This window comes from Eurosta solidaginis, chromosome 1, assembly GCF_040869045.1.
Source record: "Eurosta solidaginis isolate ZX-2024a chromosome 1, ASM4086904v1, whole genome shotgun sequence".
NCBI lineage: Eukaryota > Metazoa > Arthropoda > Insecta > Diptera > Tephritidae > Eurosta > Eurosta solidaginis.
Genome location: NC_090319.1, coordinates 6778935 through 6918149, shown reverse-complemented (window position 1 = coordinate 6918149; position 139215 = coordinate 6778935). Strand labels below are relative to the sequence as shown.

Below are 139215 nucleotides of genomic sequence, written 5' to 3'. Positions count from 1 at the left end.
AATGATAAGAGGTTGATTGGTACCAATGCTACCAGAAGATGAATAACGGCAAAGCTGGTCAACGATGGGCAAGTGGATGGTGAATGATGGATACTGAGCGGTGGAGGGCCGGTAGGTGCATGATGAATCGGTGACTTATTCATTTACACCATTGGATGCTGATTCTAAAATACACGGAGGGTCGGAAGGAATATCGGTGTCAATATAATCAATAAAATCAGTGGACCTATGAAAGTAGAACCCAAATGGATTCGGTAGCCTTGCCGCTTATGTAAGATGATAGCAGAAGCCCTGTCACTACAGTTCTCTTTATTTGAAGCACATAGTTTTTGGGAATAGCCTGTCGGTTTCTTATCGGTAACAACCGATACAGACAAGCTATTGTTATACTCAGCTGAGAAGAGCTCACAGAGTATATTAATTTTGTTCGCAAAGCGGTAATCCGTAACGGCATAAACTAATCGAGTTAGATATAGATTTCTATATATTAAAATGATCTGTGCGAAAAACGAAATTAATTTAGGCATGTCCGTCCGTCTGTCAGTAAACACGATAACTTGAGTAAATTTTGATGTATCTTAATGAAATTTGGTATGTAAGTTCTACGACACTCATCTCAGATCGCTATTTAAAATGAACGAAATCGGACTATAACTACGCCCACTTTTTCGATATCGAAAATTTCAAAAAACCGAAAAAGTGCGATAATTCATTACCAAAGACGGCTAAAGCGATGAAACATGGTAGGTGGGTTGACCTTATGATGCGGAATGGAAAACTAGTAACACTTTGGGCAATGGGCGTGGCACCGCCCACTTTTAAAAGAAGGTAATTTAAAAGTTTTGCAAGCTGTAATTTGGCAGTCACTGAGGATATCATGATGAAATTTGGCAGGAGGATTACTCCTGTGTTACAATATGTGTTCCAAGTAAAAATTAGCAAATTCGGACGACGAAAAAAAATTTTAAAAGTTAAATTTTAACAAAAAATTTAATATCTTTACAGGATATATGTAAGTAAATTATGTCAACATTAAACTCCAGTAATGGTATAGTGCAAACAAATACAAAAATAAAAGAAAATTTTAAAATGGGCTTGGCTATGCCCTTTTTCATTTAATTTGCCTAGAATACTTTTAATGCCATAAGTCGAACAAAAATTTGCACATCATTGTGAAATTTGGTAGAGGCTTATATTCTATGACGATAACTGTTTTCTGTGAAAATGGGCGAAAACAGTTAAATAAAAATAAAATAAATGTAAGGCGCGATAACCTCCAAAGAGATTTTAGGCCGAGCTTCTCTTCCAATTTGCGTCGTGCTCCTTTCTACTTGTTTTATGTCGACTCCGAACAGCATCTGCGAGGCAGATGGGTTTTCAATGAGAGCTTTTCATGGCAGAAATACACGCGGAGTGCTTGCCAAACACTGCCGAGGGGCGACCCCGCTTAGAAAAATTTTTCTGCGGATTGAAAAACCTTATTTCTAAAAGGTTGATTTTGCTTTGCCTGGGGTGTGAATCCAGGGCATTCGGTGTGGTAGGCGGAGCACGCTACCATCACACTACGGTGGCCGCCAAACGTTAAAGCCACGCCCAAATTTTTATACACAGTCGACCGTCTGTCCTTCCGCTCGGCCGTTAACACGATAACTTGAGCAAAAATCGATATATCTTTACTAAACTTAACGTCTTATCTGAACTCACTTTATCTTGGTATTAAAAATTGGCGAAATACGACTATGGCCACGCCCACTTTTTCGATATCGAAAATTCCGAAAAATTAAAAAAATGCCATAATTCTATACCAAATACGAAAAAAGGGATGAAACAAACAATGTATAACATTAGAAAAAACTTTGTAAAATGGGTGTGACACCTGCCATATTAATTAGAAGAAAATGAAAAAGTTCTGCAGGGCGAAATCAAAAGCCCTTGGAATCATGGGAGGAATACTGTTCGTGGTATTACATATATAAATAAATTAACGGTACCCGACAGATGATGATCTGGGTCACGCTGGTGAACATTTTGGTCGATATCTCGAAAAGGCGTCCACCTATAGAACTAAGGCCCATTCCCTTTTAAAATACTCATTAACGCCTTTCATTTGATACCCATGTCATACAAACACATTACAGGGTTACCCTAGGTTCATTTCCCTACATTGAGATTTTCCCTTATTTGACAAAGGATGAAGGAATATCGTTCCAAAAAACGTCACCCTTAGTCTAAAATTTGCTCGATATTTCCCAAACGCATGTGATATGGAATTAAAAACCACTTGCCAACCATCTACGAAACCCTACGAAATCAACGCAGCTACGCTCTCAGCTGAGTATGTAATGTTCGGTTACACCCGAACTTAGCCTTCCTTACTTGTTTAATTATATGCATATTATTCGAAGATATTTATTATCGCCGGGTCATCGGATCTTATTGGTTTCTTATCAGCTTCATATCAGCGGTCTACAGATGTGTCACCGATTTTTAAAAATTTTCTTACGGTATCTCAAACCGATGAGTAGTCGATAACAAATCAATAGCACATCGATAACAAATTGGTAACACTCGTATAAGAAATCGATAACTTTTCAATGGCAAATTTAGAAATAACGAACAAATAACCTATCGATGGCTTTTAGATAATAAACCTATAACAAATTGGTGAGACTCAGATAACAATCCCTAAATTTTAGATAACTGATAGTTGAAATATGGATAGTAACCCGATAACTTTTCATTAATAAATCGATAAATTTTTCACAAAAAATCGATAAAACGCCGATAACAAACCGCTAACATTTCGGTAACACTCAGTTCGGTTTCGGTTCCGCTTTAGTCTCAAATTCCTAGTTTTTATCCATTTTCTATTTATCCACTATTTCGCTGTGTAAATTAAATAAACAAAATAAAAATATCGACAAAATTAATTTCTATAAATAAAAAGATGCTTTTAATTGCTTGCTCATAGCAGAGAGTAATTGCTAAGCATAAATCTTTAACTATCATCATTAATAAACATAATTATGAACGTTTTGGTTATTGCAAGTGAAAGTGAACAATAACAGTAATTTGACGAATGGTTCCAATTAGCTCGTAAGTGTAAGGAACAGTGAAAAAGGGTTAAAAAGAAATAAAAAAAATTTTAATAAAAAAGATAAATATACTATCAAATTAAATCTAAATCTGTGACTGAAGTTGTAATGTTGCTGCTACCCGATACCCAGCGAGAGTATACTGGAATTCCAACAAAATATTGACGATCGGAACCGAGCGGTAATCATAGCAGCTGACTTTAACTCAAGTGACATTGAATGGGGAATGCCAACGAATAACCCAAGGAAGAGACCAGATATCAGGTATCTGGAGCCATGCAATAGTGGAAAGTGCTTGAAGACTTTACTGGCGGTGATCAACAATACATTTTCGAGTAGGGCCTTAGAAGCGCCCGCAGATGGAAGGTCTAGAAGGTAAACATTAAACCCTTAATTGCTGCATCCACACATACCCGCTAAACAATTTCGCTTCATCAAGAGCGCGTTGAAGCTACCTTACTGAGCGTCAAACATGCATGCAATAAATCTATGCCTATCCACGTTACTGTACGGTTCCGAGTTGTGAGCAAACACACTTCAAAACAAGAATCACTGTAAGCTCTTAACATTTGTACAGCGAGCAACAGCTCTTAGAGCAGCCTCCGCTTTTTGCACTGTACCAGGACTAACCGTAGAAGTGAATACCGGAACAATCCCCATAGACCAATTGGCGCTGAAAAGAAGAAGGTTATGGGAAATAAGACGCATTAGAAGCGCATGAAAGTCGTAAGCAACGCAAGCTTCCCTACAGGTTTAGACTCTGGTAAAAACGACTAGAAAATGAACAACGAGATAGATGACAATCGAAGCTAATCACAAATGTTGAAGCATGAGGCACCAGAAGCTTTAATGATGTAAATTACTACGTTACCCAAATGTCTCTGAACACGGGTACTTCAAAAAATGTCTGCACAGAACAAAAATGGCCGATGATCCTAAGAACGTTTACGGCGATGCAGGTGAGGATGGTGCCAATGAGCCTGAACCGAAAAACACTCGTGAACACTAGAGCAAAAAAGTGGGACTTGGTAGCAAAACATCAGAAGGCTATATAAAAACGATAAATATGTAACGCTATTTTGAAGTATTGCGAAGGCAGTCTCAAGATGGGTGACGGATCAAAGGGGGTGGTTTTTAGTCCACGGACACACTGATGATGCGACGGCAGTAATTATGGTGCATTCGGAATTTTCTATCCCAGCATACAAAAAAAAAAAAAAAAAATATGTAGATAGGGGCCAAATGCTACGTTTTATTGTGCGAATGCATGATTCGGCTCAGGAGCAGAAGTATCTCAATTGAGATCTGTGTTTGGTAGTAGAGTTTGGTAGTAGAGTTTGGTACTAGAAAAGGGGGAGAATGGGGGCGGAGAAAGAGAGTAAGGGAAGGCGGAAGAAGAAAGGAAGAATGGAAATAGTAGCGCCTGAAAAAAAAACTAAAACAAATGGTAGAAAAAAGGAAGGAGGCAGTTAACGAGCATAAAAGAAAGCTACAAGCAAGCGAATCTTAGGTGTCCTTAAGTACAGCTTCAAAGCTATCTTTTTTTTTATACTCAGCGTGCTTTGCACGCAGAGTATATTAACTTTGACTGGATAACGGTTGGTTGTACAGGTACAAAGGAATCGAGATAGGTATAGATTTCCATATATCAAAATCATCAGTATCGAAAAAAAAAGTGGATTGAGCCATGTCCGTCCGTCCGCCCGTCCATCCGTCCGTCCGTTAACACGGTAACTTGAGTAAATATTGAGATATCTTCACCAAATTTGGTGCACGAGTTTATCTGGATCGGATGAAAATTACGCCCACTTTTTGTATATATAACATTTTGGAAAACACAAAAAACCTGATTATTTAGTAAATAATACACCTAGAATGTTGAAATTTGACGTGTGAGCTGATATTGAGACTCTTGATAAAAATTTGAAGAAAAAAAATTTTAAATGGGCGTGGCATTGCCAACTTGTGATAAAATCAATTTTACAAATATTATTAATCATAAATCAAAAATCCTTACACCTATCGTAACAAAATTCGGCAGAGAGGTTGCCTTCACCTTAAGGAATGCTTTGAAGAAAAATTAACGAAATCGGTTAAGGACCACGCCCACTTTAATATAAACATTTTTAAAAGGGTCGTAGACGAAAATAATAAGCTATATCTTAGCGAAAAAGAGCTTTGTATCAATAGAATTTTCCTTTCTAAATTGAATTATAACATTAAATGGGAAAAAACTAAAATTTTTGAAAATGGGTGAGGCACCGCACCTTTTTTGTCTAAGCAATTTTCAATGTTTCAGGAGCCATAACTCGAAGAAGAAAAATTAACATATCGTAATGAAATTGCGTACACATATTTTCCTTATAGCAGAAAATATTTCTAGTAAAAATGGACGGGATCGGTTAAAAACTACGGCAACTTAGATACAAAACAATTTTAAAAGGGTCGTGGACTAGAATAATAAGCTATAACTTAGCAAAAAATAGTTTTGAATCAATAATATTTCACTTATCAAGTTTTATTGCAAGAGGAAATGGGGAGGCATTTTTTTTTTTTAAACGGCGATGCCACGTGTTATGTAGAAAAGTAATTTGTCTGAAATGAAATGTACAATTGAAGCTCACGCTGAGTATGTAATGTTCGGTTACACCCGAACTTATACACATTTGCTTGTTTTAATAATCACTTTATGCTTAACCTATAGCTGCGAAAAGGTAGCACTACTAACCACAAAGACTGCAATTTTTCAGTGCCTCGATATTTCATAAATTTTCGATGAGCTCTAATTATTTCTAGTTGCAAAAAATAAGAATGCACAAAAAACTGATTATTTGCTGCTTTTAGTCAAAGACATAGAACTTTGTTTGCAATTATTGTTTTTTACACTAAATACTTAGATAACAATTACAATAACACAAAAAAATTTAACTCAAACGTAATTTTGGTTCTTTCTGCTGCAGCATTGCTTCCTTTATTTGCGGTTAATTAATTTGCCAAATTTTTTGTTAAATTTATAATTTATTTTTCACTCTCCAATGGTGGCCTTAAACTGCTTTTGCTTTTGCTGCGCAGTTTTTATTGCAGTTCTTTTGTTTTTTTTTTTCTAACAAATTATGCAATAAAAAGTGCATTGAAGCTTCTGGCTTTTTTGGTGCTGCGACTAATAAAGAATTACTGCTTTTATTAATTTTTATTAAGCTCAATTAAATTTGTTGACCCAGTGCACAATTTGTGTTTTACATTTACAATTGCGCATTAATATGTGTGTGCGTGTGGGTATGTGTGCGGCTACTTGTTATACTCAGTTGAGCAGAGCTCACAGAGTATATTAACTTTGATTGGATAACGGTTGGTTGTACAGGTATAAAGGAATCGAGATAGATATAGACTTCCATATATCAAAATCATCAGTATCGAAAAAAAATTCGATTGAGCCATGTCCGTCCGTCCGTCCGTCTGTCCGTTAACACGATAACTTGAGTAAATTTTGAGATATCTTGATGAAATTTCGTATGTAGGTTCCTGCGCACTCATCTCAGATCGCTATTTAAAATGAACGATATCGGACAATAACCACGCACACTTTTTCGATATCGAAAATTTCGAAAAATCGAAAAAGTGCGATAATTCATTACCAAATACGGATTAAGCGATGGAACTTGGTAAGTGAGTTGTATTTATGACGCAGAATAGCGAACTAGTAAAATTTTTTACAATGGGCGTGGCACCGCCCATTTTTAAAAGAAGGTAATTTAGAAGTTTTGCAAGCTGTAATTTGGCAGTCGTAGAAGATATCATGATGAAATTTGGCAGGAACGTTACTCTTATTACTATATGTCTGCTCAATAAAAATTAGCAAAATCGGAGGACGACCACGACCACTTTTTAAAAAATTTTTTTTTTAAATTCAAATTTTAAAAGAAAAGTAAAAAACAAATTCAACTCCAGTAATGATATGGTGCAATAAAATACAAAAATAAAAGAAAATTTCAAAATGCGCGTGGCTCCGCCCTTTTTCATTTAATTTGTCTAGGATGCTTTTAATGCCATAAGTCGAACAAAAATTTACCAATCCTTGTGAAATTTGGTAGAGGCTTATATTCTAGGACAATAACCGTTTTCTGTGAAAAAGGCCGAAATCGGTTGTAGCCACGCCCAGGTTTTATACACAGTCGGCCGTCTGTCCTTCCACCCGGCCGTTAACACGAAAACTTGAGCAAAAATCGATATATCTTTACTAAACTCAGTTCACGTACTTATCTGAACTCACTTTGTATTGGTGTAAAAAATGCCCGAAATCCGACTATGACCACGCCCACTTTTTCGATATCGAAAATTACGAAAAATGAAGAAAATGCCATAATTATATACCAACTACGAAAAAAGGGATGAAACATGGTAATTGTATTGGTCTATTGACGCAAAATATAACTTTAGAAAAAAACTTGGTAAAATGAGTGTGACACCTACCATATTAAGTAGAAGAAAATGAAAAAATTTTGCAGGGCGAAATCAAAAGCCCTTGGAATCTTGGAAGGAACACTGTTCGTGGTATTACATATATAAATAAATTAGCGGTACCAGACCGATGACGGTCTGGATCACCCTGGTCCACATTTTGGTCGATATCTCGAAAACGCCTTCACACATACAACTAAGGGCCACTCCCTTTTAAAATACTCATTAACACCTTTCATTTGATACCCATATCGTACAAAAAAAATTCTAGAGTCACCCCTGGTCCACCTTTATGGCGATATCTGGAAAAGGCGTCCACCTATAGAACTAAGGCCCACGCCCTTTTAAAATACTCATTAACACCTTTCACTTGATACCCATATCGTACAAACAAATTCTAGAGTCACCCCTGGTCCACCTTTATGGCGATATCTCGAAAGGGCGTCCACCTATAGAACTAAGGCCCACGCCCTTTTAAAATACTCATTAACACCTTTCACTTGATACCCATATCGTACAAACAAATTCTAGAGTCACCCCTGGTCCACCTTTATGGCGATATCTCGAAAGGGCGTCCACCTATAGAACTAAGGCCCACGCCCTTTTAAAATACTCATTAACACCTTTCATTTGATACCCATATTGTACAAACGCATTCTAGAGTCGCTCCTGGTCCACGTTTATGGCGATATCCCGAAAATGCGTCCACCCAAAGAACTAAGGCCCACTCCCTTTTAAAACACTTATTAACACCTTTCGTTTGATACCCATATTGTACAAGCGCATTCTAGGGCCAACCCTGGTCCACTTTTATAACGATATTACGAAAAGGCGTCCACCTATAGAACTAAGGCCCACTCCCTTTTAAAATAATCATTAACACCTTTCATTTGATACCCATATAGTACAAACAAATTCTAGAGTCACCTCTGGTCCACCTTTATGGCGATATCTCGAAAAGGCGTCCACCTATAGAACTTATGCCCACGCCCTTTTAAAATACTCATTAATACCTTTCATTTGATACCCATATCGTACAAAAAAATTCTAGAGTCAGGCCTGGTCCACCTTTATGGCGATATCCCTTAATGGCGTCCATCTATAGAACTATGGTCCACTTCCTCTTAAAATACTCTTTAATACTTACCATTTGATACACATGTCATACAAACACATTCCAGGGTTACCCTAGTTTCATTTTCCTACATGGTGATTTTCCCTTACTTTGTTTCCACAGCTCTCAAGTGAGTATGTAATGTTCGGTTACACCCGAACTTAGCCTTCCTTACTTGTTTTGTGTAGTTTTAATATTTTGCACAGTTAAGTTAATTAGCCAAGTGTAAAATCGTGTTCAAAACCTAAGCTGTAATGAATGTTATCTACATTTTAAGCTGTTCTGTGCTACGAAGGCTACTATAATAATGGCGAGATTGCAACACTTCCTTTTTCATACGTGCTTTACTAATACCTATTGTTAAAATTTTTGGCTGCACTTAAGTTTTTTTTAATATTTAATTTTTTTTTAAGCTGTGTGTAATTTGTTTATATAATCTTATATTGCAAAATATTTCGTAGGAAAGCTATTGGTCTTAATTGCAACACATTTTTATGTAGCAACATTTTGAAAAAAAAAAAACAAGTAAGGAAGGCTAAGTTCGGGTGTACCGAACATTACATACTCAGCTGAGTGCTAAGGAGACAAAATAAGGGAAAATCACCATGTAGGAAAATGAACCTAGGGTACCCCTGGAATGTGTTTTTATGACATGTGTATCAAATGGAAGGTATTGAAGAGTATTTTAAGAGGGAGTATGCCATAGTTCGCCATTTAGGGATATAGCCATAAAGGTGGGCCAGGGGCGACGCTAGAATTTGTTTGTACGATATGGGTATCAAATGAAAGGTGCTAATGGGTATTTTAAAAGGGAGTGGTGGTAGTGGTATATGTGAAGGTGTTTTCGAGATATTGACCAAAATGTGGACCAGGGTGACCCAGAACATCATCTGTCGGGTTCCGCTAATTTATTTATATATGTAATACCAGGAAAAGTCTTCCTGCCAAGATTCCAAGGGGTTTTGATTTCGCCCTGCAGAACTTTTTCATTTTCTTCTACTGAATATGGTAGGTGTCACACCCATTTTGCAAAGTTTTTTTCTAAAATTATATTTTGCGTCATAAACTAATCCAATTACCATGTTTCATCCCTTTTATCGCACATGGTACAGAATTATGGCATTTTTTTCATTTTTCGTAACTTTCGATATCGAAAAAGTGGGAGTGGTCATAGTCGGATTTCGGCCATTTTTTACAACAATATAAAGTGAGTTCAGATAAATACGTGAACTGAGTTTAGTAAAGTTATATCGATTCTTGCTCAAGTTATCGTGTTAACGGCCGAGCGGAAGGACAGACGATCGACTGTGTATAATAACTGGGCGTGGCTTCAACCGATTTCGCCCTTTTTCACAGAAAACAGTTATTGTCCTAGAATCTAAGCCCCTACCAAATTTCACAAGAATTGGTAAATTTTTGTTCGACTTATGGCATTAAAAGTATCCTAGACAAATTAAATGAAAAAGGACGGAGCCACGCCCATTTTGAAAATTTCTTTTATTTTTGCATTTTGTTGCACCATACCATTCCTTGAGTTGAATGTTGACATAATTTACTTATATACTGTAAAGATATTAAATTTTTTGTTAAAATGTGACTTAAAAAAAAAAATTTTTTTTAAAGTGGGCGTGTTCGTTCTCCGATTTTGCTAATTTTTACTTAACACACATATAGTAATAGGGGTAACGTAACTGCCAAATTTCATCATGATATCTTCAACGACTGCGAAATTACGGCTTGCAAAACTTTAAAATTACCTTCTTTTAAAAGTGGGCGGTGCAACGCCCATTGTCCAAAGATTTACTAATTTTCTATTTTTCGTCATAAGTTCAACTCACCTACCAAGTTTCATCGCTTTATCCGTCTTTGGTAATGAATTATCGCACTTTTTCGTTTTTTCGAAATATTCGATATCGAAAAAGTGGGCGTGGTTATGGTCCGATATCGTTCATTTTAAATAGCGATCTGATATGAGTACCCAGGAACCTACATACCAAATTTAATCAAGATACCTCAAAAGTTACTCAAGTTATCGTGTTAACGGACAGACGGACGGACGGACGGACATGGCTCAATCAAATTTTTTTTCGATACTGATGATTTTGATATATGGAAGTCTATATCTATCTCGATTCCTTTATACCTGTACACCAACCGTTATCCAATCAAAGTTAATATACTCTGTGAGCTCTGCTCAACTGAGTATAAAAAAAAAATTTAAGTGGGCGTGGTCACCAACCACAAAGTGCATATGGAATTGAAAAAACTCTTCATGTCAAATTTCTATATAATATCATTTTCTTTGTGTAAATGTGGGCGTTGCATCGCTTCTTTTTCAAAAATTTACAAATTTCTTTATTCTTCGCACAGGTCGATCAAGTTTTATCACTTTATCGGTTTTTGATAATAGATTATTGAATTTTTCCGTTTTTCAAAGTTTCGATATCGCTTTTATTTTTAGGTAGGCATGATCACCAACCGACTTTATTACTTTTCACTATGGAATTGAAAAAACATCATGCCAAATTTCAATTAGATATCGTTACAGCTTGCAAAACATTTAAATTTTCTTTTTCTAAATGTGGACGGTGCCACGCCCGTTTTCGAAAATTTTCCAAAATTTCTATTTTTCCTCACATATCAAGTTCCTTCAATTTATTGATCGTAATGAATTATCGCATTTGTTCCTTTTTCGAAACATTTCTAAAAAGTGGGCCGGGTTGACGTTAGATTTCGATAATTTTCAATGCCAATCTATTCTATAGGTACAGCTTAGTCAATATACCAAACTTCGTACTTATATGTAAATTTTTGCTCAAGTTATTATGTAAACCGACGGAAGGACGGACGTGGCTCAAATAAAATCTTTTTCGATGGTGATAAGTTTAATATAAGAGGGAAATATCTGCCATTACAAACAACCATTATCTATCCAACCTATTGAAGAAGAGGAATGGGGCCCCGAAGTGTGGAACGATGTTAACAATAGATATAATCTCGAAATTCTTACAAAACAGTTTCTGACAGAAACAGTTCGGAAATATAACCCCGAAATCATCCTGGAAGCACTCCCAAAATAATTCCAACAAAGTAACGAATTTATCAAGAAACGTTTCTGAAAAGTGCTCGACATTTTACAGAATTAATCGCGAAAATAAACAGTTCCTAAATCATCGAGAAATAATCCGGAAATCAGCCCGAGATATCAAAATTATAGAAAAAATCACCATTTCGCAAAGTAAAGAGCAAATGTTGGCTGCTACTTTCACCCAAGGTCATTGTGTTGTGAGCAGCGCAGTAGCGAATCATCTACAAGCAGCAAGACAAAACCACAAGCGATTTCAAGCAAGAGGCAATAGGAGGAGGAGGAAATTGTCATGAACCCATAATGTTGTGGCTTTAGTTTGTGGTTGCGCCAGTCTTCGATTCACCCAAATGTCTTCGTGTTATTCGATCATGAGACATCAAACTCGCTTAGGGTATCTTTTTGTACTGAAATATAGTGTTGATCATATTAAGCTGACTTTTCCGATTTTAGAACCTAATACCCATTTCTTGGCAACTCTCTAGTTTCTTCAAGAAATATATATAATAGGTAGTGGATCCTAAGCGCATTCCCAGCGCATAGCACGGATTCGGGATTCGGATTGTTGTTGCCCCTTACGACCAGTGTGAGTAGTTGTACTCAAGTTCCATTTTGGAAAAATGCTATATTACGCCTGCCTATATAAATCCTTATTCTATTTAGCTATTATTCACGTACTCTGATTTTATACTAACAGTAAATATACGGATATATTGAGGTACATATTTAAGTACTATACATATTGCAGAAAAAATCGAGGCTACAATAATAAGCAAAAGCTAATTACAAACAGCAAATGGTAGCAGCAAAATTAAAGATAAATCAAGCAGCAACAACATAATGAACAAATCGCAGATTATATCGAACGAATAGTAATCATAATTAATGTAAAAAAAACGACAATCACAAATATAATCTTCACTTGCTGTTATGTTCATACATTTCTATATGGTGATGAAGAGTGAAAGAGATAACATGATTGAAAATAAACACATAAAATGCGCTAAATATGAGTTTAAATAAGGAAAATACAAAAATTATAAATAAAGAAACAAGAAATATCGAAATGATAGAAAAAATCACCATTTCGCAAAGTAAAGAGCAAATGTTGGCTGCTACTTTCACCCAAGGTCATTGTGTTGTGAGCAGCGCAGTAGCGAAACATCTACAAGCATCAAGATCAAACCATAAGCGCAAGGGGCAATAGGAGGAGGAGCAAATTGTCATGAGGCCATAATGTTGTGGCTTTAATTTGTGGTTGCGCCAGTCTTCGATTCACCCAAATGTCCAAATGACTAACTGCATGAATGACTGACTAACCGATTGAATCAAAAGAAAAAAAATATATAAAAAAAGATCAAGCCAAGGCAAAATCGTCTTGAGTTTTTTCTAGCGTTCGAATTGTTTGTAGAGCTTTGGTTAGTATTTTAAGTGCCAATATGCGCATGCGCTTTGTCTGTCACTTGTAACAGTGGACATGCGTCACTGTGATTGACGTTGATTCACTACATAAGCATGGCATTGAATTGACACTGTTTTAGTATTATTGTTGTTGTTTAAATTATTAATACTTCTGTGACAATGTAGTTGAGTAATGAAACACGGATACTGTAACGCGGATGGTGGAAATATCTTATGGCCACAAGCCGTTTTTTAGATATTCTATAAAGATGGAGCGCTGTAGAGAGGTCTACGCAAGTGCAGAAAGCTCCGGATTGCCATTCGTCCACGATTGGTCTGGGTAGATACAGAAAATCTGTTCGATGAAGATGAAAACCTGACACGGTCCTTCGGATATAATCAATTAAAGTGATATCTGAAGGATTCGATCAACACAATCTGTTCACTATGAGGGGTCCGCTATAGAAATGTTAATGCTTCTTGCAAAACTTTAAAGGCGTATGACTTTGCACCTAAAATATCCGTTCCGTACTGGGGATGATACGGCTGCCTGGCTGGTCTCTCGTGAAAGCAAGAGCTTACATCATCGCCACTTGAAACGTGAAATGAACGAAATTTGGAAATAAGAACGCTTGTGATGGTCGTTCAAATAAGCTGCAATGGTCATTCAAATAAGCGCAAATTCGGTATTAGATTCATGATGGGAAAGATATTTCGATGCTAAGCACTATCGTTCTAGTTTGTGGACAAACTTTTCTCGGTGATCCGCATAAAAGTAAAATTCTTTAATATTTTTTTGTGTGTTTCTGTGCACCGAGACGGAACATGCGAACGAAGGGAAGAAGGAGACATTCTATGAGCGCCTGGAACTCATACAAGGGCGCTACCTCCTGGTCATGATATAAAAGTCTTGGCGATATCAACACGAGGTTGTGCAAACAAATTGTTATTTGAAAAAGTTTATCAAATATTTGTCGATAAACGGCTTCAATTCTGCGACGTATTTTTGCAAGAACGAAAGTAAGGAAAACCCGATTTCTAGGGAGTTCTTTGCTTATGTAATGAGCGCTTCTCTATCCTTTTATCTACAACCAAAGACTTCAAACTGGAAAAAGAAGCGGAAAATATGGGTTGGAGGACGAAGATAAACATCACAGCTGGCGTAATAGTAGTGGACATCGCTTATCTTGCTGCTTTCAGCCAATTAGTCAACTGAGCAGTTAAGTTCTCTCTCGGCAAACCGAAATTATCCCGGATGCAATCTTGAATCCGATAAAAAACGAAATTATCAAGAAAATATTTCGTTAAGATCTCGAAATTTCTCAGAGCTAATCACAAAAAGAACCCCAAAATGATCCAAAGATAAGACGAAATGATCCAGACAAGCATTCGAAATAGTACCGAAGCTATACCATCAGCAACCCCGACATGATCCACAAGAATTCCAGAATTTACCTAGAAATCACAAAGATATTCCGGGGATGGTCGAGTAATGATTTCGAAAAGGTTATGAAATTGTTCAAAAGTTATCCAGAGAACGGTCTCGAAACGATTCACAGATATATTCCCAAATTGCTCTGAAATTATCCCGGAAACAATTCGAAAAAGATTCATAGCATTTTCCTAATTTTCAAAAACAACTCCAAAGTAATCCATAATATCCCGAAATTATCCGGGGTTTGTCCAGAAATGATCTTGACAAAGTCTCAAAATTGTCCAAAAATAATTTCAAAAAAATCCTGAAATGATTCATGTTAGTTATGAAATCATACATGTTAGTTATGAATCAAACTTCCGAAATAATTCCGAATGAATACCAAAATAATCAAAAGAAATCCCGAAATCTTCTAAATTTATTCAAGATATGGGAGAGAAGGTCCCAATATGATGCCGCAACCAATCCCCAAATTATAAAGATACATTCCAAAATGAGCCTTAACGCATCCAGTATACTTAATGAAGATGTCGGAAGCAATCTCGAAATAAGCCAGCGAAAGTACCGAAATGATTTCAATTCAAAAAACCATTGCAAAATTATCATAAAATAATCGTGGTATTGAAATATTCCAGTGATATTCAAGAAATAATCTCTAAAAGGTTCCGAAACAGTCCTGATAGGACTCCTAAGATCTTCGGGAGAACGGGTCTCTATATTTCTCTAAGGACGATGCCAACTTTTTTCTACACCGTTTATGATTCCGAACCCAACATCGTGAAAGGGTCGTTTTCAATCAAATGCTGAGATAGTAAGTATAAAGAAAGAAAGTATCTTGAGAAATATCTTGCGTCAGAAATTTCAATAAATTGCTAAAATTTATAGCAAATAGTGGTTGCACATAAAAATAATAAATGTGATACTTAAACTGCTGCCTTATTTTACAAACCCTACAGTTTTAAACCTCACTTACTTACTTAAAATTTAAGCCAGCTATCAATAAAAAAAGAGTTATTGGCAAATGAAATTACTGTGCAAGTAGATTATCGCAATTTCAAAATTTCATTATTTATGTGATATGAGCTCTACCGTCACTTATCCAGCAAAAAATCTTGGCCTTATATAAGACTTATTTCATATTGGCAAAAGGCCTATTGCATTAGGCCCTAGTTTTGTCATCATGCATCATTTGAAAGATAACGTTATGTACGAGGCTTATAACCCATATAAAATAAGGTTTATGTAAGGAATTATTATAAGCCATTAGATAGAATACAGTAACCCTATTACAAGGCATAAAGACTAAATTAAATAAGGTTTACATAAGGTCATATTTTAATATACCCAATAAAATGAGGCTTACATATATAAAGCGTTGTAATAAGATAATACATCGAGTACAATAACCTGATTAAAAGCCCTGCAAAAATCGCGAGTATTCCATGCATGCATGTATGGAGTACTTGCTATGGACCAACCGAGTGCTCCAAAATTAACCACAATTCATACAAAAAATATGGTCCAATTAACATTGCGATGTCCTAGGACTGGACCATATACTCCAGCTCCGCATTACATCAGAGTAATCCATGGAGTACCAGCACAGTCCAATAAACATCGTGTAGTGATTACAATCGTTAAAAACGAGCAATGATCGGCTTAAAATATGATCGTGTAGAAACATGAGTTGGTCCATTGCTGCATTACAGTGGAGTATAATGGTAAGTACTCCAGTGGACCACTTAATCCAACGATTTTTGCAGGGAGGTTTATGCTCCAAGTAAAATCTTATCTTATAACTTTAAACGAGCAATTCTTGCATATTTGTATAGCTGAACGATCTCGGGAACGGCTCAACCGATTTAAATGAAATTTGGCACAGAGATAATGTATCACCTTCTAAGACTTTCTACCTAGATGTTGCCACTCAGAATGTTTCACAAGGTTGCCACCTATTCGAAATAAAAAAAATTGCATGAGATATACAGATATGGATATCAAACGAAAGGTATTTCACTCCGCATTACCATAGAGACATTTTTGAATAGGGTTGCCATTTAGGGTTGCCGCCTATTCGAAATTAAAAAAAAATTGTATGAGATATGCCGATATGGGTATCAAACGAAAGGTATTTCACTCCGCATTACAATAGGGACACTTTTGCGTAGGGTTGTCATTTAGGGTTGCCACCTATTCGAAATTAAAAAACAATTGCATGAGATATGCCGATATGGGTATCAAACGGAAGGTATTTCACTCCGCATTACAATAGGGACATTTTTGTTTAGGGTTGCCATTTAGGGTTGCCGCCTATTCGAAATTAAAAAAAATTGCATGAGATATACCGATATGTGTATCAAATGAAAGGTATTTCGCTCCGCATTACAATAGAGACATTTTTGAAATTAAAAAAAAAATTGCATGAGATATACCGATATGTATCAAACGAAAGGTATTTCACTCCGCATTACAATAGAGACATTTTTGAATAGGGTTGCCATTTAAGATTGCCGCCTATTCGAAATTAAAAAAAAATTGCATGAGATATGCCGATATGGGTATCAAACGAAAGGTATTTCACTCCGCATTACAATAGAGACATTTTTGAATAGGGTTGCCACTTAGGGTTGCCGCTTATTCGAAATTAAAAAAAAAATTGCATGCGATATGCCGATATGGGTATAAAACGGAAGGAATTTCACTCCGCATTACAATAGGGACATTTTTGCGTAGGGTTGCCATTTAGGGTTGCCACCTATTCGAAATTAAAAAAATTGCATGAGATATGCCGATATGGGTATCAAATGAAAGGTATTTCATTCCGCATTACAATAGGGACATTTTTGAGTAGGGTTGCCATTTACGCTTGGGGTAGTTAGACGAAAAAGTACTATACTTACTCATATCCTATTAAAGCTTTAAAGGAGAACATTAAAGTTAAAAATCCTCGTAAAAAAATCTTCGACTTAATTTTCTTAATTTCACACACGCTAAAAAAAATTGAAATGCAATATCAAGGAACGGTGGAAAATTCTAGCAAAATATATTTAAATGCTTATTTTTGGCAAATATGAAATGAGTAATTTCAATTTCTCACAGATTACTATTATTCTCACCAAAGCAAAAAGATATCTCACCATGGTAATTTGCTACCGTTGAATACTAGAGACATATGTTCAATTTGAAAACGACATCTAACCATTTAACTACTTACCAACAGATGGCACTTAGGGAAGTAAGTTCACATTTAATTAAACTAACTGATAGTTGTCATTGGGAAATTTACAAGTTTTTGGAATGTAATAAAATTGTGAGACTTTCATTTGAAATTAATGATTCGGCGTATGAAGATACTCGACCTAAATAACTTAGTGCTCGATTTTACTAATTGTGATAACAATCCCCTATACTATAGGCTGGAATTACCCATTTCAAAATTTTCGTTCCAGTTCATTTTACGGGTAGTGTTTGATATGTTTTTGAAATCTATTTTTACGGAAATCAAATATTGGTAAGTAAATATATATAATATATGTACGTATAAAAAAATGGAGTTTGATTAATTATGATATGTAGAACAAAGTATGTTATGCGGCATACTCGAAGATTGCCGAGCAAAGCTCTGTCGCCCAGGTACTAAGGAATGGTATTCCATATTTCAGTCTTATTATAAGTCTTATTGCACATATAAAATCAGGCTTGCATAGGACTTATAATAAGACGCCAACTGAGTTTGAATACCTTTTTTCATCTTTATAAGCACATATTTCTAAACATTATTTGAATATAGACTGCTAATCACTCATCGAAAATTCATTTTCAGTTTCTAAGTTTAAGTAACGGTACAAGAAACATTATAAATCCTTTCTTAAGCTTTTCAAACGGGTTCACTTCTGGGAAGTGGTTATGCCAGCCCAGAAATTCACTTACCAAATGCTTTTTCCAGATGTCGTTTGGAGTCGGCATAAAACACATAGCTCCCGCTAGCATGTAGGAAAGACAAAAAAACAGTATACCAAAAACCGAAAATAGATCCCCTCAGGCAGCGAGAAATCTAAAATTTTTGTATTTAATTGATTTTTTTAAACAATAAAAAGGATAATTTTTAATTGAAACCTTTTCCAGCAGTATTTAAGAAAAACTCAAATGTATTTCAGAAAAGCTCAAAGGGAATTCAGAATAATACAAATCTATTTCAGAAAATCACAAATATATTTCAGAAAAAGAGAAAAAATTCAATTTATGTTTTCTGAAATGCAATTTTCTGAATTCAATTTGTGTTTTTCTGAATTTCATTTGTGCTTATACTCTTGAGTTTTTGTAAAATGCTGCTGGAAAATGTGTAGTATTATTTGAGTTCTAAATAAAAAGAAAATCCAGTTTCCCTGGAAATATTGAATAAATCGACTTTATCGAAATTATCGATTATAGTTAGGTTTTATCAATATCCCATATAAGTTTAGACAACGTTTGTTTTTGTTATTGATGTTGCTTTACAAACGGCGACGGTAACTTGGACATGTTTCTGAATTTCACATCTTCATCAGCTAGCTTATCGAGAGCTGAGTATTGAACTCGAAATCTCCAACATTCATACTTTATACTATTGTAAAGGCAGATGCTTTTATCCACTCAGCCATATGAATGCCCAAAAAACAATTGTATAAAGCAATATGAGCATGTTTCGCTAATTAAATACACATAAATAAGTTTATTTTTGTTTACCTTAGAGATAAGACTTACTTCTATTGTAAACGAGCCTAAAATAATGCATTAATAAAAGGCGTATAATGAGCTTTATTTACCTTAATCTCAGGTTTATCTATCAGGAGTGAAACTATTATTCCATATTGCTTACAAACGCTTATGCCAGTTTTTGTTGGGTATGTTTATCATATATAGTTAATACACATATATACATACCTACATTCATTGTAGAAGGGCAGCGCCATTGAATGATTACCCTTTCATATACTTTGTGAAATAAATAATAATCGATAGGCATTTTCTTTATTTTCTTATCCCCAAGATATGGAAACAAAACATGCAGCCGTATGTGCAATTATTTTTGGTGTTTTTATGGATATTTACAGCGAAAGCATAAGTTCCGTGCCGGCAGCAATCCAGAGCACTTACATGCCACCATCAACTGCTGCAGCGCGCAATAGGCAAAGACAAAAGACTTAAACGACAAACTTGTTGAATGATAGTGAACGATTCCTGTTAAAAGGAATGATTTTGCTTGATGATTGCGCCTTTTTTGGGGTTGGAAATGAGTTACAACAAGCGGCAAGCAATCAATTGTAATCATTTTTGTAAAACCAACCAGTTAGACAGCTAGCAAAACCAACCAAAGAGCCCAATTTACAACCAGCGGCGGCAAAGTCATTCAGTCATTCAGTCAATTGGCAGTTTAACCTAAATTGCGTGCTGACTGCTTGTGCGTCCAGTTTGAAGTTTGTGTTTGTTTATGTGTAGGTATGTACATTAAATCACGCAGCAATGAGCAAAAAGCAAAAAGAGACGGACGTACATATATATGTGTGTGCGCAGAAGTATGTAATCAGTGTTGCAAATATGGTTTTTTCTACCAAAACTGGTAGGTGGCTTTCCAATATTTTGCGAGTTTCAGAAAAGGAGAAAATAAGTTCTGCAAAGTTACCCTAAGCGCTTCATTCTCTATTACGAAACGAACGTCCTTTTCGCCCTCAGAGACGAATCGTTCATGTATTTGCATTATGTCAAAACGTATTCAGTACTAGATGTTATTATCCCAACAGCTGATTGCTTCTTCTTGATTATTTTCCATACAACGCGTTGTACTACAACATGTCAGTTAATCGGAATCAATGAACATTTTCCTTTGACTTGACATTCTTCTGCACGGCGAATTGGTTGATTTCGCTTTGCCACCACCTGGTATGGATTCGCCTTGGAATTGTATTTAAAACAATGAGAAAAATTTTAACTTTTCGTATTTATTCATTTTATTTTGTTTTGAAATTTATTCAAATGCTAATGTCAACACAACTACTTGTCGTTCTCAGCTTGATCAAATTTAGCTAAATAGCATCAGTAAATTTGAAAAACTTAACTGTTGCTTATAAGTTTTTAAGCAAATTAAATATGGCAACACATGGTTTGACAACTGTTTGAGCATTGTGGATAAAACAAGTGTGATATCTTATCCGTCAAATGCCTGACAGTATGTTCAGTATGGCTGCTTTTAAGCGTTTTTGCAGCGTTTTGACAGGGTGTTCAATATGGCGGCGCATAGGAGCTATCTTCAGTGGTTGATAGAAAGAGATACAGAATGAGACAGCGATAGTCAATAAGAAATCAGGTGATCCATTCTGTTTGTAATTTTGACGTTTATGCAGAAGTTATCACACTTGTCTTATCCACAATGTGTTTGAACTTTCTTTGCGCTTTTTTGACATAACGTAAGCAACGTTAAGGCCGAACGAAAATGATAGCGATTACCAGTGCTAGAAGAAACCGTCAAGAGGCGAATCGTTTGACTAAGCTTTCGTTCGATGCCCTAAAATTCTGTTGAATTTTCACAAAGATTTTAAAATTTTGAAAATACTGAAAATAATTTGTTCTGACTACCTTTTCAATAGTTTTCAAATTCATACAGAAAGTTCTCGAAAAAAAATTTTTTTTAATTACGTCAAATTTTTTAATTATTATATATCCAAACAAATTTTTTTAATTAGAAAAAATTGTTCTGAGCAGGTTTTTGTGCTACTCCCGAAAAAGAAAATGGTCTGAACAATCAATATAAAACTATAAATTGTTTCCAAAGAGCCAAACTATTTTTAAACAAAAAAAAAAAATTGAAAAGGTTTTCTGAAAAAATTTTTTCAAATAACAAAAAAAAACTTTTTTATATTTTAGATAAAGTTTTTTCAAAAGAAATGTAATTTTTTCATTGCGAACAAAATCAAATGAATTTTTTTAACCAAATGAAATTTCTTTCAAATCAAATAAAACTTTTTCCATTCAAATGAAATATTTTTAAACCAACTAAAATTTTTTGAAACCAAATTTTTAAATCAAATTAAACTTTTTCAAATAAATTAAACCTAAAATAGAATTTAGCTCTTTCTGTCAGTAATTCAAGGGTTCCTCAAGAGATTTAAGAATCCTCTGCGAAATCACGCCGAACTTTAAAAATAATAAAACTTAACTATATACGTTGTAATAAAATTTAAATTAAAGCAAAAAACTCTTTTGTATCTGGCAACCCTTTATGTAATGGCGGAGGGAAGTGTGTGCTGTGTGTGCCTGGCAAACGGTGCACTTGAACGTGATGATGTTACCATAATAATAACAAAAAAACGCAGAAAGAAATAAAAAATGGCATTCAAGTTAAAAAATAACTAGAACACGCCATCTCAGCAAGTGCCACGTACAAAATTCGAGCCAAGGGACGTGTTAGAAAGAGGGTGAGGTAGGTACATACATGGCGTATGCAAGTCAGGTGCGACGGCGAGCAGCGTAGTGCGGTAAGTTGCGCGTGCACATTTTTAAAAGTGAAATTCAAAGTAGAACAACAACATAGCTTCGCTGGCTGGCTCGTTGGCTAACTCTCTAGGTTTGTCTGTCTGTCTGCTTATTTTGCTGTTGTAAATGGCTGATTATGGCTGTTGTTGTTGTTGTTGTTTGCTTTTGTTGTGTATGTGAATATTTCTGTGATTTGTTGTTATTTTCAGCATACATATTTCTAGTTGTTGTGTGCGCGCCATAGTCAATGTTTGTGTGTTGTTGCTGTTATTAATGCCGCTAGCATATTCTTGTTATTTGCCATACAACAATGAAATGAGGTCGCGCTTTGCTCGCACTTAAATAAAAGAAAACAACTGAAAACCGCAGCAAACGTAAAAGCAATATAATATCAAACTATGTTAAATTTCGAAATGAAGGATGTAAGCAAAGCGATGAAAGCGGATTGGTGAAGAATGGAAAAAATCAAAAGATTATAAAATATTTTAGATTACAAAATGCTGATTAACTCAAAATACCTCAAAAATTATAGTTCCGAAACTCTCGGCTGTTACCGGCAACATTTCGCTGGTTGTGATGAGGTCTTGCTCGGGCGCCATTTATGCACTATTATCCAAGTGGTACCAGCTCTTTCATACAAACCCGACAGCCGCTAGATGCATTTGTTTGACCCTTTGAGACTTCGGGCTTACTCACTAACTTAGTCAGCTCTAAGTTTTCATTTATCAGTATCATCACTATTATTAATAACATCGGTATCATCATCATCATAACCATATCTTGGGGATGTAAACTGCCTAGTTACTTGGTGCAACGTAAATTCAATGCCGCTGAACTACAATAAATGCAAATTCATGTGCTTCTCTCGAAGATCTTTGCCAGCAGCCTCCTACGTAATTAATAATTTTTGTATTCTATCAGTAAACAATTTTGTGGACTTGGGAGTCATGATAGATGCTAAACTTAGTTTCAACCTTCATATTAATGGTACTGTCAATAAGGCTAGAGGTGTTCTTTCATTCGTGAAACGGTGGTCCAAAGAATTTAGTGACCCTTATGTAACTAAAGCTCTTTTCATCACTTTAGTTAGACCGATACTAGAATATGGATCAATAGTCTGGAATCCATAATATCGAATTCATGCAGATAGACTTGAATCAATACAAAAGCAATTTATACTTTTCTCTTTCAGGAATTTTCAGTGGGGCCCTGCGTATAATCTTCCACTTTATACTAGTCGGTTGAAGCTTATCAATCTTCCAACTCTTGCAAGTCGTAGAGACTTATATTTATATTATAAACTAAAAATGTTCACTTATTTATATTATCTTAACTCTTAACAAAAAAAAAAAAAGAAAAAAATCAAATAAACTAAAAATGTTCACTTATTCAACAATGTAGTATGTATATGTATAATTTTTAACTATTATGTAATTTCTAACTGTTATGTATAGTACTCAGCTGATGCTTTTATTCTGTAGCTGAGCAGTTTTAGATCTCGACGCTTAACAAACCTCCGCCTAGGAGGGTATTAATCCGTTGGGTATTATTATTATTATTATTATCATTATTATTATTATTATTATTATTATTATATATATGTATGTATATTTTTTTATTGATCGATGAGCACTCATTTTTAGTTTTGTGATTGATTCGGTTTGCGCACGGTCAACTTTACAATTGCGGGTCTTTTCGGGCGCCACTTATAATTGCCATGGGAAAGGGCTAAGGCAAAATGTAGTTGAAATATCTTTGCGATTAAGTATTAAAATATTTCGTTGAATTTTTCATGGAAAGCATATGAAGCGAAGTCGTCGTATATTGTTTTTATTGCCTTAACTTTGTTTGTGGTTAATTTTACCTGGTTGTTGCCCCTTTTTTGCCAAACGCTGCATTAAAAAAAGGAGTAGACATAATTTGCATATTAGAGTTTTTTGGGCGCACACACCCTTTGCAAGGTTTACCACTTTTCATTCAATATTTGATAAAATCAATAAGGGCATTGGAACCAAATTACAGTGATGTAGTTGCAATAGTTACGAAAATGTGTGATATAGAAATTTGAGTTTTTATGGATGGTGCCACGTTCCTTTTTCTATATAATACAAATTTCATTAAAACTGTGGCTTTACCAATGTTGGCAGCTATGCCACGAGAAAAGAAATATTTGTTTGGGGGTGTAGGACACCCTCTTTTCCAATTTTTCCCAATTTTATCCACCGATGTAATACCGATGTTGGGCATCTGCCTGCCTAGTACCATCGCCCTTGTATTACTACCCTCAGAGCAGTTGGAGTTTTCATATGTTGGTATAGATATTAGATGTAGTGCTCCCCTCATACAAAAATTTCCCCTATGCTCTGTAGAATTCTATTTCCTACATATTGGTGTATATATCATCCTAGTCGGCCAAACGGTGCGTTCAAAAGAGAAGTCTCAAAATTTGCGTGTGGGGCATTTACATATAGATATAGATAATCGTTTTAAATTTAAGTGTGTTGACCTTGACCAATGTCTTTAAATGTGGGTCTTTATGACGCATAAATGAAGGTCTAACGATTTCTTAAAAGTAGGCAGCTCCCTCCCCCAATCACGCCTTTTGATCAGTATCTTTAAATCATTATAACTCTGTGCCTATTTGTCCTAACTGTAGAAAAGAGAGCAACACTCCCCGTCCTTTGATTCAACCCACCCCCACCTGTGACAATTTTTTATGTATTTTTTCAATTTATGTAGCTGTATTCTTGAGTCTATTTGGCCTGGACAAATGATGATCCGTATATGGTTTATCTATACATCTAGACTAGGCTCTAGCCAATCTTATATAGCTACCAGTGTTCCCGTCGTCATAACAGTGATTTTAGACTTCTATTTGGTATTAGAGGTTTACGCCGATCACTTTATCGACGCCGGCGGCGTAGGCTCTATTATATACCGGCGGTGGCGGCGTGTCCGGCACGCCGACAAAGTGATCGGCGTAAACCTCTGAATTGAATGGCTGGACTTCAGATTATCACATTGTCCACAACTAATGAATATGGAAACATACTGCTTATGTCAATGGTATGTTTGACGATCTGGAACAACATCATTAACTTGCGGATGAGTATCTGGGAGGCTCCTAAAGCGAAAACTTAAAAAAATAATATTTGGAAAGGTTTTGTTTATATGTATTTAAGGAAATCGACGTTTCGGCCATTTCGGAAAAATCCGCGGCTTTTGCCTCAAAATCTCGCGGATCGTTTAGAAAATTTCGGGATTAGCTCCTTGCGGAGAGAGGGAGAAATACTTAAAATGGTAACACTTTTGTAGCGTAGTTTCACTGAAGATGTTCTGGGCTAACTCTAATACCCGTCGGTGGCACGATTTCTTTAAATCATTTGTTGCTACACGCACTAAGGCGACTTACGATTGCTATCAATTATCTACTAATAGTCATGACTCTCGTGGCACGGTTTTAACGATTAGCATTAATACTGGCTTATTGTTGACAGCGCCAAAGAGCGCCTTCCGTTTTTTCGACTGTTTTTAAGAGCAAAAAGTCCCGATGTGCGAACAGCAGCAATCCCGACCACAAGTTGCTACTACACCTCCTGACCCTCACACCATATGCCATCACAGAAGCTATAGGACTGCGACTTTGAACTCACACCTTCGTCGACGTCATTTTCCTAGAAGCTCTAGGAAGCTCCGAAGACTTTCTAACGAATATTTGTGTCGCGCTATGCTGCCGAGATACACCAGAGAAGCACCATGAAAAGTTAGAGAGTGACTATTCGGCCAAGGATGCCGCCCTCGAAATCATAAGCAGTCTTAGTGGATGTCATTGCATAACTCATGGGTGAAAATCGTATAATCCTCGACGCATCTACAATGCAGACCAAAGTTTGCAGACGTTTGTGTTCACAACATTGATTTCAATAGTCTTCGTTAAATCAAAATGGTATTTTAGAATGAAAGTCGACCGAAAGATGTTAACTGCTGTTTTCCGGCCTTATGATATAAGCTCCTTATGGATGGTCTCGTAGCTTCAGTTTTCAGACTATTTCGAATGTTCACTTCGTTACGACATTCGGCCATTAGTTCGACTGTCTTGGGAAAGCTTTAGCTGCACCACTTTGAGTGTTCTTGCGAAGGACAAAGCCTCACCTTGTAAATATATGTGCCTACGTATTCACATTTGTAACAGGAGCTGCCACGTGTAGGTCATATTTATAAATGGTTGAGAGTCTATATTCAATATGATTCACTCCAAGGAACTAGTTGGGGATAGGGTCGCCAACTTTATGAAATGTTAAACCGAGAGACTTGGGTGTTGAAGGATGAAGTGGGAAAATCAAAATTAACATTTCAGATGCTATTGTATAGTTTCGCAAATAAACAACAGATGTTTGAATGTAAGCCCAAGTGATTTTTCAAACTCTTCTCTTACGTACATACATATATCCTCAACTTAAGTATGAGGTAAGAATCATTTCAAAGGAGGGTTTATGCCCCTAGTACCTACTATAGGAGTTTGCATCACTGATTTCGCGTATTCTTTCAGCCAATCGCAATATAAAATTTAAAAAAAAATCGTCACTTTTTTGGGTAGTTTGCTTTTCTTAATAACTTGAGGCCTTGGGCCATTTTATTTGAATTCATTGTTCATTATTAATTTATTAAAAAAAATATGCAAGGTGAGCATATAAACTTATTATGACTTTCTTTTAGTGCTTTGTTTTAATAACTTGGTTGTTTTAATAACTTTGCATCACCCAAACAAAGTCCGTGTTAAGCTGACATCGAAAGCACCTGTTTTTTTTTTTTAATTACATTTCACGATTAGTTTCTTATAACTGGTAGTGATGCGCATCCATTGATACTACTTTCGACCATATCCGACCAATTTTCGACATGAAAAATAAATGGCCTAAACACTCTTAGACAAGTAGAAAATATAGTAACGCGCCGGACGCCGCCGCCGCCGTGCCGTTATTTTGGGCATTCGGCGGCGGCGTGCTAAAAACGACAAAAATCGGCGGCGTATATCTCTACCTGGTATATAGTTGCTCAAATGTATAAGAGGAAAAAGTGTGAAGGGATGGCGTCGGGTTCATTTCCTGACCCTTTCAGGATCATTTCGGGATAACCGTCTTCTGATAGTTTCGGCATTGTTTATAGGAATGTTCTGGGATTAATATATCTAAAGATGATTGTTTTCTGAACTATTTCGAAACCATTTCGGACTTTTTCCGCATTGTTTTTGGAAGCTTTTCAGAATTAGTTGCATCGAGACTATCTTGAGATAATTTCGGAATAGTTTTCGAGCCATTTCGGGTTGTTTTAAGGATGAAAAGAAGCTATTATGGAATAATTTGTTTCCCTTTCAGGATCGTTTCGTATTTGGTTTAGAAAAATATTCCGAGTTTCTTCGAGATCAATTCGAGGTTAGCTTAGAATTATTGCGTGTTAGTTTTCAGCCCATATCGGGTTGTTTTAAAATTGACTTGGAGTTATTTCGGTATAGTTTCAGGGTCATTTTGGATAACATAGACATTTTTTCGCGTCAATTTGGGACTCTCTTTGAATTGATTGGGTACTATTTCGGGGTAATTGCCAATTTTGAAATTATTTTCAGAACCAGTTTTCGTCTATTTGGGGTGTTTATTAAACCATTTGGAGATTAATTGGGAGGAAGTTATTTTGGCGGGGGGCTAAGATACTTGGCTTGGATATCATAAGTGGTTCCAGGCTCTGGATCAGGGACTGTTATCAGTCTTAGACCGGCCATAGTGACGAATGTCACGCGTGATTAGTTATCTCGCCCTGCACGAGGTGCCCCTGCTTCTACTGATGATGGCGGATCTAGAGAGGACAACTCGATAAAACCCGCACCCCTGAGTAATTGTGCCGAGCTCAGGGGAGGGAGGACCCTGTTAAGGGTCAAGATCGGTACACAACGGTGACGAACTGGATTGTTAGGGACTTTGAATTTGACTATGTTTAGGAATTGATGACTTTGGGTTGGTAGGTGCGGTATTCTGCCACCTTAGTAGGTCGGGGTGAAACCCTATCGAAACGGCTGGTAGGCTAATGCTGCACCTGCCCATGTTCCGTTAAAACCGTGGCGGGTCTCAAGGTACGTTCCGGCTCCGTCCCCGTTAAGTTGGTGGTGTAGGTGCGGTTGAAGATTTTCCCGCGTTGCGTCGGGTCTGGCTCTGAACGAATTACTCATAAGGTAATGCGCCAACCCTCGCGTGGCCTCCCTGCGTAGCATAGATAACCACGAGGCTGTTGAAGGGCGACTACACAATCGGCTCCGGATAGCGGCCTTGAGGGGGGACTTTTTAGAATGGACACGACCAAGGATGGGTTGCGGAAGAAGAGCGGTTTTGATGGAAATCCGTCAAATCAATCTTCAGCACTCTAAGGCAGCTTCCGCAAATTTGGTGCTCTGCCTTGAAAAAGGCGGAGTGGATATAGTCCTTGTCCAGGAGCCGTGGCTGAGTAGTAACGGCAGTAAGATTTCTGGATTAAGGACGGGAAAATTCAACACCTTGGTGCATGGTGAGGCAAGTAGGCCTAGAGCCTGTGTGCTTGTTAAAAAAGATATTAAACCTTTTGTTCTCTCTAATTTCAGCAATGCTGATGTAACCACGGTCTGCCTCGAGCGAGGAAGTAATGAAATGTGGGTGGTCTCAGCGTACATGCCCCAGGGGATGTAGCGGGACCACAACCTGCGATACTGGGCGAAATCACCGCTGAAGCAAGGCGGAGAGGTGTTGGCGTGATCATCGGTGCCGATGCTAATGCCCATCATAGCATATGGGGAAGCTCGGATACCAACACTAGAGGTGAGTCTTTATTTACTTTTATTGTAGATGAGGGACTTTGTATATATAATAGGGGGAATGACCCGACTTTTATTACTGCGGTAAGGGAGGAGGTCCTGGACCTCACCCTGGTTAGTAGAGGACTGGAAGGTCGGATATCTGGCTGGAGGGTTCTCAACGAGCACTCCTTCTCTGATCACCGGTATATTCAGTTCTCGGTGAACGAAGAACGTCCCGGTAAAATATCTTTTAGGAACCCTAAAAGTACTAACTGGGACTTGTATTGTAGGAAGCTGGGAGAGCTATTGCCTGCGGCGCCTACTGTTAGTTCGGACCTGTCCGAATCTGAGATAGACGTTCTGGTGGAAAACTTCACCTCGGCAAGCAATAGCGCCTTTAAGCTGTCCTGCCCATTGAAAATTTACAGGGAGAAGGGCAAGCCGCCCTGGTGGTCGGATTCTCTTGACGACCTAAGAGCGTCCAGTCGGCGGCTCTCCAACAGAGCCAGGAGGAGTAAATTACCCTCGGACTGGGAGCTCTATAAGGTGAGTCTGGGGATTTATAAATATGAAATAAGGATAGCCAAGCGAGATGCATGGCGAAGCTTCTGCGAAAACGTAGAAGGCTGCAATGAATCCGCGAGGCTTAGAAAAATACTCTCTAGGGATCCCGCTCCTCTGGGGTATCTGCGAGATGATGGTGGGGACTGGTCGATGAGTAGCGAGGAGTCCTTAAGGCTTTTACTGGACAATCATTTTCCCGATGTCCCAGTTGCGCAGGGATCTTCGCCTGCATGGTCGGCGGTCGTTGGCCATGCGGAAGTGCCTGCCATTCCAATACGGGAAAGTCAAATAACCTGGGCTATAGGGTCGTTCAAGCCCTGTAAGTCTCCGGGCCCGGATGGAGTCATTCCTGCGCAACTTCAAAAGTCTTTGGGGATTTCCTGCCGCTGGTTGGCCATCATCTATACTAACTGCCTCAGGCTTAACTATATCCCGAAGTCTTGGCACACGGTTAGGGTTATTTTCATTCCGAAGGCCATCAGAAGCTCTCATGTATCACCTAAGAATTTCAGGACAATCAGTCTCTCGTCGTTTCTTCTTAAGACGTTTGAGCGGTTGATTGAACTGCACCTACGGAAAAGGATACCTCGGGGTTACTGTCGGCTTCACAGCATGCGTACTGCAAGGGCAGATCGACGGAAACGGCTCTCCATTCGATTGCAAAGCAAATAGAGGGGTCCCTAGAACACAAAGAGTATGCTCTAGGTGCCTTTCTAGATATCGAGTGGGCAATCTAAAGAGCTCTGGTGGGTTTAGGAGTCGAGGCGGCTCTGGTTGAATTTATTAGCAAACTTCTATGCGGCAGAATTTTCGCATCGGAGTGGGGAGGGGCCATAATTAAGAGGAAGGTGTGCAGGGGTACGCCACAGGGGGGTGTTCTATCTCCTCTCCTCTGGGTTGTGGTAGTCAACGAGCTGCTTGTGGAGATGGAGGCTAATGGTTGTCGGGTGGTTGCCTATGCAGATGACCTCGCTATCTTAGTTAGAGGCAAATTTCTGGGCACCGTGGGCGATGCTCTGCAGGGCTACCTGGATACTGTGGCTAGGTGGCTGAATCATGTGGATTGGCGGTCAACCCGGGACAAACGGAATTGGTTCTTTTCACAAGGAGATATAAGTTGCCCGATTTCAGAACTCCCTCGATTGGAGGGGTACTATTGGTAATTTCTGATAGGGTTAAATATTTGGGGATTGTTTTGGACAAGAAACTGTCCTGGAGACATAATGTGGAATATCGGGCCAGGAAGGCCGCCATTGCCTTGTACTGCTGCAGAGGGGCTATCGGAAAGAGATGGGGACTCTTTCCAAGAGCAGTACACTGGCTTTATGAGATGGTGGTCAAACCGATTCTGCTATATGGGGTGCTGGTCTGGTGGAAAGCACTGGACACGGCGAGCACCTCCAAAATGTTAGTGTCAGTGCAACGGACGGCGCTGATCGGTATCAGTGGCGCTCTCAGAACAACACCTACCTTGGCACTGAACGTCATGCTGAACATATACCCAGTAGATATTGCGGGAAAGGCGGCCGCGACAAGGTCGTTGGTCAGGCTTCGTGATATGGGATATGGACTTTCTGACCGCGGACACTCTAGCCTTCTTACCAGTTTCGACTTTATCCCGGGAAGAACGGACTATTTTATGCCGATAACTGCTCCCTATACAACCTTCACCCCAGTCATTCCAGAGAGAGAGGAGTGGGGAAGAGGAATTATCTGGGGCATGGGACCGGTTAACTTATTCACGGATGGGTCGAAGCTGGATGGAAAGGTTGGTGGGGGGATCTTTTGTCAAGAGCTATGGATGGAATGCTATCCAGTGCTACTACGGTTAGGGAATTTAACATCTACTCTGATAGCCAGGCGGATATCAAGGCCTTGAGCTCAACTACAGTGCGATCGAGGGTGGTCTGGGAGTGCCTGACCTCGCTTGCGATTGCATCGAATTATTTTACAATTAAGATTATCTGGGTCCCGGGCCATAGTGATATCGCGGGTAACTGTCAAGCGGATCTCTTAGCACCATCGGTACAACTGAACCGGATGAAGATGGCTGCAGGGATTTCGGGATCCCGCTGGCCACCTGTGGATTGCTCCTCTATAGCTGGGCCTCGAGTCAGCTCAGCAAACGTTGGGCGGACACCACGTCTTGCAGGGTAGCAAGATCTTTCTGGCCGAAAGTGGATGGCAGGAGGTTTTCTGAAATAATTGGGTTCACTAAGGCTCTCCTATCAATGGTCATTGGGGTTTTGACAGGGCACTGTCCCATGGGTATCCATGCGGTACTGGATACTCCATCCTGCTGCAGATGTATGGATGATGATGAGGTGGAATCACCAAATCACTTTGTGCTTGATTGCTCAGCTTTTGCCAGAACTATGCGAAAGTAATTCGGTCGCGACTCACTTGGATCTCCCGAGGATTTATCCAAAGTTGATATCGGTATCATTCGGAGCTTTATCGTTGCTACCCAACGATTCTCTAAGTAGCTAGATCTAGGTCACCGTTATTTTTGGTGTAGGTGGTATCACAACGGACCCTCATGTTGTCCAAGTGAGCTATTCTTATCAGGGCAGCTACCACCTAACCTATCCTATCCTAAGTTATTTTGGCATCAATTCAGGAACATCTTAGGTATTGATTCGGAAATCTTTTGGAGAAATTTTGGGGTTTTTATCGACATACCCGAACTATTTTGGGATAATTTGAGTTGTAATTACGCGAGTATCTTGTGATCAATTCGGAACTGTTTTAGGATTGCTTCAGTGACTGTTTCAGTACAGTTAAGGGGTCGTATTTTGAATATTTTCGGAACATACACCTCTCCATTTGCCATGGGCCACGCCCACTTTTTAGCTCCGAAATATTTTGGGATTAAATTCAGAACTCTTTCGAAGTAATTTCAGGGTTGTTTTCAATATCTCCGTACTATTTTTGGATTATTTCACTTATCGTTTTTATTATACTTATATAGGTGTGGGTAAAACTCGTTAACGATAACGCGCACACCCAGCTTTCATATCAATTAATTTTCGTGACTTTCCTTTTTACATCTTAATAAATATGTGAGATCCCACAGCTGGGTATATGTTTGGTTTCGCTAGACTTCCTAACTCGTTACTTTTTACATTTACCTTCATGTTCTTGGGTTTTCTTTTTAAGCCTGCACGTCAGCAAAATGTTTTCGCTTTCTTCTACACACTGTCGTGCATTCTCGCGCTTTTTGTACCTTCTAAATATAATTTTGTTAGCTGCGATTCAATGCTGCGATTTAATGTATTTTCGTCACAATTGCACTTTCTTTTGCTTCCCGTTAGGCTTTTAATCGAGATGAGACACGGCTTTGTAGTAAACGCCGTAAAGTAAATCAAAGTCAAAGCCAAAGTCGTACTCGTAAACTACCGAAGGAAGACTACGCTGCGCGCATGTGCTGACGACCATACAAATGTAAGCTTAACTACAACAACAACGAATAGCAGACAACTTACAACCGCATTGTCGTTTGCAATTTGTTCTGTTTTATTGTGCGCTTCACATAATGTTATGTCTTTTTTCACTCCTCCCTCTTACACCTTTCTAGCTCAGCAGGCTTTTTCAATTTCAGCGTTGGCTCAGCTGCTATTTCGAATGCAAAAAGCGAATTGTGCTCATTTTCCCGCGACATATAAAAGCTTTATGAACTGACCATTGGCATACCGAATGCGACTTTTTGACCACGTCCAACTATTTTTTGTTGTTATGTGCCTCCAATTTTTATTACCGACTATTTGTAGTCACTTTTAAAAGCTACTGTATTTTGTAGTTACTCATTTTATTGTGTTTTAACTAATTTTTTGTTGTTCTGGGTTTATTAAAATTCATAAACATGCCGACACTTTTAATTTAGGTCTCCAGCGTGATCGCCATGAATATCCAACGATCGCCTGCAGTTTTGGTGCGTTAAATACCACTCATCGCAATTTGTTTTTTACTTGGCTTTTGTTGTTTGGCATAATTTTTTAGCACAGAGAAAAACCACAAACTAAAAGCATTTCCAACCATGTCAAAAATTTTCTATTGCATTCTTCTATGTTGAAATGCCGTTCAGCCTACACGATTTGATTGACAAGTGGACAAAGCCCTCTGACGGATGTTTGAAAGCTATTCAAGTTCAAGTTTCTAAGGTTGGACGTGCTGACATTGCTGGCTAGTATGTAAATGCATATGAACATATGAATGTATGTATTTTTATATGTTGATGAATTTACTTATAATAAATGCATTTAATTACTTATTTTTGATAGTCAGCGAAAAATGTGTCCATTGAATTGAAGAGTTGAGAGATGACAAAAAATATTTAAAAAATTTGTTGAAAGTTATGCATTGTTTCAAATTTGGCCCAAAATCTGTAGCTACATGATTTATAAACAGACAACTGTATTTTTAAGGTTAGGTGGCAACACTAACAAAGAACTCTCTCGGAAAACAAAAATCATGCTCTATAAATCACTTATCGTACCCGCTATATGCTATATGGTACAAAGCAAAACTAATAACCCAGCCCTAATCTACATACGTGTATTTCATACCTCTCATCGGAGGGCCGACATAAGGTCAACGGCCACAACGTCAAATGTCCTTATGAGCAAATGGGCATAAAGGCAATTGAATTTAGAACCAAAAAACATATTTTAAGTGCTTACAGTCTTTTTTTAACAGGTGGCCATAAAGTCAATTATTTTGTTCCGCAGCTCCACGTATTAAAATGATAACACTTGTTAAATTACTGTAACGTGTTATTGTTTTCGCTTTATTTTTCTTCAGTCTAAGGCAAAGAGAAATTTTTTTATTCTAAATTTTCCCCTGCGGCGCTAAATTTCCTAATTCTGGTTTTATTAAAGAGAACAATCGGATTAATAAATGGGCCGAAATAAAAAGAATAGGAACTCAACTTCTTAACCAATTTTCCAGAAGTTGTTTGCTTATGAGCTGATCCTAAACTGCTGTATATGGTTATGGTTTTTTCAACAAAATGGTTATAAGGCTAAACGAGAACGTCATAGATGGCCATAAGGTTAAATAAACAAAGGTGATAACGTCAACTTGTCCTTTGGCAGTTGACCTTATGTCACCCCATCTCCCACATTAACAACTTCGTTTCAGTTATATTAAACTACCTACTTAAATGCTTTGTAAATAATTTTCTAACTAACCGTCAAAAGTACAAGACTTTCGTCAAACACTGAACTCTGTATGCCTCATTATCTTTGTACATATGTGGGTGTGTGCACCTATTTTAAATGCGAGTAGTTCCCATCCAAAACGCAATAAGTGCACCCTTAACTTTTTTTCAAATATGGATGTTATTCAACACCACTTTCGAAAACCTATGTAGTAATCTTTATGTGAAGTAAAAAACAGACAATTTAAGTCATTCTGGGACATTCCAAAAAATACCATTCATAGCAAAACGCAATAATTTCATAAAAAATTTCACAACCGTTTTCTCCAGGGTCGTTGAAATAATGGTACCAAACCTTCTATTCAATAAATGGCAAATTCTGCTCGCACCAAAGTGCACAAAGTCCAATAATTTCCAAACCAAAACTAAAAAAAAAACAAAAATTAAATAACTTGTGCAGTCAAAACGCAGAAATTGCAAGCAACTATCTGCCTTAACTTCATATCCAATTTTCCGAAAAATGTAATTTTTTTGGTTGTATGTGTATTCTTCCATAACTGCTATGTATAATATTGTAACGAATTTACTGAAATTCCGCTTATTTCAAATCTTCTACTAAGGTTCGAATCACTAAACAGTTGAATAAATAACTCCACTATTCAATAATGCAAAATGGCCTTTATTAAAGTACTTCACAATAACATTAATACTTCACAACTTATAGCTTGCTTAATCAAAACTGATTGTCGCGCCTCTACTGTTGCTGCCTTTTATACTCTGTGATATCTCGTTCGCATCTTCTAGGCGCTTCCATTTCTAGAATTAACTAGTTGGTTATCAGCTATAAAATTACTACGTTTATAGCTTAAGATATCTGCATGTGTTTGTGCGTCTCTTCGCCGCTGCGTATACGTACATATGTGTAGACATAATGATTGATCTATTGATGTACATATAAGTCACTGCTTAGCATCGCTTAGAGATGACAGTACCCCTTAGTGTTGCTAATATTGGTAACAATATCATAAGTATTGTTTGAAAATGTGCATTTTTACAGGAACTTGTTATGAGTCATTCATTGGGTTTTGCTTTGGAACTCCTCTTATATACATAAGCGATAATTTTCTTCCTTTTTTAATTTAGATCCAAACAATTACTTTAACTTTTCCGCCCAATCAACCTTTGAATGGTGTTACCGAAAAAGAAAAAACTTACCATGATATAAATAAATTAGTATGATGACCTTGTTCCACGGCAATGGTCATGACCATTGTTTTTACGCCACCTTAAATATAATATGTATGTTTTAGAGGTTTACGCCGATCACTTCATCGGCGGCGGCGGCGTGGGCGGCACGCCGGCGCACGCCGATGTTCTTACTTTAAAAAACTTGATTTTTCTATTTAAAAATAATAATATTTAGGAAAGGTTGGTTTATATGTATTAAAGGAAATCAACGTTTTAGCCATTTCGGAATGATCCGGGCTTTTTGTCTCAAAATCTCACAGATCGTTCAAAAATTTTCAGGAGTAGCTCCTTGCGGAGGGATTTTCCCTCGTTCACTTAATCCAGAGAGACTTCGAACCTAACCCCTGTGTTTGGAATTGGTACTGCTGTATCTGTAGAAAAGAAATAGAGATACATAAAGTGGTCACACTTTTGTCTTGTATATCTGGCGCAAAGCGTAGTTTCACCTGGGGTTAACTCCTAATATTCCTCGCGAACACAATTTCTTTAAATTATTTGTGGCTCCTTGGGGGTCACGCAAAAAGGCGACTTACGATTGCTATTAATGGTCTATTAATAATCATGACTCTCGTGGCAAAGGGCGCCTCCAGTTTTTTCGCCTGTTTTTAAGAGCTACAATTCCCGATGTGCGAACAGTATCAATCCCGGCCACCAGTCGCTACCACGCCTCCTGACCCTTACACGATATGCCAGCACAGAAGCTATAGGACTGTGACTTCGAACCAATACCTTCGTCGACGTCACTTTCCTAGAAGCTCTAGCTGTAGCTGCCTAGACTTTCTAACGGATGTTTTTGTCGCGCCTTGCTGCCGAGATGCACCAGAGAAACACCTTGAAACATTAGGGAGTAACTATTCGGCCAAGGATGCCGTCCTCGAAATCATAAGCAGTCTAAGTGGATGTCATTGCGTATCTCATGGGTGAAAATCGTATAATCCTCGACGCATCTACATAATTAAAATTTAAAAGGACCCTGGATAAAATATTTAAAATGTAGACCAAAGTTTGCAGACGTTTGTGTTCACAACATTGATTTCAATAGTCTTCGTTAAATCAAAATGATATTTTAGAATGAAAGTGGACCGATTTTAAATTGAAAGATGTTAACTGCTGTTTCCGGCCTTATGAGATAAGAGCTTATTATGAATGAACGCGTAGCTTCAGTTTTCAGACTAGTTCGACTGTCCACTACGTTAGGGTAGTAGCACACACGGTTGTTCTTAGGAAAGCTTTTGCTTCACCAGTTTGAGTGTTCTTGCGAAGGACAAAGCCTCACCTGGTAAATATATGTGCCCACGTATTCACATTTGTAACAGTAGCCGCCACGTGTAGGTCATATCTAAACATGGTTGATAGTCTATATCCAATGTGATTCACTTCAAAGAACTAGTTGGGGATAGGGTCGCCAACTTTAGGAAATGTCAAACCGAGAGACTTTGGTGTTGAAGGTTGAAGTGTGAAAATCAAAATTAACATTTCAGACGCTATTGTATAGTTTCGCAAATAAACAACAGATGTTTGAATGTAAGCCCAAGTGATTTTTCAAACCCTTCTCTTACGTACATACGTATATCCTCAAGTTAAGTATGAGGTAAGAATCATTTCAAAGGAGTGTTTATGCCCCTAGAACCTACTATAGGATTTTGCATCACTGATTTCGTTTATTCTTTCAGCAAATCGCAAAATAAAATTTAAAAAAATCGGCACCTTTTTTGGGTAATCTGTTTTTTTTAACAACTTTTTTAAAAAAAAATTTGCAAAGTGAGCATATAAATTTATTATATAACTTTTCTTTTAGTGTTTTGTTTTAATAACTTCGTGAATTGGGTGATGCAAAGTTCGTGTTAAGCTGACATCGAAGGTGCCTGTTTTTTTTAAAAAACTTTTGAAAGGTTAGAAAGTGTTAAATTTCGCAATTAGTTTCTTATAACTGGCAGTGATGCGCATCCATTGATACCACTTTCGATCATATCCGACTAATTTTGGACATGAACAATAAATAGCCTAAAGATTCTTAAACGAGTAGAAAATATAAACGCGCCGGACGCCGCCGCCGCCGCCGCCTCGCCGATATTTTTGACATTCGGCGGCGGCGTGCGAAAAACGACCAAAATCGGCAGCGGCGTTTATCGGCGGCGTATATCTCTAGTATATGTGTATGTGTGTATGTATTTTTGTATGTTGGAAAAAGCTTAATATGCATGCGACATAAGCGAAGTAACAGTAACTCATGCATAGCACAACAAATGTGTAAGTGGTCCCTTTCCTGCTTTCAAAGCTTTCCAAGCATTCAAAAATTTTGGCAAATGCATAAAAGGTATGTACGAGCATGTATGTATGTTTGTATTTATATAGTTTTACTAGCTTTACCCGGCGTACGTTGTAACGCCCGAGATGGAATGAATGTTGCGTTATTTTTATACTCAGTTGAGCAGAGCTCACAGAGTATATTAAGTTTGATTGGATAACGGTTGGTTGTACATATATAAAGGAATCGAGATAGACATAGACTTCCATATATCAAAATAATCAGGATCGAAAAAAAAATTTGATTGAGCCATGTCCGTCCGTCCGTCCGTTAACACGTTAACTTGAGTAAATTTTGAGGTATCTTGATGAAATTTGGTATGTAGGTTCCTGAGCACTTATCTCAGATCGCTATTTAAAATGAACGATATCGGACTATAACCACGCCCACTTTTTCGATATCGAAAATTTCGAAAAACCGAAAAAATGCGATAATTCATTGCCAAAGGCGGTTAAAGCGATGAAACTTGGTAGATGGGTTGATGTTATGACGCAGAATAGAAAATTAGTAAGATTTTGGACAATGGGCGTGGCACCGCCCACTTTTACAAGAAGGTAATTTAAAAGTTTTGCAAGCTGTAATTTGGCAGTCGTTGAAGATATCATGATGAAATTTGGCAGGAACGTTACTACTATTACTATATATGTGCTAAATAAAAATTAGCAAAATAGGATGAAGAACACGCCCAGTTTTTAAAAAAAAATTTTTTTTAATTCAAATTTTAACAAAAAATTTAATATCTTTACTGTATATAAGTAAATTAAGTCAAAATTCAACTCCAGTAATGATATGATGCAACAAAATACAAAAATAAAAGAAAATTTCAAAATGGGCGTGGCTCCGCCCATTTTCATTTAGTGTGTCTAGAATACTTTTAATGCCATAAGTCGAACACATATTTACCAATCCTTTTGAAATTTGGTAGGAGCATAGACTCTATGACGTTAACTGTTCTCTGTGAAAATGGGCGAAATCGGTGGAAGCCACGCCCAGTTTTTATACACAGTCCACCGTCTGTCCTTCCGCTCGGCCGTTAACACAATAACTTGAGCAAAAACCGCTATATCTTTACTAAACTTAGCCCACGTACTTACCTGAACTCACTTTATCTTGGTATAAAATATGGCCGAAATGCGACCATAACCACGACCACTTTATCGATATCGAAAATTACGAAAAATTAAAAAAATGCCATAATGATCCACATTTGGTCGATATCGCGAGAACGCCTTCACATATACATCTAAGGGCCACTCGCTTTTAAAACTCTCATTAATACCCTTAATTTGATATCCATATCGTACAAACACATTCTAGAGTCAACCCTGGCCCACCCTAATGGCGATATCTCGAAAAGGCGTGCACCTATAGACCTAATGCCCACTCCCTCTTAAAATGCTCAGTAACACCTTTCGTTTGATACCCATATCGTAAAAACATTCTAGAGTCACCCCTGGCCCACCCTAATGGCGATATCTCGAAAAGGCGTCCACCTATAGACCTAATGTCCACTCCCTCTTAAAATGCTCCGTAACACCTTTCCTTTGATACCCATATCGTACAAACACATTCTAGAGTCACCCTGGCCCACCCTAATGGCGATATCTCGAAAAGGCGCCCACCTATAGACCTAATGCCCACTTTCTCTTAAAATGCTCAGTAACACCTTTCGTTTGATACCCATATCGTACAAACATTCTAGAGTCACCCCTGGCCCAGCCTAATGGCGATATCTCGAAAAGGCGTCCACCTATAGACCTAATGCCCACTCCCTCTTAAAATGCTCAGTAACACCTTTCGTTTGATACCCATATCGTACAAACACATTCTAGAGTCATCCCTGGCCCACCCTAATGGCGACATTTCGAAAAGGCGTCCACCTATAGACCTAATGCCCACTCCCTCTTAAAACGCTCAGTAACACCTTTCATTTGATTCCCATATCGTACAAACATTCTAGAGTCACCCCTGGCCCACCCTAATGGCGATATCTCGAAAAGGCGTCCACCTATAGACCTAGTGCCCACTCCCACTTAAAATGCTCAGTAACACCTTTCGTTTGATACCCATATCGTACAAACATTCTAGAGTCACCCTTGGTCCACCTTTATGGCGATATCTCGAAAAGGCGTCCACCTATAGAACGAAGGATTACTCCCTTTTAAAATACTCATTACCACCTTTCATTTGATACCCATATCGTACAAACACATTCCAGAGTCACCCCTGGCCCACCCTAATGGCGACATTTCGAAAAGGCGTCCACCTATATACCTAATGCCCACTCCCTCTTAAAACGCTCAGTAACACCTTTCATTTTATTCCCATATCGTACAAACATTCTAGAGTCACCCCTGGCCCACCCTAATGTCGATATCTCGAAAAGGCGCCCACCTATAGACCTAATGCCCACTTTCTCTTAAAATGCTCAGTAACACCTTTCGTTTGATACCCATATCGTACAAACATTCTAGAGTCACCCCTGGCCCACCCTAATGGCGATATCTCGAAAAGGCGTCCACCTATAGACCTAGTGCCCACTCCCTCTTAAAATGCTCAGTAACACCTTTCGTTTGATACCCATATCGTACAAACATTCTAGAGTCACCCTTGGTCCACCTTTATGGCGATATCTCGAAAAGGCGTTCACCTATAGAACTAAGGATTACTCCCTTTTAAAATACTCATTACCACCTTTCATTTGATACCCATATCGTACAAACACATTCCAGAGTCACCCCTGGCCCACCCTAATGGCGATATCTCGAAAAGGCGTCCACCTATGGACCTAATGCCCACTCCCTCTTAAAATGCTCAGTAACACCTTTCGTTTGATACCCATATCGTACAAACACATTCTAGAGTCACCCCTGGCCCACCCTAATGGCGACATTTCGAAAAGGCGTCCACCTATAGACCTAATGCCCACTCCCTCTTAAAACGCTCAGTAACACCTTTCATTTGATTCCCATATCGTAAAACTAGAGACACCCCTGGTCCACCTTTATGGCGATATCTCGAAACGGCGTCCACCTAGGGAACTAAGGATCACTCCTTTTCAAAATACTCATTAACAGCTTTCATTTGATACCCATATCGTACAAACATATTCTAGAGTCACCCCTGGTCCACCTTTATGGGGATTTCTCGAAAAGGCGTTCACCTATAGAACTAAAGCCCATTCCCTTTTAAAATACTCATTATCACCTTTCATTTGATACCCATATCGTACAAACACATTCTAGAGTCAGCCCTGGTCCACCTTTATGGCGATATCCCTAAATGGCGTCCATCCATAGAACTATGGCCTACTCTCTCTTAAAATACTCTTTAATACCTTCCATTTGATACACATGTCATACAACCACATTCCAGGGTTACCCTAGGTTCATTTTCCTACATGGTGATTTTCCTTATTTTGTCTCCATAGCTCTCAACTGAGTATGTAATGTTCGGTTACACCCGAACTTAGCTTTCCTTACTTGTTTCTGTTTTTTTTTGTCGATAATTTAGGTTATTGTTCTGTAAATTGAATTGAAATACTTACTTACTTACTTAATTGGCGCTTAACCGTCTAAACGATGAATTGAATTATGTACGCATATTTGGTGAAATTTTCGTTTAAAACATTTCATTATTGTATCTTATTCTAATGCAAGTGGGTACACAATATTTTTGGTTTTTTCGTTCGGTGCAAAGGTAAACAAATTTTTTGGCGTTCCAACTCTAGAGCAAGCAACATATAGCTGGCAATGGGAAAAGCATGGACTCTCTCTGATTTGTTGATTGTAATTGCAAAAGCAAGGCGTACAGGAAACTGTAAGAGCTTAAAATTGAATGGCAAATCTGTAGGAATTATTGGGATCCGTGGTATGAGCACATCTTCACCTTTGCTTTTACCGCTGATGATTGTTGCTTCGATTACATTCGGCATTAATTTCTTAACGAAAAGTCTGGTTCCATTGCAAATTTTGGTGGGTCTAAATTCCGAGGAAGCATAACTGGTGAGCCAATTTTCAAAGTTAATATATGCGCAGGCATTCCAGGTGGTTCTAAAGAGCTTAGAAATTCAATTGGATAATTCACGATTTGATTTTCATCTGTAACTGTGGCGATCGATTTATATTTCGTCACTTCACCAGGAATTTGGTTTTGAATGCGATAATTGATTTTGTTAACATGATCATTTTTGGGAGCTAAGATTGCTCGTTCGCATAGCAAAAAAAAAAAAAAAATTTAATTTAAAATTCTTAATTCTGAAATATGAAGAACCTTCGTCTTGATCGAAGGAACATACAGACAAAATTTTGTGATGAGTGAAGAGTGGGAAATACGTTTCCATAGGGAACACACATACAGAATGTGATTTTTATAGCAGATGTAGATAGACTGAAGCTAACAAATTTTTTAAGGGTGGCAGATTACTAAACGTCCAAACGGAATAACAGCCAAACTCAACAATGCAGTGAAACTTTAGGTGTTAAAATAACCTAAGTTTGTTGGGCAGCCATGGTTCTGAAAAATCTCATTTGTAGGGAAGGTGCCACGTCCCTTTTTTCCCAATTCCACATTTTACTCGACGTGTTAGGACTTAACGGCATATAGCTCCTTACCAATTTTCTTTATCCTACCTTTACTACATCCAGAGATATGAGTATGATACATTCCATTTGTATGGGAGGTGTAACGCCCCCTTTTCCTAATTCCACATTTTCTTGGTGGTGTTAGGTATTGGCTTCATATAACTCCTTACTGAATTTCAATGTTCTGGCATGTATACCTTCAGAGTTATGCAGTACCAAAGATTCCATTTGTAAGCGAGGTCCCACGCCCCTTTCATATATCGAAATTATTTGTAGCCTATAACCTTCGTGTTGATCGACGGAACCTATAGCCAAAATTTGGTGATGATTGAAGTGTGGGAAATACGTTTCCATAGCGAACACACACACACAAAATTTGATTCTTATATATGGGGTATTCCATCCCATTTCGACCAATTTTGAACCCGACCCCTTTAGAAATGGCTGAAAGTTTTTCTTCTTTTTCTAGCTTACGAAAGACGTTTTTCAGAAGTTTTTCAAATTTTTTCATCCAACTCAAAAAAAGTTATGAATTTAAAAAAAACACCGTTTTTGTTTTCAAAATGCTATAACTTTTTCAAAAATTGACCGTTTGGGATCTTTTTTTTTTTTAAATTTGTTTTTAAATGTACTTTTCGAAAGAAATACAAAAAAAATTTTAAAGTTTTTGTTTTTTCAATTAAATAAAAAAAAATTCTCGGCCCACTCCGGGATTAGTGGGAATGATTGCAGAATTAATTGAAGTTTTTTATGAGAAAAATAAGGGAAAATCACCATGTAGGCAAATGAACCTAGGGTAACCATGGAATGTGTTTGTATGGCATGGGTATCAAATGGAAGGTATTAAAGAGTATTTTAAAAGGGAGTCGGCCATAGTTCTAAAGGTGGACCAGAGGTGACTCTAGAATGTGTTTGTACGATATGGGTATCAAACTAAAGGTATTAATGAGGGTTTTAAAAGAAAGTGGCCCTTAGTTGTATGTGTGAAGGTGTTTTCGAGATATCGACCAAAATGTGGACCAGGGTGACCCAGAACATCATCTGTCGGATACCGCCAATTTATTTATATATGTAATACTACGAACAGTATTCCTGCCAAGATTCCAAGGGCTTTTGATTGCGCCCTGCAGAACTTTTTCATTTTTTTCTACTTAATATGGTAGGCGTCACACCCATTTTACAAAGTTTTTTCCAAAGTTATATTTTGCGTCAATAAACCAATCCAATTACTATGTTTCATCCCTTTTTTCGTATTTGGTATAGAATTATGGCAATTTTTTCATTTTTCGTAATTTTCGATTTCGAAAAAGTGGGCGCGGTTATAGTCGGATTTCGGTCATTTTTTGTACCAAGATAAAGTGAGTTCAGATAAGTACGCGAACTGAGTTTAGTAAAGATATATCGGTTTTTGCTCAAGTTATCGTTTTAAGGGCCGAGCAGAAGGACAGACGGTCGACTGCGTATAAAAACTGGGCGTGGCTTCAACTGATTTCGCCCATTTTCACAGAAAACAGTTACCGTAATAGAGTCTATGCCTCTACCAAATTTCTATTCTATTCTATTCTAGACAAACTAAATGAAAAAGGGCGGAACCACGCCCATTTTGAAATTTTCTTTTATTTTTGTATTTTGTTGCACCATATCATTACTGGAGTTGAATGTTGACATAATTTACTTATATACAGTAAAGATATTCAATTTTTTGTTAAAATTTGACTTTTAAAAAAAATTTTTTTTAAAGGTGGGCGTGTTCTTCATCCGATTTTTCTAGTTTTTATTTAGCACATATATAGTAATAGTAGTAACGTGCCTGCCAAATTTCATCATGATATCCTCAATGACTGCCAAATTACAGCTTGCAAAACTTTTAAATTACCTTCTTTTAAAAGTGGGCAGTGCCACGCCCATTGTCCAAAATTTTACTAATTTTCTATTCTACGTCATAAGGTCAACCCACCTACCAAGTTTCATCGCTTCATCCGTCTTCGGCAATGAATTATCGCATTTTTTCGGTTTTTCGAAAATTTCGATATCGAAAAAGTGGGCGTGGTTATTGTCCGATATCGTTCATTTTAAATACGATCTGAGATTAGTGCCCAGGAACCCACATACCAATTTCTTCAAGATACCTCAAAATTTACTCAAGTTATCGTGTTAACGGACAGACGGACGGACGGACATGGCTCAATCAAATTTTTTTTCGATAGTGATGATTTTGATATATGGAAGTCTATATCTATCTCGATTCCTTTATACCTGTACAACCAACCGTTATCCAATCAAAGTTAATATACTCTGTGAGCTCTGCTCAACTGAGTATAAAAAAAGATCCCAAACGGTCAATTTTTGAAAAAGTTATAGCATTTTGAAAACAAAAACGGTGTTTTTTTTTTTTTAATTCATAACTTTTTTTGAGTTGGATGAAAAAATTTGAAAAACTTCTGAAAAACGTCTTTCGTAAGCTAGAAAAAGAAGAAAAACTTTCAGCCAATTCTAAAGGGGTCGGGTTCAAAATTCGGCGAAATGGGATAGAATACCCCATATATAGATAGCAAACTTTATTAGGTAAAAATTGTGTCAACTCATCTAATTCCAATATGTTCTCCACTCACTCACACAAATGTATGTATGTATGTATGTATGTATGCATGCATATTGAAATTTTAAAAGTAAAGTCAACTACGAAACTTAAAGATACAGCATCACATATAAACACAGTTCCAACTATTGCACACACACAAAAAAAACTTCTACATACATATGCATATCATCGATTAAAAATTACTACATACTAAAAAATATGTGTAAAGTAAACCAATAAAAGCAACAACAAAAAAACATTTGCCTGATAGTTCCAACCTCAAACTTTAACTTTAGCCTCAAAGTGTCACTGTCATGGCCCTTTTCATTGCATTGACTTTGAATTGCTTTTTTGTTTGCTTGCCGTTAAAGCTAACGATGTGTTGGATACCAACAACATTAAACGTTTATTAACATACAAACATACTCATGACTTGTATAAAGTATATTTATGCTCATTCGCATTCAAGGTGCTCGGGTAACACCGATTTTGTGATCTGTGATCGCATTGTTGTATATATGTATGTGTATATGATTTACATTTTAATACAAACATTCAAAACTTATGGTATGGTGGCATAGTATCGATAGTGCGCGCAATCGAAACCTAGTTTTTCTCTAATCATCGATAGGACGATATTCCTTTCAGTCAAAATGAAGCACCACACCGAATAAATGTACAGTAGCGTTCCAACAGGTGTATTACATTATTCCGATTTATTCAATCTAGCTAAATACAAAATCCAGACACGACCGAGTCCCGAGCTTTCATAAACTTTTCATACGATATTACTTAAAATCTTGCAAGATATGTAATCAAAATTAGGTTAAAGTGTATCAGAATCTTGAGAAAATTTGCGCATAACTTCACGCTGCACTTGTGCATAATGGTGGATGCAACACGAAATTTCTTTTTATAAAAAGGATTTTAGAAGGGGCCCAGTAAACTTTTTTTCTCTAGGCCCCGAATTTTTGCCAGGCAGCCGTGCTTGGCGAGGCTTCCATATTTTCATTTAAATTCATTCATTTGAAGTAAATTTTCATGCGTTCGTTCACTATTTTTGTTACCAAAACAACACTTCAGCGCTTATGAAAGTCAGTTGGGCTCGCCACACTCCCAAGTAAGTAAAGTGCAGCCCCGACGGTGGAGTATACTAAAAGCTCTCTCTGCTGAAGCTGCTCAGATAAGAAAAAAGAGGAGTTAATTTGTCCTTTGTTTTGTCAAGATCATATCAGTTCTTAAGTAGAATATCCCTTTATCTCGGCTGCCAACTCGAAACGCCCTTTCTCAGAATATTTTTCGAAAATGCTTTATCTCAAGAGTTGTTTCTAAACGCTCTATCTCAGAATTTTTTCATAAGCGGCCTATATCACGTCAAAATGTAGCCGTTATTAAACCGAATTCTAACCACTATTCTGAAATAGGGCATCTGCGGAAGGGCAATGAGGATATTGTGATACTTCACTCAGTAGTCGATATGGAAACATACGTAATCTAGTCTCAAATTGGCTCTCGTTTTTCAACCATTTGATCAATTTCAAAACGTAGTACCAAAGATTTGAACACAACATTCTTTCTTTGGCATGCAATGTCATCGATAATGTCGATTGTAATTCATTTCAATAGTTATCGCGAACATTGACGATGGCCATCGATAACATCGATCGACAGTTTGCCAGCACTATTTAAACTATGCCCAAATCATATACATATATATATGTATATATAAATATGTAAGTATATGTGTGTGAGTTTTCTCTTTATATGCATAACTTGTTGGCAATTTAGTTTAAATTTGATTTTTTTTTCGTATCGCTGAAGTGGATTTAATCCGGATTTCCATAGCACAAAACTTTAAAAAATTTAGAATAAAAAGTATTTATAAATATAAATGAAATAAATGCGCGATTTACCTCTCGGATATCAAGGCCGAACTTCTCTTCTAATTTGCGTCGTGCTCTTTTTAATTTTTCCTACAAATTGGCGAGATGGGATCTACATGTTTATGCTCTGTCTGAGCGGAAGCTTCAGTTCTCACTGAGAAGTTTTTCATGGCAGAAATACACTCGGAGTATTTGCCAAACCACTGCCAAGGAGCAACCCCACTTAGAAACACTTTTTCTTATTGAAACCAACATTTTTCTAAATTTTTGATGAGCATCCTCGTCCCTCATACAGAAGTTCCTTGGCTCAAGTCCCGAGAGAAATAACAAAAATAATAATTAAGATAAGAATACATGTGTATTTCTATCATTACCTTCTTTAGCAGATGCCGATCAGAGGCGGCATAAAAATGTTTGATCCTCTAGAATGTGTGTATCGTTCCAAATTGTTAGCAAAATAAACCACTGTGAGTGCTCAAAAGCCGTTTAGAGTACATAGAACCGGCAGCTTCAACAATTACATGTTTACCGTGGATGCAACCATAAAAAATATGCGCGCACGTATATAATGCTTATTATTTTCAACCTCGTCGTCTACAAATCTCAAACGTATGGGTACCGCGTCCAGCTGATGAGCTGCTTTCCTTTGAGCAATGTTCTCCTTTAAGGTCAGAGCAATCACAAACTTCAAAGCTAGCAAATACATTTTTGAAAGGTGCTCAGCCCGCTAGGATGCGAATGATTAGAAGAAACCTTTAAATGAGTGGAATAAGGAACGTTCCCGTTGTACGTACGCAATTTTTTGGGGGTATATAAATACACACACATACTCAATCAAAACTGAGTGGCTAATACAGGCACGTGGTTAAGAGAAAGAAAGACCGGAGAAATGGAAAAGAAATTAAATGCACAAAAGTAGGTCAACGTTAACTAGAAAAAAATCATATTCAAGGAGAAAAAAAATTAAATCACTATACCAGACGAGTCAACTTATGCTGTGAATAGTGAGTGGTTTGCTTGTTTTTGTTGGATGGTTGGTTGGTTTGCTTGTTTTTGTTGGCTGGTTGGTTGATTGGCTTTATGTTAGCTGTTGGCAGATGCATGATACTAGAGATATACGCCGCCGATAAACGCCGCCGCCGCCGCCGATTTTGTCGTTTTTCGCACGCCGCCGCCAAATATTAAAAATATCGGCGCGGCGGCGTCCGGCGCGTTACTATATTTTCTACTCGTTTAAAGGGCGAAATAATGGTGACTTAAACCCATAAAGCCATAACCAGATAAAACAGCTAATCACACCTACCTGATGGAAATCAATGTAATCGAGTTAGCGTTATGGTATGGCACCATTAATCGATTACATTGATTTCGATAAGGTAGGTTCGATCAGCTGTTTTATCTGGTTATGTCTTTTTGGTTATAAGTCACCATTAATTCGCCTTTAAGACTGTTTAGGCCATTTATTGTTCATGTCGAAAATTGGTCGGATATGGTCGAAAGTGGTATCAACGGATGCGCATCACTGCCAGTTATAAGAAACTAATTGCGAAATTTAACTCTTTCTAACTGTTCAAAAGTTATTTAAAACAAGTAAGAACGGGACTGTCTTCGGCTGACTTCATACCTTTCGTGAATGGGGTTGAACAATAATCTTATCCCGTTCGTAATCTCCGAATAATCGGATCTATAAGATAAGAAATATATAGTGAACAGATCTACATACCTAAACGACTTTTAAGATAAATATAAAATAAAAAACAGGTAGGTACTTTGTGTGAGGATGCAAAGCTTCACGTTTTTTGTGGTCTGCATGTAAAAACTATGACTACGAATCACGTGTTTCAAAAATATATGACGTAAACGTAACTATTTGATGAAATTTGATGAATTTTAAAGCTTCTTGCCGTAAAAAAGGGGCAATAATTACAGTTTATATGGGGTATATAATATATATACCACCGATCTCTATGATTTTTTCAGACAACAATATATGCTATATACGTAAGCATTTAGTGAAATTTGAAGCTTCTAGCTGTTAAAACAGGGCAGAAATTGCGCAAAGTTTCTTATCTGAACAATCGGTTGTATGAGATATATACTATGTATACCACCGATCTCAATGATTTTTCCAGACATCAATATATGCTATACACGTAAGCATTTGGTGAAATTTGAAGCTTCTAGCTATTAAAATGGTGCCGAAATTGCAAAGAAAAATATATATGTACTATATATATACTATATATACCATCATATATATATTATATATATCACCGATCTCTATGATTTTTTTACACAACAATATATACTATATACGTAAGCAATCGGTAAAATTTGAAGCTTCTAGCTGTTAAAATGGGGCCGAAATCGCAAAGAAAAATATATATGTACTATTTATATATACTATATATACCATCATATATATATTATATATATCACCGATCTCTATGATTTTTTGACACAACAATATATACTGTATACGTAAGCAGTCGGTGAAGCTTCTAGCTGTTAAAATGGGGTAGAAATTGCGAAAAGTTTCTTATCTGAACAATCGGTTGTATGAGATATATAATATATATACAACCGATCTTTATGATTTTTTCAGACAACAATATATGCTATATACGTAAGCATTTGTTGAAATTTGAAGCCTATAGCTCTTAAAATAGGGCAGTAATTACGAAAAGTTTCTTATCTGAACAATCGGTTGTGGGGGATACTATATATACGACCGATCTCATCAATTTTTTCAGGCAACAATATGTGCAATATACGAAATTATATGGTGAAGTTTGAAGCTTCAATCGGTTAAATTGAGTAAGATATGACAAAAATCCTCTTTTTCTGAAAAATCGGTTGTATGGAGGATATATGCTATAGTGGTCCGATCCGGCCGGTTCCGACAAATGTCTAATCGGACACCCCAATACACCCGCTCACCAAATTTTATCAAGATATCTCTAAAATTGAGGGACTAGTCTGCATACAAACAGACAGACGGACATACGGACAGACAGACATGGCTAAATCAACTCAGCTCTTCATCCTGATTATTTCGGTATACTTAATGGTGGGTCTATCTATTTTCCCTTAAGGACTTACAATTTTGGGTTTCGTGACGAAATTAATATACCATTTCATTTTCATGAAAGGTATAAAAACAGGCGCTTTCGATGTCTGCTTAACACGGACTTTGCATCACCCAATTCACCAAACTATTAAAACAAATCACTAAAAGGAAAGTTATATAATAAATTTATATGCTCACTTTTTTTTTTTTTTAATTAATAAAGAACAATGAATTCAAATAAAATGACCCAAAGCGAACATGTTTTCAAATTGTCCTCAAGTTGTTAAAAAAAGCAAGTTACCCAAAAAAGGTGCCGATTTTTTAAAGAATTTTATATTGCGATTGGCTGAAAGAATAAACGAAATCAGTGATGCAAAACCCTTTGGTAGCTTCTAGGCGCATAAACACTCCTTTGAAATGATTCTTACCTCAAATTAAGTTAAGGATATATGTACGTATGAGAAGGGTTTGAAAAATCACTTGGGCTTACATTCAAACATCTGTTGTTTATTTGCGAAACTATACAATAGCGTCTGAAATGTTAATTTTGATTTTCACCCTTCAACCTTCAACACCCAAGTCCCTCGGTTTGACATTTCCTAAATTTGGCGGCCCTATCCCCAACTAGTTCTTTGGAGTGAATCACATTGGATATAGACTATCAACCATGTTTAAATATCACCTACACGTAGGCACATATATTTACCAGGTGAGGCTTTGTCCTTCGCAAGAACACTCAAAGTGTGAAGCAAAAGCTTTCCTAAGACAGTCGAACTAATGACCTTGTGTGCTACTACCCTAACGTAGTGGACAGTCGAACTAGTCTGAAAACTGAAGCTACGCCGTCATCCATAATGAGCTCTTATATCATAAGGCCGGAAAACAGCAGTTAACATCTTTCAATTTAAAATCGGTCGACTTTCATTCTAAAATATCGTTTTGATTTAGCGAAGACTATTGAAATCAATGTTGGGAACCCGAACGTCTGCAGACTTTGGTCTAGATTTTAAAAATTTTATCCAGGGTCCTTGTAAAATTTAATTTTAATTATGTAGAAGCACCGAGGATTATACGATTTCCACCCATGAGTTACACAATGACATCCGCTTAGATTGCTTATGATTTCGAGGACGGCATCCTTGGCCGAATAGTCACTCCCTAACGTTTCAAGGTGGTTCTCTGGTGTAGCTCGGCAGCATAGCGCGACAAAAACATCCGTTAGAAAGTCTTCGGAGCTACACCTAGAGCTTCTAGGAAAGTGACGTCGACGAAGGTATGAGTTCGAAGTCGCAGTCCTATAGCTTCTGTGCTGGCATATGGTATGAGGGTCAGAAGGCGTTGTAGCGACTGGTGGTGGTTGGGATTGCTACTGTTCGCACATGATTTAAAGAAATTGTGTTCGTGGCGATTGTTAGGAGTTAACCCCAGGTGAAACTACGCTTTGCACGAACTATACAGACAAAAGTGTGACCATTTTGTATATCTTTATTTCTTTTCAGCAAACGCAGCAGTACCAATTCCAAAGACCGGGGTTGGGTTCGAAGCCTCTCTGAAGTAAACGAACGAGGCACAATCCCTCCGTAAGGAGCTACTCCTGAATATTTTTAACCGATCTGTTGGATTTTGAGGCAAAAACCCCGGATCTTTCCGAAATGGTCAAAACGTTGATTTCCTTAAATACATACAAACTAAACCTGGTAAAAGTCTAGTTTATTTATTTACATATTTATTTATTTTCGAAAAGTCAAAAACAACAGCGGTTCTTACAGACTAAAACAAATTAATAATATTACTACAAAACAGAGCACGCAATATAGGAGCGTTTCGCGCATAGTTGGTGGACGTAAGTTTAATATAAAATGGATAATAAAACCGTAGAGACCTAGTTGGTATAAGAAAGTTAATAGAGCGCAGCAAGGATGGACAATCAATGTGACCAGTAATAATTCCATCAATCAGAGACAAAGAAAGCGTCGTCCTTCTAATTTCTAGGGATTGTAAATTAATAAGCAGCAGACGGGAGGTATAGGAAGGGATTGGGTCGGAGAATTGTAGAGATCTAAGATAAAATTAGAGAAAAACCTTTTATACGTGTTCAATTCTGTGAATTGCAAACTTATGGTACGGCCTCCAAATAAAGTCCGCATACTCAAGTTTGGAGCGTACAAACGATGAGTAAAGCAATTTCAGGGTATATGGATCTGAAAAATGTATGCTATTACGCCTTAGGAAACTGAGAGAGGCATACGCACTAGAGATAATGTAATTAATATGATTATTGAACGAGAACGAGGAGTCGAAGATGACCCCAAGGTCCTTGATCTCGAGTAGGGATTGAAGAGGAGCACCCGAGATACTGTATGTCGTTGGTAAAGCATTGTGAATTTTTGCGAACGTCATATGATAGCACTTGTTAAGATTAAGAAATAGATGCGAGTCACGGCACCAGAGTGCTAATCTATTTATGTCTTCTTGTAGACACAATGCATCTTCAGACGTTTTAATTGTAGAATAGACTTTTAGGTCATCAGCATAGAGTAAGAACTCTGACGAGGTGAAACATTTGCCAATATCATTAATAAACAAAATGAAGAGAAGAGGACCTAGGATACTACCTTGGGGTACGCCAGAGGTGGCAGTAAAAGGATACACCTTCGATTGCTACCTTACAGCATCTATTCATCAGGTAGGAACACAACCAATTGAGGAACGTGGAGTGAAATCCAAGCGAAGCTAACTTTCGTTGCAACAAATTGTGAGATACCTTGTCGAATGCCTTCGAGAAATCCATGTAGATACAGTCCAATTGATGGCTAGATGAGAACGCATCCAAGCATTATTCACTGAACACTGCTAAATTAGTGACTGTAGACCGACCAACAACAAAACCATGCTGATTAGGCAGAATACAGTGTGTCACTGCGAAATACATTTTTTCTTTGACAATCCCTTCGAAGAGTTTCGAAATAATAGATAACTTAGATATTGGCCTATAGTTGAGAGGTCGACTGCTAATACGCTACCAATAATATCGAGAGAGGTGTCAAAGGACGCGTCTTGATATCAGTGTTAATAATCCGAAAGCGGAAAATAAAAATTTTACCTCGTTCAAAAGATATTAATGAAAAACCGAAAAATGAACCGCGGGTCCCTCCGAAACCGGGCGTGGTATCCCTACCCGGTGGGTCCAACACCGGTTTGGAGACCAGACCAAAACTATATCCGCGCAAAACATTTGTTCACAATTTTGTTTGTGGGTACAACAACATTACAACAATCACATGAAAATCGCCAACTTCAACTGCAAATATCTCAGAACAGTGATAAAATTTTTCTTTTCCGCCTTCGTATTATTGTTGTCGACGTCAATACGCGTCTTCTGACAGCTCTTTCGATATTTTTGGTAGCTTATTAGCAGCCGAGCCCTCAAATAGACTTTTACCCAAGACCTTTCCTAGATATTATTTTTTAAATAGAAAAATCAGCAAGTCAGAACACCGGGGTATGCCGGCGCGCTACCCACACCGCCGCCGCCGGTATATAATAGGGCCTACGCCGCCGCCGAAGATAAAGTGATCGGCGTAAACCTCCAATGCATACATAGATACGTAGTAATTACATCGTTGGATTTGGTAGCTTCATGTGCTGGTTGTGACTAAAAGATGTCGAAGCTAATGCTGGCAGCCAAAACCGAGACTGCCGGTAAGAGAAGATCAAGCTTGCAGTTGTAGGTATGCATGAATGTATGGCTGATGTACATTTTTTGGTGCTAATGCGCTTCAATTGAAGCTGCGTCAAAGTCAGTGGGGTGCAATCTCGTTGTGGGTTTATGATAATGTGTGTGCGTGGGGTATGCTTGATCGTGCGTATGCATTGAAAGAAGATGTAAGCAGACAAACGGGTTAAGGCAACAACTGCCATGCAAGTCGACGACCGTTCCATACTCGTATGTCGACGACGCTGACCAACTTCCAAAGCTTACTCTTGCATTGAGTGGAAGGAATGCAATTTTAATTGTGGGATGGGAGTAAAATTTTATATATTTATGCCCGGTTTTTCAGTGCGAGTTTAAACTACAGTTAAAGTTGACTTGAGTTTAACTCTGCCACTTCAGAAGCTTAAGCTGAGATGAGCAATAAAATTGTATGCTATGGAACAAAGGGGCAAGGTCTAGTCAACTTTTACCGTAGTTTAAACTCGAACTGAAAAACCGGTTATTAATACATATGCATAATTTTGGACGTATGTACATTAGGTTGCCCCAAACTTTTTTCTTAAAGCGGCTTTTTTAAAAACTTGCGTTTTGGATAATAGATTAATTCTTCCACATTACTTTCCTTTCCCTTAAAATTTACCGTTTTTCCAATCAATTTTTCAAAAGCTTTAGAATTGTGTAAAACTCCTTTTGTTAACATTTGAGCAAGATACACATTTTTTAAGTACTTTACATAAATTTACCAAAAGAAACGAAACATGTCTCTTTAAACAAAAATATAATCTTGTTAAACTTTGATATTCAGATAACATAACCACTGCAAAAATTTTTATGAGGAGCAAAAATATAAAGGTGAGCGCACATTGCCAGGCTTAAGTGATGATTATATCGAGAGCCTATTTATTTCACTCCACTTTCATATTTTAGTTCCTCATAAAAGTACTTACAGTTGTTATGTAAACATTTTGAATATCGAAGTTCAACAAGATTATGTTTTTGTTTAAAGTGACATTTTTCGTCCCTTTTGGTCCATTATATAAAAGAAGTACTTAAAAATTTTTTATCTTCTTTTAATTTTCTCCTTTTCTTGCATTGTGAAGGTCACCTGAACTATGTGTAAGGTTTCATGTTTCTAGGTAAATAGTAGTTACTTAAAAATCGATAGCAATATTCCTGAATTCTAAACGGACCTGTTAATATCTTGGTTCTTGTCCCATCTAGAAAACCATTCCATTCTTATAAAGCCTAAAATTTCGTTCAAAGTTTCAGGTCTCTGGGTTAGTTAGAAGTTCCTTGAAACTCGAAAGCAAAATTTTCTTAATTTTCACGATCCCTGGATCTACATGTACGTGAAGTTACTCAAAAAGCGGTCGCTATTTTGTAAATGGACTTCCTTTTTAGAGAAATCTTTTATTCTAATTATTATAAACTAATAGAGCCCAAAGTTTCTTTTAAAGTCTAAGGTCTCGGGGTCCTCAAAACGCTAAAGTAAAATTTCCAAGTTCGGACCATTTTTTTTTATTTTCACGGTCTCTGGACGACCTAGCTTTTGTTTCTTTCGTGTTGCATTGTCATGCAATATCGAAAGATAAATTTCCAGGTTTGGATGTTTTTTTGAATTTTTACGATCCCTCGACCATCAAGCGGAAATTTTTCCCGTAATGTTGCCTTGTGCTGTGGTTCTGAGACATGTTCTTAGTTTCAAGAATCAAGCTCTATGGGAAGTTACTCAAACAGCGGAATCTCACATGTTGTAAATGGACTTTCTAAATATCTCGATCACTGTCCCATCTAGAACACCCTTTTTATCCTAAACATTACAACATAAAAGAGCCAAAAGCTACGTTCAAAATTTTAGATCTCTAAGTTATTGGGAAATTTCTAAAAATTCGAAAGCAAAATTTCCAACTAGGACGATTTTTTGGAATTTTCACGATCCCAGGACCACCTAGCGAAAATTTATTAACCTCATGCTGCATTGCCACGGAGCTCTGAAATATATTCTTAGTTTCAAGAATCTAGCTCCACAGGAAGTTAATAAACAAAAAAATTTAATATCTCTAAATATGTCGATCCCTGTTAGATCAAGAAAATTTTTTTATTCTAAATATTACAACGTACTAAAGCCCGAAGCTATGTTCAAAGTTCCAGGTCACTGGGTTATCGGCAAGTTCTTTAAAATTCAAAAGCAAAATTTGAATTCCCACGATACCTGGACCACCTATCGAAAACTTTTTCCCTCATGTTGCATTGTTTCAAGAATCTAGCTGTACGGAAAGTTACTCAAATGGCGGTCGCAAATTCCACAAAAAAATTTGTTTATCCTAAATATTACAACGCAGTAAAGACCGAAACTATGTTAAAAGGTTCAGACCACTTGGTTATTGGGATGCTGCTTAAAACATGAAAGCAAAATTTCCAAACTCGAAAAATTTTTTTGAATTTACACGGCCCTTCACCACCATGTGGCACGGTCATCGCATTTTGAAGTATGTTTTTTGTTTCAAGAATCTAGCTCTACGAGAAGCTACTCAAATAGCGGTCTCAAGAATCCACATTTCGTAAGTGGACTTTCTAAAAATCTCTAAATTTCTCGATTCATGTCCCATCTAGAAAACTATTTTATCCGAAATATTAAAACCTTATAGAGCCCAAATCTTCGTTGAAGGTTGCAGATCTCTGAGTTATTGGAAAGTTCCTAAGAACTCGAAAACAAAATTTCCTAGCTCGGACATTTTTTAGAATTTCACGATCCCTGGACCACCTAGCAAAGTTTTTTTCCTTATGTTATAATGTCACCGGGTTTCGATGTGTGTTCCAATTTTCAAAACTCTAGCTCTCCGGGAAGCTACTCAAAAATGGATTGCTAAGACTCTCCAAGATTGTATGAAAAAAAAACAACTAACATAAAGGGGATAAAAACGGTAGTCAGCAAACGTTATCGGTACGGCTCCCTACCGAAGGGAAAATATTTTACCAGCAGTTATAAACCGAAAGGGTACACTCTATTTAAAAGCGTAGAATTGCTGATGCACTTATGGTGATACAATTAATATCATTGGTTTTGGTAAACTGGCCGTTCGTTCTGCATTTTCTAAGTTGGATAAAGAGATATGGATTCCATCTGGTTTGGAGAGGTCCGGAGTCATTTTTGGTTTTTTCGTGAAAATCTTTTGATAGACGCAAATTTTTGTTTCGCCTACAAATTAATGATTCTGAGGTCAAAACGAATCTTTTAACACTTCTTCGGATCTTTTTCGACGCAAATCAGCAGTCCACCGCTGCTCTAGACGTATACCAAATAATTTCAAAAAAATCGATCCATATAAAAGGGTGATTAAATTTTTTGTAATAAATAATTGAACGCAACATAAACGTTGTTGTTGTTGTTGTTGGTGTATTAACGATAAAGACACTCCCCGAAGGTTTTGGGGAGTGTTATCGATGTTGATGGTCCTTTGCCGGATACAGATCTGGTAGGTACGTTCCGGTAACAAAGCACCATAAAGGTAATAGTCCGACCATCTCGGGAACAATTAATATGACCACATTAAACCTTCTAGGAAATCCCACCTCACCTACTGCCATGAGGAACTTGGGGTCGTCAGAGCATCGCCTACCAAACAAGTGTATGATACATTTGTAACAGGATTCCACTAGCGGTGAGGTTGCGGAAGCTTTGAAGCTATAAAGCTTTGTATTGTGCTTATTGTCACAAACCAGGACATCCTTGCAGAATAAGAGAACACATTACCAAGGGAGACACGAGTCACCCTGGCCCAACTTCGATCTGGATATTGTAACAGGTTAAACTCTTACTTGTCTAGAATCAACCCCGACATACGTAATGTATGTCCTGCATGCAATGTGTCCCCACATGACACCAACAATCTTTTCAATTGTAATGTGGAACCTACGCCTCTAACATCTATCTCCCTATGGTCCGCCCCTGTTGAAACAGCCAGTTTCCTTGGACTCCCGTTAGAGGACTTTGATGACAATTTGTGAGTGGTCGTGCCCAATGAATGGGGCACTGTTAATACAACAGCAACATTGTGCTTATCAACCCCTTGAAAACATAAATCGATGTGAAATAAGTAATGTCAATGTCCCTTTACCAAAATTACCAAAACATTTAGGGCTAATTAAACTTCCTTAATCCTAACGCCATTGTCGTAACCCTACCCATATCCATAACCATCTCCAATGTGATGGATTAATGGTGCCTTAACCTAAAAATCGTGAAAATTTCATAAAAATGAAGAAAATGCAAAAAATTACAAACATATTGCACAAAAAATAAGTCTCTTAGTTATAACGTATCTAAAACAGTGAATAAAATGTACAAAAAGTTATTAAATTCACCAACTCAAATATTTTTAGGTTATGGATATGGCGAGAAACCAAAAACCAATTGGTTGGCTATGGTATGGTTATGGCGTTATCGTTATGGTATAGCACTATTAATCGATTACATTGATTTCCATAAGGTAGGTTCGATCAACTGTTTTATCTGGTTATGGTTTTATGGTTATAAGTCACCATTAATTGGCCCTTTAATTTGGTTACTAAATATCGATCGGGTATGAAATAAAGTAATGTCAATAGCCGTTTTTTTTACACGCGTATACGCTGGAGACATTGGTGCTTTATCTGTAACCGTATCGGTAACCTTATAACAGCTGATTCGATCAACCTTATGAGAATCAATGCAATCGATTATTGGTGCCGCTAAGGTCGTAACCGTATCGTAGGCAACCAATTGGGTTTTGGTTTACCGTCGTAACGATAAACAGCTGATTACGTTAGGGATACGGATACAGCGATACGACATACGGCACCAATGACTCCGGCTATAGTAGTATTAATTTTTTGCGCAGCAATTTCAGAGGTGTATTTAAAGTTTGACGCTTAGCAGTCCATATAAAGTTTAAGCGTAAACGTCTATAGATGTAAAAAAAACATAGCTATTGTCTCTTTAATTAAAAAGTTAAAAAACGTTAATTGGGTTACCAAATTATCGATCCGACAGCTTCAGCAATTGAAGTTTGAACGCCACTGTGATAGCTGTAACTCATGCAACCCTGCATTAAAAAGCACAGTAGGCCATCTCTTTCTAGCTGTACAATCTAAAGCTATGGGTGCGAACGGAGTAACTACGCCTCACTGGATTTTTGACAATCGGCATGAATTTCAAAGTAAAACAAAATGTCAAATAATTTGATGAAAAATTGGAAAGGGTTGCAGCTCTATTTTTTTTTTTTGCCGTACAATTGTTCGATAAGTGGCGTCAGACAGATTTAAAAAACAGAAAATTAGGTATAACAACTTATTAAAATACTTCTTTTTCCAATAATTTTTTAAATTCGATTGCTGTGTAAACTTATAAAAAGAAATACATTTTTCCACTGCTTCATCTGCGACTACTTTGGTGCAACCTTGCGAAAAATTTTGCGCCGCCATCCAGGCGACGACGAATCTTTCCACTTCCATTGTGTGTTTGTTCGCTCGAATCAATGGATAAGTTTCGTTGATGAACTGCTTTTGCGAGTGTATACTCTAAACTTGTAATTTTTATTTTATTCTAATTAGTACACACAAGCAGAATAATCATTGTGCAATTATTTGTTTTAAAAATATTGGGTTTCGCGAATTCCACAGAACCGCCGCCATTTACCATAGTGAAATTCCTCATCCTCAAGTCAGTGAGATTTTTCATTTTTTACATTTTATCTTTCCAACTCTTTCGACTATACTTTTTGGCCCCTCTCATTCGGCCAAAATTATATATACATATGTATGGATGTGTACAAAAGTGCAGAGCTGAAGAAATAATCGTGGATAAAGAAGTTAAAACAAGAAAAATTGAAAAGAATCAAACAACCGCAAGCAAGTGAACACAATTTATGCTTCAATAAAGATTAAATGCAGCAAAATCATTTATAATTCTTAAAAAAGGAAATGGTCAAATATGCAAAAATTGGAATGTGTTAAAATATAAGTGTGTGTGTGAGATAAAGAAGTCGCAAAGTGGGTAACGAAAATTGCATGTCTACACTTGACTTGAGGGAGCTATTGGCCACCAGCTGCTTTGGAGCAAAAAAATTTTATGTCCGACATTTACATATGCTCAATTCAAAAATTCGGTGCTTTCAAAACGCTCATGGAATATTGTTTTCGTGGTTTTACGAAAACTAAAACAAAATGCTGCTCCCAACATTAATGTGAACGCCATGCTGAAATTTTCCACCCACACAAACCTGTAGTCAAGTGTTTTATTGGGCCCGTGAACAAATCCATATTGGTGAGTGGATATTTGTACTTAGTAAATATGTATGTATATATATGAAAATGTCTCGTAGCACAATAAATCATATTAAAAATATGCATAAGTTGCTGATCCAATATACATTTGACTTTTTATAGATCACAACAAAAGTACGTGTTGCCAACATGCAAGACAATGAACTCAAATTGATTTTTCCACTCAAATACTCAATTAAGTACATATGAGGTAAATGTTGTTGTTGTAGAAGTGTGTAAAATTGTCATCAGAATCCTTTGACGTAGTCCAAGCAAATTAACATAACAGTGTCGGATCATGAAGTTTTTTTTATTCACATTGGTTTCACAAATCAAATTAAATTGGTTTGCGATATACACCTGCAGCACACCATCAACGTTGGCTATATCTCTTTTCATTGCCCAGAATCACCGGCGGCATATGTGAGGTATGTGTGTACAGCATGTCATGTGTCCCCACTTGACAAAACCTCGTTTAAACTATCATGTGCAACGAATATCTTCTAAACCTTCTAAAAACCCCAACTAAAATATAAGTCCTTGCGCGTTTTATTTCCCAGAAGATTGCAGCCGAGCTTCTCTGCTCTTTCAAAATGTTTTGTAAATTTTGAAGTTGATGTGATGGCCCTCTAAGCCAGGACCTTTTGTGTGGTAAGCGGAGCACGCTACCACCACACCATCGCGGTCGCCCAAAATAGCTAATGTGCTTCGTAGTTCCGCTAAATGGATTTTAGTTACAATTCTTTAGTGGTACTTATCTTTTTCGTCTTGTTCTTCCTGTCGCGATGACTCCGAAGCTTTGGAGGATGTTTTATTAATGTTTATGTCCTTTGCCGGTCCGTTCCTCAAAATAGCACCATTAAGGTACCAGCCCGACCATCTCTGTAGCGATTTGATATGACCACGTTGAACCTCTTATGTTGTCGTACCTCCTCCTTTCGTGAGGAGGAGCCTCGCCAGCTAAATAAACAGGGTTCGTCACGCATATGTGAAAGGGGTGCGCTACACAAACCCTTGGGCGCTGCTTAAGTTGACCCCGCTAGACATAGTATAATAGCAGACAGACAGGCGCACCCTTGTGAGAGAGTTAAAAAAAGTAGGGACAGGGGTAAGGTAACATCCTGCAATTTTTAGAAATATCAAGAGCCACTTCCAATCAGGCAATAATCTGTGCGCAAGATAAACATGCATCATCACTTTAAAAATTGGAAAATGATATTGTTGTTGTACCCGAAACATCATGATACTTGGAGATCCTTTCGAAAGTCAGGCGTGTTGCCTGCAAGGCGATTTCCTCGGCTGATATAAAATAAATGGCATATTTTAAAAATCAACACTTGATTCAAGCCAGAGGACTTGACAGGCTATTTTGGCGGGGATTGTACTATTTATTTATTTAAATTAAAGTCGACGCTAACTCAAAGCTTTCGACAGTATATTTCGAAATCCACGCAAGTGGAGGCTGATAATTGCGGCTATCGACCCCTTGAATCCCTTCAACAAGTGTTCATACTAAGGTTTGCATGTATTACCGAGGCTTACTGTGCTAAGGGCTTCGAAAAAGAAAGAACTCGTATAATACTTATGATGAAGCTGTTTTATTTGCGAAACACATCTATGATATCAGCCATGCTTCAAAGTAAACCGCCTACATCACTATTAGATTGAGTCGAAGTTTACTAAGCATTGCACGAACGCAACTTAAGTCGTACTTAGACATAAACATGCCGTTTGATTCGATTCTGCTGTTAAAGTACTGAGTAAATATCGACCACCTGTCGGATACGTTATATCTAAAACTACTCATTATAACATATCGTGTGGCATTGGCGTCTATTTATAAATGAGGCTACCAATGACCCAATATCGTATTTACATATGAATAAGTAGCTTTATCAGATTTGTAAAACCATACCTGCTCTTCCGCCCAACGTCACCCAAGCTTTGATGAGCTATCGCCTAAAAAACTAATTTGGGAAACTCAAAAGTATTGTATCCGTAGTTGTTTACACGTTCAGCCATTTATCCACTTGGATATTCTAGGCCCTTAGTTAAGTATTCAGTTTGATAAGTAACCGTGTTTCATGTGGGTGTGTGTAAGTATATGGTATGAATTAGACTGGCTGCTTGAACAATGTATATGGTTGAGTTGATATTAGCGCAATCAGACTTGCTGTAATGGAAATAAACTAAAAAAAATAAATAAAGGGGTAGAAGAGGGAAAGGAAATGCCACTATAAAAAAGATGAACATTGTTATCTAATCTGTAAGGGCTTTAAATGCCATAGACTGAAATAAAGAAATATGAATGAGAGGAATAATTACGATCAAAATTTGGATAATGGAAAATGGAGACGAGAGGAAATGGAAAGGAAGAAAATACAAAACAAAGTAGGGTGATGAAAGGAAGGGTGAGAAATATACACCAAACCAGACTGAAAGATGAATCGATACCGAAATTGCAAACGATAACGGAACTGAAGCCTGGACTAAAATAAAATGGAAAGCGAATGAGGCTAAATACCACCAGCGGGGTAGGGGGTTAGAATATACTCGCGCTAAATATGTATGCCTGTCGTAAGAGGTGACTAAAATACCAAATGGATTCAAGTGGTTGTGTAGCGCAATCCTCAAGATGTTGTCAGCGCAATATATAGCTTCTCCAACCCGATTGTCAACATATCCGCGGCGAATCCTGTTTCATTAATAACCGAGGCTCTGGCGACCCCGAACTCCTTATGGATCTAGGGGGTGGGAGGGCGGAGAAGGCTGCATGTGGTCATAGCGTTCCCGAGATGGTCGGCATTGGTACCGGAACGTACCGGATCTGCATCCTGCCAAGGACCTTATCGCTGCAACTACAACAACATCGATTACACTCCCCCAAGGCATTCGGGGAGTGTCCTTATAGCTACAACAACAACAATGAAGCTAAATCGAGCTAAATCCTCTGCTGATGCTACAAATAGCACCAAAATCAAAACTGGGGTGGCTTAATCGATTTCAAAATTAAAATGAGAATCATCGTGGCAGTCGGACACGAAACACTGGACACTGGGCTCTTGTTTAGCGTAATAACTCTCGTTTTTGGCTAACGTTTTTCTTATCGTGAGATATAAACGAATAAAATGTTATCAAATAACGTGTCTGGTTACGAATGGCGCATCCAATTTTGTTTCGATATATACTTAAGCACTCTATTATTCATAATATATATGTACATTCATAAGTATGTACTAAGAGGTTGCGCTACGTTGGCTTTGTCACACTCACTTATGTAAATATGCCACAACTACTTTTGTTGTTGCTGTAGTAACGTTTGTCTATTGTTAATATTTAAAAACTTACAAGTACTAGTTGTTGGCATGTTTGTGTTTTATTATTTTGTGGTTGTTGTTATTAGTTTTCCTTTTGCGGGTTTCACATTTCCGTTGTAAGGTTCCGGCGGCACCTAAAGCATCTCAACACACTCACTACCATGCGTTGGTAATAACAACAAAAACAGTAAACTAACAATGTTGTCGTCAGCATTTTGCAAACAACGAAACAAACAATTTCTTTTACATATTACCTTTGTACGTGTTTGTTATTGTTGCAGTGGCGAAAGGAGTGTGTAAATTTTTTTTAAATAAACATTTGAATAAAAAGTAGAAATGAAAACGTTTCCGCCTTCAAGTAGGTATGTACATACATTCATTCATGTTTCTATAAGTAAGTGAGCGCACCAAAATGTTATGTCGACTTTGGTGCAGGGCAAGCGGTTTATTGAAAGTCTTCAAACTTTTTTTAGGAATTCATATTATTTTAGTGACAACATCCTTGCTCGTGGTAAGGCGGGATCCACTATATTAATGTAAGGTTGAGTTGTTGTAACCGTAATCAGTTAAGGGGAAAAACGAAATCAGTAAAACAAAATGAAAGAAAAGAATAATATAATATAAACAAAAGTCAAAACCGCAAGGAAAAGGAAAAGCGAATGACGAGAAGAGAAAAGAGGTCAATAATGCCCGAGTTTTCAGTGCGAGTTTAAACTCCAGTTAAATTTGAATAGAGTTTAACCTTGCTACTTTGTTCGATGACATAATATTTTGCTGCTTATCGCAGCTTAAGCGGATTGGCAGGGTTAAAGGGCCAAATAAACTTCGTTAACCCTAACGCCATAGACAAAACCATATTTTTACTTATCCATATCAAATTGGCGTCAGTTATTGGCGCCTTAACCTAAAAATCGTTAAAATTACATAAAAGTCAAGAAAACGCAAAAAATTACAAACACACACCACAAAAAATAAGCCTCTTAGTCAAAACGTATCCAAAACAATAAATAAAATCTACAAAAAGTTAATAAATTCTCCAACTCAAAGATTTTTAGGTTATGGATATGGCGAAAAACCAAAATCCAATTGGTTGGCTATGATATGGTGATGGCTTTAGCGTTATGGTATGGCACATTAATCGATTCATTGATTTCCATAAGGTTGGTTCGATCAGCTGTTTTATCTGGTTATGGATATGTCACCATTAATTGGCCCTTAAACTCTAGTCAACTTTAACTGGAGTTTAAACTCGCTCTGAAAAGAGAAAAAAGGAAAGGAAAGGACAAAAATGGGAACAAATGAAAGGACGTGAGAGGGAAGAATATAAAATAAAAAAGGAACAGTAAAAAAAAAGAAGAAGTAAAAGGAAAAGTAAGAAACCGCAATCGAAACTGGATCCATAACTGAAACTGAAAGCGGAGCGATAACGGAACTAAAATCGGCACCGAAACTAGCGTCGAAACCGTAGTCTAAACTAGACCTCACGTAATCGGTATCGAATCCAAAACCGGAAATAAAACTGGGACAGAAACTTAAATGAATTGTATCACGAAAACTATGAAAACCAATAAAGACCAGGAATGGTTTTACAAATCTGAAGAAATTAAAAATTCGACTAGTGTTTGAAAATGTTTTTTTTTTTTTTATTATATTCGGATTTTAAACTTTGTATTTTCAAAAACTTTTCGAGTACCTATGCATATTTGTAGTGCCATCAATTTTAGTCTAACGAGGTACAAATTAAATGTCCCTCAACACTCACGGTGTTGTTTTTTTTTTTTTGTAATTTTAAAGATGACACAACTTTCAGAAGTAAAAATTTGAATGTCAATGCGACTATAGTGAGACTTCAAATTGATTGATTCGAAATATTCATGAACTTCTCCAATTATTTCTTTTTTTCAAAAACGTTTCTCGAACAGGTTTTTTCATAGTGTCCAGTAGATAATTCATTCGCTTCTTTTTAAACTCACCAAAATGGTTCAATGCTGTTTTCGTGTATGTACTATGCAATATCTGCCCTAGCAAGCCCTTTATGTAAATGGGCGCTCATTATGAAAAATGCAAATGAAGAGGTGTGGGGGCAATGCTAAAGGTATCTAACTACCAGCCATTGGCCCCAATAGTGTTCGTCTACCTCATTACTACATGCAGATAATAATATTTAGTAGTGGTCTCAATAGCGGAACCGCAGTATACATGTGTACATACATTAGGGTGGGTCGATTGGTATGGACGAAAGTTAACTGATATCGCGCCATCGATTTTTCGATAGGATTTGGGCTCAGGAAAAAAGATCCACTACGTATACCCAAAAAAATAATTTTGGAGCCTGCGAAATTCATTTTTTTGACTTTTTTTCGCCTTTGATTTTTAAGGTTTTTTCATTACCCACTAAACAAATTTTCATATGTATACCCTGTCCAACCCGAAAATTTCCGCTAAAAACGTTGTCGATAAAAACTTTTTGAAAAGAAAAAAAATTTTATTGAATGAAAATTTTACAATAAAATTAAATTAAAAATCAAAGTCGAAAAAAAGTAAAAAAATGAAATTTCACAGGCTCCAAAATTATTTTTTTGGGTATGCGTAGTGGAACTTTTTTTCCTGAGTCCAAATCCTATCGAAAAATCAATGGCGCGATATCGGTTAATAAATCGATCCAGTCTAACATACATACATACATACATGCATACGAGGTATGTGTAAATTTGTATTAATTCTAGTATGTTGCACCTTTCGTTGCAACTACATTAATATCTGCATATGCGGTACTGCCACCATTCAGTCAGACAGACAGTCAGCCAGCTAAGCAACCGAAACATCCACAGACAGTCAACCAACCAGTTAAAGAAGTCGAATATCCAAGCAACCAACCAAGCATGATGATATTCTTGATCTTTTTATTTCATATTCCTTCGGTTTGTGAATGTAAATTTTAAAGGTTTACGCCGATTGTTTTATTAGCTGTGTAGAATTCATAGCACACCGACGACGCCGACGTAATTACTATAAATAACTTGATTTTCTTTTTAAAAAAGTAATATTTAGGAAAGGGCGTGCTTATATGTATTCAGGGAAATCGGACTTTTGGCCATTTCGGACCTCCCACGGAAACGGGTTCTATATACTTGAGTGATCCGGGTTTTTGGCCAGTGCCAACTGCTGATATTTCAATGAAACGAGGCTCAATTTCACGGGGATCGTTCAGAAAATTTCATCCAGGGAGTAGCTGCTTGTGAAGGGACTGTTCTGCATTCACATACTACAGGAAGGCTTCGAACCTAACCCCGGTCATAGAGAGTGATACTGCTACGTCCGTCAAAAAAAAGTACAAATACTTAAAATGGTCACACTTTTGTCTGTATGTCTCGGGCAAAGCGTGGTTTCACCAAAGGAGCTGTTCTGGGCTAATTCCTTATACTCGTTGTCGACACGATTTCTTTAAATCGTATTTGTGGCTATATGCTGTTTACGACTAAAGGCGACTTACGGCTGCTACTTGTCACTTTTTTAAAAGCTTTCTGGCGGACGTTTTTGTCGCTCCATGCGGCTGAGCTACACAAGAGACTATTCGAATCAACAGAGAAATACATTGAAACTAAGGAAACACTTTGAACCAAGGATGCCGCCCTCGAAATCATAAGCTGGATGTCATTGCGTACCTTAATTTGCAAGTGGGCATTGTACTTCATACCATATTGAGCGCTGGATAAAATTTTTTGAAATTTGCCGACGTTTGTGTTCGAAAAGTTGGTTTCAGTCAAACAATATTTTAAAGTGAAAGTCTACCAATTTTCAGGGCCAGTTAAACTTTGTAGGTCCTTCAATTTGCTGGAAATATCAAAAGGAGCACGACGCAAATTTAAATTGAAGCTCGGCCTAATTCTCTTCGGAGATTATTGCGCCCTGTATTTTTATTTATTTGGATATGCTATAATAATGATGATTCACTCCAATGGACAAGTTGGGGATATGCCGCCAACTTAAAGAAATGCCAAACGGGGAGACTTGGACTTTGGTAATGATCCAGTGTGAAAATCAGAATTAAAATTTCAGACGCTATTTTATAGTTTCGCAAAGAAACAAAAGGTTTGAATATAGGCCCAAGTAATTTTTCAAACCCCTCTCATACGTATATCTTCAACTTAAGTATGTGGAATCATTTCAAAGGGGTATTTAAATCCCATGGAGCTCCGGGCGAACACCTGAACGTTTGCAGCCCTTGTGTGGAGTAACTGTATTACAATTGTGTCTGAGAAGCCTTTTTAAGAAAAAGTTACTAAATTTTTTACAGGGGTACAACCATACTCCAAATGCGTATTTCGCCGGGATATAGAATTTTTGAAAAAAAATCGGCACCTTTTTTTGGATACCTTGCTATATTAAGGGGGAAGAATTGAAAACATGTTTCACTTGGGTTATTTTATTTGAAATCATTGTTCTTTATTAATTTTCTGAAAAATTATGCGACGTGAGTGTTTAAATTCATTATATAACTTTTCTTTTGATGTTTTAATAATTTGGTGAAATCGGTGATGCAAAATCCGAAAGCGGCGGACGAAAAGCGACAAAAATCGGCGGCTGTGGCGGCGGCATTAATCGGCGGAGTATATCTTCAGTACATTAGAGTGCTTCACTCTACATACAAAACAAAAATCAGATCTTTCTTTATCGAAATTATGCATATTATTTTGAGAATCCTGACAACATTTTAGAAATCTTTCGCAACAATATCTCTGAAAATCCATTTTAATAAAAAAAGTAAGGTTTAAATGAATGTTTCGTCGCTTTATTCCTATTTTGGGGAAACAAGAAGTATAATCTAAGGGGTAACAATTCGTTTAGCAGACAAAACTACGTGAAAACGATGTCGGATCCGCAAAGGGCATAAGAAGGGAATGTAGCTTTTCTAAGGAGCAAAAACTGTCATACATATACTTAAATCTTTAAAATTGGATGTAAAATAAAGAAGATAAAATTAAAAAAAAAAAAACAAGTAAAGGTGTCTAAGTTCGGGTGTAACCAAACATTATATACTCAGCGTGATCTTCAATTGTACATTTCATTTCAGATAAATTACTTTTCTACATAACATGTGGCACCGCCCGTTTAAAAAAAAAATGTCTCCCCATTTCCTCTTACAATAAAACTTGATAAGTGAAATATAATTGATTCATTACTTCCATACGTCTTTGGAACTCGCTCCCTTCTAGACTTAGGCTTATAAGCAATGCTCTGCTCTTCAATAAAGAATTAACAAGTTTCTATAATAACCCAGACAATTAAAATACTGATTTCTTCTAAGCAAATGTACTCTATCATTCGTTTATTTTATTTATTTACTATTTATTAAGTATATTATTTATTGTAACCTTTTCTTAGCCATAGTCATTAGCTTTAAGTTTCAAGATTAAATTGTTCCTATTTTATGCCTTTTACCGACTAGCACTATAAAATAAATTCTGCCAAATTGTTGTGCTGGGATAAATTGCCTAATAAATACAAATACAAAACTTTTTTTTTGCTAAGTTTGTTTTATATCTAAGTTGCCATGGTCTTTAACCGATCCCGTCTATTTTTACTAGAAATATTTTCTACTATAAGGAAAATATGTGTACCCAATTTTAGTACGATCCGTTAATTTTTCTTCGAGTTATAGCTCCCGAAACATAGAAAATTGCTTAGTCATAGAGGGGGCGGGGCCACCCAATTTTTTAAAATTTGAAGTTTTTCCTATTTATTGTTATAAATCCACTTGGGAAATGAAATACCATTGATATAAAGCTCTTTTTTTGCAAAGATATAGCTTATTTTATTCGTCCACGACCCTTTTAAAAATTTTTTATATTAAAGTGGGCGTGGTCCTTAACCGATTTCGTTAATTTTTCTTCAAAGCATTCCTTAAGGTGAAGGCAACCTCTCTGCCGAATTTTGTTACGATAGGTGTAAGGATTTTTGATTTTTGATTAATAATATTTGTAAAATTGATTTTATCACAAGTTGGCAATGCCACGCCCATTTAAAATTTTTTTCTTCAAATTTTTATCAAGAGTCTCAATATCAGTTCACACGTCAAATTTCAACATTCTAAGTGTATTATTTACTAAGTTATCAGGTTTTTTATGTTTTCCAAAATACCAATCTATTCTGGGTCCAGATAAGCTCGTTTACCAAATTTGGTGAAGATATCTCAATATTTACTCAAGTTATCGTGTTAATGGACAGACGGATGAACGGACATGGCTCAATAAAATTTTTTTTCGATACTGATGATTTTGATATATGGAAGTCTATATCTATCTCGATTCCTTTATACCTGTACAACCAATCGTTATCCAATCAAAGTTAATATACTCTGTGTGCAAAGCACGCTGAGTATAAAAAATGTTTCGGCTGAATTAAAAAGCATTACAAAAAATTTTAATTTTTGAGACCCTCTCAACATTAGGGCGGTCTTTTGAGAATTATGTTTTTGGCCTAGTCTAATGTATGAATGCACATGGACAGGTTTATCTGTGTCTACCTTTTGTTCCACATTCACTTGTTCCAGCTTATACTTGGATAATTCTACGTTCTTGCCAATGGCTGCGGTATTACTTGGTGCAGCAAGTACTTGTTTGTACGTATGTATGTACATATGTATCCACATAGTATAGCGCACAAGTGCAACGCTATCGCTCATTCATTTCGCAAGTGTTTGCTTTCTTGGCTCTTTTGTTTTCTATAAACTGACGCTGGTGACTTGGTCTCATCTTTGCTATGTGTGCTGCAGCCATGTTATCTATTTCTTCAAATGTTTATGTCTCTTGCGAATTCTATGGACGTGTGCAAATTTCATAAGCAGGTTGGTTAGCGAGAAAGCGCCTATCTGCATGATGCATGCAAAAGAAACATTAATATTTATACCGCAGCAAGAGTTAAGCCAGGATGTTTAGCCGCGTGTAGAAAAATAGCAGCATATTTTTATACTCAGAAGAGCTCACAGAGTATATTAATTTTGTTCGCATAATGGTACCCCGTAACGGCATAAATCGAGATAGATATAAACTGGGCGAAAAAAGAAATTCATTTAGCCATGTCCGTCCGTCCGTCCGTCCGTAAACACGATAACTTGAGTAAATTTTGACGTATCTTAATGAAATTTGGTATGTAAGTTCCTGGGCACTCATCTCAGATCGCTATTTAAAATGAACCAAATCGGACTATAACCACGCCCACTTTTTCGATATCGAAAATTTCGAAAAACCGAAAAAGTGCGATAATTCATTACCAAAGACGGTTAAAGCGATGAAACTCGGTAGATGGGTTGTCTTTATGACACAGAATATAAAATTAGTAAAATTTTGGACAATGGGCGTGGCACCGCCCACTTTTAAGAGAAGGTAATTTAAAAGTTTTGCAAGCTGTAATTTGGCAGTCGTTGAAGATATCATGATGAAATTTGGCAGGAACGTTATACTGTTTTCACACAGAAACTTAATGATCTCATTTCACCTGCTAATGAAATCGTAAATTTTTTGCTTTCACACAGAAGTAGCTGCTCGATTAGTATGAAGGATGAGACAGACAGTCATGGCGGAACGATACAAGGTGGGAGCATGGTGACATACCTACAAACAAAAAAATTCCATGTACTTGTAAATTCGATGGACAAATGTCAAAATCGTACTGCGCCGGTAGTTGATGTATCAAATCAAATAAAAAAGGTTATAATCAGGATGTTTAGCCAGGATGCTTAGCTTCGATGCGGCCACCTTGTATCGTTCCGCCGTGCATACAATGACATTTGCTTTGAAAACTAAGAAGCGGAAACGGAAGCGACACGCTGCCAACAGAGTTGCATTGTGCTTTTGACTTCATTAGGCATTCGATTAGCTACTAATGAAATAATAATAGATTCGAATTTTGTAGGGAAGATTGAGCTCAATAAGCGTCTTAATGTAGAAAATTGCCTTTATTATTCAATAAGCCGTGTGTGTGAAAATAGTATTACTCCTAATACTATATGTGTGCTAAATAGAAACTAGCAAAATCGGATGACGAACACGCTCACTTAAAAAAAAAAACTTTTTAAAGTCAAATTTTAACAAAAAATTTAATATCTTTACAGTATATAAGTAAATTATGTCAACATTCAACTCCAGTAATGATATCGTGCAACAAAATACAAAATAAAAGAAAATTTTAAAATGGGCGTGGCTGCCCCCATTTTCATTTAATTTGTCTAGAATACTTTTAATGCCATAATTCGAACAAACATTTACCAATCCTTGTGAAATTTGGTAGGGGCATAGCTTCTATGCCGGTAACTATTTTCTGTGAAAATGGGCGAAATCGGTTGAAGCCACGCCCAGTTTTTATACACAGTTGACAGTCTGTCCTTCCTCTTGGCCGTTAACACGATAAGTTGAGAAAAAATCGATAAACTTAGTTCACGTACTTATCTGAACTCACTTTATCTTGGTATTAAAAATGGACCACTCCCACTTTTTCGATATCGAAAATTTCGAAAAATTAGAAAAATGCCATAATTCTATACCAAATACGAAAAAAAGAATGAAACATGGTGATTGGATTGGTTTTTTGACGCAAAATATACTTACTTACTTAATTGGCGCTTAACCGTCTAAACGGTTATGGCCGTCCAACAAGGCGCGCCAGTCGCTCCTTCGCTCCGCCAACCGGCGCCAATTGGTCACACTAAGGGAGTTTAAATCGTTTTCCACCTGGTCCTTCCAACGGAGTGGGGGCCGCCCTCTACCTCTGCTTCCATAGGCGGGTTCCGATAGAAACACTTTCTTGGCCGGAGCATCATCATTCATTCGCATAACATGGCCTAGCCAGCGCAGCCGCTGCGTTTTAATTTGCTGGACTATGCTGATGTCTGCGTATAGCTCGTACAGCTCATCATTAAATCTCCTTCGGTACTCGCCATCGTCAACGCGTAGAGGTCCATAAATAACTTTGGAAACAAATTTGTAAAATGTGTGTGACACCTACCATATTAAGTAGAAGAAAATGAAAAAAATGACGTAGCTGAATGCGTTTATAACCATTTCAACTATCGTAGGAGTGCGAGTTTGATTCCCACTCCCGGGAGAAAAGGCTTTGAAGAGATTTACAAGGTATAATCGAAACAGCTGTCGCCTTGTCCGTCCTGATGTCACGTTGTTTAAATTTTTCCCAAATTATTAAATAAATTATAAAATTAAAAAATTGCTTCAAATAAATGTTTTCATACATTTAAAAAAGCAAAATGGGCAATCCCCGATTATTAAAATCATACAAACAGACAAAATTGGTTAATCGTTGTAGTTCTATAAATAGAACGAAAACAGCAACAAAAACCAAAGTTTCTTTGAAAACCGCCGTACCAAGCATAGCTTTAACACATAATTGCATACGAAGTATGCAATGTGTAAAAGATTAAAATATGCAAAAAGAAGGCAATTGGGAAAAACTTTACAACAGGCATGACGTAGCTGAATGCGTTTATAACCATTTCAACTATCGTAGGAGTGCGAGTTCGACTCCCATTCCCGGGAGAAAAGGCTTTGAAGAGATTTACAAGGTATAATCGAAACAGCTGTCGCCTTGTCCGTCCTGATGTCACGTTGTTTAAATTTTTCCCAAATTATTAAATAAATTATAAAATTAAAAAATTGCTTCAAATAAATGTTTTCATACATTTAAAAAAGCAATATGGGCAATCCCCGATTATTAAAATCATACAATCAGACAAAATTGGTTAATCGTTGTAGTTCTATAAATAGAACGAAAACAGCAACAAAAACCAAAGTTTCTTTGAAAACCGCCGTACCAAGCATAGCTTTAACACATAATTGCATACGAAGTATGCAATGTGTAAAAGATTAAAATATGCAAAAAGAAGGCAATTGGGAAAAACTTTACAACAGGCATGACGTAGCTGAATGCGTTTATAACCATTTCAACTATCGTAGGAGTGCGAGTTCGACTCCCACTCCCGGGAGAAAAGGCTTTGAAGAGATTTACAAGGTATAATCGAAACAGCTGTCGCCTTGTCCGTCCTGATGTCACGTTGTTTAAATTTTTCCCAAATTATTAAATAAAAAATGAAAATGAAAAAGTTCTGCAGGGCGAAATAAGAGGCCCTTGGAATCATGGCAGGAATACTGTTAGTGGTAATACATATATAAATAAATTAGCGGTACCCGACAGATGATGTTATGGGTCACCCTGGTCCACATTTTGGTTGATATCTCGAAAACGCCTTCACATATGCAACTAAGGGTCACTCGCTTTTAAAACCCTCATTAACACCTTTCATTTGATACCATATCGTACAAACAAATTCTAGAGTCACCCCTGGTCCACCTTTATGGCGATATCCCTAAATGGCATCCACCTGTAGAACAATGGCCCACTCCCTCTTAAATTAATATTCAATACCTTCCATTTGATACACATGTCATACAAACACATTCCAGGGCTACCCTAGGTTCATTTTCCTACATGGTTATTTTCCTTTATTTTGTCTCCAAAAGCTCTCAGCTGAGTATGTAATGTTCGGTTACACCCGAACGTAGCCTTCCTTAATTGTTTATATTAATTACTTTAATTAAGAAAAAAATCTGCAATGAATTCTAAAACAGGCAGATGTAAAACTTTTAATGAAAATTTTTGCAAACATTTTATTTAGAATGTTAACCTTTTCGCCACTGCAGGAAGACCGGTATCCCACAGCATGTTCACTTGACCCTCAAGCTTGCAATTTTCATGGAAACTGAAAGAAAAAGTACCATTCAAAAGCTGTGAGCAATATTTACAATTTATCGGTAGCCGTATTCCACACAGTTTCAATCGCGTTTTAATTTGATGACTTATTTGTGAGCAGCCGCTGATATTGTATACAATTTACGCGTAATTTTCATAAAATATCGTGTATATGTCTAAGAGATGGTGATTTTTCTAAGGCAAAACTCTGTTGGTTAGGGCCTTTGTGAATTAATCTTACGATATATTCTAAGTTTCACAGGAAAATAATATAGGTACCTTTATATATAAACCGTCCCGTCGGTCTGGAAGATCGTCGAATAGGTAGAAAATCAATAAAAAAATTTAATTTAACATAAAAAAAAAATACTTGGTGCGATTTGGCTCCGAGAAGATTTAGACCGAGCTTCTCTTCAAATTTGCATCGTGGTCCTTTCAATTTTTCCTACATTGAGGATGTGACCTACGACTCCCGACGGCAACTGCAAGGCAAATAAATTTTCACTGACGACCTTTTCAAAGCTGAACTACACTCGGAGTGTTTGCCAAATTTTTTGTTTAGTTTGATTTAGTTTGTTTGTTGTGTAGTTTGTACCTTGTTGGGACAAATATGTACCATTCTCAAAGACTGCTGGGACACATATGTCACACCTTATAATACCCCTATCTACATAAATTGCAAGCTTTATCAAGTTTCTACGATTATAAAGAGCCAATGAGTATCCAAAAAGACGATAATAAAGTTTGAGCAAATCACCTGCAAAAGTCGTAGGGAAAGGGTTAAGCAGATAAATATTTTTCTAAATAGATCGAGTTTTCGAACTTTTTCAATCTTTTTTTTAAGTGAAAGAAAATAAAAATGAAACAAAACAATTTATAAAATCTTCAAAGAATCATTGAGCTCTAGGCCAAACCAAATGTATGTAATGAAAACACAAAATTATTTTATACAAAGCATTTACATATTTGTCAATTTTTGTTATTTTTTATATTTCGACTACATTCTGAAGTCATCTTCAGGAACTATACAACCAGGTGAATTCTATAGAGCTTGATAATTCTTTAAAAATTTGTAAAATTTGCAATTAATTTTTGTTTCTATTCTTTTGCTCGAAGGTGTTGTTATATACAAACATATATAAGTATATGTACACATTTTGTCATTTTGTATAATTTTGTCATGCTTATTGATAATATTTGTGAATATTATCCTATTCGTATAAGTTTCGTAATCCTTTTAAAAATTTAGGTTTTATATTTTTCAATATCCTTTGTTTGCCTCACAAAATTATGCCAATTTCACACAGAGGCTTAATGAAATAATTAGTCAGGTTTTCTATATTAAAGTCCTAATTGAACTCAATCTTCCATGCAAAATACAAATTCTTAGTTGTCTCATTATTGCTTTATTGAATGCCTAATCGAGTGAAAAATCCAGTTGTCTTTGCTTGGTGCTTCGAATTTTATTGTCAATTACAATTACAAATTACAATTATTTTCAATAATTTACGAAAAATAAAAAAACACTAAAAAATTCAAAATTTAATTTTCGCTGCATTTGGTGCAAAAGATAATATGGCTTCTTCGAAAATAGTGTATTTGGTTAGGTGCAACATCTATGGATAGTTCCGCATGCATTTTATTTAGATTGTATTTATAGTTAAGAAGGAAACGGCTGCCTTACATTTTAACTATTTTTTGTAAAAACGAAATATTTTTGGGGCTGCTGACAGATGTTCGCTTAATGAAGCCAAAGGCCCTGTATGAAAAGGGAAACTTAATTACTTCATTAAATGGAATTGTGATTCGATTAAGTTTCTGTGTGAAAATGGTATTATGTAGGAATACATATGCAAACACGAAAATATCAGTAAAAATTATTTTAAAAATGTACCATTAAATTCTTCTTGTATTCATTTTCGTTTATTTAAAATGAACTTTGTAACTAAAACTATGCAAACCCAACGCAAAAACGTTTACAAAAGCGTTACAACATACGAGAGCATTTAAAAATTTGTATGAAAAATTCGAATTTTCAGAATAGCTTTTACCATTCAGTCGATCAGCACTTTCGACCTATATTAATCCAGGTTCGAAGAATGCGCTTCTCTCATTGATTACGTTGAGTCGTTATTAAAACTGTTTCCTCTGCATGAAAAAATTTGCATTTGCGGTCAAGTTATACCCTCTGGTGCATGTTCACACCTTTTAATCAGTGCAGACAAGTCTACTATTGTTTGGTGTTACTACAATTGCCATATCCTAATGTACCAATTAGTGACTAGTAGCAGTGTTCTTGCTTTGCCACATACTTGTTTAACAAGTGGCAATGCGTTTACTACCCTCCAACTTTGGTCGCGCGCTTAGCTAAAGTCCGTATCTGTGCAAGTTCGGCTCAATGGGCTTCCTTGTGTCATGCTTGCTTTGCTGCCTTTCACTATACACTAACATACTGATAATAATGAATCATACTTGCTGTCTGCGTCCACATGTCAGAGATGATATTAGTGTTAACTACCCCGCTGTGGTGCGCTGTTGCCACACTTTAATCGGCAATTTTCACTGCACTAGCAGTCAAACAACACTCAGCCAGTCTTTCCCCCATTCATATGTTGTTTATATCTTTATACACTTGCGGGAAATGATAAAGCACTACGACACAATGTAAGAATTTAATACGACACAATGTAAGAATTTCATACTAGTATTTTTAAGTCTGAAATGTGCATAACAACGTTTGATAAAACTAATCTGGAATTTTAATACGCAACTTTTATTTTGAAATTTTATTGGAAGACACATTTTTATAAAATCATAAACATTCGCGAACAATACCAAAGCGAATTCAGTACCAGGTGATGTTATCCCATCAATGATTGCTTCTTCTTGATAATTTTCAAGCAGCGCCTTGGCACATCAAGATGTAAGTTAATCGAAATCAAAGCTAATTTTCTTTTGATTTAATATCTTGTGCACGGCGATTCGGGTTGAATTCGCTTTGCCACCACCTTTTATAGATTTGCCTTGAGCAATCCTAAATATGTGTACATATATTTTCTGAAATTTTTCGAAAACTCGAAAAATGTTTGAAATCTTCTTAAAGGTATCGACATTTTTTTTTAGGATTTTACTTAGATTTTCCTCATACAAAGTGACCATATTATTGTGAATATGGAACAAAATTGATTAATGTTTTCGAAAACATTTTTAAAATTGGTTTCCATACAAAATAGAACTTTTGTTTTCTTATACAAGAAAATCCGAAACGGTCTTCGAAAAGTTTCTAAAAATTCTAAGTAAAAATCTCGAAATACTCATTGAGATTTTTAGGCACTTCGGATTTTTGAATTTTGACGAAAACCAACGAAAATTAAAAATAAGAAAATAGCTGATAAAATGTGTTTCTTAAGGCCCTAACACATTTGACATTTGCGTCGTTTTGACGCTGGTGTCACTTTGAAAAACAACATCTTTTTAAAATGAATACAAGATAATGTTACGAGTTATATTGAACGGTGATGAAATTTGAAGCTTTTTAACGGATAGCAAAAAATTTCAAAAAATAATTGACAACGTCAGCAAAACGTTAGTTTTTAAATTATTTGTGCGTTACTTTGGCGTTTCCATTGCGTTGCCTGTGGATTAGGAACACATCAATGAAGACGTGTGTGTTCAAAGTCAGCTGTTGACATAACGGAAGCACCAAAACGAGGCAAAAGTCGAATGTGTTTGGGCCTTAATTGTTGCTGCTTTTTTTGTGTTCAATACTGCGCATATGTTTGTCGACTCATTTGTAAATATTTACTTTTTTGTTGTTGCTGCTGCTGCCGGTGGCTCATAATGCACATACATATATTTCCCACTGAAATATTTTGTATTTTTTATACTTTATGGATATGTTTTACAGTCATACTTAGTAATTTACGCTGATAATTTGAGTGCGACACTTTACTCTGACCCTATCATGTATTTATTTATAATAATATTAATCATCATTTTGATTGTATATATGTATGACTCTTTTTATATTTAGTAAATTATGTATTTGCCTCGTTAGTAATAGTTTTGGATAGGCATAAATATATATGTACATTAGGCCGGGGCGATTTGTGGGGAGGCAAAAAAATCGCACATTGCTCTGTGAAAATCATATTCTAGGGATCAAAATAAGAAATGTTTGTATGGTGAACCCCCAGGGGGGTTCCAGGAGGTGTGCCACTGGCATCGGTGGGTCGGGCCTCCAAAGTTAGTGGGGGTCGGTCATACATTTGGACTCGATTGGAGCACTCCAAATGGGTCAAAGTGGGATTTTTCAAAATTTGCCCCTACCCAAAAGTTCGACCCAAATTGGGGGACACCAGAATTCGCTTTAGAGGTATGGTTCCTTCGGCAAAGTTTCTTATTTTGATCCCTAGAATACGATTTTCACAGAGCAATGAGCGATTTTTAAATCGACCCGCCCTAATGTACATAAATGTCTATCCTGAATTACTGATTAATGCGGCAGTTACCCACCGACGTGTGCCGTACGTAAGGACGTTTGTTGTACGAAGCACGTTTGACCGAACTCTCAAGCCGTAGGAATCAATGTGTGCGTCTGTGTACATGTACATAAGATATTTGTGTGTGTATTGTTTACAGATAAGCACTGTTGCCATTGACCATTTTGCATGTATGCTTATGGAAACATCAACTTTTTCCAATTTAATTTTTGATATTGTAAAAGGCCGGAATACTATTAAATAAGTATAAATAGATTTAATATTTATAATCAGCACTTTTACATAATTATTTCGAATTATTTCCACAATTTTTCAAACTTTAATTAGGCGTTTTTGCATAAAATTGCAAACGGTCAAAAATTAGCGCACAAAAGTTTACTAGGCAACTCTGTCTAGTGAGAGAGCGATCAGCTGACACGTTCTTACGGAAAAAATCAAAATTGTTTTGATTTCTACGTTCCGGGCAACGTACGTACGGGCGTTGCACGTCGGTGAGTTTTCGTTTACATTGCACACTCATAAGATAGGTCGTGTCAGCTGACACGTTTTTTCTACGTACGTTCGTGGGTAACTGCCGCATAAATTATGGAATTTTATTATGGTTTTTGTCTGTTGTAGGTACATTGTCCCTTTAGGCACGCTGTGCACATCGATGACCATTTATACCACAAATGTGGCAGTTTCTATTTGATTATGGTGCTTGTTTGTTTTTGGTCGCCATGAAAGATGTTTGATTTTTTATTTGAAGCTGTTGTAGTGCTCTGTTGTTGTTGTTGTAGTGATAAGGACACTCCCCGAATGCCTTGGGGAGTGTTATAGATGTTGATGGTCCTTTGCCGAATGCATATACGGTACGTTCCGGTACCAAGCCCGACCATCTCGGGAACGATTTGTTATGACCACATGCGACCTTCTAGGCCATACCGCCCTCCCACCCCCTGAATCTATGAAGAGTTCGGGATCGGCAGAACCTCTGCTGTTAATGAAACAGGTATCGCCACGGATAAGTGAAGTTGACAATTGGGTTTGGAGAAGTGCTGGCAACCTGAAAGGGTTGCGCTACACAACCCCGTGAATGTATTTGGTATTTTAGTCGCCTCTTACAACAGGCATACCTACCGCGGGTATTTTCTAACCCCCTAACCCGCGGTTGTCGTTTGGCTCTGTAGGTTATGTTGGTGAGCACGCCTGCTTATCGCATTCCTCCTGTAACCGGCCGTCGGTGCTGCTTTTGTGGCGGCACACTATTGTCAACCTCAACATTTTCATTCTCTTATTATTTTTATTTTTGTCTTATAAAATTTGTTTATTTGATGTGCATTGCGGCAACATCTAGTTTGAGTGGATTTTACTTCCATTTTAAATCAGTGGATTTTATTTTTATCAGTGTTGTAACAAAATTATTGAAATTGAAATTATGGCGGCTGACAGAATATACAACAGTGGCTACACGCACTTGTGAGTGGTGTCTGCAATATGCAAATGTACTTCTATGTACATATGTATGTACATAGGTAAAATGGCGTTCATATAAATGGCACAATCAGTGAGTTTTCACTGAAAATCTTTTCATGGCAGAAATACAGCGGAGTATTTGCCAAATCATTGCCGTGGGGCGACCCCGCTTAGATAGACTTTTCTCTAATGTCTTTGCCTGGGAATCGAACCCAGGATCATCGGAGTTCTAGGCGCAGAACGCTACCACAACACCACCGCGGCCACCCCCAAAAGTCTACATACAGTACACAAATAACCAGCTTTAGTATGAGCATGTTCACGTAACACTAAATAATATTGTTTTTTGTATTTAGTCGGTTCAGCGTTAGCATCAATAGCATCTAGAAGCCGTCGTGGCATTGAGGCTACTAAATTTGGTAACTTTGCAGGTGTTATTATGTTCCAAGCTTCAATGATGCGGTCTTTGATTTCCGTTCGTAAATTTCCCGAACATTCTCAATAATATTTAAGTCTGGGCTTTGTGGTGGTGTATTTAATTGTCTTGGAGCATAGTAAAGTAGCAATACATATGTATATGTCGTGTACTTTGGATCGTAATCCTGCTAAGATCCAACCTGGTGCAGCTCCACCGATGGTTTGGAAATATGTTCCAATAAGGACTTATATCTTATATCCATATTGCCCTCAATAAATGTAGTTCTACCAGATGCAGGAACAGCCGCCACCATGGCTTTACAGTTGGTGCCAAAATCTTCGAATCGAGTGCAGCATTTTTCTCTTCTTCCTCGACACTTCATTCATCCATCGTTACCGAAAATATTGAACTTTGCCTCATTAGTCAAGGAAAGTTTTTTCCAAAAGTCCATCCCCTTTTACCTGTGTGCTTTCGCAAACTCCAAGCGAATTCCGCGGCTTTTTTTTCAGAAATAAACGGTTTTTTATGTGGTGTTCTTGTTCGGAGCTGTTTGGACTGTTCTTGGATGGGCGCAATTGCCTGATGAGTTTGCTATATCTTCGACTCATTTTGGAGCAGAAACTTTTGGATTTTGTCCACTTCTTTCAAACATAAGATGATGTCTCAGCGAGTTTACTCGGACGCCCACTGCGCTTAGAATTTTTGGTAGAACGACTTTTTCAAAGTTTAGTAAAAGGTTTAAAACGAAACTGCATGAACACGTTTTTCCGCAATGTTTTTGTCTTTTCTAAGCAACGAAAGTAGGGGGTGTATTTAGGCTTATATCCGTCACTGTATACATTTTTAGTATTTTTTAACAATTTTTTGAATTTTTTTCTTAACATTAAAATTCCGCTGGATGGCGCATGGATCGTGATAATCGTTTGTAAATTTCGTTCCCTTTCAACTACAGAATTGAAATTTGGAACATGCATATTTCATATATACCGGTGGCGATGCAGAATGGTGCGAAAAAATTCCAGATATATAAAAATGTGAACTAATCTAGGAATCTTACCCAATGATAAGGCAATGCGTAAAAAAATCCCCTGGGTTCAGCACATATCGTGATATTCCGAAAAATTTGCTATCAAATTCAACCTTCTATTTGTATTTAGAGCTTCATTCTGTATTGCGAACGATAGCTCAGACGAACGATTCGCCTCTAAACGATTTCGTCTAGCAATGGTATTATTTATCATTTTCGTTCGCCTTAGTCTGTAATTGATCATACGACGAATGCTAAATTGATCTTGAACTGAGTGACATCAAGATATCTAGAAAGTTTGAAGTAAATTTCAGATGGGTTAGAGACCACTAGGTGGCGCAAGGATTGTGATATTTTAAAACTTTGCCCAAAACTTGTGGCGTCTTGGAAACCAAACTCTCCTCTAGATATTTGAAACACAAGTGGGCGATAATGAACATGAGGTAAATGAAAAGCTGTTGAGTGGCGAACGGGTCGAAAGATTCAAAGAGTAGATAAGCGCAATACAAAGCTTTGTAGCTTCAAAACTTCTGCAAACCAATTTCAACCTCACCTATGTACGTGAGCGAATATTGTTACAAATATGAATGTGTCGTACACATTTTTAGCAGGCTAATATATTCATATTCGTAACAGGATTTCCCTTGCGTAGGTGAGGTTGACAATTGGGTTGCGGAAGCTTTGAAGCTTCGGGATGGCCCCTCCCGAAATGTAAAGGGAACGTATCGGATCCAAATCCGGCAAACGACCATCAACTTCGATAACACACACACCCAAAACATTTGTTAGTTGTCTTTATCGCTGCAAGAACAAGAAGAATATATTGTGACGAATATTAGCAACACTAAGGGATACTATCATCTCTAAGCCGATACTAAGCAGTCATTTGTATGTACATAAACAAATCAATCATTATGTCTACACATATGTACATCCAAGCAGCGGTGAGATACGCACAAACACATGCATATATCTGAGATACTCACAAAAGTATGCAATCATCGGTGGAAGTATTACTCACATATACACGCGCACATGAGAGGCTATAAACGTGCATCTGTAGTTTATAGCTGGCACGTTTATAGCTGGCACGTTTATAGCTGGTAAACAAGTAGTAAATTCTCGAAGAAGAAACTAGAAACTAGAAAGTATGCGAAAGAGACAACAGAGAGTATACAAGTAGCGAAAGCTGAGTAAATCAATCAGTTTGATTTAAGAACGCTATTGGTTGCGAAGTATAAGTGATTTTGTGAAGTATTTTCAAAGTAGTCTAATAAAGACCATTTTGCACTATTGAATATTGGAGTTATTTTATTCAACAGTTTAGCGATACGAACGTTAGCAGAAGGTTGCAAATAAGAGGAATTTCAGTAAATTCGTTACAATATTTAGACAGTTCGAACTAATTTGGAATATTAATGAATTTTGAAACTACTTTCCGGTGATCTAGAAACCTCAAACTTGAACACTACATAGTTCAGGGCTCCGTAATAATAAAACATGGTGTAAATTATTCCGTTAGTCATGTTGAGGCACCTCTAAAAATTAAAATAAAAAGCTGAAATTTGTATAGGCTATATTTTGGGTGTCCTTAACAATACTTTCACGAGTGTATTAAAATGCACCATTTCGCATGAGGGTTCTTTTTCATCAATGAGAAATCAACCAAAAAAGGGATGCCCTAATATAGGAACTGTTTAGAAGATAGTGCCATTACAGCATGCTGCATACTTACTAATCTTTTTGCTTTTGTTGCTATCCCATTGAAATTTTTGCCGCCATGGTTTTTGATTTACTTGCTCTTGTTTTACTGATATAAGAGCATTTCTCTTCCTTTTCCATGGGTTTTTTTTCAATCAATTTTCCTGCTTTTATTTTTGTGATGACAGCGAATTTGTGCCGACAGTGTCATCAAACTAGACGCCAGACTGACGCTCTTCTATACCTATTTAAATACTTAATATGTCCTGGAGTTACTCCTTAATGAAATATGTATTTTGAATTGATGCTAACGATTGATTTGAAAATTAATGAAGAGCCCTATTATGCCAGCAAATCGACTGCTGAGTGCAATATCCCAACAATGTTGATGTTCCTATGCCGAATATAGATGCGGTACGTTCCGGTAACAAGCACCATTTAGGTAAAAGGCCGACCTTCTCGGGAACGATTAATATGACTACATTTAACCTTCTAGGCCATTTCGCCCCCACCCCTCAGTCCATGAGGAACTTTGGGTCGACGAAGCCTCGCGCGCTAAACAAACGATTTGTGGTGCTATATTCTAACTTCGCCCTGCAAATTAGTAATTATATCCTTTCTAATTCATCTTTATCACACCATTTGCTTTGCCAATATGAGCTCAATAAGAGTGAAATATCTACCTTCCTTGCTTCTGCGAGACTGCGAAATAGTTATATTGTTTAAAGCCCTGGACATCAACAAAGAAAGTCAAGAATCGTCCTTCCGGAATCCCTTGGAACCTTTCTTATCCATCTCTCTCAATTCTATCCTTTTAATATTGCTGTGTCCGGGGACTCTACAAATGGAGGCTCTGAGATGTACTCCGGGCGCAAGCGGGAGTCTAAAGTGATGTGAGGTGGAGAGGAATATGGAGGAAATGGGAGAAGAGCAGGAACGGTATGGAGAAATGAAAGATAAGGAAGACAAGTATGGGGAAGAGTTATAAGAAGGGAAATAAGAACCAGATTTAAATTTAGACAAGCCAGTTTTTGGGCAGAACTATGTCTGCCGGGTTTGCTAGTTGTCAAATAAGGATTGCCTAGCATATCGACGGTTGAGTGAAAGTTCCGCTAACTTTGCGGTTAAATAAATAAAAATAAATGTAAGGCGCATTAACCTCCGAAAAGATTTTAAGCCGAGCTTCTCTTCTAATTTGCGTCATGCTCCTTTTAATTTTGTTACAAATTGGCGGGATGGGACTTACTTGTTTTATGCCGACACCGAACGGCATGTGCAAGGCAGATGAATTTAATTTGAATTAGCTTTTCATTGCAGAAATACATTCGGAGTGCTTGCTAAATCACTGCCGAAGGGCGACCCCGCTTAGAAAAACTTTCTTCTTCCAACGACTATATTTCTTCCTTGAATATAATATTTGGTATAGAGATTCCATTATATGAAGAACTATTAAAATGAGAGGCAGAAAGAGGAACGGCAGGAAGAAGTTGTACATCAAGAGGAATAGAAGAGACAGAGCCCAAGGCAAGTCAACTTTCGGCCAGAACTCGAAAAGTGCTATCTTTGTATTATTGCATAAGCATGGATTTCAGCTAGTGATCTATGTATGTATGTATATTAGGCCGGGTCGATTTGTGGGGAGGCAAAAAAATCGCCCATTGCTATGTGAAAATCATATTCTAGGGATCAAAATAAGAAACTTTGCCGAAGGAACCATACCTCTAAAACGAATTCTGATGCCCCCCCCCCCCCTTTGGGTCGTAGAGGCAAATTTTGAAAAATCCCACTTTGAAATGCCTATGTTTTTTCTTTTTGGAGTTTATTTTTCTCTTTAGAAATTTATTTAGTCAGAACATATGTAAATGAAAAAATGAATTTAACTTAGTAATAGAAAAGAAATTAAAAAAAATTATGAGAAATTAGCGATTTTACAACCCCCTTTTAAAACCATGGCATCACTGTTATGCATTTGAACGTCGTAAACATAGTTGTGTGGGTTTTTTATTCAACCGTTTTAAAAAATGAAGGTATCACTGTGACACAATTGCAGATCGTAAAATTGCTTGTGTTGTTTTTTTTAAGCCACCACAAGACACAGCAGGTAGAATTGAAATTGCCCCTACCCAAAAGTTCGACCCAAAGGGGGGGGGGGGGGCATCAGAATTCGTTTTAGAGGTATGGTTCCTTCGGCAAAGTTTCTTATTTTGATCCCTAGAATACGATTTTCACAGAGCAATAAGCGATTTTTAAATCGACCCGCCCTAATGTATATCTAAAAAATAGTTTTTAGATCCTTTTCTATTTAATCATGTTAAAGTGTGTGTACGTATGTATGTTTTTATGCCCCCGCAATTCCGGTGAGATGTATATTTACTCAATTTTTGTCGCACATCATAATTGGGTTTTACACAATTTTTTGTCAAATCCCGAAATCTCGCAAACATGGGCGATTCCATATCGCGAAACTGCTTCGTTATCCCGAAGTTTTGACTGCTTCTTTCTATGGAATTCGTAGACTGAGAGAAGCCAACATATGCAAACCAACCGATTGCGGATCCGCAACAAAAACACTATTAAACAGTGTTAAAACTGACCTAACCTCTGATACGATGTACTGTAGTACTGATCTTCAGTATAAAACATAAGGTACTGGTCACTGTGCTGTAGCACAGATGCTGCAACGGTGACTTATACCAACAAGAAGATGCCAGGATAAGGCGTAAGATGGGTCGGATCAACGCTTTCTCGGACAATATTCAGTACTGCAAACAAGACGAGCCATAATTCCGCGCGGATGGTTTTTGGACAGGTCAGCGGAGGTAAGGCGATGGATTCTCCACTCATACTTAAATTCATATGGAAAAGGAAGTTGTTTATTAAAGACTTTTTAGGAAGTATCAGGATCGACGATTGCGAGCCACTCGGCATTCACCGAGGACATTCACAATGGACATTGGGAAGTGGAAGTGTAGGAAGTTCCCATGTACGCATTCTCACCTATGGTAGGTTAAATATCTACTACAAATATAATTTTTATATTTTTCTCTGATGCTAAATATGATTTTATTTTTAAAGTGTACTTTTAACAAGAAAATTAATAAATAAAAACATTTTGGAAATGGGCGTGGGACCGCTCCCTTTTGGAGCAATCATTATTCTATGTTCTGAGAGCCTAGCTCTAAACTCAGTACACTTAATTCTTTTATAAAGAAGAATATTTATAATATACAATAGAAGCTCTCATCTAAGTATTTAAGTTACACCCGAACTTAGACACATTTACTTGCTTTATTTTAATATTCTTACAGCAAATCCTGAATTAGCTCGCCATCCCGTTGATTGTTAAAAGAGTTCACATTTTTCAAAATAGTGGCATAGCTAAACTGCTTCGGGATTGAGTAAATCATCCGCCACCATCAATTCCACGTCATTCATTCCTCCACCTTTCCTACCGTTATGCTCCAAACCACTTTAGTATGCATGTATGTACATATATATTGCTTTTTCATCTTCTTTGCTATTTTTTATAATTTCTTGTTGTGTTCGTATTTTTAGCCGTGTGGGTTGATGTTAAGTTCTTAATTTTTGGATTTTCGTGTCTGCCGTATAAAATCTTTAATTTAACTGCAATACCTCTCGCTTGCTTGTTGCTGCAATTCAACGCTCCCACACTCTTGTCACCTAATGTACGTGGTCGCCACTGTTGATCTTGTGGCGTGCGCCACCCGCCCGCCGGAGGCCACGCTGCTGTTTGCCACATTGCATTGCGCGTTTAGATTTTTCATGAGTTAATTTTATATAATTTGTGTGTGCGTTTTCAATGTACATTCATGTTTTTGTTGATTCTTTTATTTATGTATGCCGCCCACTTTAGACGTGTCGTGGATTTCTCTTGATTTTCAAAGCCAACCGGAAGAATAACGTCGGAGATCGTTTTGCGCCAACAAAAGTTATTGCCATTTCTGGCTACCACAAATGTTGCGGCTTTTCATTTCATTGTATTATCGGTGTTATGATGTTGCTGAGGTTCAGGGTAATACGAATCTAATTTTTTTCGGTCTAGGCTACCCTGTTTTCCATTTTGATGCAACCGAATATTTCGTTTTTACCCAACAGCCGAAGTTATTCTACCACAAACCTTTTATACAATACATATGTACATATGTACATCTGCGTTTAAAACAATAGCAGCAAATTTTATAAGTTTTTTTCCTCAATTTAAACAAAAACTTAAGATGCTTTTAAAAACCTTTATGAAAATCTCCGCATTGTTATTTGGAATTTTATTAAGCTTTTTAAGTATGCAATTTTGGAGTCCAATTCATCAAAAATGTTGTCCTTTTAAAAGCTTTTGGAAATAAGGCGTCCGCCGTAGTGTTTTGGTAGCGTTCCCCGCTTTCCTCATGTTCTTGAGTTTTGATACAAAAGCGAACATCGTCACAAGATGTTGTGTTTGTATAACTTCAGGCTTAGCAGTTGAAACTTATTTCGGCTGGCTCATTCATTTAAAAGAAATTTCGCGAAGCACTGTTATAAACATTCTCACTATACAAGAAAAATACTAATATTTTTTTTTTCTGCTGTTCATTTCTTAAAATGCGGATTTTAATTGTGAAAAATGTTGGTAGAGAGTAAAAATAATCACACTTGCAGAGTCTTGAAGCATCCATAAACGAAACATGTTTAAAGTTCTTCTTCTTATGCTTTGCTTGCAACAAAAGTTGAGAGCTAGCTAATTTTGCATGTCACTATTGCTATCGCCATTTGTAGCTCTCGATGGAAAAACATACATACATGCTATCTACTCATCTGTAAGCGCACGATGCTGCATAAAAAATATTATGTGACAGGGCTTTAAGAAGGCATTAATAATTTTGCGTTCAAAAGCGCACGAATATAACAAAGCCATTGAAGTTTCATTTTATTCCAATTTGACCATTTTTAGTCAACATATATTTTTTTTTAATGTAACGACCGATTTTAAAAGCAGATAAAATTCAAAAGAAAAATGTAAGGTAGTTTGTACTTCTTCATTTTTTGTTGTCTGTATTAAAATCGTTGAATACTCCAATAAAACCTAAACTAATGTTTAAAATTCGTACCTCATTGGAATCAGAACTGATTTTAGATTTTCCTCAAGTTATCCTTTAGGTCTCTTAAGCTAGCCCAACCCATATGCACAATCAAAAAACGAGACGTTATTAATTTGCAAAATATCTAATGCTAGCTTAAACTTAAGCTAGCCCAACCCTCGATATTTTTTGAAATACAAGTGTAATAAATTTAATTAACCCGTATCAAATTAACATTAGACTGAAAAGGTTGGGCTAACTTAAGAGACCTTTATCATTTGTATGTATAAGTAAACAAAATAGTGAAGAAAATTGCTGTCCTTTCCGATAACAACTGTGTTATTCACTAACTCAGTTTCGACATCGCTAAAAAGGTTATTGAGTTTAAATGCATATAAAGTGGCTCCACAGCGGATGCCATCAAACAAATTTAAGTACTTTTCTATTATTTAGCGAAAATTGAAATGATTTTAAATTAACAAATATCGAGAAAATTTTGTTACTGAAAATCGAAATCGTTATATTTATCGATTCGTAATATAGCAATGGCGAATGCCGTTAGAAAAGTTTCAGAGTTCCACCACTGATATAAATTTCCGAAAGATGTATGAGGAAGACTGGGGCAGCCTAAAGAGGTTGTTACCGTAGAAGAGTTGAAGGAGTGCAAAAACGTCTTATCAAAGTCGCTGACAACTGCGTACAACAGGGCTTGTCCTGTGAGAAGATTCAAAGGGAAAGCAAAGCCACCATGGTGGAGTAAGGAGCTGAGTCTTCTTAGAGGGCAGGTAAACAAGATTTTTAAGCTGGCAAAAATTGCGGAGAGCGAGGAGTGCTGGGACGAGATCTGGTGAGGATCTATAAGCGTGAAATCAACAGGTCAGAGCGGGTTTCATGGAAGAATTTCTGTGCCGACATAGAATGCTCCAGCGAAACCGCGAGACTGAGGCGTATTAGTTTGACATCTTTTCTACTCAAAATCCTAGATAGATTAATATATGTGTATATAAAATCAAAAATGAACAAGGAATTATTCTATACAGCACAACATGCTTACACCAAAGCGAAGTCAGTCGATACTGCATTGCATAGGGTGGTTATGAATAAAGAGAAAGCCTTGGAACACTAGGGATATGCCCTAGGTGTTTTTCTGGACATTGTCGGAACTTTCAACAATGCCTCGAAAAGAGCAATCAACGAAATCTGTAAACAGAGGAACGCCACAAGGTGGGGTTTTGTCACCAATGCTGCGGACGCTGGTTATAAATCAATTGCTTAGGCGGTTCGACGGAGGACCAGTCAAGCTTACGGCATCATAAGCGGCAGATGCCTAACAACACTCAGCTCTTTGATGGATCGGGCACTTCGGCATGTACATGCCTGGGCATCTGAAGTCGGGTTACCGCCAACGCGGATAAAGCCTATCTAGTATTATTTACTAGGAAGTATTAGGTCCCTAATTGGACTAAGCCTAAGCTTGGAGGGGTAACCCTGCAAGAAAAATATAGAACGAAGTATCTAGGAGTTATACTAGATAGTAAGTTGTCGTGGAAACTCCATATGGAGGAGAGAGCGAAGAAAGCCTCCGCGGCACTCTATGCATACAAGTGGATGCTAGGATGCACGTGTAGCCACCTCTCTGAAGTTGGCAAGACAACTTTTACGTGGAAAAAAATTACCTATTGGGAAAATTGCCGTGAATTTGCCGTAATTTATCCGTGAAACAAAAAAATTTGCCGTGGCCATATTTTAGAAAATACAGGGTGGCACGCCAACTTCACGTGAAGTTAGCGTGCCACCCTCGGAAAACCACCTTAGAGACCAGCTAGGAAAATAATTCTTGCACACGAATTTGCCGTAAATTTGCCGTAGGTAAGTGGCATATTATATAATTTCGAAAAAATAAAATTTAACTTTTTTTTATGGTGCACCGCCAACTTCACGTGAAGTTAGCGTGCCACTTTTCGAAAACCACCTCAGACACCAGTTAGGAAAATAATTCTTGCACGTGAATTTGCCGTAAATTTGCCGTGAATTATCCGTGAAACAAAAAAATTTGCCGCGGCCACGTTTTAGAAAATACAGGGTAGCACGCTAACTTCACGTGAAGTTGGCGTGCAACCCTCAGAAAACCACCTTAGATGCCAGCTAGAAAAATAATTCTTGCACACGAATTTGCCGTAAATTTGCCGTAGATAAGTGGCATATTTTATAAATTCGAAAAAAAAAATTTCAAATTTTTTTTATGGTGCACCGCCAACTTCACGTGAAGTTAGCGTGCCACCCTCAGAAAACCACCTTAGAGGCCAGCTAGGAAAATAATTCTTGCACACGAATTTGCCGTAAATTTGCCGTAGATAAGTGGCATATTTTATAAATTCGAAAAAAGAAATTTCAAATATTTTTATAGTGCACCGCCAACTTCACGTGAAGTTAGCGTGCCACCCTCAGAAAACCACCTTAGAGGCCAGCTAGGAAAATAATTCTTGCACACGAATTTGCCGTAAATTTGCCGTAGATAAGTGGGGCATATTTTATAAATTCGAAAAAAAAAATTTTGAAATTTCTTTTTCCGAATTTATAAAATATGCCACTTATCTGCGGCAAATTTACGGCAAATTCATGTGCAAGAATTATTTTCCTAGCTAAGGGGGTTTTCTGAGGGTGGCACGCTAACTTCTCGTGAAGTTGGCGGTGCACCATAAAAAAAAATTGAAATCTATGCCACTTATCTACGGCAAATTTACGGCAAATTCGTGTGCAAGAATTATTTTCCTAGCTGGCCACTAAGATGGTTTTCTGAGCGTGGCACGCTAACTTCACTTGAAGTTGGCGGTGCACTATAAAAAAAATTTGAAATTTCTTTTTCCGAATTTATAAAATATGCCACTTATCTACGGCAAATTTACGGCAAATTCGTGTGCAAGAATTATTTTCCTAGCTGGCTTCTAAGGTGGTTTTCTGAGGGTGGCACGCTAACTTCACGTGAAGTTGGCGGTGCACCATAAAAAAAATTTGAAATTTTTTTTTTTCGAATTTATAAAATATGCCACTTATCTACGGCAAATTTACGGCAAATTCGTGTGCACGAATTATTTTTCTAGTTGGCCTCTAAGATGGTTGTCTGAGGGTGGCACGCCAACTTCACGTGAAGTTAGCGTGCCACCCTGTATTTTCTAAAACGTGACCGCGGCAAATTTTTTTGTTTCACGGATAATTCACGGCAAATTTACGGCAAATTCACGTGCAAGAATTATTTTCCTAACTGGTGTCTGAGGTGGTTTTCGAAAAGTGGCACGCTAACTTCACGTGAAGTTGGCGGTGCATCATAAAAAAAGTTAAATTTTATTTTTTCGAAATTATATAATATGCCACTTACCTACGGCAAATTTACGGCAAATTCGTGTGCAAGAATTATTTTCCTAGCTGGTCTCTAAGGTGGTTTTCCGAGGGTGGCACGCTAACTTCACGTGAAGTTGGCGTGCCACCCTGTATTTTCTAAAATATGGCCACGGCAAATTTTTTTGTTTCACGGATAAATTACGGCAAATTCACGGCAATTTTCCCAATAGGTAGTTTTTTTCCACGTAAAAGTTGTCTTGCCAACTTCAGAGAGGTCGTGTAGCCTATCCCCCAAACTCTCTCATTGGGTATTTACGGCAATTGTCAAACCCTTACTTTACAATGGGGTTCTTGTTTGGTGAACAGCCACACAAAAAAGTACGTATACCAACACTGAAAGAAAAAGACTGGTAAAAATCAACCGAAATACGGGTCAATTCAACCGAAATTTCTGTCAATTTGTATCCATCGCAACAAGATGTTAAATCAACTGCGCACAAATCGTTGATTCGTAATTGACCGTTTTAGTAGTCAAATGAACAAAAAAAGTTGTTGCGACAGCTTTGTATGAAAGTACCTATGTTGCCATATAAATATGTAAATAAATGTAAGGCGCGATAACCTCCGAAGAGATTTTAGGCCGAACTTCTCTTCCAATTTTCGTCGTGCTCCTTTTTAATTTTTCTTACAAATTGGCGGGACGGGACCTACTTGTTTTATGCCGACTACGAACGGCATCTGAAAGGCATATGAGTTTTCACTGAGAGGTTTTCATGGCAGAAATACACTCGGAGTGCTTGCCGAACACTGCAGAGGGGCGACCCCGCTTAGAAAATTTTCTTCTAATTGAAAAAGCTTTTTTCTAAAATTTGCTTTGCCCGGGGTGTGAACCCATGGTCTTCGGTGTGGTAGGCGGAGCACGCTACCATGACACCACGGCGGCCTCCATATAAATACGTAAATATGTGAATACATAAATACGCATGCTTGCTTAATATACATACATATGAATATAGAAATGAAAATAGTAGTCACAAAACTGCTTCTCAATTCTTTCAGTTGCAGCTCAGCTCATTCTCAATTTTTTCTCTCGCATGTAGTTGCCACACTTGATTGTTTCGAACAAAACTTGTAGTATAAATGTTTGAAGTAACATTTTAATAAAAAGAGAACTTGTAAGTTATAGAAAAGTTAAGAATCAAATCGCAAGACGGTAATTCAGCACTGGAGTAACTTTACATGTAATTCGGCAAGTTTAATTTTCGTAACACTTTAAGTTGAAACGTTTCCAAAAATACCTCAAACTTTTATTTTGTCGGAAACATCTACATTAAAAAAGAATGTTTTTTTATTATCTTATTAGATTCGTGAAAATTCACAAAAACTTGAACAATATGTTACTAACTTTGGAAAAATCCTGTTCGTTCAAGCAAAATTTTGCAACAATAGGGCGCAATTTTGTGTACCCGACAGATAGGTGTCCCGGTATCTCATAATATTTTGCACAGTAAATTCAAAAAAGGGTTTTTGTCGTTTTGTATTGATAACTGTAAAACTAGTTTTTTGTTGTTTTCCCATTTTGTGTGGTTTTTCGATTTGATGGTTTATTTTGGTGTTTTTTTTTAGCAAGTGGCACCATCGTCATAAGTACAGAGTAGAGAGCGCAGTGAGCGTAAAATTCTCTTTGAAATTTGCTCATGTATTGACAGTTGATCGCCATTGAAATGACTTGTAAGATCAGTTGTGTTAACAGAAAAATCAGATAGATTGCTTACAAGATTTTGCTAACTTAAGAGCGACAATTTCTCTTCTGTTGAAATGACTAAACTAATTTGTTCGCTTGACAAAGAACTCGGTCGAATTAACCATAATTAGATCAATTTCACAGAATCTCCGTTAAGTCAAGAACAACAGAACCGATTCGTTGATTTTACTAGCACCATTTCTTTCAGTGAAACAACTTTAGAGGGTATTCAGAGTATCAATTATTAGCATGACGGGAGCCTTAAACACTATCCCGACAGCAGCATTGCATGCCATTCTACACATCCTGCCTGCAGACCTAACGGCGAAAAACATCGCATTAGCAACGGCAACAAGGCTTAAGGCCTCGGCGCAGCTTGACTGCAGGCCTAATGGTCACCGCAGTATAGCACCATCTAATATCGGGCAAACGGAATATATGGTCCCGTGCCTGAGCTTCGAAAGAAATATTGGGGCCACAGTTGAGTTGTAGGGTTGGTGTCGGGTGCAGAAATGGCAGAACATGCTATACACGTGTATATGGATGGTTCCAAATTAATGGAAGGGGTTGGGTCTGCTGTTTACTGTGTCGACACAGAAATAAGTAGATCATACAGGCTGCCAGATTACTGCAGCGTTTTTCAAGCGGAAATTATAGCAGTGAAGAAAGCAGCAGTAATTCTGGAGGAAGCGTGCTTAAGCTGCAGTCGCGTCAATTTATATAATGATAGTCAGGCTGGGATTAAGGCAATAATCTCACACAGTACTTCATCAAGAAGTGTTCTGGAATGCAAAGAAGCATTGGAAAAACTTCGCTCAGGCCGGACCATACATCTATACTGCGTTCCCGGTCATAAAGGGATAGAAGGTAACGAAAAGCCCGATGAGTTGGCAAAGGAGGGTGCAACATTCGCTGAGTCAACGATAGACGTCCCAATCCGTTTCGGAGAAATCAAAAGGAGACAGGAGTTGCATATGATTCATCAAGCAGGAAAGGCGTGTACAAAAGCGCCGGGCTGCAAAATTTCTAAGATCATGTGCAAAGCCTATGATATTAGACTCACAAAGTGGCTCATATCTCTGAAGAGAGAAGACTTAAGGCTCACGATGGGCATACTGCCTGAACACTGCCTTCTGGCGTCACATGCTTATAAGTTAGGTCTCGCCAGTACAGCAAGTGTAGGAAGTGTGAGCTGCAGGAAGAAACGGTTGAGCACGTTCTGTGTTCATGTCCTGCGCTCGCCAGGTCAAGGCTTCAGCTATTAGGGGCGGCCAGATCTTGAAGCAGCAATCAAGCTGGGTCCTAGAAAACTGCTAGTATTTGCCAAGAGGACGGAGTTATTCTATAACATATGTACTGGCGCCTGATTGGGGCGTTTGGGCGTCAAACAAATTCTGGGAACACTATGGACACATTCAGTCTATGTGAGGTCTTTCTTTATTGACCGGCTAGTTCAACCTAACCACCACTGATGGCTTTTTGGTTATCAAGTGCACGTTTTCTTACTAGAATTTTTTTTTTAGTATTTGGTAACGGACTCGACACAAAGATAAGGGTAGGATAAATTTATATTAACTGCATTTTTCAAAGACTTATACTTTTGCGGCCACCGTGGTGTGATGGTAGCGTGCTCCGCCTATCACACCGTATGCCCTGGGTTCAACTCCCGGGCAAAGCAACATCAAAATTTTAGAAATAAGATTTTTCAATTAGAAGAAAATTTTTCTAAGCGGGGTCGCCCCTCGGCAGTGTCTGGCAAGCGCTCCGATTGTATTTCTGCCATGAAAAGCTCTCAGTGAAAACTCATCTGCCTTGCAGATGCCGTTCGGAGTCGGCATAAAACATGTAGGTCCCGTCCGACCAATTTGTAGGGAAAAATCAAGAGGAGCACGACGCAAATTGGAAGAGAAGCTCGGCCTTAGATCTCTTCGGAGGTTATCGCGCCTTACATTTATTTTTTTATACTTTTTCCCAATGTTAAAAAAAATTCTAGATAAATTCAAATAATAGCAAATATGCAGATCAGGGTTGAACAGCGAACTTTATAAAGAAGGGCGTTATATTTTGTTAGTAAAACAGCCAAATTGGCAAAACCCATAACGCCCTTTTGTGAAATCATATATCTCTGTCCAGGATAAGGGGGAACAATGAACTATTTATTTCCACATAATACACATATTTAACCTTAATACGAAATTACGGAAATAAAGTCTGGCAACGTTTAATTTTCGGTTCGTGCAGGACCTTATTTGCAATTAGTTCATGTTTTTTTGCCCAAACCAACGATATCTTGTGCTCTTATTGTATTGAACAACACTGTAAATATTTGTACATTAGACTGGGTCGATTTATTAACCGACATCGCGCCATCGATTTTTCGATAGGATTTGGGCTCAGGAAAAAAAGTTCCACTACGCATACCCAAAAAACTAATTTTCGAGCCTGCGAAATTTAATTTTTTTGACTTTTTTCGACTTTGATTTTTAAGTTTTTTTTTCATGACCTACTAAAAAAACTCTCATTTGATTTTAAAATTCTCATGTATACCCTATCCAACCCATGCGTAGTGGAACTTTTTTTCCTGATCACAAATACTATCGAAAAATCGATGGCGGGATATCGGCTAACTTTCGTCCATACAAATCGACCCACCCTAGTTTACATGCATTTGGTTTTTGTGGTCATATTCCACATTTATGAGTGATATATTTAATTATTTAACACTTTTTTGTCAGCGTTCTTCGTTTCCACTTGTCATCAAAATACATACTAATGTTCGCCTTCGCCTTGTAGCGTTTTTCGTTTGATTTTGGTTTCATGTTATTGCTCTAATTTCATTACCTTGTTTGCAAAATAAAAAAAAAACAAAATCAAATATGACAAACATTTTTAACTTTTTTTTTTTTAATTTTAAACAAATTAATTTATAGATAAAACGAGCATATTTTATAAAAAATTAAATTAAAAATCATATTAATTTATCTAGACTCACAAAATGCCTGGTAAAGCTCGTAAAGTTCTATGAAAATTTGTTTTATTCAGGGGGTTTCCTTGCTTACGAGACATTTATGAGCTTCAATGAATTGTTCTATTGAGTAAACTTTCGTTGAAAATGAATGAAAATATCAGGAAGTCTAACTTCGGATGAAACCGAGAATTGTATACCCAGTTGTGGGCCCTCACATTTATATATATGAGGAGTTCCAAACAAAAACGCTGTAAGTGCACCCTTCAGTTTTTTAATGTTATGAATGGGATTTAACTTCACTAAAACCTATGTAATAATCTTTATGAAAAAGAAGAACCAGCAAATTTAGCCATTCCGGAACATTCCAAAATATATCTTTCATAGCAACACGCAATAATTTAATAAAATTTTTACGTGTTTAAAAAGTGTAAGAGTACACCACAACTGATCCTTATACGTATACAGTACTCCATGGAACACCTACGGGCGAGAACTTTCCAAAAAATCTTAAAAAATTACCTAACGGAATTTCATTAAGATTAGATTTTTAAAACACATTTTTTTTTAGGCATGGTATATAAAAGCCAGAACAACGCATAAATTTAAACATGATAACTTAAAAGGCTTTTGATTTGCTGCCTAAAAACGTTTAATTGTTCGCTATATACATATAAGCCTAATTTACATATATTTTTATACATACATATGTACACATTTTATACAAATATACACTTTTTTATCCATTATTTTGTTTTATTTTTTACTTTCAGACACAACAAACAGTTCAGTTCTTACTGGCCAAACGCTTTGCGATTTAGTGTATTATTGTTCGGTTGGTGAATCGCAGCTATTCGCGTTCATTGACAAAACTACGAAACTAACAACATTACCACCTCCTTCTTCACACTTAACAACAACAAAAAATGTCCAGTGAGGAGGACAAACCACCAGCACCGCCTGTACGTTTGACGAGCAATCGTGGTGGTGACCGGGTTGGTGGCGCCATCAACGTTGGAGGTGGTGGCGGTGGCAGCGGTGATGGACCGCCCGTCGATATGCGCCCATTGCCTAAAGGTTAGTTTATTAAATAGTAAATTGAACTTCATTTAAATTATTTGTCTTGTTTTCTTAGAACCTGATGATCCCGATCGTAAGAAAAAGACACTGAAGAATAAAATAAAAGGTTCAAAGCCTTCGCATACAGACTCCAAACCGAATATATCATATCCCACGAATTTCGAACATACTGTACATGTGGGTTTTGATGCGATCACCGGTGAATTTACGGTAAGTTGGCACATTCTCTATAATCAAAGTTAAGCAAATAGCGTTAAGTTTACTTTTATTCAAATTGCCTTCATGTACATTGTTCCAAATCTGCTAATTTATGCATTTATCACATCTGCTTTTAAGTTTTGTATGTATATGCGTACTACATAATGCAAATGCTGCTTTACATCAAATTTATTGTTGAAAAGGCACATCCAGTTTCTGAATCTATGGGTCATACTGAGCAATATTGTCCATGGGGCCATAGGTCTGAAATGAATTTCGAGCCTCCTCGATCCTTTTGTTAGAAAATTTTATATCCCAACCAGAATCCGAATTTGACATTTATTTTCATCTTTTTTGTTTGTGAGAGCCGCTATTCGGATTGGGATACAAAGTTTTTTAACAAAATTAGGGAGACTCGAAATTCATTTCAAGAAAAGGTCTGTATTTTGTCGACATCAGTATCAGTTAGTTGTTATCTTTTTACACAGAAACTTATGAATTGCGGTTCCAAATATTTTTCGAGTCGGTTGAGAGCGAATGGATATTTGGACTCGATTTTCTATTTTTGTTATTAAGAACAAATTATGAAGAGCATTCATACCTATGTACTTATGTATGTTGTGCTAACATGAAAAAGTGGTTCACCCACCAAGCACTGAGCCCCTTTATTATCAGCAAACAAAAAACTTTACCGCGATAGTCGGGCTAAAAGTTAAATGGTGCTACAGTTTCAACAAGGTTGGGCCAAAGAGGCATAGGTGTTAGTGGCGTTGGTTTCACATTGCAATTCGAACTGCAAAGCATTTAGATTAAAATCATTCCAAACTTTATCCTATTATTTTTAATATTGTTGTGCAAAATCACAAAATTTACACACGGCGATGGTTACTAGGCCATGTTTCTGAATTTCACTTCTTCATCAGCTAGCTTTTCGGGATCTGAGTATTGAACTCTTAATCCCCAACATTCATACTTCATACTGGTGTTAAGGCCTCTATCCAATCAGCCATATGAATGACCCGCTGCACGGTTTGTATAAATTTTTTCGTGACCTTAGCGATAGAAATATTTCCTAAAAAAAAGTTCCATTTCCTATAAACATTTGGGCTTGAGTCACATTGGAGCTCAAGTTGATAACTCTAGCATGCGTCCTTAATCTCGAGCATTATTTCTTAACAGTGGATCAACTTGAGAATCATAGCGTTCCCAACAAAAACGGCATTTCTTAGCAAAAATGCTGTTTCTCAAGCTGAGAAAAAGATAGTTGCTGTTGGCTAACTCGATATTTTAAATAATTTGAGAATGATGGTGGAGAACTATAAATTTCACAAAATTTCTCAACGCTGGAGAATAATTAGAGAATGATTTTGGATATTAACTTCATATTACTTGAAGGTTGGAAAAATAATATTTCGATGTTCGTTAGGCTTATAATTTGTTCAGTCAAGCCATACAAAGGGCTAGATATTTAAATTGAAGTCATCTGCAATAGACTCATTTTGGTTTGTTTCTATTTAATTTCCAAACCCATATTGCAAACCTGGGCAAGCAAAATTTTATTACCTAATTGGATTCTAGTATGATTACTAGAAATGTTAATTTCAGCATAGTCTGTCGATGCCAAAAAAAGGCAAAATATAACGAATTATGTTGTTTATGGCCCGATTATGTATGACACGGGGACACTGCGTCGGTCTCTCACACTGTAAGTCACCATAATGGAATGCCAAAAATTGCATAAAAGCATTCCGGTTTACTGTCCCTCACTGAAGTGGATGAATGCTCTTATATCATACAAAGTTTGGTTCACATGAGAAAAAATGACTCGTTGCGTCAAGTTACGTTATACATAACTTGCCCCTTAAATATTTACGAGTGTTGTAAAAATATTTTTTTATATTTTGGTGTCGCTTCTTTTAGTTGCTTACTATATATTTGTTAAAAAGAAAAACTGCAACATGCAACAACAACAAGAAGTACTCTCAATAAAATACTATAACAATAATAACACTTCAAAAATAAAAATAAATATTTTTAAATTGAGCCATTGTTTAGTTGTTACTTTGGGTGGACATTTTATTTGTTGTATTTTTTCTATCTTCTTTTCTTTCTTTCTTCCATACATTTTTTTTACTTCCTCCTTCCTTGAGAATGTTGTACGCGCGAATTCGCGTTGACATAAAAGCTGCCAATAAAAGTAAGTATCGACCGTTCCAATAAATGAAAGAGTAATCAATGAAAACAGTTAATAGTGGTCTTATATGGTAGTCCTCATAATCGGAATGTATGTACAAATATCAAAAGCGTCTGCATATATCGACTCATAAAGCATCAACAGCTGACGCCTCAGCACGCTCTTAGCTCTCAATTCGTGCTAGTCGCGCAGAAAAAATAGCCTGTTGTAATTTTGTAGAATTTAGATTTATAGTTTTATACTCAATTTAATTAACACAATTCACTCATTACACTTTTCATACCAAATATATACTATAAATACATATAAACATTAAATGCTTGCATATATATTTCTTCGCGTTTCTGCGCTAAGCACGTACCTACCTTTGGGAAATTTTTGAGAAGCCAAAAAAAGTGACTGCATACGTAACTTGCATATTGCATACGGAAAAGAAGATAAGGAGCCTTAAACCATGACGGTAATTATACCTTTCATGAACATGAAATGGTATATTAACTTTGGTCCGATGTTTGTAACGTTGAGGAATATAGAAGATAGAATCACCATTAAGTATACCGAATTGATCAGGGCGACGAACTGAGTTGATATAGCCATGTCCGTCTGTCCGTCCGTCTGTCTGTTTGAACGCAAACTAGTCCCTCAAATTTTAAGATATCTCAATGAAATTTGGCACAAGGATGTATTTTTGTATTATATTAGATATTGATCGGATCCGGTAGAATCAGACCACTATAACATACATATATCTCCCATACAACCGATCGTTCAGATAAGACGAGTTTGGTCGTTCTTGCCGCAATTAAGAAAGTATAAACGCGAAACTCTGTGATATATATTATAATATATCATAGACGATATCTTGAAAAAATCACTTTGATCAGAGCTATATATAGTTATATCCCATACAACCGATCGTTCAGATAGAAAGATTTTTGGCCATTTCTCCCTTAGTTTCCAATATAAAAACGTGAAACTTGGTGATATATATTCTAATATATCAAGAAGATTTCATGAAAAAATAATTTCGATCGGAGCTATATATAATATATATACCATACAACCGATCGTTCAGATAAGGGGGTTTTTTGCCATTTTTTATTTTATATTTATCTTAAAAATCGTTTAGGTATGTACATCTGTTCACTATATATTTCTTATCTTATACATCCGATTATTTGGAGATTACGAACGGCTGCGCCGAAGACAGTCCCGTCCTTACTTGTTTTATTATACGAAACTGTCAGCTCGCTTCAACTAAAAAACGGAACTTCTCACAAATTGTAGTTACATGGTTAGCGCAGACCGTTTGGTACCGCTTTTATCAATTGCTTTGGTCGGATTTTTCTTACATCAGGGAATGCATAGTTACCAGGAACGTTTACTGGGCTTGAACCTGTTGTTGTAGTCAAATAAACCACCACCAGAGTCAATATTTTCCAAAAAGCTTTGATCCTGGGACCTTATCAAATGTTAGTAAAAAAAATTTGAGCAACATAACCTTCTCAGTTAGAATTGGGCCAGACCTCTTCAAACCCTTCGAAACTAAACGAGTTTTCAGGCAAGGCGATCCACTATCGGGCGGTTTTCCTAATTTGAAGATTAAGGAAACAATACAAATTGTGCAACTTATTGCCTGCAATTACTGGTGTTGTTGGCAACATTGACATGTTTGGTCTAAATATACGCGCGGTAAATTCCCCTTACTCCAAACTAAAATAAATTAAATTTAAAAAAATTTTTTATTTAAACGGTTTTGTTGTTAATAATAATACTGAAAGCTAGAAAATAATTATGTAGGTCCTAGGTACTAGTCATCACACTCCTCATCAATCTAGGGCGTTGATCAGACAATTAAATAAAAGCGTTGGGCGCACGATTTTTTTCAATATGTCTCGATCCTTGCGCCACCTAGCGGCGATTTTTTTCATAGGTTGCTGTCTATTCTTGTATGTGTTATGTGTTCCAAATATGAGCCAATTTGGGCCACAAATACGATTTTTGTGAATACCTCGATCCTTGCGTCACCCAGCGGCGATTTTTTTCTTATTATTGCATTGTCATCGGGTTCTGAACTATATTCCAAGTTTCAAGCTTGTAGCCTATCGGGAAGTTACTTAAATTTCAATTACAAAATTCGTTCACAACGGCCGTGCATGCGGTGGGGCTGGCCTGTCAAGTCAAGCTAAATAAAACCGTTTAAAAAATAAAATGAAAAAGTAGGTTAGATGGTGGTTTGTCATAAGGCGAAGATTCTGGGAATTTGCATCTTGACAACCACAACAATAATTTCGAGATTGTAAAGCACTTCGTTTATTTCTTATCAAACATAAACTTACACAACAATGCCAACTTGAAACAATAATCTAAAGAAAACCTACTCTTGCCAATAAAGGCTTATTTGTACTAAGTAGGCATTTGAAAAGCTATGTACATATAGATGAGCGTTGTCGGGGCGAGAACCGATGAAGACTTAACGATGAGCTGTGTGTCTTGTATGTAGACCTCAACATAATCCAGCGAATTAAAACACAATCGCTACGCTTTTTTTTTTTTTAATTTCACTAATACATTTGTATGATTAATAAGTTTGAAACGTATCCTGTGTCGGTATACTCATGTTATCATCATGCCGAAATGATGCGGGGATATTCTCGCAATGATCCTGAAACAGTTCCGCAATAATGCCGAAACAGACCCAAAATAAGTACTGAAATAACCTTTTTAACAACTCCGAACTAGTTCCGAAGTGATCCCGAAACGGCCTGAAATGATAACGAAACAAATTCAGAAATAGTCCGATGATAGTTTCGCAACAGTACAGACGTGATCCCGAAATATCATCAAAATTACCCTGAAATTACCTCGATACTGTCATGAAATAGTCCCGAACTAATCCGAAATTGTAGCGAAATGGTCCGGAAATTACACTGAAGTTATCCTCAAAAGAATCTCAATATGATCCGTAAATAGTCCAGAAATCAGAAATGTAAAAGTTGTCTAAAAATGGTCCTAAATTGCTATCGAAACAGCCCCGAATGGTCCTGCCTCAATTTTTCCAATACTCGTTGTTGCACGACAATGTCAATGATATTAATGACAGTTGACTTTAATTGTGTTTTTGTTGTTGTATTAACGATAAAGACACTCCCCCAAGGCTTTGGGGAGTGTTATCGATGTGATGGTCCTTTGCCGGATATAGATCCGGTACGCTCCGGTAACAAAGCACCCTTAAGGTACTAGCCCGACCATCTCGGGAGCGATTTGTATGACCACATTAAACCTTCAGGCCATCCCACCCGCTCCATCCCCTAGTTCCATGAGGAACTTTTGACTTTAATTCTCTTTTGAAAACGAATTAGTGTCAGAAATCCACAATGCAAGCAAAATTCGAAACAAAAATTTCAAATACACATGTTCTTATAAGATGCGATTTTAAAATTTTTAATAAATTTCCAAAATTAAAATAAATTTGTTCACGAGAAAGTATGATATTAAAATTATATTATCATACAATTTAAAATTAAAATCTAGAAAATTAATACGATTTAATGTTTTGGAATCGTGTTATAATAAAAAAAAATTTTATTAAAAATAAGTTATTTTCATTTCATATTCATTCCGAATTCTAGTAAAACCCGCGCAGCCTTTCTGGAGTGATTTAGTCAGAAAGACAAACACCACATCCAAACTACCGTTTACAAGATTAATAGGATAAGTTAAGTCGAACTTGATATAAAAATGTGTTTTTCATGTTTCTATTATAATGCACAACACTGTATGCATGTGCTTATTTCCGCTTGAATTTAAAAAAATCCCTTAAATTTTTCGCCGAAAAGTAAATATTTAAATATTTACGCACTTGATGTGAATTAAACCTAAATAATGTCTCTTCCGATCACGTACCCACCTACCATTACGGAATTTGTGCAAAAAGAAGCGTTAATAGACCTCTCTAATTAAGCATTTAGCATTCGCAATGGGAAGGTGGCAACAAAAACTATAAATCTATTTGCTCAAAAGTATACAATGACGCTTTCTTGGCAAATAATGTTTTATACCCAGTTGTATTTTTTACCTTAATCGGATAGGTGTGGGATGTAATAATATAAAGATAGATATAGACTTCCATTTATAAAAAATTAACAGTGTCGAAATAGATTTGGATTGAATCATGTAGACCCGTCTGCCCATCCGTGTAAAAAAGATTTAGATCAGTCATGTCGGTCCGTCTGCTCATTCGTCGGTCCGTTAACACGATAACTTGATTAAAAATATATCTACCAAAATGGGAGAAATCGGAAAAAATTTTGTAATTCATTACCAAAATTCTGATGTGCTGAAACTTGGTGAGTAAATTGACTTTATGACGCAAAATACAATTTTGGAAAATCGGCGTGGCAACGCCCACAATAATTAGAACTAAATTAAAAAGTTGGTCTTGCTATTAAATATTGAACTGATCAAAATAGTTTAAAGGCCGAATTAAAAAAAAGTTGAAACGAGGGTTGCTATTTATATTTTGAGCCTAATAATGAAAAGACAGTAATTTATTATCGAAAAAGGCTTTATTGTTTTTCGAAGAATTCTCCATAATAATCAATACACTTTAGCATGCGTTCAAACCAATTTTCGTAGCACTTTTTCCACTCCGATTGAGGTATTGAGGATTGAGCTTTTGTCAAATTATGCGGTATCCAACGCGAACAAATTTTTTTCACAGCTAAATGTTCATGCAATATCTTATTGATGCTCGTCTTACTAATGCCCAGGGATTCCTCAATCTCACGATAAGTCGTATGACGATCTTGCAATATAAGTTCGCGCACAGCGTCAATGTTTTGTTGCACAACAACTGATTTTGGACGACCTTCACGACTTTCGTCCCCGAGTGAACGGCGGTCACGATGGAATTCGTTATACCAGCATTTCACAGCGGCAAAGGATGGGGCTTCATCACCAAAGTGGAAGTAAGTTGTTCAAAGCACTCCTGTCTTGATAATCCACGTCGAAAGTCGTAAAACATCAGCGCACGAAAATGTTCACGAGTTAATTCCATTTTTTCGCTGAGATACAATTTTTAAGTTACTGTAAACAACACAAGTTGTGCTCAAATGTCAAAATTTTCTGAAGATGGTTATGCTTAAAAACGTCAAACTTTCAATTGAAAACGTCAGAAGGCGCCGGCAAACAACTAGTGGTGCCAAGGCTCAAAATATAAATAGCAACCCTCTTATATTTTTATGTGACTACATTATGCTGATGTTCAACCTCTCCAACTTTTAATGGCCCAACTCATATTATTCAATCTCTGTGACATTTCTCTTTGAATATCTCCTTAATATTTATCTATGAGAGCCCACAGCTGGGTATATCATGTTCGGTTTCACCCGACTGCCTAACTTGTTTTAATTTATCAATGTGTAAGGGTTTAATTTAAGCCAATTTGCTATCACTTTTCATTACTCTGTGTGAAATAACACGGCAGCCGTGAATTGTATGCACAAGCAGCTTTTAGTTTTGCCTATTAGCACGCACATGATTAATTTCAAGTCACTTAGCCAATATAGAACAACGCTAATTATATATTTTTGTATTAAATTAATAATTTATTTGATATTAAAATAGCTCATCGGCTTTGTTTTTGTTTGTGTTTACAGGGTATGCCAGAAGCGTGGGCGCGTTTGCTGATGAACTCAAACATCAGCAAACAAGAACAAAAAAATAATCCACAAGCTGTGCTGGATGTGCTTAAGTGGTTTGACAATACAACAAAACAACGGCCAAGTTCCAAATATATGACAAATGCTATTACAACGCATTCAGGTAAGAATATAAGATGAGTCTTATATATAGCATCCCCATATATAAGCTCTTTCCTTTAGGCTCCTCTCTAAGCCGTGTTAGCAGCAGTAGTCCCAGCAGCACACCAACTGACTCTGAATTGCACGCTTCAAACAGTGGTGGCAATTTGATTGGTGTTAATCTTAGTAATCTTAGTCTTGGCGGTCCGAATGCTAATTCCAATGCTAACACAGTTGGTTTGATTGGTCAATTGAGTGGTGGGAGTGTTGGTAGTGGTATTGGTGTATCATCGTCTGTGCATGGTAATCACCATCAAACGCATGGCGGTATCTTAAGTCAATCACATTCGTATAACTTTGGTGGTAACACGGCCTCATCATCTTCGCAACATTCATCCGCCAATGAAGATGATATACTGGGTGCACCACAACCGGCACCACCACCAATTGCATCGCGGCCCGAGCGTACGAAATCGATTTATACGCGTCCAATAGAGGGTGTGAATATTTTGGAAACCATCGATCATTTGCGTGCAGCAACACCAACTACACCACTCCACCACCACCATCAACAGCCGCAGCATCATCATCAGCCACTAATGCAACAACAACAAATTCAACAGCAAAATAATGTAACACAACCGCAACAGCAACAATATCGCACGCCGAATAATGCAATTACGGCAGCCACAGCTGTGACAGTCAACGCTACTACCGTTGCAACAACAACATTGGATAAAAACAAAAATAACGAAAGTAATTATCACATGACACGCATTATAACATTTTGTTTTTTGTTACCAATTTCCGTTTGTTGTAAATAATTAGTTTAGCAGTTAAAATTGAATTGAGCTGCCAATTACACCCAAGCCAAAAAAAATTGCTTTTAGAATGTTGTATGTACCGGTGTAGGACTTTTTAAGATTTCAAATGTTTGGCTATTAATAATTATTTTAGTCTGTTGTGATTGGTAGATAGATCGTTATATATTTTCCCTAAAATTTATCGGAAATCCCCAAAACCCATTTTCATATACAACTTTCCTTTTCGAAATTAGAAGGAAATTAAAAAAATTTATTTATTTAATGTTTTGCACCGGAGCGTACAGAATTCACATCCGACAAATGTCTTTTTGCGGTTACAACAGGCACTCGTGTAATTGGTGCGTATATACTAGAAAAAGCTTGTCAATACTAACACTATTTGTATATAATCATCTCCATCTGCTATGTATGTTAATTTTATTCACAACCGAAATGTGCTAAGAAATATTTCATAATGGCATCTTACTATAGGGTGCATAACTTTTCACAGCAAAGAAACTGTTTAGTTTTAAAGGTTAGTATCACCGGCGAATCGAATGAAATTCGGTCGTATTTCGCCTTTTTGAATTATGAGTGGGAAACGTTCACCGATTTCGCTATTCCTTGAGAATATAATATAATGGTATGGTCACAAACTAGCTAATAAAATTCAGAATACCATTCTGAACATGGAGATTTGACACATAGCCAGAAGCAGGGTTAAATGCGGTCATCTTTCGCTGAGTGGACTGAAGTGATAACTGAAAAATTTCTTCATTCGCTGCTCATAATACATATTTCAATACTTTCTTCAAAATGGTTCGTTTCGCTAGCAATAATGCCAGCCTTAGCCCTTTTTTCATTTTATAAGTCATGATTGCTGCGAAAGATCTGTTTTTGAATCACAAGAATTCAAATTAAACCTTTTAGTCATTACACATTGACAAAATACATTGCTTCTGGGTATTGGAACAAATCAAATTTTTGCTGCATGAGCAAAAAAGTAATTTTCCCGTTTGTGGAAGTTAGCCTCCAACAGATATTGGCTTTTGAAGTTCGAATTTCGACTCTACCTAATATATTTTACAAAATGAAAAAACAAAAATGTAGGTCTGTCTCCTTTTATTATTTAACTTGTGTAAGGGGCCAAAAACAGATCTTCGCAAAAGTTAACAACAATAAACACATAATAATAATGGTGTATCTGCAATCAAAATTGCCCTAGCGTGTCCCGGTTCGGCCATTATCTCAAAACCCTTTGTTGTGTGTCTTGTTGTTGTTGTTGTAGCAATGTTTCGCCCCACCTAATAGCTGCGACCGATCACAAATTGTCATCAATATCCTCTAACGGGAGTCCAAGGAAACTTGCTGTTTACACAAGGGTGGACCATAATGAAAGGGGTGTTAGAGGCGTTATTTCCACATTACAATTAAAGAGATGGTTGGTGTCATGGGGGGACACATTGCAAGCGGGGCATACATTTTGTATGTCGGGGTTGATTCTGGATATGTAAGAGTTTAACCTAATACAGTATCCAAAACGAAGTTGAGCCAGAGTGACACGCGTTTCCCTGGGCAGTATGTGTTCCTCTTCCGCAAGTTTTGGATAATGTCCCCTAAGTACCAATTGCTTTGTATGTGGTAATGAGCGTTTCTTTGTCTTTTCCCCAAGTACTGCCAGCAAGGGATTTGAGGATTTTATTACGGCTCTGGATTTTCGGAACAATTGCGGATGCGTGCTCACCAAAATGTAGATCCTGATCAAACGTCACACCCAAGATTTTGGGGTGTAGGACAGTCGGTAGCGTAGTGGCATCGACGTGGATGTTCAAAATGGTCGACATTTGGGACGTCCATGTTGTAAATAAGGTCGCAGAGGATTTAGTCGGTGATAATGCCAGGTTTCGCAAGGCGAAAAACTGGAGATATCAGGGAGGTAGCCGTTTATTCTGTTGCAAAGCTCATCGATCCCTGGGCCTGGGCCTGTGGCCATTATTGTGCAGTCATCGGCGTAGGAAACGATAGTAACTCCTTCTGGTGGCGAAGGTAGCTTAGATATGTAGAAATTAAACAAAAGTGGGGATAGGACATCACCCTGTGGCACCCCCTGTTTAATTCTTCTTGGTTTTGATGTTTCATTTCTAAATTGCACCGATGCCTGCTAACCACCCAGATAATTTACGGTCCACCTTTTAAGACATGGGGGAAAGGTAGACCCTTCCAGGTCTTGCAGTAACGTGCCATGGTTGACCGTATCAAAAGCTTTTGATAGGTCTAGCGCTACGAGTACTGTTCTATGGTGGGGGTTTTGATTTAAACCGCAATTTATCTGGGTGCTGATGGCATTTGGCGCGGTGGTGGTGCTATGGAGTTTTCTGAAGCCATGCTGATGGCAGGCTAGCTGCAAATTTGCTTTGAAGTAGGGCAGCAAAATGGCTTCAAACGTCTTGGCTACTGGCGATAGGAGAGATATCGGGCGATATGACTCTCCTATGTTAGCTGGTTTCCCAGGCTTTAGTAGCGGGACCACCTTGGCCATTTTCCATTTTTCGGGTATGACAAAGGTGGAAAGAGACAGGTTGAAGACATGTGCTAAATATTTGAAACCCTCTTTCCCTAGGCTTTTAAGCATCGGCATGGCTATGCCGTCTGGGCCCACTGCTTTGGATGGTTTAGAATGACCGATGGCATCCTCAACCTCTTTGGCGGTGATGGTAATTGGTGACGCGCTGTACTTATGTTTATGTGCGTGTCTGTTGGCCCTCCGTCTATTTTTGTCGACCGTAGAATGCATTTTATATTGTCGCCAGAAAGCGCTCGCGCATTTTTTCGCATCCGACAGCACTTTGTCGCCAAAGGCGATGGGGACTTTGTCATTGTGCCTAGACGGATTCGATAGGGACTTTACAGTGTACCAACGTTTATCTACACCGGTAGAGAGGTTACAACCGCTTAGTTGCCTCTCCCATTTCGCCTGCTTGTGTTCATCCACAACCAATCTGATGTGTTGGTTTATATCCCTTATTTGGGGGTCACCGGGATCGAGCTGTCTTATAAGGTCACGTTTTCTCGCTAAACTTGAGACCTCTGCCGGGAAGTGGGGCCGAATTTCGGGAATTCTACCGGCGGGAATGAAACGAGCCGAGGCGGATTCAATGACCTTGCGGAAAGCACGCTCCCCTTGGCGGGCTTCAGTTGGGATAGGGAGGGCAGCAAAGCGGTTGTCTGTAAAGGATTTGTATTCGTCCCACTTTCCTTTTTAAAGTTAATAAAGTGCGTTTTTCTGCGACGATGAAGTTGGCGGAACGCTCGAGCGAAATAAGTATAGGCAGGTGCTCGGATGCCAATGTTACCATCGGCTGCCAGTTGACGCAGTTTACGAGTTCTGCGCTCACGATTGAAATATCCGGCGAACTGTGACAGCTTCCTACCATACGTGTGGGGGCTTCTCCGTTTATTGTGAAGAACGTCGTTTCTTTTATTTGATCCGCTAACATCTCACCCCTACTGTCCACCCGCAAGTTTGAATGCCTATAGATCGTGATGGGCATTGAAATCGCCCAAGATAATGCGATTGTTTGCAGTGAGTACGGCGCTGATATCAGGGCGGTATCCACTGGGGCAACAGGTGACAGGAGGGATGTAGATGTTAATGATTTCTAGGTTTGCATCGCCCGACCGGACAGATAATCCTTAACGTTCTAAGACACTGTCCCTGCGATCGATGTCGGGATCAAATATATGATATTGCACAGTGTGGTGTATGATAAACGCGAGGCCGCCTCCATTTCCGCTCTCGCGTTCTTTTCTGTGGACATTATATCCAGAACAGGTCTGCAATGCAGATCTTGCTGTGAGTTTAGTCTCTTGAATCGCAGCAATGCGGATGTTGTGCCGCTTCATGAAGTCGACTATCTCCGTGATCTTCCCAGTTAATCCATTACAGTTTAACTGCAGAATTCTGAAGTGCATGGGGGGAGACGTCGTCACTCTGGGAGTAAGTGACGGGTGACTACGCCTGGGTTGTGGAAGGCCAGAACGCGATTGCTGTTGTGGCCCCGGGACTAGACGTCCTTGGGTAAGCATTGGGGTACCCGGTGTATTTGGGTATGCGGCCTGGCAACATGGCGCAATGAAACCCGTCGGGGGGTTGCCATCGCGGAGACCAGAACATCTAGGAAAGTGGCACCGTCCATGGCAGGAGCTGCATTGGGCGGATGTTGCAAACGTATATATTCTGTGCTGGCAAACGGTGCAAAGGGAGGTAGAGACTAAGAATATGTTTCCCTGACCTACACAATTGCTGCCGGAAAAGAGGGGGGAAGAAGACAGGGGCAGCGGCTGATGCTCGGCATTGCTCCCGACTCTACTACGGAGATTGTAGGTATGAGTGGGAGCAGCCGTGTGAGTTGGTGGCGCCATGGGGCGCGAGTAACAGCCGGTACTTGTTGTGGCTTGCAGAGTAGTAGGGCTGCTGCAAGGTAGCGGGGGGCGCTAAGGCGCAGACTACGGGACGTCCTAGGGCGTGAACAGCAAGGAGCCACAAAAGATTTATAGAAGTTACGTGGACGTCTGGTTTTGGGGTCTAGCCCAGAAAAACCTGTCCGATGCAACCATCCCTTACACGAGACACACTGACAAGAATATGACCGTCCTAAAAAGATTCTTTTCCGGCAGATGCAGCAAAACCATTTCTCAGGGCCGGGGTCAGGAGACGGACCCGGATTGGGTTCGATACCTTCCCGGAGCAAGGGAATATGGAGCAGTCCCGCTGCAGGGAGCTGCTGGGAGGATGACAATTTGTGGGAGGGACGCAACAAATTAAATGGGGTTAAATGGGGTTGTTGTGTGCCTGCTCTGGCTTTTTAGGCAGCTGTCGAAAAAACAAAGCTGGTGAATCTGATTTGACAGATGTATTTCTATGCGTTTTGATGCATTCAATCTGAGCATGCCAGCAGAATTGCCCTAACGAGTTGTCGTTCGGGCCTAAACTCATAAAATAAGAAAAAATCAGCGATAATTGGTAGTATTTGCAGGGTTAGGGCAATTTTTATAACGGATCCCGATTTAGCGCAACAAAATGAATGATAATACATGTGTCGCGTTACCAGAACCGGCATCACTTTTAAATTTTTCGAAGATCTGCCTTTTGATCCCTGATAATACCTGTTATGGAGGCTTGAATAGAAATCCATGAGAATTCAATAAAATGGATTAGGTATAATACCCAGGCGGGTAATGTAGTGTAATATTACAAATGTAACTACTGATTAAGGTAAGGCACTCCAATGGCTCAGACGTGCTGTATGCATTATTAAATACAGCTGAATAAATACCGATGGATGTAGTTGGAATGCAATTGCATTACCCTTATCTGAACACATCAACTAAGCGTAGTAGCGTTTTAATATAATGCAATTTCAAGCCTGTCACTTATTTTTGTAGTCGATGTTGTATTATTTGTTTTCATGTTATACGCTTTTAAAAAGTAGCAATTTTAGTGTATTTGTCTTAATCAAAAATTTAACAAATAACTGACATGAATGTTGCGTATTGTCTGCTTTCGTTTCGTTCGTTGTTTCGTTTCGTTTTTGTGTTTTCTTTTTTGGTTGTTTGTCTTGTATTCCGTTTCGTCTGCAGCAGCAGCAGCAAAGTCAGTAATAGCAACATCAGAGTGCGTTATGACTGCGCCGTCTCTGCCACAGCAATCCATTGAGCCTGTCGCTACGCATGCATCGACTTCCATTTGTACAATAACCGCAACGTTGACTACGACGACGAAAACCCATGTCAGTAATATCAGTAGTAATACTAGTACTATTGATGTCATTGGTTCTTGTTCTACTTTTACCATTAATACTACTAACATTGCAACAGTTGATTCATCTGCTGCAACAACAACAAGAACAACTACTAACTCAAGTGCTAGCACTCATTTGCAATTTATCGATTGTAATGCTACGACGACTACTAATCACGACTCTTCTGCTTCCTCATTTTCATCGTTTCCATCATTTAATGATGATGCATCGCTATTACCGCCCATCTATTGTCCATCGGTGTCTTCCTCGATTTGTGATTCGATGGCTATGGTAACACCACCACCACCTCTGCCAACACCCACAAATTTTACAACAACAACAATAACACCTGCAACCCCAATCTCTTCTGGTGATGCGGATGTACATTTATTCGGCGGTGTGGTGGATGGCGGCGCTGTTGCCTTAAATGCAGACATCTATACAACTGATCCAACAACTAAACGTTTGACAACTTCACCAGCAGCAGCAACGCCACAGCAACAACAGCCGGGCGCTGCAACGGCACCACCATTGGTAACACCACCAACGGTGGCACCAAGTACAACGGCAGCCACTACACAACCACGATCTGGCACCGCCAAAAAGAAAAAAATGTCTGATGAGGAAATACTGGAAAAGCTGCGCACGATCGTTTCGGTTGGCGATCCAAATCGCAAATATACCAAAATGGAAAAAATTGGGCAAGGTGCTTCGGGCACTGTCTACACCGCGATTGAATCCTCTACCGGCATGGAGGTAGCTATTAAGCAAATGAATTTATCGCAACAGCCGAAAAAGGAACTGATTATCAACGAAATTCTTGTAATGAGAGAAAATAAACATCCGAATGTTGTAAATTATTTGGATAGCTATTTGGTGTCAGAAGAATTATGGGTAGTAATGGAATATTTACCTGGTGGTTCGCTAACCGATGTCGTCACAGAGACATGTATGGATGAAGGTCAAATAGCGGCAGTATGTCGCGAAGTGCTGCAGGCATTGGAATTTCTACACTCCAATCAGGTGATACATCGTGACATTAAAAGTGATAATATATTGCTGGGCCTTGATGGTTCAGTTAAGTTAACCGATTTCGGTTTCTGTGCGCAAATCTCGCCTGAACAATCAAAGCGTACAACTATGGTAGGCACACCGTACTGGATGGCACCAGAGGTGGTAACGCGCAAGCAATACGGTCCAAAGGTGAGTAAAAAGCATATGTTTTTCAATATTTAAAGATACATTCAAAGCGAGCACAATCGAATTCAGATCCAATTCGCCGCAAAACACAATGCTAAATACAAAGAATATTTTCGGTACTTGGTTGTACTGAAAAAACGCAAAAACAAATAATGAAAGGCGTGCCATCATCTTGTACTGTATTAGCTGTGAATACATCTGTATACAAGGCGAATTCAGTACCATAGTGTTATCCATACAGCGCCTTGTACAAGGCGAATCTATATAAGGTGATGGCAAAGCGAATTCAACCAACTCGCCGTGCAGGAGAATGTCAAACCAAAAGAAAATGTTCATTGATTTCTATTAACTACTTAGTCTAGTGTGTCGACAACTTCCTCCGGTACGAGCTTTAACTCAGTTGTTCCCTCGAGAAGAGGAAAAGAATTTTTGCCTGGTATACTGGTTCACGGTAGGCACTTTTATTACCCGTTTATTGCAGCGTCTCCCAGCTATCTAGTGCTACGGTGGGTAAATAATTAAATAATAGTTCGCCAAAATTAGTCGAAAGTATTTCAATTTAGGCTCTCTTAGATTTCCGAAAGAATTATATAGGGTCGAAGAGAGCAAAAGGCTTGTCGATATTGTAGTGGGGGCGGGATAGAGCGAGAAATAGTCTTTCGAGTTGCGCATCTACGAAACTACAGTTTTTCTTTGAATTTTGTATTAATACAGTACTAGTATACATTGTTATAACGGGTTTCTGGAGACATACATATGGTTTGAGAGCCTAAATAAATTTGAAACTCATTATTTGGATACAAAATTGCCATCCAGATTTAAAGCAATTTTAGTCCGGAAAATTTCATTGCATTGGTTTTATATTTAATTGTACTATTTACTTCACAGGTCGATTTGTGGTCGCTTGGTATTATGGCAATTGAAATGGTTGAGGGCGAGCCACCATATTTGAATGAAAATCCATTGAAAGCTTTGTACCTCATTGCCACAAATGGCAAGCCAGAAATAAAGGAGAAAGAGAAATTGTCGACAGTATTTCAAGATTTCCTTGATCAGTGCTTAGAAGTTGATGTGGAAAGACGTGCGAGTGCGCATGATTTGCTAAAGGTAATGCAGATATGTATAATAGTAGCGCAGATATATACACCTGCGAGTAAGAAAATAGTAGCGAAAATAATTATGAAAAATTGTATTATAACTTATGGAATATGTAAGTCAATTTCGAAACCGTTTTCGAAAAAATTAGAAAGTATATTTCCGTGGAAATGTCAAACTTTTTGGCTTTTGTAGCAGTTCAATAAATCAATGCGAATTTAGACAGTATAAAATAACCAGGGTTTAAATTGCTAACTGAAAAATAGTAAAATTTACAAATTTTTGGCTTTACCAGCAATGAGTTTTTTGTCGATTTGGAATTTTTGTATACAGCTTACATTTGTATTTGAAAAATATTTCAGCAACAGAAAAAAGCAAAGCAAACAATTTTTTTTTTTTTTTTTCATTTTACTTCAGATATTACTTGAATGGATGCGAGCTGTCGTCGTCAGCAGAAAAAAAAAAACTTGAATATTTTACTGTGCTTTGAAGCTATAAGTATTTCATGATCAACTATTTTTAAGTAAACATTTTTCAGTTTTTTAACAGCCGAAATTCTGGTTTCGAATTACTTGCTGAAAATAAGTGAAAGTAATTTTTTTTTTACTATTTCAGCAGAATTATTTGATTTTCAAAGAGACATACAAACTATTGTACGATTTATTGACCGTGTAATAGCCTTCATTTACGAGTAGATATTTCTTGTTTCTATGTTGTTTTAACCCCCGACACACATATATACGCATGCTTCTACTGAAAAAAAAGACAAATACGTACGTAAAAATCTGCACCTCCACCGGTAGCTTGGTATATGTACTGGAGTCACTCGGAGTATTTTCCGGGACCAAAGCATGGTATTTCAATGTAGCATGGCTCAATTTCTCTCGGATCGTTCAAAATTTGTCACACAATGAGTAGCTCCTTGTGGAGAGACTGTCCTTCGTTTGGTCCTAGAGACTAGCACTGCCCCATCTACCGAAGAAATACATATTTATAAAATGGGCACATATATGTCACATGCAAAACGCGATGTTTTAGGCTAACCCCTAATACTTGTTGTCGACTCGATTTCTTTAAAACAGGTATGGCTCCTTTCTGTTCACAACCAAGAACGATTCACGCCACGTTTAAGCGCACCTCCGTTCCTTCCTCATCTATTAGCTGGTCTGATAGCCAGACAAAATTCTCGTTTGTTGTAGCGCTAAAAGGCGCCTGAAGTTAAGAGATACAATCTCACAAGCTCTAAATGCCCGACCACCAACATTCATGTGAGACAAGATCATAAGATTACTCACACCGTGTGCACCGTATGCGAACGATAGACACTCCTCGAAGGCTTTGGGGAGTGCTATCGATGTTGATGGTCCTTTGCCGGATATAGATCCGGTACATTCCGATAACAAAGCACCATTAAGGTACTAGCCCGATCATCTCGGGAACGATTAATATGACAACATTTGTAGTGTACTCACGACTATTCAAACGCACATGTCGAGTTCTATTTCACAACTAACTTTATTTCAAGGTATTCAGCTAAGTATACATAATTTGCAATATGAAGATCAAAGGTAGAAGAGTATATAATAACTCTCTTTTGCATATAGAGGTGTACATGTGTACATACACATATATACCGAACAACATTAAACCTTCTAGGCCATTCCGCCCTCCCTACCCCCTGGTTCCATGAGGAATTTAGGGTAGCCCGAGCCTCGCCTGTTAAATATGTGTATGATACACTCATATTTGAACAGTATTACCCTCGCGTAAGTGAGGTTGACAATTGGGTTGCGGAAGCTTTGAATCTATAAAGCTTTGCTTATCAACCCCTTGAATCCCACTTCAGCGCAATGCTACCAAGCTACGTAGGTTACAAGAGATTAAGCGAATAACCGTAGAAACACCTTAATACCTTAGAGAATAACTATTTCAAAACCATAAGCTGGTTAAGTGGGTATCATTGCGTAACTCAATGTACCAAATTTGGTGAAGATATCTCAATATTTACTCAAGTTATCGTGCTAACGGACGGACGGACATGGCTCAATCAAACTTTTTTCGATACTGATATATGGAAGTCTATATCTATCTCGATTCCTTTATACCTGTACAACCAACCGTTATCCCGGGCAAATCAACATCAAAATTTTAGAAACAATGTTTTTCAACTAGAAGAAAATTGTTCTTACCGGGGTCGCCCCTCGGCAGTGTTTGGCAAGCACTCCGACTGTATTTTTGCCATGAACAGCTCTCGGCGAAAACTCATCTGACTTGCAGATGTCGTTCGGGGTCGGCATAAAACAAGTAGGTCCCGTCCCGCCAATTTGTAGAAAAATTAAAAGGAGCACGACGCAAATTGCTTCTCTTCTTCTCGGCCTAAAATCTCCTCGGAGGTTATCGCGTCACATTTATTTATTTTTTAAATTATTTATACTTCATTTTATTTTCGTGAAAATCTTACATTTGAGTCCAGTTAGAGAACCGCAAGTTCTTAATTAAATTTTTTCAACTTAAGTAATAGCATATTTTTTTATCGCCCCTTAGCAGTGGGCTCGCAAATACTCAGTGTATTTCCGCTACGAAAAGCTTTTCAGCGAAAATGCATCTTCCTCGCAGATGCCGTACGGAATGAATTTAAACAACGCAGATTGAAAGAGAAGCTCGGCCTAAATCTCCTCGAAGGTATATCGTGCCTTATGTTAGGTTAGGTTAAACTGGCCGGTCCATGAGAACCTCACATATACTGATTGGGTCCGTAGTGTTACCAGAAGTTTGTTTTAATTACCAAACTGAAAAACCCTATCAAAAACCATGACCTATGTTATAAAATAACTCCGTCCTCTTGGCAAATGCCAGAAGCTTCCTAGGACTTAAGCCACTTGCTGCTTCTAGATCTGACAGCTGTATCACTCCTAATAGCTGGAGTCTTAGGCTGGAAAGTGCAGGGCACGAGCACAGAACGTGCTCGATCGTTTCCTCCTCCAACCCGCACTTCCTACATATGCTATCACTGACCAAGCCTTATGTTGATTTTTTTAATTTTTTTAAGGACATTGTGTCATGGTCGTCAGAATAAGTGCAATAGTATACATGGCCCAATAAGCCGTTGCCCCGCCAGTTTTTCAAATTTGTAAAATACGTAATTTAAGTCATCATTACGAGGATGTTCCCCTTAATTTTTAAGATTGCAGCTATTCGTTACAGAGATATCTTATATGTATATGTTTGTATTTTTATAAAGAAAGTGAACGTAGTTGTCTGCCGAATGTATTTTTTTTTTTTGGGTACTTCCTCCTTGAATATCTGAAGATATTGCTCCCGACTTGAAGACAATAGCTCAATTAGGTATTAAAATATCGAAAAGTCAATTTACAGGATATTTTTGATATACATATAAAAACTCTGCGTGGCTATATACCGATTACGGCCACTTCTTGTAAGAACCTTACTCGTGTTCGAAAGTAGTGGCATGACAAATTTCATAACAACAATTAGCAACAAACGAGAATTTTGCTATCAGACCAGTGCTAACAGATGAGGAAGGAACGGGGGTGCGCTTAAACGTGGCGTGAATCGCTCTTGGTTGTGAACAGAAAGGAGCCATACCTGTTTTAAAGAAATCGCGTCGACAACAATTATTAGGGGTTAGCCTAAAACATCGCGTTTTGCATGTGAGATATATGTATGTGCCCGTTTTATAAATATGTATTTCTTCGGTAGATGGGGCAGTGCTAGTCTCTAGGACCGAACGAAGGACAGTCTCTCCACAAGGAGCTACTCATTGTGTGACAAATTTTGAACGATCCGAGAGAAATTGAGCCATGCTACATTGAAAAACCATGCTCTGGTCCCGGAAAACACCCCGATTGACTCCAGTACATATACCAAGCTACCGGTGGAGGTGCAGATTTTGTACGTACGTATTTGTCTTTTTTTCAGTAGAAGCATGCGTATATATGTGTATCGGGGGTTAAAACAACATAAAAACAAGAAATATCTACTCGTAAATGAAGGCTATTACACGGTCAATACATCGTACAATTGTTTGTATGTCCCTTTGAAAATCAAATAGTTCTGCTGAAATAGTAAAAAAAAATTACCTGTACTTATTTTCAGCAAGTAATTCGAAACCAGAATTTCGGCTGTTAAAAAACTGAAAAATGTTTACTTGAAAATAGTTGATCATGAAATACTTATAGCTTCAAAGCACAGTAAAATATTCAAGTTTTTTTTCTGCTGACGACGACAGCTCGCATCCATTCAAGTAATATCTGAAGTAAAATGAAAAAAAAAATAAAAAATTGTTTGCTTTGTTTTTTTCCAAATTTAACACTCAAACGGGCAAACTCGTAATACTGATCAAATTAAGTTCATATAAATGTTGGCTATATATGCTTATAAATAAGTTTTCAGTGAAAAAATAATGTCTGGAAAGATATTTATGGGAGAAATAGTAAACACCGTTTCCAGACGGTCTTGCGGGTTCACGTGTGTATAAAATTACAAAAAGTAGGCACGTGTTTCCTAAACATTTTTATTATTAAAAGATCGTAATTTATCAATAACAACATATGTAGATGTCAGACGTACACATTTATTATCCTTCCATAACAGCGTAGTCACACCGACTCCTTGAAATGAGGTCACATAATCGACGAAAAATCCCCTGTTTTCTTTGTTCACGCCAGCGTCAGTTGGCAGTTTGCAGCCAGGAATGCGATTGGCCACTGCAAAGAAATCCCTTTCCTCTCACTGTACCCAAACTATATACTCCACGAGCTCGCAAGTATACTAACAAAGGTAATGATGTATAAAAATTATCAAAATATAATATGTGATGTACAAAATCGGGAATCGATAAGGAATGATCCAAGATCTCGTGTGTTAGGCAAGACGACATTATCGCCGGCACCACACATAGCACGAATAATTTTCCACCCCATTTGTGAGGCTTATTTAGTATATATTGTAAAACTGGGTTGAACTGGCGGTCCAGTAGCTTCAACTGTTGGTAATGGAGATCGAAGCTTTTGGATGGTCTTAACGATCTATTTGCTATGGGTGTAGAGGATGTGTATGGGGTTTGTGAACCAATCGATTCATCGAAAATCAGTGTTGAACTAGCTACTGATTGTTCGATTGAACTTATATTCAGCGATGAATTTGCAGTCTCGTATTCTGAGCCTCATCTATTTATTTATGCATTCAGCAATTATCTGTTCAGCTGAGTTATTACCCTCAACGTTATCAACGACATAATCAGGGTCATCGATACTGTCATCACTGCTGAAAGTTTCGTCTTCGACTTCCACGGAATCGGTGAATTCTATCAATTCTTCATCGGATAATACTTGCAAATTTATATTCCTTTTATAAAAACGTCCAGAGCAATCCATATTTACCACAAAACTATATATTCCCCTGCAATGAATGCACATCTTTATGTCAGTATGGAATAATTTTTTATCCACAAACCGCTAAGACCGCATTGAGACGGTCTTGCTTTTTTCGAATCCAAATCCCACTTTCAATAACTTTTTCACTTCAAACCATTTTTAAAAATCAAAAAGAATATGCAAGGTACTTACCGTAAAATTATGAACTTGATTGTTTTATTCTAAATGTATCTCTTTTTAAAATGAAAAACGTAAAACTGGATAATCAATTTTTAACGCTACTTCACTCGTTCCCCGCACTTCACTGAGAATAACTTTGAAATGCGTTATCACAATACATTAAATAATGCATCAAAATACTACTAAAAGTAATTTGCACTTACTTACCGTAATTTTAGGCGACAAAAATGCGTATTCTGGACTCTGAAGCCAAAAAAAAGAAAACTTTTTTTTTTTATTTTAGTCTTGAGACGGTCTTACCCGTTTGAGGATTAAATTCAAGCAATTTTGTAATACTGAAAATTAGTTCAGCATTTTCCAACCCTGAAAATAACTATTTTATAGTGGTTTAACTTTTTTTTTAAATTCTTAAGTTTTATCGTTCGCACAATTTTTTTAATTTAAGAATATTTTATTTTGTATTTTCTATCATTCCCGTCAAAAGTGATTATAAAGAAAAAGTATTATATGATATTTCATTTAAATTACAAACATATTAAAGTTGTTGAATGTACAAGTAAATATTGTTGCTTACAACTCGGCCAACCTGACTAAGACCGTCCCCGGTCATATAACTTAAAATTAACGTTTCAATATTTAAAATAACATTTTATATACAGTATCATCACCATACAACTCCGTCAATTCTGACAAAAGATCGGCCTCGATCATACATAAAACTTAAAAATTATGGTTAATTTCCAATGGATCATTATCTGACTTTTTAATGCATTCCATCTGGTGGTTGCCGCCACTTTCTTCCTGTCGTTTCCCAAGGTTTTATGTATTACATACGACCTTTTATAATGACGTATAAAGTTCTTATTCCTTCCAACATTAGTGTCTACGGGTTCGCCCTCCAGCAGTGGTTCGGCAAACACTTCGAGTGCATTTGTACCTTGAAAAGCTTCGCAGTGAAAACTCATCTGCCTTGCAGATGCCGTTCGGAATCAGCATAAAACATGTAGGTCCTGCCCCGCCAGTTTGTAGGGAAAATTAAAAGAAGCACGAGGCTTTGGAAGAGATGCTGGGCCTAAATCTCCTCGGAGTTAAATCGCGCCCAGCCAGAAAATTTCCGTAAACTCATCCAAATATGGAAGGAAGTGCTGATAAAATCGTATATTCCATCCGTTTTCTTATCCCGTTAACAGTACTTTTGTTGATCGGTTTTCCCACTAAAGCGTATGTAACCAAAAGTCATTTTACCCACGCTTTCGGGTACGATTCTTTACACGTTTTTTATTCCTTTTCGGATGCAAATTGGGACATATTTTTGGACCTTTTTGGGTGAATTTACCATGGTTTTCACCATATTTTACCGTTTTACGCCCATTGTAATATGATAATAATATAATAAAAATATTATAAATATATTTGACAAATGGGGTTTCATTTAAAAACCGTCTGTTATTTTAGACTTGTATTGCAACAATTGACGATGTAGCCAACCTTTTCAAATGGGTGGTGTCAAACCTCAGCGGGTTAGGGGGCTTATAATATACCCGCGGTAGGTATGTCTGAAATATCCAAATGATTCAACTAGGGGGTGTGGCGGATGGCCGACAAGGTCATATTAAATCGTTCTCTAGATGCTCGGGCTTGTGCCCTAATGGTGCTTGTTATCGGAATATACCGGACGACCGCAACCAGGCTCGGTGCTTTGGGGCTGCTTGAGCGCCGACCATATGGCCATAGTAGTATAGCGTCTCAATCACAAGACGAACAGACTACATGATTCCCTATCTGCGCTTCGACGGAGATCTTAAGGCCACAATAGAGGTGGACGGTTGGCGCAAAGGTGCGCAAATGGCGGACGAGGCGATACATGTGTACACCGATGGTTCCAAAGTAGTGGAAGGAGTAGGGTCTGCGGTATACTGCGCTGATCCGGAAATAAGCAGATCCTACAGGCTGCCGGATTACTGTAGCGTTTTCCAAGCGGAAATATTAGCCGTAACCAAAGCAGTAGAAACCCTGGAAGAGAATAGCTTAAGCTGCAACCGTGTTAACTTTTATATTGACAGTCAAGCAGCAATTAAGGCAATAATCTCGCATAGCACAGCATGTAAATGCGTGTTAGAGTGTAAGCAGTCTCTGGAGAGAATCGGGACAGGGAGAAGCATACATCTATATTGGGTCCCAGGGCATATGGGAATAGATGGGAATGAAAAAGCGGACGAACTAGCTAAAAAGGGTGCATCCCTTGAAGCTTGCTCCGTAGATGTCCCAATTAGATTGGGCGAGATTAAGCGAAGTCGAGAAGTGCACATGATCGACCAAGCGGGAAAGGCGTGGGTTCAAGCGCTTGGCTGTAAAGTATCGAAGATTATGTGTAGGTCTTACAACCTTAGACTAACACAGTTGCTCCTATCATTAAGAAGAGAGGACTGTAGACTCATGACGGTTATTCTGACTGGACACTGCCTTCTGGCGTCACATGCCTTTAAACTAGGCTTGGTCAGTGATAGCAAATGTAGGAAGTGCGGGTTGTAGGAGGAAACGATCGAGCACGTTCTGTGCTCGTGCCCTGCACTTGCCAGGCTAATACTCCAGCTATTAGGAGTGATACAGCTGTCAGATCTAGAAGCAGCAAGTGGCTTAAGTCCTAGGAAGCTTCTAGTATTTGCCAAGAGGACGGAGTTATTTTATAACATAGGTCCTGGTTTTTGATAGGGTTTTTCAGTTTGGTCGTTAAAACAAAGTTCTGGTAACACTACGGACTCAATCAGTCTATGTGAGGTCCTCATGGACCGGCCAGTTCAACCTACCTACCATACCGGATTTATATCCGGCAAAGGATCACCAACATCGATAACACTCCCCGAAAGCCTTCGGGTAGTGTATTTATCCCTACAACAATAGGAATACCAATGTCTTTCTGTAGCATCAACAAATTTGATAATTAATCTGACCTAAATATATCTGTTTTTATAAGCAATAATCGCCTAAGTCCTTCCTTTTACATGGACTTAGACAACGTTTACATATGCCTTAATCTACAATAAATCGTCAATATTTAATCTACATACATGTTTACATATGTTTCATCTATGGAAACTAGATTATTTTCTGTCAAATATTCACGTTACTTTTTTATTTTGCGCTTCCAATTAGGGATTACCTCTAGAGGTGGAACTTTTCTTATAAAAAAAATCCGCGTCTCTAGAATTTGCGTATGATTACCAAATATCGAAGGGAAACATTTATATGGGAAATCTAGTTATATAATTAACGATAAACTCCTAATAATAATACGAAAATGAAGATAATCTCGTTAAATGTACACTTGGTCTTCGGCGATTATTGCTCATTACCACAGACATGTGTATTTTTATACTCAGTTGAGCAGAGCTCACAGAGTATATTAAGTTTGATTGGATAACGGTTGGTTGTACATATATAAAGGAATCGAGATAGATATAGACTTCCATATATCAAAATAATCAGGATCCAAAAAAAATTTGATTGAGCCATGTCCGTCCGTCCGTCCGTCCGTTAACACGATAACTTGAGTAAATTTTGAGGTATCTTGATGAAATTTGGTATGTAGGTTCCTGAGCACTCATCTCAGATCGCTATTTAAAATGAACGATATCGGACTATAACCACGCCCACTTTTTCGATATCGAAAATTTCGAAAAACCGAAAAAATGCGATAATTCATTGCCAAAGGCGGTTAAAGCGATGAAACTTGGTAGATGGGTTGACGTTATGACGCAGAATAGAAAATTAGTAAGATTTTGGACAATGGGCGTGGCACCGCCCACTTTTACAAGAAGGTAATTTAAAAGTTTTGCAAGCTGTAATTTGGCAGTCGTTGAAGATATCATGATGAAATTTGGCAGGAACGTTACTACTATTACTATATATGTGCTAAATAAAAATTAGCAAAATTGGATGAAGAACACGCCCACTTTTTAAAAAAAATTTTTTTTAAATTCAAATTTTAACAAAAAATTTAATATCTTTACTGTATATAAGTAAATTGAGTCAAAATTCAACTCCAGTAATGATATGATGCAACAAAATACAAAAATAAAAGAAAATTTCAAAATGGGCGTGGCTCCGCCCATTTTCATTTAGTGTGTCTAGAATACTTTTAATGCCATAAGTCGAACAAAAATTTACCAATCCTTTTGAAATTTGGTAGGAGCATAGATTCTATGACGTTAACTGTTCTCTGTGAAAATGGGCGACATCGGTGGAAGCCACGCCCAGTTTTTATACACAGTCCACCGTCTGTCCTTCCGCTCGGCCGTTAACACAATAACTTGAGCAAAAACCGATATATATTTACTAAACTTAGCCCACGTACTTATCTGAACTCACTTTATCTTGGTATAAAAAATGGCCGAAATCCGACCATAACCACGCCCACTTTATCGATATCGAAAATTACGAAAAATTAAAAAAATGCCATAATTCTATACCAAATACGAAAAAAGGGATGAAACATGGTAACTGGATTGGTTTATTGACGCAAAATATAACTTTGGAAAAAACTTTGTAAAATGGGTGTGACACCTACCATATTAAGTAGAAGAAAATGAAAAAGTTCTACAAGGCGAAATCAACAGCCCTTGGAATCTTGGCAGGAATACTGTTCGTGTTATTGAATATATAAATAAATTAGCAGTACCCGACAGATGATTTTCTGGATCACCTGATCCACATTTGGTCGATATCGCGAGAACGCCTTCACATATACATCTAAGGGCCACTCGCTTTTAAAACCCTCATTAATACCTTTAATTTGATATCCATATCGTACAAACACATTCTAGAGTCAACCCTGGCCCACCCTAATGGCGATATCTCGAAAAGGCGTGCACCTATAGACCTAATGCCCACTCCCTCTTAAAATGCTCAGTAACACCTTTCGTTTGATACCCATATCGTACAAACATTCTAGAGTCACCCCTGGCCCACCCTAATGGCGATATCTCGAAAAGGCGTCCACCTATAGACCTAATGCCCACTCCCTCTTAAAATGCTCAGTAACACCTTTCGTTTGATACCCATATCGTACAAACATTCTAGAGTCACCCTTGGTCAACCTTTATGGCGATATCTCGAAAAGGCGTCCACCTATAGAACTGAGGATTACTCCCTTTTAAAATACTCATTACCACCTTTCATTTGATACCCATATCGTACAAACACATTCTAGAGTCACCCTGGCCCACCCTAATGGCGATATCTCGAAAAGGCGTCCACCTATAGACCTAATGTCCACTCCCTCTTAAAATGCTCAGTAACACCTTTCCTTTGATACCCATATCGTACAAACATTCTAGAGTCACCCCTGGCCCACCCTAATGGCGATATCTCGAAAAGGCGTCCACCTATAGACCTAATGCCCACTCCCTCTTAAAATGCTCAGTAACACCTTTCGTTTGATACCCATATCGTACAAACGTTCTAGAGTTACCCCTGGCCCACCCTAATGGCGATATCTCGAAAAGGCGTCCACCTATAGACCTAATGCCCACTCCCTCTTAAAATGCTCAGTAACACCTTTCGTTTGATACCCATATCGTACAAACATTCTAGAGTCACCCTTGGTCAACCTTTATGGCGATATCTCGAAAAGGCGTCCACCTATAGAACTGAGGATTACTCCCTTTTAAAATACTCATTACCACCTTTCATTTGATACCCATATCGTACAAACACATTCTAGAGTCACCCTGGCCCACCCTAATGGCGATATCTCGAAAAGGCGCCCACCTATAGACCTAATGCCCACTTTCTCTTAAAATGCTCAGTAACACCTTTCGTTTGATACCCATATCGTACAAACATTCTAGAGTCACCCCTGGCCCACCCTAATGGCGATATCTCGAAAAGGCGTCCACCTATAGACCTAGTGCCCACTCCCTCTTAAAATGCTCAGTAACACCTTTCGTTTTATACCCATATCGTACAAACATTCTAGAGTCACCCTTGGTCCACCTTTATGGCGATATCTCGAAAAGGCGTCCACCTATAGAACTAAGGATTACTCCCTTTTAAAATACTCATTACCACCTTTCATTTGATACCCATATCGTACAAACACATTCCAGAGTCACCCCTGGCCCACCCTAATGGCGATATCTCAAAAGGCGTCCACCTATGGACCTAATGCCCACTCCCTCTTAAAATGCTCAGTAACACCTTTCGTTTGATACCCATATCGTACAAACACATTCTAGAGTCACCCCTGGCCCACCCTAATGGCGACATTTCGAAAAGGCGTCCACCTATAGACCTAATGCCCACTCCCTCTTAAAACGCTCAGTAACACCTTTCATTTGATTCCCATATCGTACAACTAGAGACACCCCTGGTCCACCTTTATGGCGATATCTCGAAACGGCGTCCACCTAGGGAACTAAGGATCACTCCTTTTCAAAATACTCATTAACAGCTTTCATTTGATACCCATATCGTACAAACATATTCTAGAGTCACCCCTGGTCCACCTTTATGGGGATTTCTCGAAAAGGCGTTCACCTATAGAACTAAAGCCCATTCCCTTTTAAATACTCATTCTCACCTTTCATTTGATACCCATATCGTACAAACACATTCTAGAGTCAGCCCTGGTCCACCTTTATGGCGAGATCCCTAAATGGCGTCCATCCATAGAACTATGGCCTACTCTCTCTTAAAATACTCTTTAATACCTTCCATTTGATACACATGTCATACAACCACATTCCAGGGTTACCCTAGGTTCATTTTCCTACATGGTGATTTTCCTTATTTTGTCTCCATAGCTCTCAACTGAGTATGTAATGTTCGGTTACACCCGAACTTAGCCTTCCTTACTTGTTATTATACATATTGGCAAAGCCGACAGACATTGTTCTCCTAACTTTGATGTATCTGCATAACTTTTAAGAAATGTCCTCCTATTATCCCTTTCCCTCTCTCCCCCTTTTCTTCATCCTTTAATCCTTTATCCCTATTTCTCTATCTTCGTCTCTCTCTTTCTCCTTCCTTAGTTTTTCTTCTCTCTACTTCGTTTTATTCTTCTCCATCCCTTATTCCCAGTCCCAGTCCCAGAGGGTTGTGGGCACTTTTCAATGCTGTTTCATAAAAAAGAAAACAAAATTTATTTACAGAAAAAAAAATTAAGGGTTGCGGTATGAAAAATAGATAAAAGCCGATCCTCATTCTACTCTATTTGCTAAAAAAATTTCATGAGAATTGGTCGAGCCGTTTCGAAGGAGTTCAACCACAAACACTGTGACACGAGAATTTTATATATATTTAAATGTTAAGCTAATAATTAATAAGGAATACAATTTTGACAAAGAACTTAATTATGTTGACAGAAAGTGGAGAGTTCTTGCTAGAACAGGTTTTGGAATTGTCTTTCAAAAATATGCATAGAAATAAATTTTGTGGGTTAGTCATTTGAATTTGTTTAAAGATAGCGATTTCAAGTACTTACTATGAAAACCCCTTGAATACATTATACGATTATCAGCAAATAAATTATATACATTTAAATTTTTAAATTAGAAAATAATTTGTTTACATTGTTTTTAGTTAAACATGAGTTGGCGTAGTTTAATTTTTTTTATGTACAATTTTATAAATATTTTCTCTCGGGTAACAAATCAGCCCAGCAGGACAGTTTGTGGGCGTTTTTCGATACGATACATACATATATCGTTATACGACAAAAATTTAATAGTTAAAATAAAAAAACCGATACAATTTTTAAAATAATTGTGCTGCAATTTTTTTACTCGCAGGTGTATATGTTAATACACAGATAATAATAAAATGTAAATAAAAATCTCTTCTTGCAGCATTCTTTTCTGAAATTAGCACGTCCATTGGCTAGCCTAACACCGTTAATTATGGCAGCTAAAGAAGCTGCTAAAGGAAACTGATCAACAAAGGAAAACTAATATAAGTGTGCGAGAAAGTGATGAAATTAGAGATAAACATCTTTATTTAATAAGATAATAATAAATATAAACAAATACAAAATATAGCGTATGTAACTAGGATCGGCAAACAAATTTGTAATACATAATAATTAATACGCACTCAAGGCAACATGAACAGAGGAACAATATGTACCTAGACATATAACACACTTCCATAGTTGCGTTTCATACACAAATCCATACACGCATTCACACTATATAGACTGGGTCCCGGAATTTTTTTTATACTTGCATATGCCGCCGAATTTTTTGTTTTGTTTTTTTTTTTTTTTGAACTCCATAATCTAATATTCGATTTTTAGAATTTACTCGTTATTATTATTCTTTTTTTTTAAAGCTCTCCAATTCCTTCTAATGTCTTTTCTTAATTTAGCATACTTGACTGGTTTAACCGGTTTAGCAGACTAACCTATATGAAAAGACTTCAGAGCTCAAAATGACATTAAGAGAAAATATAGTGCTTATCACTATTAAAACTATAACACATTATTGGCATAACCAAGTTACAATAAGCAAAAAATTTCAGCTATATTTGCAAAAATAAAAACAATTTTATTTTTCCGAGCCCCATAAGGTTCAAATATATGGCTGGTTTTCCCAACTTTTTTCGACCTAGTCTAATTTACATAGGTACATACATACATATTATATCTATACATATTAATTATATATATTTAAACGTTTTATTAAGCGTCAAACAAGGATATGGAAAGCCATATAAATATTTTCGAAATTGAGCCTTTAGAAGTTAGAGGCAGTGGAACATGTTAGTTTGAATATAAATTTCATCTTAGAGGCATTTTGTAACATTTTTGCAAAATTATTTTGCATATTTGGGGGCGGCAGTCTGTCTGAACCCACCATTAAACATATAGGTAATTCATGTTATTGAGTTTAATACATCATTTGCTACCAACTGAAAAAAAATTGCTTTTTAATGAGGGCGTCGGACGCACACCACCCATTTTCGACGCAGTTTCGAAAAATCTGTTGGTTGGGCTTTTGTGAATTAAGCTAACGATTTATTCCTCTGCTGCTTACCACAATGAAATGAAGATGAAGTAGGATTAAATCTGTTAATAATTCAAAATTTGTTCGCACCATATTTACGCGTTCTCGCCCCATACCACTCAAAGTCAACACTTTCGAAAATGTCGAAGATAGAAAAGTTGGGCGTCTCGGAGAAAGAAAGCCGTTCACAAAGACTGGGTTTGTTAATTATCAAAAGCCAAACGTATCCGACGTACTTAAAAACGAAAACAGTGGATTTGTTCGGGTGGGTTGCCTGAAAAGTTTGATTACAAAGAATTTCATAGTTTTGTTTGTAATTTCAAAAAAAAAAAAAGAATGGATAGTTAAAAAATAATTATAATTCATACGAATTGTAAATTACGTATACTTATATTATTACGCGACACGTTCAAAATTTAAATATGGGTTAATTTGCATAAATTTGTTTGAAAGAAAGAAACTTTATTTTTGGTATGTTTAACATTTTAGGGTCAAACTCTTTTGACATGCATTACAAATGCCTACCAACTTGTATTTTATTTCGCTTATGTGCTTTTATTAACTTAATTATTGTTATTAGTACATACATACATACTTTAAACATGTGAACAAATACATACAAACAAACAAAGCACACGTTTATCAGAGAAACTGGCCAATTTTTTGTAAGACTATGTCATTCTAACTGCATTAAACTTAATTATAATTAGCATTTTATACCTAATTATTAATTATATATAAAGTTAACGAAAGTTATTTGAAAAATAGTAAACTACATTAAAAAAAAATAAATAAATTAGAAGTAATACTTTAAAACGCTCTAATTATTTATATAATATACATATATATTTTTAATTATTACAAACCTTACAACTGAGTTTCTTTTAATTTTATTTTTGTTCTTTATCATTCTATGCAAGAAAGAAGAAATGATATTTTGGCAATTCAGCATGCAAAATTTAGTTCTTTATCCCAAACAAAATAAGTTTTCAGTTGTATAACTCAGCATTTTCAACAACGCGAGTACGCATCACAATCCATGATGAAGATTTTCAAATCGTTTTCCGTTCTTTTTTATGTTCAAATGCATTTTTTATTTAGGTACTTTATTATTTTGACTTATTTTTAGTTCAAAGAGTGTAGAAGCCTACAGAAAATAAAATTAAAATAAATGTAAGGAGCGATAACATCCGAAGGAATTTTAGGTCCAGCTTCTCTTCCAATTTGAGCCGTGCTGCTTTTAATTTTTCCTACTCCTTTTCATTTTTGCTAGAACTCCAAACGGCATCTGCAAGGCAGATGAGTTTTTATTCAGCATTCATGGCAGAAATACACTCGCACTGCTTGCCAAATCACTGCCGAGGGGCGAACCCGCGTAGATAAACTTTATGTGCAAATTGAAAAAACTTGTTTCTTAATGATGTTGCTGTGCGCGGGGCGTGAACCCACGATCTTCGGTGTGGTAGGCGAAGCACGCTACCACCACACCACGGCAGCCGTCATAAAAAATAGAAACCTAAAAACTGATATGACTTTTTAATAGTCCTTTCTAAGGAGATACCAAGATCCCATTTATTAACTTGTTACGAAGATGTCTTATTTCGTTTTTTAAACTTTTTAGAGGTTGTGGCAAAACTGCCACTCGTTAGGCCGATTCTGATAGCGAATTCAGATTTAATTCATTAAAATTCATGGGAACACATGTGTCGTATTACCAGATCCGTCAACTTTTTTTTTTGGTGTGGCTCTATAATTTTAAAATTTTTTAGTTTTTCCGAAGATCTGTCGGAACTATAGCTGTTGTGCTTAAAAAAGAAAAAAACAAACTTATACAATTCTAAAAGATGGCATACCACGACTACAATTTAACTTTTTTAGTTTCTTAAATACAAAATTTATTCTTCTTAATGAATCAGTCTCCTCAAAAACACTGGATCTTCTCAATATTGCAAGGTTTTGAATTTTTGCAAATACAAACTAAACTCCCAATAATGATGTGAGGCTTAAAAACACGGCTTCGACTTCTGAGTGGACTATCTTATCAAGACTGCCGTTGCGCAATTTTGTGCAAAGAGGGTCCTATATAATCGTTTATTATATATTTAATGTTATAATTAAAAAACATGTATCTTTAAGAAACGCCCTATGTTAAAATTTTGTTGTAGAACGAGCTATCTAATTGAAAATTCATGGTTTTTGAAGCTGACGGAGGCCAAAAAAAATCTGCATCAGGGCAGGGGCTTTCTAAACAAATTTTGAGATTCAAGTTTAAATTTTTTTTGTACAGCACACATACATTTCCACCAAAAATGATCCACAAAGTACATTTAACTTTTGTAGTGAAGAATTTGCAAACCCAACACAAAAATACAATTAAAAATATAAAATAAAAAAAAAATAATATAACAACACCAGCAGTAAAGACATGCAGTTCCCACTACAATCGGGCCTAAGCACCGAAAGTTTTCATATACATATGTGACCTGTAATCAAGAAACGACCCTATTGTGCGAAAACAAGTTTTCGAGAAAAACGCGTTTAAATTTTTTGTTCAGCTTGACTCTGTGTAGCGGCCGGCCTCTGTGAACGAATTTTGAAATTAAAATTTAAGTAACTTCCCGATAAGCTAAACAAACAAACTGGTAACACTACGGACTCAATCAGTCTATGTGAGGTCCTCATGGACCGGCCAGTTCAACCTACCTACCTACCTCCCGATAAGCTACAAGCTTGAAACTTGGAATATAGTTCAGAACCCGATGACAATGCAATAATAAGAAAAAAATCCGATAGGTGGCGCATGGATCGAAATATTTCAAAAAATCATATACATATGTGGTCCGATTTGGCTTTAAATGCGATTTGTGACAAAACTAAGAAATATAGAAAATCGCGGTTTGTTCTATTGGAAAGAGCGTTAAATTTCAGAAAAGTGAACAATGGTATTTTCGCACAATAGGTCCCTTTCATGATTCCAAGTCACATAGTATATGTTGGCACAAGTGGAGTGTTTTTGCTATTACAACAATAACCATAATAGCGTTTAGTGATTAAATAATTTAGTAAATCGAAGTACACAAAAAAATAAATAATGTAATAAAATAATTAGTACATAATAAAGCATAAACTATTACATGCAATTCATATACATGTATATATGTATGTTTGTAACAATAGAATCTTAAAGAAATTAGGACATGTATAAATAGTATTTTTCCAATTGCAAGTAAGCAAAATGACGCGATTGTACATAGACAAAACAAGAATAAACAGAACAGAACATAAACTCAATTTATTAAGATTAAAAATCGCATAATTAAGAAAACAAGCAAATAAAAGGTATAGCAAAGTGTAAAGATATGCGAAAAGTGGTCAATAGAAATATTGGAGCAACAGAATTAAAAAAAAATAAATAATGGAAATCATACTTTGTGCCTAACCGTAATAAAAAAGCAAAAATTTAAACAAATCGCCATGCAAAAAGTAAAAAAACAACCATGAAACTTAACAAAATAACAGAAATAAATAGTAAAAAAAAAAAAACATGCAAATGTAGAATTTCAACTAAACCCAGATACAATATCCTTTTAAATAATTGTATGGACGCTTTGTTGTTTTCCTTTTCACAAAATAGAAAAATCGCACCTTTCTTACTACCTTTTGTTAGCTTCTTTTTTTTGGAAGTTTTTAATTCTTCGTTTTTATACCCAGCTGTACTTATCCAATCAAAGTTATAATACGCTGTGTACAACGGTTGGTTGTACAGGTATAAAAGAATCGAGATAGATATAGACTTCCATATATCAAAATCATCAGTATCGAAAAAAAATTCGATTGAGCCATGTCCATCCGTCCGTCCGTCCGTCTGCCCGTTAACACGATAACTTGAGTAAATTTTGAGATATCTCCACCAAATTTGGTACACGAGCTTATCTGGACCCAGAATAGATTGGTATTGAAAATGAGCTAAATAGGATGATAACGACGCCCAATTTTTATATATAACATTTTGGAAAACAAAAAACCTAATTATTTAGTAAATAATACACCTAGAATGTTGAAATTTTACGTGTGGACTGATATTGAGACTCTTGATAAAAATTTGAAAAAATTTTGTTAAATGGGCGTGGCACCGCCCACTTGTGATAAAATCAATTTTAAAAATATTATTAATCATAAATCAAACATCGTTAAACCTATCGTAACAAAATTCGGCAGAGAGGTTACCTTTACTATAAGGAATGATTTGAAGAAAAATTAACGAAATCGGGTAAGGACCACGCCCACTTTTATATAAAAGATTTTTAAAATGGTCGTGGACGTATAGAATAAGCTATATCTTTGCAAAAAAAGCTTTATATCAATGGTATTTCATTTTCGAAGTGGATTTATAACAATAAATAGGGAAAACTTCAAATTTAAAAAAATGGTTGTAGCACCGTCCCTTTTATGACTAAGCAATTTTCTATGTTTCGGGAGCCATAACTCGCAGAAAAATTAGTTCAGAATAGAACCATATATGTATATGCATTATTGCGTAGCCTTGTAACACTATTAAGCACACAAAACAAACAACAATAGCATTTCAAATGTGCAGCTGGGTATGTGATGTTCGGTTTCACCCGAACTTATACTTCCTTGTCCCTGCTTGGGCGCCGGTTGAGCACAAGAATCCAAGAAAATAATGAATGCAAAATTATGCCAAAGCAAAAACTTATGCTCGGTTTTTCAGTGCGACTTTCAACTCTAAACTAAACTGGAGTTTAGCCCTGTCTTTATGTTATCGAACAAAATGCCAACTTTAAATGGAGTTTAAATTCGCATGGGAAACCGGGCCTTAGCCTCCTAAATTAATTAATTCATTGCGTAGTCAATTCTGTTACTACCTACATATGTCGTAGATCCATTTAATGTGCTGGTTGTACGCGTGTTTAAGGAAGTGCGGCATCAGCACATTCACATAAGTGTTTTAGAACCCTCGTTAACTTATACGTACATTTGTTTTCGGTATAATGTGACGTCTTACTTGTTCTTCATATTGCAAATTCGTAAGCTTGTGAGTGAAAGAATCAGTATGTTCGCAACACTTACGATTAAACTACTGGGCCAAAATTCCTGAAATTGTTTACATTTATTTTCAGGGCACCAGAAAGGGGCATTTTTCATGCCACTTAAATATCTCATATACCATGGTGGAATAACCAGGTGAAGTAAGCCGTCAATTGTCTCGCTCTAAATTCTTCTTTGTTCTGTCATTCGGCTATCTGAAAATTTTTCACCAATGTTGTCCCCGAAAAAGTGTTGTTTTTTTGCATTTTTTAGGAGAAAAATTTTATAGTTTTATTACTTTTTTTCACAGAAACTAGTAGGTGAATATCGATAGATCTTTACTGGATTTAATTACAGAGATTTATCATTTAGGTATCTTTGGTGTTGGCTTCCATAAGTAAGGGCGTGCTAAAGTATTACGTGCATATTTTCGATGTTTCCATTATGTATAAAGTGCAACAGGTCTTTGTTAAAACAAACTATTTGTATTCACGTCATATCCAACAAGGATGTTCGCCTATGCAGCGCTACTGAAGACTTTCGAGAAATGTTTTTATCATTCTTGCATCAAGAACATCAAAACTGTCTTATTACACCTTATTTATGTAAAAACTTCACCAAAAATGGATTTCTAAATATAGTTAGAAAAAATTGTAACTCACTGTTGTTGTTTTGCACTAAAAGTCAGACCACTAAGATAAGAGGACTGTTAGAGTTATGGATTCTAATTTAGAATATATGAATCCAGCTCGGTCGGAGCATCTTCTGGTTCTAAACCCACTGCCGCCCTGACATATTTTAGTAAATAATAACTTGGTAACATTAGTAATATATCATGAATTCAAGTTTGTATGATATATAAGAAGGGCATATGTTTTATTTACTTCCGACTCAACGACACATCAATACATCAGATGGAAATAACAATGGATTTTTAGGGATGGAAACAAGTTAAAAGTATTACGATCACTTCCAAGTGTGACTTTTTTAAATTGTAAATTTTTCATCAAACTCGAAACCCATATAAGTGCGCAACGTTACTCTAGTTCATCTAAATAATGGATAACACCTCTCCCTTTTATGTCCGGTTTTTCTATGAAAGCTTCAACTACAGTTGAAGTTGAGGTAAGTTTACTTTAGACGCATTATTGAATTTTACTGCTCATCACAGTTTAGGTTTTTTAATTTTATTAGACGCCAAAAGAAATATAAGCTCGCACTAGTCCTCTGTATCCCCTTTTGTATTGGCGTTAGGTGACACTGATATGCTGCAAAAAACAGTTTCTGTAATGACTTTCGTATCAAGGTATTTATTTTTCTGCTCCTATTTCTTCAAAGGGGGTAAAAATGTTACGCTCTTCTCACCATTGAAAATACATCCCTACCGTTTCAGATAGCGTACATCTTCTGTCTTTTTTATTTACTTCGCCTGGTCATTCCACCATGCTCATATACATAGGGAGTGTCTGCTCATTTGCAGACGATGACATAACCAATTTCCAAAATATGAAAATTGGATCAGTTTAGGCCCAAAGCCTATTTGTACAATATAGGTATCAAATGAAAATCGCTAATGGAAGCTCCAGAATCTGACTTAGAAATATCGAATGAAGTTGGAGCTTCATATTGGAAAACGCTATAACTTATGCAAATTTGAATTGAAATGTGTAACCAACGCCTCTCCCAGGTCTCTTTCGTTCAACCCTATTTGAAACTTCCTTGTCCTATGAATTCAGTTAATGAACATCATTGACATTTTGTGAGTCAACGGACCTATTGGATGTTACAAAACATTGCTACAAAAAGAAGAAGAAGAAGGAAAGTCATGAATTGCTTAAATTCACACCTCTTTTTATGGAGAAGTAGCGGAGTTACGTCAGCAACATTCTATTGAAGCCTAAGTTTTGACAAGAGGGAAAATGCCGTAAAATGAGTATATTCTGTTGAGATGTATAACAACAGTTAGTCAGTAGAAGTGTTTAATGGAACATTTTTTTTTAAATTACAATTAGTGTATCTACTTCTGTTTGCTTGTTGTCAACTTATCCGCTTACAAAATAATAGGTCTCAAGTGCATTTTTTTCTGTAACCTGTAAAAATATAAACACGTAAACAGATAAGCTGATAAGCAGGGTCACGTGAATTCCCCAAGTGTTTCAATATTTTATACTTTGAATACTTTTATGTAAATGGTATTAATTTGATAAATTTGTCAACGGTTAAAAACTACGTTTAACTGAAAACGGTAAATGCAAAACGAATGTATTTAACTTAATTCTCATGTATCCACGGTATTATTATTCTTATGAACATAATTATTATTATGAAAGAAAAAATATATATTATAAATTATAACAATCTGACAAAAATAAATAAATAAAAACTATTTAAAATAAGCAGGTGACTAATTGTCTAAGCTTTGGTGATTCGACGGGCGAATAGTTTTTTTATTATAATTATATTATTTATTTAACTGTGTGTTATTTCAGAGGGAGGTCGCTATGCGCCTGTTACACCTTGTATGTATTCATTGGGGGCGAGCACTGGGGGCTACAAGGTATTGGCTGCGGGTTGGGCCACCTTGTTTTGCTTTGAAAAACCTCGCTTCATAGTACAGGTTTACAAGTATGATATGTATGAGAAGGAAACAATTCCTCTCTCTTTCTAACACACTGCCGTTTGACACTTCGGTCAGTGTCAAAACTATTGTGGAACTCAGTGGAACCTACGTGGAACATGCGATTGACACTGGACGAAGTGTCAAAATTACCGGGGCTGCTGTCGTGGAAGGCGACGCAGGGAAACAAAAAAAAAAGAGCGGAATATCAGATGTGTAGAATTTAGTATGAAAATGTCGTGCACCTACATATATGGGTCCTACAGAAAATTATACAAAAGTCTTGAATTGGGGTATCTGAGGACGCGTAGATAATCCAGCATTAAGAATACAAACACGGGTGCTAAGTTTTTCTACCCGTTCAAAAGTTCTGCGCGAAAAACAGTGAAACCGAGGTCGACTGCAATAACCCGTCCAAAAATGTGGAAAGAGAAATGAAAATACACGTTTTGTCCTGTTATCAATAGTCCAAAGAGAAAAAGTATTCGAATTATTGGAAGCTAGGCAAAAACGCGTCTATTAATACCCACCGCCCCCCCACCCCCCCCCCCCCCCCCCCCCCCCCCCCCCCCCCGCCACCCACCGGTTTTGGTCGTGTTTTAGCAATCGTCCCCGGTAATAAAGTATCACAATTTGTTAATTAAAATTGTCCAAAACATATGGATTTTAAAGAGATATGTAATTAAGTCCTCGTTTGAAAGTAAACAAGGATATTTCTTTGTAATATAACAATAAAAAGTTTACACAGTTTTCGTTAGCAGCTACTACACTTTTTTTGGACCTAAGAAGTACAACAGTGCCAAATAGCATCCGCAAAAAAACGAACAAGAACAAGCATTTTATCAGGTGAGCGTGGCTGTGTATGTGCGTGCTGCTACATATCCTACTTGTAGACCTTTACAGTGCCCCGCTTTGGGATAAAATGTTTAAACTTATAAGGTGTAAAATTATATCCATTTACACACGCGGTTATATGAACGCACCTAGTAATACTCTTGATAAACTTGATTGTTTTTCAGCTGTATTATTTCCAAAAAAATTTTTTTGATTGTTATACAAATTAAAAAATACCAAGATTAAGTGAAAAATCAAAACTAAAACGCCTTTACTTGCTGATGTTGGATATTTTTGATGAAAATGCCGTCTGTAATGTCTGCAAGGTTGCATTCCTTTGAGTTTACCGCGTTTACACAATGAAATGTGCGCGTAAATTTATACAAATTGTGTAAATGATTTTTCATACAAAATTTGACAGCTCGTGCGTAAACTAGATAAATTTATACGTTTACACACTTTATAAGGCATTTATACGGTTACATGAGTCCCCCTTATGTCTTTAGAATATTTCATTAACCAGTTGAGAATTACAAGCACACTCAATGGCTAATGAAACAAACGAACGAAAAATGTTCATAGTTTAAGTCACTTAAACACTGATAATTGATTGGAAAGTACACCGCAGCTCTACAATCTCAAAGTTAATTAACTGTAAAAATTCTTTAGGGAGGAGCGTACATTCAAACTGGATTTTCGGTCATAAGAGCATCGTTAAAAAAGAGGCAGCGAAGTGTAAAAATGATATCAGAAAAAACTTTAGTCCTTTACGTACATAAAATCCATTTCACAGAGGGGTAATGAGTTTTCACACAGAGGCTTAATGGAATAATTAGTCAAGTTTTCTACATTAAAGTTCTGAATGAACTCAATCTTCCATACAAAATACAAATTTTTAATTATCTCATTATTGCTTTATTGAATGCTTAATCGAGTGAAAAATCCAGTCTGTTTTGCTTAGTGACAGACGTTCGCTTAATGAAGCAAAAGGCCCTGTATGAAAAGGGAAACTTAATTATTTCATTAGATAGAATTGTGATTCGATTAAGTTTCTGTGTAAAAATGGTATTAAAGCCCTTATTGAACTCAACTTTCCATACAAAATAGAAATTCTTAATTATCACAAAATTGCTGTATTGAATACCTAATGGAGTTTTAGTCCGTTTGGCTTAGTCTTTCAGATTTTATTGCCAATGTAACAAATGAAAATCAAAAATAAATTTTCAATAATTATTTTAGTTGTGTATTAAAATAGAAAAACCCCAAAAAAATTGAAAAATTGTATTCTAATCAAACAGCGATTAAATAAAAGAAACGCAATATTCAGAAAATTCTTA

General features: G+C 37.2%; 1 protein-coding gene across 3 annotated transcripts; it reads left to right on the top strand.

The window, feature by feature from the left end:
* Nucleotides 1–59498: 59498 nt before the first annotated feature.
* Nucleotides 59499–136823, top strand: Pak (serine/threonine-protein kinase PAK 3-like protein). 3 transcript variants are annotated; one of them, XM_067778409.1, is made up of 9 exons: nt 59505–60328; nt 60451–60538; nt 97399–97702; nt 97761–97915; nt 105758–105923; nt 105983–106657; nt 112939–113708; nt 114594–114812; nt 128224–136823. In XM_067778409.1, the coding sequence occupies exons 3-9, from the start codon at nt 97552–97554 to the stop codon at nt 128305–128307; spliced, it is 2220 nt and encodes a 739-aa protein (XP_067634510.1). In that variant the 5' UTR covers nt 59505–60328; nt 60451–60538; nt 97399–97551; the 3' UTR covers nt 128308–136823. The 3 variants fall into 3 exon arrangements, with proteins under 3 accessions (XP_067634518.1, XP_067634510.1, XP_067634501.1); XM_067778417.1 differs by lacking the exon at nt 60451–60538 and having other exon boundaries at nt 59499–60328; nt 112987–113708; XM_067778400.1 differs by lacking the exon at nt 60451–60538.
* The last annotated feature ends 2392 nt before the right edge of the window (nt 136824–139215 follow it).

Coding starts and splice junctions, on each gene's coding strand:
- Pak (XM_067778400.1), top strand. CDS start 97,552: ATGTCCAGTGAGGAGGACAAACCACCAGCACCGCCTGTACGTTTGACG. Junction 97,703..97,760: donor TATGCGCCCATTGCCTAAAG/GTTAGTTTATTA, acceptor TTGTTTTCTTAG/AACCTGATGATCCCGATCGT. Junction 114,813..128,223: donor GTGCGCATGATTTGCTAAAG/GTAATGCAGATA, acceptor CTCTTCTTGCAG/CATTCTTTTCTGAAATTAGC.